Below are 113974 nucleotides of genomic sequence, written 5' to 3'. Positions count from 1 at the left end.
GCGGGGGCTGGTGGGCAGAGAGAGAGGAAGAAGAAGGGCTTCCCTGACCGGGAATCGAACCCGGGCCGCGGCGGTGAGAGCGCCGAATCCTAGCCACTAGACCACCAGGGAGCGTGGGCTCGGCGCCCAGCCGACGCCTCCTGGCCTCAGCTCGGCGCCTCCACGCTCAGCCCTGGGCGCGCCCGGGGCACCGCTCCCTGGCTCGTTGGGCCAGCCTCCGCCCTGCAAGCGCTCGCCGCTCCCGCTCTCTGGCCATCCCAGCGCCCTCGCGTGCTTTCTGCTTGCGGCACCCTCAAAACAAACACGCAAACGCGGCGCGCCTCCTTCCCACCCACGCACACAGCCTCAAGGCCAAAGTCCTGCCCGCCCCGCGCCCTGGGCCCCCTGCAAAAGGGCCGGCCGCTGCGTTGGCCGGGAATCGAACCCGGGTCAACTGCTTGGAAGGCAGCTATGCTCACCACTATACCACCAACGCTGCCCGGCCGGGCCAGCCACGGGCACGTCGGCCGGGGACTCCGACCGGCGCGTGGCGCCGCCTCCGCCGCCTCCACCGGCTTGCAAGCCTTCCTCGACGTCCCTCCCGCCCGTCGCTGCCGCAGCGCCGACCACGGCCGGCCCGCGCGGCCCGAGCCCAGCGCCTCTCGACCCGAGGGCCCGACCGCCTGCCGGGGGCGCCCTCGCTGCCTTGCTGCTTCCTCCCTGCTCCGAGCCCCGAGCGTTGGGGCCCGACGGCTCGTCGTGGCAGCCGGCCCCCGGGGCTCGCCTGGCCCACCAGGTCGCGCCCGCTCCTCGCTGCTCGCCTAAAGCCCCCGTCTGTGGTCCAGCCGTTGAGATCCCCACAGTCGATCGCCCCCCCCCTTCCTGGCACGGTGTCACAGCTTCTTGAAGCCTTTCAGCAATATTCCCTCCTCCCTCTACTACCCCCTACTACCCCCTCCTCCACGCCTCTATCCAAGGGAAGCGCAGGGTTCAGGCTAACTCAGATCTCTGGCTCAAATGTAGATAAAAGAGACAGCCACCTTTTGCTGGAGTTACGGATATGGGAGGTTGAAAGGAGGCTCTATGTGCAGGGAGAAAGTGGTGATGATTTACCGTTCTGGATTTTACGGTCATCCCAGTGTTGCTCCGAGGCTCAGGATGGCTGCACCGGGTGCATGGGCCTTTCAGTGGTAGAATGCGCGCCTGCCATGCAGAAATCCAATCCATGAGTACCCCACCCTACCCTCAAAATAGAACAAGGATTACATCATGGTCCTTGGTGATAAGGAATCTGGGGCCTGGCAGAAATGCAGGTGAAATACAGCCCTACCTCTGCATGGCAAATGCCTCAGAAGCCCAACTAAGAAGTGATATCGGTGAGTACAGCTTTTAAGTGAACGTTCCTGACAACCCTTTTTTTTTTTTTTTTTTGCGTGGGCAGGCACCAGGAATCAAACCCAGGTCTACTGACATGGGAGGCAAGAACTCTACCTGCTGAGCCACCACGGCCCACCTGCCTGACAAGCTTTTTTGAGGCAACAATTCTTCTGCCCTCTACGGTTCAGTTGCCTGTCATTGGTTCTGCAACTTTCTGAGTCCCAGTTTCGACAAATTCTGTTAAGTATCAGTACATACTGAGATATGTTTCCAAGCGTTCATTGACCCCCACTTACACCCAGGGAAGAGAAAGAAGCCGTTCTAGTTTCCTGTGCGGCCCCAGCAAAGACCAGGATGAAAGGGATTGGGTTGAACAATAGCAATTTATTAGCTCATGGTTTTGAAGCTGAGAAAACATCCAAATGAAGGCATCATCATGACAATGCTTCCTCCCTGAAAACTCTGGCATTATTGGGCTGGCCCCTGGCAATTCTTGGTCCTTAGCTTGTCACTTGGCAAGGCACATGGTGGCAACTCCCCGTCTGTCCCTTCTTTTCTGGGGGCCGTTGATGCTGAGCTCCTGGTTCCTCCCCCGTGTCTGAAATTTCGCTCTGTATATAAGGACTCAGTAATAGAATTAAGACCCATCCTGACTGAGTTGGGCGACACCTTAACTGAAGTGACCTCATCAATCGGTTCTACTTACAATGGGTTCACGCCCACGGGAATGGGTTGTTTAATAACATGTTTTTCTGGGGTACTGTCATGGTTAGGCTCATACGTCAACTTGGCCAAGTGGTGGTACCTGTTTGTCTGGTTGGGCAAGTGCTGGCCTGTCGCTATAAAAACATTTTATAGAATAAATCATGGTCATGTCAGCGGCATCCCCAGCTGATTCCATTTGTAATCAGCCAAGGGAAGTGTCTTCTGCAATGAGTTGTGTTTAATCTAATCGCTGAAGGCTTTTAAGGAGGATTCAGCAGAGAGAGGCTCTCTTTCTGTGAGGTCGGCGGGCCTCTCCTGTGGATTTCGTCCAGACCCTCCATCAGAATCATCAGCTCCCAAGCCTGCCCTGTGGATTTTGGAGTCCATGTTCCTACAGTTAAATGAGACACTTTTATAAATTTTATATTTACAAATATTTCCTGTTGACTCTGTTTCTCTAGAGAACCCTAACTAATATAGGTACCTATTGCTCCAAACCACCACAGCTTTGGTGTCTGTCTGGCTTAATTGGATACTGAGACTTGTAAAATAATGATACTGTTTTAGTTTGCAAATGCTACCAGAACGCAATACACCTGAAATGGAACAGCTTTTTAAAAAGAGAATTTATTAAGTTGCAGGTTTACGGTTCTAAGGCTGTGAAAATGTCCAAATTAAGGCAAGGCTATACAAATGTCCAATCTAAGGCATCCAAGGAAAGATACCTTGGCTCAAGAAGGCCAATGATGTTCGGGGTTTCTCTCTTAGTTGGAAAGGCACATGGCTAGTTTTCTCACAGGGCTTTTTCAACGACTTCCCCGGGTGTGTTTCTTTATGCATTTCCAAGGGTCACTAGCTGTGTGGGCTCTGTTGGCTCTGGTGGCTTTAAAGCTTTTTCCAAAGAGGTTGCTTCATAAAGGGCTCCAGTAAGCAACCCCACCTTGAATGGGTGGGAATATCTCCATGGAAACCATCTAATCAGAAGTTACCACCCACAATTGGGTGGGTCACATCTTCATGGAAACAATAAAAAAGATCCCACCCAGCAATATTGAATGAGGATTAAAGGACATGGCTTCTCTGGGGTACATAATAGCTTCAGATGGGCACAGATGCCAAGTCCCATTATGCCAAGTGTCTCAGAGACCCATATAAGCACACTTATTCCAGCAGCTCAGATACCGTCCTGACCATTAAAACACTGATTACTAATTTACATTCCATAGGTGCTGTGGTAGTTTGAAGCTGTTATGCACACCAGAAAGGATCATGTTCTTTTAACCCACTCCTGTGGGTGCAGACCTGTTTTAGATGGGACTTTTGATTAGGTTATTTCAGCCGAGACCTACCCCAGTGTGGGTCTTAGTTCTTTTACTAGAGTCCTTTTTAAGAGGATCAAAAAGAGAGAAAGTCCAGAGAAGTTTAGAGAAAAGCTCCAGAGAAGTAAAGAGGGGACCCCCAGCAAAGAGAAGCTGCTGATGGCAGAAGCTGAAAGCACTGAAACCTGGGAGAGAAGGACCAACATATGGCAGCCACGTGCCTTCCCATGCGACAAGTGTTCTAAATACTGGCAGCCAATCTTCTGAGTTCAGGTATCTTCCTGTGACAATGTGAGTTGGACATTTTCACAGCCTACGAACTGTAAACTGTATGTTAATAAATCCCCATTGTAAAAGCGAACTCGTTGCTGTTATATTGGATTTTGTCAGCTTTAGCAAACCGAAACACTTGCCTTTTCTTTTTTTCTTTTTTTGGTTATTTTAATTTCCCATTCTACAGTCTTGTCATTTTGGATTAATGCTTTAATTAGAGCCAGACAAGATGCTTCATTTCAGTTAGGGTCAAACTAAAATAATCCACAAACCAGACGTAGGTTTCAATCCATTTCAGTCCCTTGGGTCTGTGGAAAATAAAAGATATGAAAACAAAAATCACAAACATTGCATTTTGTTTTTTATTTTAGAAAATAACCTAGTGTCGATCACTTTATTTCTGTTGTAGCTGAAACACAAATCTTACATTTTTTTTTATCATAGAAATATCACGGTTAACCAAACCTTTTAAATGGCTTGTATAAAACTTACCTGTTAAGAAAACCTTGCTATGTGGGAGACCCCAGTTCGATTCCTGGCCCATGCACCACCCCCACCATGCCCCCCATCCTATGCACCCCAAAAGATAGAATACCTTCAATCAATCCTTTAACATCATCTGATATAATTGTTTCAAACAGCCCGCTCTGTCATACTGTCCCAGGCAGTGGCTTTGAGGAACGTGAACATACAATGAATTGTGTGGCTCCACACAGAGGCTACGAGGACTTGCTATAAGGATAGGGATGAGGAGGGCCAACCAGGTGTAGGAAAGGCCTACTGGCCCCTTAGTTTCAATTAAATATGGGCGTTCAAATCCGTTCTCCTAGTCCTTCTTCAGCAACAGTATCATGGCCCTCAGCCACTTCTGTCTTTAGTGGCTTGGCTTCTGTGCTGGTTTGAACCTGTTATGTACCCCAGAAAAGCCATGTTCTTCTAATTAATTCTTGTGGATGGAGACCTCTTGTGGGTGTGACCTTCTGATTAGATTGTTTCATGGAGATTTGGCCCACCCAATTCAAGGTGGATTTTAATCCTTTTCACTGGAGTCCTTTATGAAGATAAAAGAGAGAGGGGAGGGAGCAAGCTTAGAGAGAAATACCCCGGGAGAGAAAAGCAAGGACCCACAGATGCTGAAAGAGAAAGCCATTGAAACCAGAACCCAGGAAAAAAGGACCAGCAGACGTCACCATGTGCTTTCCCATGTGACAGAGGACCCCAGATGCCAGCAGCCTGTCCTCAGAGAAGATATCTTCCTCTTGAAGCTTAATTTGGAGATGTTCATTTCCTTAGAACTGTCAATTTTAAGTTAATAAAATCCCCATTGTAAAAGCCAATCCATCTCTGGAATATTGCATTCCGGCAGCTTTAGAAAACTGAAACAGTTTCTGAAGTGCTAACCCATATCTTGCCATTTTTTATATGGAATAATAATGTTTACTTATTTAATCTTTTTTGGTAAATCCCTGATTTGGTATAATTGGTGTATTCACATCAAAGTGTTCCCCAAGACTGTAAGCAAAAATGTCTGGGAAAATTAGTTTGAACCATGCTTAGTTATTATTTCATCCATTTCATGCTCCTTTTCCTTATGAACTATGTACTCATTTTTCCTGACACATTAAGCCAGGCCACTTTTAACTCTTCACGTGGCGTGTTGTTGTTGTGGCTTGGAGAAGGCAGGAGATGGAATAAAATATAATTTAAATTTAGGAAAAAAATCATGTAACATCTCTCAAATTCCCAGGAGTATAGAATTCTCCCAAAATGGAAGAATACTGATGCAATAACTTCAAATAAAAACTGATCTCTTTGTAATGATTGCATGATTAAGCCTTTGTCCTGAAAGTTTAACTGACATCATTCTTCAAACAACCGAGTTGGTACAGATGCAAAAGCCCCATCGGGCTCTCCCAAAGGACTCCCGTGAAAGGATCAATTCCCAACTTGAATGAGGTGGGTCATATCTCAACTGGAATAATCTAACCTAAAGGTCCTACCCATAATAGGTCTGCATGCGCAGGAGTGCATTAAAAGGGCATGGCCTTTTCTGGGATACATAACAGCTTCAGACTGGCACACCTGTCTTCTTCCATGCAATTCTACCCAGAAGCAAAGAACCTATCAATGCATTACAGCTCCTTCCAGAGATATTTTTTAAATTATACACCTAATAGCTATATGTTTACTCCTCTTTTATGCAAATGGTATCATATTATAAAGACTTTTCTACATCTTGCCTTCTTCATTTAAATTATCTTCTTCATTCTTTTTTATAGCTGCATAGCATTCCACAGATGTTCAAAATACTTTTCACTAATCTTCTGTTAATGGACATTTAGGTTGTTTCTAATTTTTTACTATTACAAATAATGTTGCTGTAAATAACCGTGTACATGCATCATTTTGAAAATGGGCAGGTATTATGGATTGAATTGTATCGCCCAAAAAGATATGTTCAAGTCCTAATCTCTAGTCCCATGAATTATCTTATTTAGAAATAGGATCTTCGAAGATGTTATTAGTTAAAATGAGGCCAAACTGGATTGGGGTGGGTCCTAATCCAATAGGTCTCATGTGCTTATAAGAAAAGGAGACTTAGACACAGCCAGTAGGACAGAGAGAGAGGGGAGAACACCATGTGACACAGAGAATGCCATACATTGCCAACAAATGGCTGCCAGAACTAAAAGGGAGAGGGGCATGGAACAGATTCTCCAGTTCAGATTTAAAAGGAAGCATGACCCTGCTGAATACTTAACTTCAGATCTGCCCTCCAGAGCTGTGAGACAATACACTGTTGTTTAGATTTTTTTGAATTTTTTTATTGTGAAAAATAATATATATACAAAAAAGCAATGTTTCCAAGTACATTTTAACAAGAGGTTATAGAACAGATTTTAAAATGTGGTATGGGTTACAGTGCCACGATTTTTCATTTTTTCTTCTACCTGCTCCAAGACACTGGAGACCAAAAGAAATATCAATATATTGATTCAGCAGTCATTTCATTTGTTAAATCCTATCTCCATTATACTCTTTCTTCTTTTTTTTCTTTTTTGTGAAAAATAATGTATATACAAAAGAGCAATAAATTTCAACGTACATTGCAACAATTAATTGTAGAACAGATTTCAGAGTTTGGTATGGGTTACAATTCCACAATTTTAGGTTTTTATTTCTAGCTGCTCTAAGGTATTGGAGACTAAAATATCAATATACTGATTCAGTATTCATACTTATTTGTTAAATCTGACCTTCTCTGTATAACTCCACCATCACCTTTGATCTTTCTCCCACTCTTTAGGAGACGGGTTGCCGGTAATATGGGTTCATTGTTGTTTTAAGCCACTCAGTTTGTGGTACTTTGTTATGGTAGCCCTAGGAAACCAAGACAGTAGGTTATCTGGAGAATAAATTCACAGGAGAGGGATTGCTGGGCCAAAAGATACATGCATTTGTAATTTTTAAGAAATTGTACATTATTTTATTTACTTTTCAATTTTTATGCACTGATATTAAACTCACAGGTGGATGAATTTTCATATGCATACATCTGTGTGATCACTACTCAAACCAAGATATGGGATATTTGCAGCACTCCAGGCAGTTCTCTTCTATTCTTTCCCAATTAATGCTCCTAGCAGAGCTAACCACTATTCTGACATTTCTCACCTTCCATTAGTTCTTGAAACTTCATATAAATGGAATCACACAGTAGGTTCTCTTTTGTATCTAACATATTTTACCAACAAAATATTTTTAAACACACATACATATTATCACAGATATCAATAGATATTTATTTTATTGCTGCTAGTATTTCATTGTATAAATATCTCCTAATGTATTTATCCAATTTTTGTAACAGACAATTGAAGCCCCTCCTCCCCCAAGTTTTTAGTTATTATGAATAAGCTGCTCAGAGGATTCTTGTACATGTCTTTTGGTGGACATTAAACTCATTTCTATTGGATAGATACCTAGAACTGGAATCTCATAGATAGGCATATGTTTAGTGTTAATAGGTATTTCCAGACAACTTACCTGATACTGATATTGTCACATCAGCTTTTTTTTTCCTTTCGAAGTAAATAAGATATTTATTTTTAATGATAGTTCTTGGAATTTTGCCCTTTTTTATCCGTCCCTTTTTACTCCACAGTTAAAAATTAAAATAACATCAGCTAGAATAATTTTTATTAAAGCCACTAATGGATATTTTAAAATATCATAGAATTGAGCAAGTGCTAGGGCATGAACAACAAAAATAACAGTGTGTAGGGTTCCGAAGCGTATTATGTTAAACAACTTGAACACGCTGTTGTGGGATCTGCGGGGTCAGGGAAAGCCACGACGAGCGTCTGAGGACACCTGCAGCCCCGCCGCACAGGCTCGAGTTTAAACAGCCACGTCCCTGTTGTGCTGGAAGTTTCCACACGCTCACCAAGTCTCTGTGCCAACGACGATTTCCCCGTGAGCGACTATGGCCTGCCCCGGGCTGGTGGGCCTGGCCCCAGGTGAAACACTGCCCTAAACGCTGGAGGAGCTATTGTGCTTTAAGGGCTGTTGTGAAGAAACACTTTCTGGCTGGGTTTCCGTAGTGTAGTGGTTATCACGTTCGCCTCACACGCGAAAGGTCCCCGGTTCGAAACCGGGCGGAAACAGCCCTTCCTTTTTCCACTCGGTTCCAGTCATGTAGAAGAATCAGCCGAAAAGGCTGAGGGCTGGGCCCCGAGTCGGTGGAGGGTCGGTAGGACCCGGGCGCAGACGCCAGAGGCCCAGCGGCCAGGGCTGCGGGCATGGGCGGCAGTGGGTGGCTCAGCCCCTAGCGAGCCCAGGGGGCGTTTCTGGTCAGCGGAATCCTTTGCACCTGTTCCGCCCCTTGGGGGTCCGTGCTCTGTCTTTTGTGACTGGCGGGAGGCGCGCTTTGCAGGTTAGGAGCCGGAACCGCCTTTCGGTTCCCACCCAGTTCCCCGAGGGCGGAGACCTGAAAGGCCAGACCCCGGCCGGCTCGGCCCGCGGCCTCTAGTCCAGAGGAGCAGGCACTGTGCTGCTGCGGAGTCACGGTCGCAGGTTGCTCTGTGCACGCTGGGCAGACGGGCTGTGAAGGGCCCTTCCTAGTCGCCCTTGCTCAGCCTGCCTGCTCCGCGCTCATTCCTCCAGTTAAGCTGCCGCCATCCATCCAGTTGTCAGTTTGAGAACTAATATTTTTCTCCCTCTCTCGAATTTCAGTCTCTCCCCACAGAGAATCCTACGGCCCTTGGTTTTAAATCAGGAGGTAACTATGTATAAATATAGTACTTTCTGTATTTTTCTTCTTCACAATCGAATTTTTCTCCCCCTTTCTTTTGTGAAAAATAACATGTATACAAAAAGCAATAAATTTCAAAGCACAGTCAATTAGTTGTAGAACAGATTTCAGAGTTTGACATGGGTTACAATTTCACAATTTTATTTTTACTTCTAGCTGCTCTAAGATAATGGAAACTAAAAGACATATCAATTTAATGATTCAGCAATTATATTCGTTTGTTAAACCCTACCTTCTCTGTTTAACTCCACCATCACCTTTGATCTTTCTCTCCCACTCTTTAGGGGTGCTTGGTCTATGACCATTCTAACTTTTTCATGCTGGAAGGGGCTGCCATTAATATGGGGTAGGGAGATGGAACTAACTATCTGATGTTCTGGAGAGACTGGGCCCTCTAGGTTTCAGGACTTATCTGGTCTAGGGACCCATCTGGAGGCTGTAGGTTTCTGGAAAGTTACCCTAGTGTGTGGAACCTTTGTAGAATCTTATATAATGTCCTAGGTGGTCTTTAGGATTGGCTGGAATAGTTTTGGTTAAGGGTTGGCAAGTTATGACAGGTAGCAAGCTTCTAACTGAAGCTTGTGTAAGAGCAACCTCCAGACTAGCCTCTTGACTCTATTTGACTTCTCTTAGCCACTGATATTTTATTAGTCACGCTTTTGATCAGGATGGAATTGTTGATCCCATGGTGCCAGGACCAGACTCATCCCTGGGAGTCATCTCCCACGCCACGAAGCAGGCTTTCAACCCTGGCTGTCATGTTCCACATAGGGGGCAGGGCACTAACAGAGTTGGGCTTAGAGACAGTGAGGCCACATCTGAGTAACAAAAGAAGTCCTCCGGAAATAACTCTTAGGCATACCTATAGGTAGGCTAAGCTTCTCCATTACCAACATAAGCTTCACAAGTGTAAGACTCAAGATCAAGGGATTGGCCTATTGATTTGGGTGTCCCCAATGTTTGACACAGTATCAGGGGATTTCCTGATGGTAAAGTTTAATAGTTCCATATTTTTATTATTTTTTTATTATTTTAAATTTTTTATTAATTAAAAAAAAATTACAAGAAACACAAACATTCCCAACACATACACTCAGCAATTCACAATATCATCACATAGTTGCATATTCATCATCATGATCATTTCTTAGAACATTAGCATGAATTCAGAAAAAGAAATAAAAAGACAACAGAAAAATATAACAAAGAAAAAAAATTTTACATGCCATACTGACCCTTTCATTGATCCTTTCATTGATCACTAGCATTTCAAACTAAATCTATTTTAACATTTGTTCCCCCTATTATTTATTTTTATTCCATACATTCCTCTCATCTGTTGACAACGTAGATAAAAGGAGCAGCAGACACAAGGTTTTCACAATCACACAGTCACATTGTGAAAGCTATATCATTATACAATCATCATCAAGAAACATGGCTACTGGAACACAGCTCTACATTTTCAGGCAGTTCCCTCCAGTCTCTCCATTACATCTTGCATAACAAGGTGATATCTACTTAATGCATAAGAATACTCTCCAGGATAACCTCTCAACTCTGTTTGGAATCTCTCAGCCATTGACACTTTGTCTCATTTCACTCTTCCCCCTTTTGGTCGAGAAGGTTTTCTCAATCCCTTGATGCTGGGTCTCAACTCATTCCAGAGTTTTTCTCAATCCCTTGATGCTGAATCTCAGCTCATTCTGGGATTTCTGTCCCACGCTGCCAGGAAGATCCACACCCCTGATAGTCATGTCCCATGTAGACAGGGGGAGGGTGGTGAGTCTGCTTGCTGTGTTGGCTGGAGAGAGAGGCCACATCTGAGCAACAAAAGAGGTTCTCTTGGGGGTGACTCTTAGGCTTAATTTTTAAGTACCCTTGACCTATCCCCTGTGGGGTTAAGTTTCATATGAACAAACCCCAAGACTGGGGGCTCAGCCTATAGCTTTGGTTGTCCACACTGTTTGTGAGAATATCAAGAATTCAACTTGGGGAAGTTGAGTTTTCCCCCGGTTCTCACCATTCCCTGAAGGGGACTTTGCAAATACTTTTCCACTCACTGATCAAATCACTCTGGGATTCATCATGGCATCACCTGGACAAACCAACAAAATCTCATGTCCTATACAAAGTTCCACGTACTTAAGTTGTTCAATCAACTATCTACATAAGTTATATTAGGAGATGCACTAATCAAAGTATAGATTTGTACCAAATAAACATTTTTTGCTTTAGTCTCACACATTAGTTGAAATTTTAAACTATTAAGTACCATCTATTTTCAGCACACTGCAGTAATGACATTCTTTTGTTCTTCCTCATGCAAAAACATTTTTTAAATTTGTACATTTAGTCACTATCATTATACACTCTAGGCATTCCTAGATTACACCATCTCAATCTTTATCGTCTATCTTACTTTGTGATTTCATTTATGCCCCAGCTCCTCCTTCTATCATTCTCATATGCAGCTTCATTCAGTGTTTTAACATAATCGTATTACAGTTAGGTAATATTGTGCTGTTCATTTCTGAGTTTTTATATTCAGTCTTGTTGCACAATCTGTATCCCTTCAGCTCCAATTACCCAATATCTCACCCTATTCCTATCTTTTGATGGTCTCTGTTACCAAGGAAATATTCCAAGTTTATTCACTAATGTCAGTTCATATCAGTGAGACCATACAGTATTTGTCCTTTTGTTTCTGGCTAATCACACTCAGCATAATGTCCTTAAGGTCCATTCATGTTGTTACATACTTCATAACTTTATTCTGTCTTACAGCTGCATAATATTCCATCTTATGTAAATGTCACAATTTGTTAAGCCAACTGTCTGTTGATGGACATTTTGGCTGTTTCCATCTCTTGGTAATTGTTAATAATGCTGCTATAAACATTGGTGTGTAAATGTCCATTTGTGTCCTTGGCCTCGTGTCCTTTGAGTAGAGACAGTATATAGATGGGTCCTGTTTTTCAATCCATTCTGCCAGACTATGTCTTTTGATTGGAGAGTTTAATCCATTAGCATTCAGTGTTATTACTGCATGGGTAGTACTTTCTTCTACTATTTTGCCTTCTGGATTTTATATGTCATATCTAATTTTCCTTCATTTTACCTGTACTCATAGTCTTCCTTTCTACACTCTTCTCCATACCTCTCTCTTCTGTCTTCATATCTGTCTCTAGTGTTCCCTTTAGTATTTCTTGCAGAGCTGGTCTCTTGGTCACAAATTCTCTCAGTGATTTTTTTGTCTGAAAATGTTTTAATTTCTCCCTCATTTTTGAAGGACAATTTTGCTGGATATAGAATTCTTGGTTGGCAGTTTTTCTCTTTTAATAATTTAAATATATTATCCCACTGTCTTCTCGCCTCCATGGGTTCTGCTGAGAGATCTGCGCATAGTCTTATTGGGCTTCCCTTGTATGTGATGGATTGCTTTTCTCTTGCTACTTTCAAGATCCTTTCTTTCTCTTTGACCTCTGACATTCTGATTATTAAATGTCTTGGAGTATGTCTATTTGGATCTATTCTCTTTGGGGTATGCTGCACTTCTTGGATCTGTAATTTTAAGTCTTTCATAACAGTTGGGAAATTTTCAGTGATAATTTCCTCCATTAGTTTTTCTCCTCCTTTTCCCTTCTCTTCTCCTTCTGGGACACCCACAACACGTATATTCATGTGCTTCATATTGTCTTTCAATTCCCTGAGTCCCTGCTCATATTTTTCCATTTTTTTCCCTATAGTTTCTGTTTCTTGTCGGATTTCAGATGTTCCGTCCTCCAGTTCAGAAATCCTATGTTGTGTCTCTCGAAATCTACCATTGTAGGTTTCCATTGTTTTTTTCATCACTTCTACTGTGTCTTTCATTCCCATAAGTTCTGTGATTTGTTTTTTCAGACTTTCAGTTTCTTCTTTTTGTTCTTTCCTTACCTTCTTTATATCCTCCCTCAATTCATTGATTTGGTTTTTGATGAGGTTTTCCATGTCTGTTTGTATATTCTGAATTAATTGTTTCAGCTCCTGTATGTCATTTGAATTGTTGGTTTGTTCCTTTGACTGGGCCATATCTTCAATTTTCTTAGTGTGATTTGTTATTTTTTGCTGGTGTCTAGGCATTTAATTACCTTAATTAGTTTATTCTGGAGATTGCTTTCTAGGGTTTTTTTGCTGGATGAATTTGTTGTCTATCTGTTCTTTGACATTGCGTTCAGCTTTATCTGGACCTTTAGCTTAAGTTTTGTTTAACAGAGGAGAATTTTTCAGTTCTTGTTTTCTTGTTTCTTGCCCTGCTTATTTTTATTATTTTTTATTCCCATCCCTTAAGGGACTTTGCCAGTACTTTTTTATTAACTGCTTAATATATTCTAGGATGTATATAGGCATTACATTAAGCTATATAGGATTAAAGGCCCTCATTCTTATTATGGGCTCCCTGTGTTTCAATTGTTCAAATGAGCTGTCCAGACAGGCTGAGTTAGATTATGTGCTACAGAAAATATAGGTTCCAGACAAAAAAAAATTTAGGTTCTTCCTTTGGTCTCAAAGAGTAGGTGTGGTTCTAAAATACAGACAATCTCTTCCTTACCCCTGTGTTGTGAATTACCCTGATCCCAACCTGATCGGCTTTGTTCGCATCTCTAAATTCCAGGTTAAATTTAATTTTTATTAAATATAAATATTTACTTTTAATTAAAAAATTATACTCACAAGCCAACAAAAAATGAGTAATTTGTACAGATACTTTAACTAATAAGGTATACAGATGGCAAGTAATCACATAAAAAGATATTGTTTCATTAAACATTAGGAGAATGCAAATTAAAACCACAGTGAGATACCACCACACACTTATAAGAATGGATAAAATAAGTAAAACTGGCCACAAGTTGGGGAGAATATGGAGGAACTGGCACCTTCTTACAGTGCTGATAGGAATGTAAAATGCAACATCGACTTTTGAAAAGTTTGGCATTTTCTTCAAAGTTAACTACTATATGATGCAGCCGTTCCACTCCTAGGCATTTACCCAAGGGTAAATAAAGCATAAGTCCAAAGACTTGTACATAAATGTTCATAGAAGTTTTATTTGTAAAAACCAGAAACTGGAAAAAACTCAAATGTTCATAAAAAAGTGAAAGACAAATTGTGGCATATCCATACAATGGAATATTACTTAAAGTAAAAAAAGGGATAAACTACTGATACATACAAAAACATGGATGAATTTCAAAACCATTATGCTGAATGAGAGAAGCCTGATTTTAAAAAAAAGTACATGCTGTGTGAGTCTATTTATTCAATTCTAGAAAATGAAAACTATAGTGACGGTAAGTAGAATAGTGGTTGCCTGGGGAAGGGTGGGGTCTGGGCAGGCCGTAGAAAGTGATTAGAAAGGGACACAGGAGGTTTGCGTGGCGATAGACATGTTCACTGTATTAATTATGGCAGGGCTGCGTTATGGCTTCTATTAGCCCTGTGCACTTTTAGCTCCCTAAGCCCCTTCCTCAATAAAGATTTTTTCTTTCAATATTAAAAATATTTAAATGTTAATATAAAATATTCTCAATTGCATTGGCATAAAGATGACTGTATTATATTGTTTTCTTTGACCTAAAAGTTTTTTTTCTTATTTCGAATTTAAAATAAACTAAAACATTTTCATGGGCCCCTGTAAGTATCACGGGCTCTAGGCACTTCCTGGATGGTGGTGACAGTTTCACAAGTGTATACATGGGCTCAAACTTAACAACTTGTACATTTGAAATATGTCCAGTTTATTGTATTACAATTATGCTGTAATATAGCAGGTAAACTTTTTTTAGTATTTCTCAGGAAAAAATAAGCATACCATGTGAAGCCTGTACTGGAGACTCATATATAATTTTAAGTTTCTTCTTATTAAAAATTTTGTACAAATTACGTTAACAATATGAAATAATTTTTTGGTGACCCTCAAATAGTGTTAATCTCAGTTCATTGCCATCTATCCACATGGGTGGGTGCAACACTTCTCTCTTATTTTATTTATTTTTGTATTACTGTATTATTTTTCTTTTATCCATTTTCCCTACTCCTATCCCCTCTGTAACATGTTTGATATGTATCTTGAATTTGTAAGTTGTAAGTACAACTTGTAAAGGATGTACTTGTTTTGTGTATAATTAATTTTGCACTTAATTTTTTCAGTTTATGACTTTATGGTCTACTTATCTTGCCGTGTGCACATTTAGTCCTTCATTTCTGATTATTGTTTATAATTCCATAGTGAGGACTTTGGTTTTCACTTTGAATAAGGTGGGAGCCTGGCAATCATATTTCCCTACAGTGCAGAACAGGACAGAGGTAGAGCAGGAATGATTTGAGCAAAAGTGCAAGTAGCTGACACACATGGTTTCTTTGGAACATCTTGATGAGAGAGAAAAACTAGTCAATGACAGTAGGGAAGGGATAACTAGAGCTCCCCTATTGGTCCTGCTCCCTTCATCCTCAGCCCAAAGTAAGTGATTCCTTTTGACCTGACCCTTGTCCCAGGGAAACCACTCTAGCACTCCTACCCATCCAACTAGATCCTTTCTTAACAGACACCAGTAACGAGGAGGAGGAAGAGGGTGGCCCAAATCCTCAGAGCTCTGTGCACCTTGAAAACAGTCCATTCCTATTTGTCATAATATTCCAGGGCTTTATGGAGAGTGCAAAGAAATAGTAGGGTGATGGGCCTGCACCACACAGACCAGTCAGGATCTTCCAAAATCTAATTCTTGGTGGGTGCAGGAAAGAAATGCAGGGTCAGGGGGACAGGCCTTGTTTATTCAAGGGAACAAAACCATAGCTTTCTGTAGAAGCCAAGAGTTTAAAGCAAGACCTACAGAATTTGTTGCAAGCTGCTGGCCTCGGGATGGCAGCGGTAAACTGTGGCGATTGTTATGTAGAGCAATCTGGGAGGAAGAGAATGTTTACCCCAAAACAGTTCTGTTAAGTATGAAGAACACTGTGAGATAAGAATCTTGCTCCCTCAGGAAATGCCTGCATATCTATTGACATCCTGTGGTATATAACAAGGATCTGGTTGAGAATAAAGTTGTCTGAAGTCTGTCTGAAGTAAACTCAAGCTTCAGACCCCCTGAGCCTGTCTGTGTCTTTCTTTCTTTCTTCCTTTCTTTTTTTCTCATCATTCCTTAATATCCTTCGAGCTCTGTTTCTACAGAAAGCAACACACTGTAAAACCAAATCCCATTATAAAACCATCTTCAAGAAACATGGCTACTGGAACACAGCTCTACAGTTTTAAGTACTTCCCACCAGCCACTCTAATACACAATAAACTAAAAAGGGGATATCTATATAATGCGTAAGAATAACATCCAGGATAACCTCTCGACTCTGTTTGAAATCTCTCAGCCACTGACTGTTTATTTTGTCTCATTTCTCTCTTCCCTCTTTTGGTCAAGAAGGTTTTCTCAATCCCTTGATGCCAAGTCCCAGCTCATCCCGGTATTTCTGTACCACATTATCAGGGAGGTTTATACTCCTGGGAGTCATGTCCCACGTAGAGGGGGGAGGGCAGCCCTTTGCCTATATTAACAAAAAGCTGGAAATATTTGAAATCCCAGTCATATTAAGACAGTTTCAAATCATACTTCATCTTTCATATTATCCTGCTCTTGCGCTGGCTCATGGTCTCCAAGATATATTAAATGAATAGATCTAGGTACAAAGCAATATGTATGGTATGAAGTACCTGGGTATAGAAAAAAAGGGGCATTTACACATTTAGTATAGCGCTGTGTTAGGTCTAGATTCTGAGATGCTGTGCCATATGCATATAAGCTGGAATTTTCCTGGAACTTTGGGTACTTGTGTAAAACCTAAGACTCAGAGTTGGATTTCTGCAGCTCTAAAAGTCAGCATTGTTAAATACAACTGTTAAAGAAACTAGGAGATCAGGCTCCAATTAGAGATAAGAAAAAAGTTGATCTGCTTGGGACTAAGGTAAGTCAGAACACGGAGTAAAGGATGATATTTTCTGTATGATATTATCTTGTCCACCTACTGTATGAGACCAAAAGAAGGGAGGTTATTTTCTGTAGCACACAACCTAACTCAACCTGCCTGTACAGCTCATTTAACAACCCAAATTGCTTAACACTTAAACAACTCAAATACACGGAGCCCAGAATGGAAACAAGGGCTTGTAATTCTGCATAGCTCAATGTAGTACCCAGAAACATCCCAGAGTATGTTGGACAGATAATTAAAAAGTATTTACAAAGTCCCTTGAGGGATTGTAGTAAAAAAATATAGAACTATTACACTTTCCCACCTGGGAAACCCCTGATACTCTCAAACATTGGAGATTCCCAAGACAATAGGTCAAATCCTTGATCTTGGGGCCTGATTTTATGAAACTCATTTCTCTGACAGAGAAGCTAAGCCCACCTACAATTATGCCTAGGAGTTACTTCCAGAAAACCTCTTTTGTTGCTCAGATGTGGCCCTGTCTCTCTAAGCCCAGCTCTACAAGGAAAATCATTGCCTCTCCCCTAAGTGGGACATTACATTCAGGGGTGAAAATCTCCCTGGCAACTTGGGACATGACTTCCAGGGATGGGCCTGGCCTTGGCATTGTGGGATCAACTACACCTTCCTGATCAAAAGGGGGGAAAGAAATGTAACAAAATAAAGTATCAGTTGGTTAAGAGAGTTCAAATAGAGTTGAAAAGCTATTCTGGAGGCTACTCTTAATGCAAGCTTCAGCAAGATGTTGCTAATTACCAGTTTGCCAAACACCAGCCAACATCATTCCTGTTAACTCTAAAAACACCTAGGACTCTATCGGAGAGTCTACAAAAGTTTCACACATTAAGTTTACTTTCCAAAAACCTACAACCTCCACATATTTCCTGTTCTAGTTTGCTAGCTGCTGGAATGCAATATACCAGAAACGGAACGGCTTTTAAAAGGGAGAATTTAATGAGTTGCTGGTTTACAGTTCTAAGGCCGAGAAAATGTCCCAATAAAACAAGTCTATAGAAATGTCCAATCACAGGCATGCAGGGAAAGATGCCTTGGTTCAAGAAGGCCGATGAAGTTCAGGGTTTCCCTCTCAAGTGAAAAGGCACATGGCGAACACAGTCAGGGCTTCTCTCTGGGCTGGAAGAGCACATGGCGAATACAGCGTCCTCTGCTAGCTTTCTCTCCTGGCTTCCAGTTTCATGAAGCTCCCTGAGAGGCGTTTTTCCTCTTCATCTCCAAAGGTCGCTGGCTGGTGGACTCTCTGCTTCGTAGTGTTGCTCTCTCTGAATCTCTCATTCTCCAAAATATTTCCTCTTTTATAGGACTCCAGTAAAGCAATCAAGATCCACCCAAATGGGCAGAGACATGTCGTCCCTTAATCCAGTTTAACCATTCTTGACCAAATCACATCATCCAGGGAGATGATCTGATTATAGTTTCAAACATACAGTATTGAATAGATTATTCTACCTTTATGAAATGATATTTTGATTAAAACATGGCTTTTCTTAGGGGGCATACTTCCTTTCAAACCAGCACATTTCCCAAGCCAGATAAGTCCTGAAACCCAGAATATCAACCAGTTCCATGCTCCTATTCCATACTGTTGACCTCCCTTCCCAACGTGAAAAAGTTAGAATGGGCATAGCTCAAATAACCCTAAAGACTGGGAGAAGGATCAAAGGAGAAGGAGGAGTTATAACAGAGAAGATAGGATTTAATAAATTAGTATGACCGCTAAATCATTATATTGATATTTCTTTTAGTCTCCAGTATTTTTGAGCAGCTAGAAGGAAAAACCTGAAATTCTGGAACTGTAATCCATACCAAACTTCTAAATCTGTTCTCTAACTACTTGTTAAAATGTATTTTGAAAAGACTGCTATGGGGACATTTACATTTATGCACATATAAATACAGACCTATAGATTATCTGTGAAGGGCATACAAGAAGTGGTTGCTTCTGGGTAAAGGGTGGGTATGGAAAGAAGACTTCCTTAAATACACTTTCTTAATGTTTGAATTTTAATTATGTTCATATTACTTATTTTTTAAGATTAAAAAAAACAAAAACACTGTCAAGACTAAATAGAAACGTGGGAAGTGTATGTGACCTAACTTTAATCAACATAAACGAGTGGGTAGATTTCAAGAATGGTAAACAGACATAAAGTACCATGAGAAAAAAGTCGAGATTGAGAGATTTTCCAAAAGAAAGAAAATATGTACACTTAAAATGACAGAAACGTGCGTTTTCCTAAAATTAATTTGTCATGTTGTGATTTCGCCTCAGTATTCCTGGGGGCTTCTAAGCCTCACCCAACCCCCTCCCTCCTTGAAGGCAGGGAGCTAACTGTTCGGGCAGCGTCGCAATCATATCGAGGTTCCCGAGGACTCCCAAGACCTGGGCTCCCAGCCCAGGCGCGCTGTGGAGCGGGCTCCGATGAGAACTTGGCGGAAGAGAGCCGTTCCCAGGACACTGGACACATCGGCCAACTTCGCTGGACTCCAAATCCGAAGCAAAAGGCCCCTGAGGTCTGGAGATAGAGCGGTCCACGGATTCCCATTAGTCCTCAGAAACCCTGGCGTCTGAACCCAATAGGGCCCACCGCGTCCCCTCCGTCCTCAGCCACGCTATGCCCCTTATTCTCGGCACGCCCCACCCCCTCCGCCCTCAGTCACAGTCTGCCCCAAACCCATAGTTGGTATGTGACCTAACTTTCATCAACATAAAGTTGATTAAACTTCATGTTTACGCCCCTCACCCGTGGCATGCCCCTCCCCGCCGTTACTCACTTTTCCGCCTTACTTTTCTACCGCTACTCTCGAGGGCGGCAGCGGTCTGCAGATCTCTCCCGAGTCAGGCCAGAGTCATTACCGGAAGGTGGAGAAGGGGTGATCTCAGTTCCTGACAGTGGAGGCACATGGGACCGTAACCGCAACATGCACATCAAAGAGCAGAGCCGAGCGCGGGGTGTGATGTGGGAAGAAGGTCAGATCCAAGCGCACGGTCCCAGCAGCTTCCGTGGCCGTCCTCGGCTCGGCCCCCGGAGCGCGAGAAGACGGGCCATTGCGTGCCTCCCTTCACTCACCAAGGGAGTGGCGGGCGTCATCTACCTGAACACCTCGTACTAGTGCGTGGAGAATTCCAGCCAAGTCCCTTTCACTGCAGCTCCTCCGGCTCCTCCCGCTCCTCCCTAATCCTTTCATCCCATAAATAAAGTTGCAGACAGGCTTGAGGTTCCATTCTGCTAAATGATGGAGCTAGATCTGAACCTAGGTGATTTATATTGATTATCCACAAATACATTTTTAAATTGGAGCATCACTTAAGACCAGTGCTACAAAGAAAGCACCCCGAGTCCTTGGAAGGGGCAGCTGTCAGGTCCAAGCCAACCAAGAGAACCTGAGCCCCAGGCCTACCATGGGAGGGGTGGACTGCCTGGGTTCTGACCACAAGGTGAGACACTGGGGGACACTACAGATTAGGGTTGGGGTGCCAGCCAATACTTCCTGCTACCATAAGCACAGCTGCTCACCCATAAGCCCCTTGCAGAATCTCCCAAAATACACCAACGAAACTCTTAAAATAGAGACCAGTACTAGAAGGAATCTGGGTCTCCTACTCCCAAGGGAATGGTTTACTATCCTCTTAGGAGTGAGAAATTCACCCAGCAACCTACCCAACCTAGCCACACTGGGAGTTGTTGGGGGGTTGAAAGAGGAATGGATTCTGAGTAGATTTAATTTCCATCTCCTTGCAAGGGAAGACATGAACAAATGTGCTTCATAGACGGAAATGAGACAAAGAAGCCCCATTGGGCAGGTACTTTGCAACCAGAAGCAAATGGATGGCGTTCTCTCTGAATCTCATTCTCCAAAATGTTTCTTCTTTTATAGGATTCCAGAAACTTATCAAGACCCGCCCAATTGGGTGGAGAAAGGTTGTCACCTAATCCATTTTAACAACCACTCTGGGTTAAATCACATCTCCAGAGAGATTACAGTTTCAAACATACAGTATTCAATAGGGATTATTCTGCCTTTATGAAATGGGATTTAGAATAAAACATGGCTTTTCTAGGGGACATACATCCTTTCAAACCAACACATAAGGTATGTTCAAAAGAAGTTAACTTTCTCTTTCTACATCTTAGTTTTCTCTTGTAAAGGTAAGCACTTTTTAATTAGTTCTTTTTCCATCACTTTATATAAGAAAACATACATCTCCTTTTTTACATAAATAATAAGCTATTTACATATTCTATACCTTGCTTCATTCATTGAACAGCAGGCTTGGTGATCACTCCATCGTAGTATACAAAGACATCCCTTGTTGATTTTATTTTTTTTCACGTTCCTCAATCATTGTACCCTTAGGCCACCTCCATTCATTGTGGATCGGTGTGCTGGTTTGAAAGGATGTATGTCCCCTAGAAAAGTCATGTTTTTTTTAATTAAAAAATTTTTTTAAATACCAAAAACACCAAACAAACGCAAACATTTGTAACTTTTGATCATTCTGTTCTATGTATGTAATCAGTAATTCACAATATCATCACATAGTTGCATATTCATCATCATAAGCATTTCTTGGAACTGTTCATCTATGCAAATAGATGAACATTTGCATCTATTCAGAAAAAGAAATAAAAAGAAAACAGAAAAAAATTCATATATACCATACCTCTTACCCCTCCCTTTCATTGATCACTAACATTTCAAACTAAATTTATTTTAACATTTTTCCCCCTATTATTTATTTTTATTCCATATGTTCTACTTGTTTGTTGACAAGGTAGATAAAAGGAGCATCTGACACAAGGCTTTCACAATCACACAGTCACATTGTGAAAGCTATATCATTATACCATCATCTTCAAGAAACATGGCTACTGGAACACAGCCGTACATTTTCAGGCAGTTCCCTCCAGCTTCTCCATTACATGAAAAGCCATGTTTTAATTAAAACCCCTTTTCGTAAAGGCAGAATAATCCCTATTCAATACTGTATGTTTGAATCTGTAATTAGATCATCTCCTCGGAGATGTAATCCAATCAAGAGTGGTTGTTAAACTGGATTAGGGGAGATGTGTTTCCACCCATTTGGGTGGGTCTTGATTGGTTTATTGGAGTCCTATGAAAGAGGAAACATTTTAGGAGCCGCTGCCAGAAACACCTGTGTGCAAATGTCCATTCATGTTCCCACAATCAGTTCCTCTACGTATATACTGAGCAACAGTTTCAGGATCATATGGCAAACCTCTCCCTAGCTTCCTGTGGAACCAACACACTGCCCTCTAATGGGCTGTACCTCTCATTTCCCTAGGGACAGTGAATAGGTACATCTCTTTCTCCACATTTTCTCTAGCACTTTTTCTCTGTTCGTTTTTAAACAGTTTTATTCACACATTATACAATCCAGTCTAACTGTACAGACATGTCTTTGCCACCATATACTGTATCTGAAGACATTTCCTTTTCTTCCACAAAGAATCCATAACCCTTTCCCAATGCCCCACCTGTTGACATTTAGTTTTGGCATAATGCCTTTGTTACATTCAGTGGAAGCATATTACAATGTTACTGTTGACTATAGACTCTAGCTTACATTGATTGCACTTTTTCCCATGCATCGTCTATTTTCAACACCCTGCAATACTGACGTTCATTCATTCTTCTTCATGCATTTTTTTTGTTATAAACCACCATACATTCTTAACATACAAACATTCTTGACATGGTTACAATCAGTCTGCAGTATCATCACATAGTTGTATCTTCATCACTGCGATCATTTTTTTGAACATTTGCATCTCTCCAACAAAGAAAAAAGGAAAAGCTCATACATGCCATACCCCTTACTCCTCCCTCTCTTTGACCACTAATATTTCAATCTACTTGATTTATTTTAACCTTTGTTCCCCCATTATTTGTTTATTTCTTACCCATATTTTTTATTCATTTGTCTGTACCCTAGATAAAAGGAGCATCAGACACAAGGTTTCCAAAATCACACAGGCACACTGTGAAAATTATATCATTATACAACCATCTTTAAGAAACATGGTTATTGGAACACAACTCGACAGTTTCAGGTACTTCCCTGTAGCCACTCGAATACACCATAAACTAAAAAGGGGATATCTATATAATGTGTAAGAATAACCTCCAGAATAACCTCTCGACTCTGTTAGATATCTCTCAGCCATTGACACTTTATTTTGTCTCATTTCTCTCTTCCCCCTTTTGGTCAAGAAGGTTTTCTTAATCCCTTGATGCCAAGTCCCAGCTCATTCTAGGATTTCTGTCCCACGTTGCCAGGGAGGTTTACACTCCTGGGAGTCATGTCCCACATAGAGGAGGGGAAGGCAGTAGGTTCACTTGCCATGTCGGCTGAGAGAGAGAGAGGCCACATCTGAGCAACAAGAGTCAGAGGTTTCTGACTCTTAGGCCTAATTTTAAGTAGGCTTAGTCTATCCTTTGCAGGATTAAGTTTCATATGAACAAACACCAAGATTGAGGGCTCAGCCTATTGCTTTAGTTGTCCCCACTGCTTGTGAGAAAATCAAGAATTCTCCACTTGGGGAAGTTGAATTTTCCCCCTTTCTCACCATTCCCCCAAGGGGACTTTGCAAATACTTTTTTATTCACTGTTCAAATCACTCTGGGATTTATTGGAGCATCATTCTGGACAAACCTACAAAATCTCATGGAACCTTGGGTAGGGCATGAGATTTTGTAGTTTGTCCAGACATTTATTTTTAACTTTCCTGAACCTTTGTTTTAGATGTGTTTGTTTTATTCAACGCTGTGTTGGGTTTTGCTTTGTTAGTCAATTTGAAAATCATTTTAATAAGTGAGGAAAGCCCATTTTTATTTGTTGATCTAATCAACATTCTAGGGCTCAGATTTGCTTTACTATTTTATACTTCTATATATTTGTTTTTCATCATGTGATCTATTTCATTTACTTCCTTATTTCCCCCCTACCCCTTTTTTAAAACTTATCTTCTGGTATTTAAGGATTATATTTTTGTTTTAATGGTAACCTTTATCCTAATACTTTCAAACAATACATAAGGATTCTTTTTGGCTATTGTCTATTATATTGCAGCAATATTAAAATTATCTAATAACCTCAAATTCTGCCTCCTGTCATTCTCCCCTAGCACCTACCTTGAGGCAAAATCCTTTTATTCCTAGTTAATATCTGTATATGACAATCTAAGAGTTGATTCTACTTCTCACATACTCTTCCTACTCTTTGAAATTTGTACTATATATACAGGGTTGCCAAGAAATCTGGAGACATATATGAATATATAATAATGGTTTATAATATATCTCAACACCTGATAAAATAACAGTATCTACTTTCAGACTTTGACACTGTATATTGTAACACACAGTCATTAATCCTATACTGTCTCCATTATAACCATCATTTATTCTTAGTCATGCAATTAAATGCAGATTTATCACCATCAGTCCCTCTTTTGATGTTTCTTTAGCATTTTGGTTGTCTAAAGCTCACTCTCTAGATTACTCAGGAAGGTTCATATCAAGAATATTCTTCTTTTATGGTATATGGGGGGTGATTAATACTTCTCCACTAGAGGGAGCATCAGGAAAGAAAATGGGGTTAGAAATTGTAATCTAGAGAGTTTTGAAAGTAAAGCTTTTGTATTTGCAGCCATCCATCTCTTGGGTGCTGATTGTATCTAATTAGGAAATCTATGAAAGGTAGGAGGTATGGAATAGCTCAAAGCTGGGCCAGTTGCTTGGATGGATAAAATCCTTTAAGCCCAGGAAAGGGAGCAAAAGTCAAGTCTCCAAAACAAGACCCAACATCTGCCCCAATGAGGTAGCATGCAGAGCATCTTGGAACTATTTGGAAGAAACCTTAGAGAGCTGATGGTAACACCAAACACAGTAATTCAGGAAGTCAAACTGTGTAACAGATGAAATGCCCAAAGTTTAATTAAGGAGTCACTAAAGAGTCTTCTGATCTTAAAAACTGCCATGGGAAGGAAAATACATCAAAACTTAAGTTGCTAACTTTTGACTATTACAAATTAGAAAGCACTAGATAAGGTAGTTTACCTAATAACGCAAATTTCTGAGGAAGAAGTTGCTGTGAATCCATTTAATATCTGGGAAGGACTGTTGGGATGAAAGCATACAACTTGGAGATCTAATCACTCCAGCAAGGCTTCAAGATATGTCAGAGAACTCTCATACAAGCTGGAGAGGATATAACCTCTATGGAAGGTAATATGGCAATATCTATCAAAATGCACATGCCCTTTGACTTCACAATTTAATTTCTATGAATTTATCATGCACATATACTCCTCATAAAATGACAGACATAAGTTATCCATTGCAGACTTACTGTAATAGCAAAAGTTTGGAAGCAACTTAATGTTCAACAATAGAGAACTGATTGAATTATAATAATATCAATGTAATATTACAAAACTATATTTAAGAACTCCACTAATATGTAATGATATCCAAAATATATATTTTAATTTAAAACAAGTTAGTAGTATGATATGCTATAATTTATATAAAAAGGTAATTGTGGAGTATAAAATATACATTCTATTTATTACTTATATTTCTCATATAACTATAAAACCTTTGGAAAACTACAGATAACTGATGGTGGGTTTCTTTTTTTTATTAAAAAAAAAAGAGAAGAGCCACAGATTCAGAGCAAAAGCAGGAAACCTTTATCTTTTATCCTCTCTTTCTACTTATACTGATGCACATTCTTTTTATTCTTTCTGATCTCTCCTATCAGTTAAACTTCCTTATTGCAAGAAAGGTGCAAGGTCCCCAGGTTATCTCAGGACAGATTCTCAACTAGGGAGAAAGTCATGTTGGCTAGATTGTAGAGAAATAAGAAAAAAGCATTCCAATGAGAAACAGAGATGAAGTAGAGGGCTAAAAATAAAAAGCAAAACCACACCTTTCTTTCTGATCTTGTTCTGTTTCCACACACTAGTACTCTGTGAGGCCCAGCCATACTTCCTGCCTTTGGAATCTGTTAAATACTCCTATAACTTTAGAATAAACTCCTTTTTTTTTTTTTTTTTTTAAGATAACCTTAATGGGTACGTTCTCCTACAGGGCAGTTTTAGGTCAATAATATTGGCTAAAAATATTGAGCACTCACCATCTATATATGTTTAATGCTCAAAACAAAGATTATCCCCACTTTACATATAAGGGCACCAAGGCCCAGAAAGATTAAGTGACTTGTCCAAGGTCACACATTCAGACAGAGACAGAACTGAAATCCAGGTAATCTGACCCCAGAGCTTGTACTTATAACACTAAGTCCAGTGGCTGTCCTCACTTAGGTCCAGTTTATACATTACCTTTAGCTACACAGTAAACTTGTTCTTCAATAGCAGATAATGTCGATCCAAATAAAAAATTTTCCTAATGGTCTAATTTCAGGCATTAGAGAACTGAAATGAATAATAAAAAGATCTTCAGGTATATTTTGGAGGTGGGGTCTTTATTAGCATTTTTTGGGGTATGCTGTACGGCGGCATCACATTTCACTCTTTCTCCATGTGAGTAGTCTGTTATTGCAGCACCATTTGTTGAATTTTGTTTGTTTGTTTTTGTTGGTTTCTTTGTTTTATTTGTTTGGGAAGTGCATGGACTGGGAATCGAACCCTGGTCTCCCACATGGCAGGCAAGAATTTTACCATTGAACTACCCTCACAGCCCCTATTAGCATTTTTATCCTAACTTTGAAAGTGTTAAATTTGGTCCTAATGAAAGACCATTAGCTCTATCTGAAGTTAATCAAGTCATCTGAAGAAAGGCTAAAATTCAATAGAATTTTATTAGAAGCTTAAAACTGCCTTGTTACTAGTTATGTTACAATTTCCTAGCAGTCATGATTTTTTTTAAGTAAAAAGGTAAATTCATAGCATGAAAAAATTTAACTGGAAGAATTCACAAAGCACCAAGCTAGGATTGCACCTTAGATTTTAGATTAAAGAGACATAAATAGCCTAAAATGGTCATCGTTCTCCCCAGAAAAATGGATAAGAGGATCCAGAAACAGATCCAAATATAAGGGAATATGATGGCATCAGTGGGGAAAATACGGCTTTTCAATAAATGACTCCAAGACAACTGGTAAGGCATCTGGAGCCTGCCTTCAGTCTATTCACCAAAATAAATTTCCAGCAAGGACAAAAATTAAATATACAAAGTGAAACCATGGATCAATTATGTAAGTACTAGAATTTTTAAAAAGTCATTCAAAGAATAAGATCCAGAAATACAGAAAGATTAATAAAGTTGACAACATAAATATTAAAAATAATTGCATAGCGAAAACAAACAACCCGTAAACAAAATTCAATGACAAATAAGATGGAGGGAAATGTTTGTACCATATGTGACAAAGGGTTAACTCCCTTAATATATAGAGTTTAAACAAAGTCAACGAAAATGACCAACCACACAATAGCAAGTGGTAAAATTCTTGAAAGACCATTTTTGGACGAGGAAGAAATTAAAAAGGCTTATAAACATATGCAAACATAACTCATAATTAAAGAAATAACATGCTTCACCTATAGCTTGAGAAGAAATGTAGTGTAATCAGATTACTTGGTTTTACGTCCTGACTCTACTTATCGTGTGTGCCCATATCTTTGGCTATGGTCCTTGTAAGAATCAAGTGAGATAATGTAATAAAAACAGTTAGAACTGAGCCTGTCATATAGTAACTATTCAGTTAACATTAGTTCTATCAGATTGATAAAAATGGGGAAAACATAGATAAGAAGCAGTACTGGTAACGGAGTGGAGAACTAGGCATTTTCATACACTATTGGCAGGAATGTAAACTGGCAATTTGACAATATCTACTAACATTTTAGTGCATAAACCCTTTGACACTGCAATTCACTTTCAGAAACTTATCCTACATGTGAGAATCAAAATGCTAAAAATGAACAGAGAGATACAAGTGCTGGAGGAAATGTGGAGAAGAAATGTACCTATTCACTATTGGTAGGGAAGGAAAGTGATAAAGCCACTCTGGAGGGCAATGTAGCGCTTCCACAGGAGGTTAGAGGTGGGGTTGCCATAGGATCCTGCAACCCCATAGCTAGGCATACACTTGGAGGAACTGAGAGTGGGCACGCACATGGACATTTGCATCAACACTAGTGTGCTGCACACTGGTGATTATGGCAGCAGTGTTTCCAATTTCCAATGGATGTAGATGTGCTAAGGGAACACTGACTGAGGAATGAAAAAGGAACTGCGGTGTATACATACAAGAGTACTGCGCGTCTGCAAGAAGGCATGAAGTTGTGAGGCATGCAACTAGGTGAATGAAACTTGAGGACAGTATGTTGAATGAAATGTCAGAAACAAAAAGATAAGTATTATCATTCCTCACTCATGTGGGCTAACTATAATATACAAAGTTGCAGAATTGAATCAAGAGCATGAGTTATCAGGTTGAGACCTATTGTTAAGGTTCCTAGATTGTAAATTCTTACAGCAGTCACATCTATTCCAAAGCCGTAACTATTATTTCTAAATTCTGAGATGCTGAGCTATTTGTGTATAACCTGGTCATTACCTGGAAGTTTGGGTATTTGTGTGACACCTGAGACTCAGAGTTAGAGCTCTGAAGTTATGAAAATCAGCATTATCTCATAAAACAATTGGTAAAAATGTTGAAAAAAGTGATCAAACTTCAATTAGAGATATGCATGAAGCTGGTCCAGATAGGACTATCTACCTGATCTGGGATAGGATAACCAGAATACAGGGTAAAGGATGATATGGTCTATATTTTAAAACTTCCAACTTCTGTGTGAGACCAAAGGAAGAGATGTTTATTTGGTGTAAAATTTATATTTCTGGTAGCACATTATGTAATTTAACTTGTAAGGTCACTTTATTCAAACACCATAATGACATGGAATCTTTAATAGGGAATGAGAACTTGTCAGCTAGTACAGGTTAGTGTGAAGCCCCTATACATCCCAGAGTAATGTGGGCAGAGAGTAAAAAAGTATTTGCAAAGTCCCCTTGGGGGACTAGGGAGAAAGGAGAAAATATAAAACTTCCCCATCTGGGAAAGACCTGATGCTCTTGCAAACAGTGGAGACAACCAATTCAATAAGCTAAGCCCTCGATCTTGGGGTTCGCCCCTATGAAACTTATTCCTGGAAAACTTAAGCCTACTTATAAATATGCCTAAGAGTCATCCCCAGAGAACCTCTTTTGTTGCTCAGATGTAGCCCCTCTCTCTCTCTAAGCCAACTCAGTAGGTGAACTCAGTGTCCCTCCCTCTATGTGGGACATGGCTCCCAAGTGTATAAATCTCCCTGGTAACATGGAACATGATTCCTGGGGATGAGCTGGAACCTGGCATCATGGGATTGAGAAAGCCTTCTTGACCAAAAGGGGGAAGAAAGAAATGAGACAAAATAAAGTTTCAGTGGTTGAGAGACTTCAGACAGAGCCAAGAGGCTATCCTGGAGGTTATTCTTATGCATTACATAGATATGCCTTTTTAGTTTATGGTGTATTGGAGTGGCTAGAAGAAAGTACCTGAGTCTGTTGAACTGTGTTCCAGCAATCTTGATTCTTGAAGATGACTGTATAACTATACAGTTTTTACAATGTGAACATATGATTGTGAAAACTTTGTGGCTGTTGCTGTCTTCCAGGGTATGGACAGGTGAGTTAAAAAATGACAAAAATCAGTAAATAATAGGAGGGGATGAGGGATAAAAAGAAAAAATTGGGGTAGATTGCAATACTAGTAGTGGTCAATGGGAGGGAGGGGTAAGGGATATGGAATGTATGAGGCTTTCCTTTTGTCTCTTCATTTCTTTTCTAGAGTGACACAAATGTCCTAAAAATGATTATGGTGATGAATACACAATTATGTAATGATATTGCACTGATATATGAATACTTTGGATGGACCATATGGTGAGTGAAGATATATCAATAAAAACATTTTTTTAAAAAAGATTTATCCTACAGATACACTCGTGTACATTCATAAAAGTACACATGTATGTTCATAAAGATATATGTCCTTGTGACATTCCATTACAACAATGTCTGTAATAGCAAAAGACTAGACATAACTTAAATGGTTATGCATATGGGACTGGATAAATAAATTATGGTGTATCCTAAAATGGAATACTATATTGTCATTAAAAATCCTAAAATATGCAAAAAAGCAAATCACAACACAATGTGAACAATTTCCCACCATTCATGTTAAAAATTCTACATACATCAAATATTTCTGGAAGAGACACAAGAAACCTATAACAAGCACTGCTGGAGAGGAGTAAGACTGAAATGTGAAGTCAAAGAGATTGATTTTTTATTGAATACTCTTTCTGTAAAAACTGAATTTTCCATGTACAAGTATATTACTTTTTCAATTAAACAAAAACTAGTTTTTTGAAATAAAAGAGTACAATAATCACATACCATACATCCTTTTCAGAAAGCATAGGGAAACATACCAGCTGAAGACACAGGTTCTAAGAGCAATAATGTTTGCTTAACTATTACTATAACTGTAAAAACCAAAATGGACACCCTAGAACAGATCCTGTATGTCCTACATAATCTTCATCCTTAAATAATTCCTGTCTCCTCCATCATTCTCTAGAATTACAGAGACCAAGTGCACAGGTCCTTTCTAGACCTCATGTTATCCCCCTAACTTCCCAAGCCTATAAAATTGTTTCTACTTTCATATCTAGAAATTTAGGTGTTTTCTTATACTTACTGTGTTGGCTGAGATGAGTATTCTCGGGGAAGGAAGAAGGGAGAAGAGATTGACAATTAGCTTTTATAATGTCTTCCAGTTTACAATGATTTATTTCTTAGTTTTTTTATCTTTCATCATAACACCTTACATATAAACAAACTCTACAAATCACAAAGCACAGTTCCACTTTGTCATTGATTTCCTAACAATCGATAGCTGGGTATTATACCATTTTAGATGAGCGACAGAAGGGGTGCCCAGTACCATAAATATTAGAGTTATATCCTTGTACCACCATTGAACTCTCCAAACCTGGTGCTTTCTACTCTATGGCCCTCTCATCTTCCCTGCTTAGTCTCCCTACACTAGCTTCTGATTCTACCACATCATAATAAACACTAAGCACCTGAGTTCTTAGTCCTGTGTTTCTAGAGGGTGGTAGAGGAGACAGGAGTCATTTAAGGACCAAGGACAAGATGTGTTTTCCCTTCTAGGGACAAATCTGAATTAGTCTCTTTCTAAACATTATTCCTTTGTTATTCTGCCTGAAAAAACAAAGAAGTCAGCCCTATAAACAGGGTCTCTTTCGATATTAAGTATCAGCTATGCTGACATTATTCTATGCAATTCATTCACTTTATTTCACTTACCCTGAGAAGGCAGGCTTTATTTTCTCTCTGATATAAATTAACAGAAAATTTAGTGATGGAAAGTCAGTTGCTTAATGTTATACAGCTGTTATGTTCCAGAATAAGGACTCAAACTTCAGGGTCTGGCTCTAAAGTTCCATGATACACTTCCCAATGACCACAGCTCTTGCATTTCCATGATTTGCTAAAATGTTTAAAAGCCCCAAAGACAATCTGAAAGTTCTTAAGCTAAGAAAACAAAGAGGGCTGCCAATCAGCTAATTTTCTCATTTTTACTTTCTTCTTCATCTCTCTAAAATGAAAATGAATTTAAGTTTCAGAGAGAAAGGTGGGGGCAGAGTCAGACGAGGAAGCGAACAGCAGGAGAAAGGAAAGGCAGCCCCCTGATTAAGAGTTAGCTCTGGAAAGTCTGCCTTCTGGTGTTGCCAGGCAACGAATGTCAACAGCAGAAGTGGCAGGATCATGGCCACTAACTACAGCGCCAACCAGGTAAGTTTTCTTTCTTCATCTCTTCAATATTTAATTTTGCCTTCCAGATTATATCTTGGAACTAACCCCTCCCATATGATTCTGATAACTGAACAGATAGCTGAGAATGCGGTAAGGAAGTATTTCACCTCTTCAGGGTAGACAGGACTCAGAGATAAGCGAAAGGCATCTCTGAGTTGAGTTTATAGAGTCTAGAACAGGAGTGAGCAAATTTTTTTTTGTAAAGGGCCAGAGACTAAATATTTTAGGCTTTGAGGGCCAAGTAGCAAAATCAAAGATATTATGCAGGTACTTACATAATGAAAGAAAACAAATTTCCGTAAAATTTTTGACAAGCTTCAAAATAATAATTGAATGCAATATTTTTGTAATACATATCTATTAATGAAAATAATGTAATACTTTTGGGGGGAGAAAACATTTCATTTAATTGGGTTCAAAGTTGGTATTCCCTTTAGTCAATTGCAAATGTTCATCTATAAAACTATTTTAATTTTAGCTTGCGGGCCATCCAAAAACAGTAGATGGGTTTGGCTCATACAACATAGTTTGTTGAACCCTAGTCTAGACTAACACTGTCCAATAAAAAGATAAAGCTAGCCACAAATACAATTTTTACTTTTCTACTAGCCACATGGAAGAAAAAAAATCAGTTTCTATATTGAATTTATCTCATTATATTTAAAATGTTATTTTAACATATATTTTAAAAGTTATAAATTAGACATTTAACATATTTTTGTACCAAGTCTTCAAAATCCAGTGTATATTTTACACTAATAAAGCACCTCAATTCAGACTAGTCACATTTCAAGGCTCGATAGTCACATCAGGCTACTGTACTAGACAGTACTAAATTATATGCATTCTATGGCTTATATAGTTTGATATAGTTTAAAGTGTAGCCTGTAAATTTTAAAGCCTAGCATGATTTTTGGGTCTTTGGTCTCCAAATCTAAAACTTGTGCTTAGTAATTATTTCCTGGGCTTAGGGCTTTTGAGCCTCATAAGGATTCCTTTCTTTCTCTCCACAGTATGAAAAAGCTTTCTCACCTAAGTATCTGCAGAACTGGTCTCCCGCCAAGCCAACAAAAGAGGTAGTACAAATTTAATGTACCCATAAGGCCTTTTTCTGGTTCTTTATATCATGTTCCTTATTATTCCCTGGCACCTAACTCCTTTTAATCTTCTCTAAATCCCCATATTATTTTCTCCGCCTTCCTTAATTCAAGCCCCTCAGACCTTTCTCCCATTTCTGTACTACATTTTCACAAGCACTTCTTTCTCCCACCTCTATCCCAGAGCATCTCTTCCCATGAAGGCTACACTCAGATTATTGCCAATGATCGTGGCCACCTGTTGCCTTCAGTGCCCCGATCAAAGGTGAGCTATCCATTGCCACTGCTATCATAAAAGGTAAAAGAATTGAGGCACAGAACTGGGGTAAAAGAGAGGGGAGATCGCAATTTCTCACAAAAGCTATCTGGAAATCCGAAGTTCAATCTAATTCACATTGTAATATAAGGATCCCAAAACTTCCAGCCAGTTTATCCAACAGGACAGAGTTGTGAATTGATGAATGACCTGTGTGAAAAAAATGCCCTCAGAGGATGATATTTATGCCATGGGTACTCCTTTGCCAAACTTACCTGAAGGATGTAGAATTTAAGCAGGCAGAGGGAAGGGTATAAAAAATTTCTGGGAACCTAAATGAGGCAGGGAAAGAGGGAAGAGTGGGGAGATTATGCTTTCAGTCTTGTTTCATTACATGCATTATGAAAGGTAAAGGATGGACATAAGATGAAGAAGGGTTCTGCTAACAGGTCAGTTACTGGGAGTAAGGAACCTTGCTGAGCTCTTTTTCCTTTTAGGCAAATCCTTGGGGCTCCTTCATGGGCACCTGGCAAATGCCTCTGAGGATACCCCCTGCTCGGGTGACCCTGACCTCCCGTACAACTGCTGGTGCTGCCTCACTCACCAAATGGATACAGAAAAGCCCTGATTTACTCAAAGCCTCGAATGGACTAAATCCTGAAATCTTAGGCAAGGTACCTATCTATTCTTTCCATCCAAACCCAAACCCTATGGTCTCAAAGTCTCAAATTCTTTTCAACCTCAAAACTGCCTATTGTTATAACACCAACACCTAAGAAGAGGGCCGTTCAACCAAATCCGTCTCACTTTCTAGTCCCTAATCACCCTCTGAAGCTTAAAGGGACAAGCTAAGCCCATCTTACACCCACAATTTAAAATGATTTAATCTCAAAAAGATGTTAGATGAACCAAATTTAACTTTTTTTATATGAATCTGACATTTGGCCATGGTATGGGGAGAAAGGAAGGCAGTATTCTGAAATGGGTTGGGAATGACCTGGACCTGACTAGAAACATAACTGCACTTTCCTCCATCCCTGACAGCCCCATGATCTAGTCAGTCAGAAGAAACCTGGGGAGAAATCTGCCACAAAGTCTGTACAACAAGCACCAAGTCCAACCTTAATTCCAAACTCCCCAGCCAAAACCCTCAGTTCTCCAGAGGAACTCCGAAGTGCGCACCCCTCTGCAGGTCATACTCCAGGTCCCCAAAGCCTAGTCAACTCTCCTAAGAGCCCACCTGGAAGCCCATGTGTGCCAGAAAACTCACCAGGTCCTGATCTAGCCAAGATCCAGAAATGCAAACCTGGAACTCCAGAAGGGACTAAAGGGCCACACTGAGAAAATATGTCTAGAGATTATAAGCAAGACCTCCATCAGGAATGTGGAACAGGGAAATTATAGGGTAGGGTAGGAATAAAGGCAAATTTGGAAAATAAACATCATTTCTTGAATCTTTTATTCATCTGTATTTTCTCTTTCTGCTATGGCCTCCTCTTTTTTTTAATCACATAGTTGTATATTCATCATCATCATGGTCATTTCTTGGAACACTTGCATCAATTCAGAAAAAGAAATTAAAACAGAAAAAAATTCATACATACCATGCCCCTTACGCCTCCCTTTCATTGATCACTAACATTTCAACCTACTAAATTTATTTTAACATTTGTTTTCCCTACTATTTATTTATTTTTAATACATACGTTTTACTTATCTGTCCATAAGGCAGAAAAAAGAAGCATCAGACACAGGGTCTTCACAACCACACAGTCACATTGTGAAAGCTGTATCATTATACAATCAACATCAAAAAACATGGCTACTGGGACACAGCTCTACATTTTCAGGCAGTTCCCTCCAGCCTCTCTGTTATGCCTTAACTTAAAAGGTGGTATCTATTTAATGCATAAGAATAACCTCCAGGATAACCTCTCGACTCTGTTGGGAATCTCTCAGCCATTGACACTTTACTTTGTCTCATTTCTCTCTTCCCCCCTTTGGTCGAGGTTTTCTCAATCCCTTGGTGCTGAGTCCCAGCTCATTCTAGGATTTCTGTCCCATGTTGCCAGGAAGGTCCACACCCCTGGGAGTCATGTCCATGTAGAGAGGGGGAGGGCAGTGAGTTTGCTTGTTGTGTTGGCTGAGAGAGAGAGGCCACATCTGAGCAACAAAAGAGGTTCTCTTGGGGGTGACTCTTAGGCCAATTTTAAGTAGGCTTAGCCTATCCTTTGCAGGGTTAAGTTTCATATGAACAAATCCCAAGACTGGAGGCTCAGCTTATTGCTTTGGTTATCCCCACTGCTTGTGAGAATATCAAGAATTCTCCACTTGGGGAAGTTGAATTTTCCCCCTTTCTCACCATTCCCCTAAGGGGACTTTGCAAATACTTTTTTATTCACTGTTCAAATCCTTCTAGGATTTATCAAGGTATCACTCTGGACAAACCTACAAAATCTCATGCCCTACTCAAGGTTCCATGTACTTATGGTGTTCAATTAAGCTGTCCACATAAGTTATATTAGGAAATGCACTAGGTAAAATACAAATTTTGTACCAAATAAACATTTTTTGCTTTAGTCTTACACATAAGTTAAAGTTTTAAAATATCAGTTACCATCTATTTTCAACACCCTGCATTACCGACATTCCTTTGTTCTTCCTTATGCAAAACATTTTTAAATTTGTACATTTAGTCACTGTTCTAGTTTGCTAGCTGCCAGAATGCAACACACCAGAGACGGATTGGAATTTATTTTCTTAGTTCTTCAGAGGAAAGGCAGCTAATTTTCCACTGAGGTTCTTTCTTACGTGGGAAGGCACAGGATGGTCTCCGCTGGCCTTCTCTCCACGCCTCTGGGTTCCAACAACTTTCCCCGGGGTGATTTCTTTCTGCATCTCCAAAGGCCTGGGCTGAGCTGAGAGTGCTGAGATGAGGTATGCTGAGCTGCTCAGGCTGTGCTACATTGCGCTCTCTCATTTAAGCACCAGCCAATTAACTCAAACGTCATTCACTGCAGCAGGCACACCTCCTAGCTGACTGCAGATGTAATCAGCAACAGATGAGGTTCACGTACCATTGGCTCATGTCCACAGCAACAGAACCAGGCACATTCACCTAGCCAAGCTGACAACTGAATCTAACTACCACAGTCACTATCATTATACACTCTAGGCATTCCTAGATTATACCATCTCAGTTCTTATCGTATATCTTTCCTTCTGATTTCATTTGTGTATGGCCTCCTCTTGAAACCCATACTATAAGGAGGAGGGATGGAGAAATAGAGAGGGAAGAGGGCATGGGACAGAACACATTTCCATAAGGTCTGTGTCCCTAATACTTCAGAAATGACTAAGAGGAAATTGGTATGAATCACAGCAGAAGGGTAGAACCTCAAAGAACCAGTGCCCCGATGCTCTCATTTTTCACCCCAGGTTTAGATTCCAACAATAAAGAAAAGATTCCCATTTTTTAGGACATCTATAACCTAACTCAGTGAAAATAAGTAACCTGGGGGAAGGAGAGCATGCACAACTACAATCTCAAAGTCAGCAATGTAATTGTTTAGTAGAGTATGTGTATGTGTGTTTGGAAAAAGCAGGGAAGAAAAGATGGGAAAAGCCCAAGTACAATGTCTGATCAATGACAGAACACAAAGGGAAGACAAATTAGAAAGAGTTATAAAAGCAACAGTCAAAAGTACCAATATAGTTTGAAAACTGAAGATATAGAAGTGATTGGAGGACAGGGAAGAAAAAGTGAGAGATAGTAAATATGAATTTAGGACAGTATGTCAAACATGTTGACCACTTTGCCATCCCACACTCTCAATCACCTTCAGGTGGCAAGAAGCCACCAAAAGAGTCAAGAAGATCCTTATTCATTTCTCGGTCCCCAATATCTATTTATCTTTGACTCCCTTCTTCATCTGTCTGGCACTGACTGTTAAACATAATTGCCTTGCCAAATCTTTCCCAATTCCAGTGCCAAAGTGTTCTTTCATGAAGTTTCATCCCTCAGTTCAAAGACAGGAAGTACAGAGAACAGCTGGTTTAACCTGGAGAAGGGCTATAAAGAATTCCATGACCAGTCTAGCAAAAAAGGAGACGCGTACATAACTTAAGACCAAAGACTAGTGGGGAGCTGGGATGAAGACTATTGAGACAACAGGTCCTCATTGTCTTAGCTCAAGTAAGATTGCCCTCTTCAACTGATACCAGCTACAGTCATTGTTACCCCTCTCCAAACCAAGGCTTTAACTGGATGGTCAACAACTCAGAGTGATGGACAAAACTGATCTGTTACCCTAATGCTTCCAAAGACTAGCCAAATAGCATTCCTGCCAAGGGAGCTAGGGACCCAAGAGCCTAGTGGATTATAAAAGTAGCCAGTTTTCTTATTCAGTTATAAAGTTCTGCCAAGTTTCCAACCATTCCTCCTTTCTCTCCAACTCTACATCCTAGCTAATCCTTTAGATTTTGCTTCCACTGGTCCCCTGCCTCCCTCATTGTATAATTTGATGGAGAGTACACCATGTGGCTGCTCTAAATCAGTCCTGAATGGTATTTTGGAGTCAGTAATAACCCAAAAGCTTTCCACATGCCTCACTTTCTTTCTCTGGCCTCATCCCTTTCTGAGGCTTCTGCATGATATTTAAATCTCTGGCTACTTAAATCTGATTCCTTGAGAATTTTTCCAGTGGTCAGTTGCAGGACAAGCTGTTTTCCTCCTGGGAAAGGTCAGAGTAGGGGGTGCAAATGCCTGAGAGCAGAGAGAGGGGGAGGATATTGGCTCCTCCCCAACCGCCATTCTCCCAGTTCCTCCAGATATCAAGGAGAGTCAAAGAAAAAATGAGTATTTCAATTCAGTCTCAGAAAAAGATGTCACATGAACTTGGATCAGAAAACATGACATTCATTAGGAGGCTTACTTTTCCAGAAATGCAAGGAAACAAAATAACCTTTAATACATTGAATGACAATTTTCTGGATCTTCCTCTTGTATCAAAGACTGTACATCTTCTCCCCAAAGCACCTGCTCTAAGAGCCAACTCATTCTCTTTATCTCCGTCTCTAGATGGAACAAGCTAATTTTCTCCCACCCCCACCCCTCTTCTTTCAGTCACACTGTGTGGGCGCTAAAGACCCTTGACTCTCACCAGCGAACAGAACCGTCCTTTAAGCCAGCCACCCACAGACAGTGGCACCCAAAGCCCTACCCCCAGTCTCCAGGGCAGAGGCCACAGAGCTGGCATTGTTTCCTCTGTCTCAGGAAGAAGCTAAAAGCTGACCCTCAGCACAAATCAAGGACCAATAAGAAGAGAGCATAAGGGCTCCTAATCCCAGAGTAGAGTCTAAGCTAGGGACAGGAAAGGGGAGATTTCTCTTTTTTTGGGGGGTATCCAGGCCAGGAATTGAACCCGGGTGGCAGGTGAGTATTCTACCACTGAATCACTCATGCACCCTCAAGAAAAGGGAGTTTTTGCAACTACCCGATCCTAGAAACAAGGGACTGGACTCTTGCACAATTAAGGTTCTACAAGTACTTTATTGCTACTGAGTTCCAAGGGAATCTGTAAACACAAAAGGATCTAAAGAAATCAGGAGATCTTTGCCCTGATGGAAGGTGAGTGGCAAACAAAAAGGTCAATATAATAATTTGTAGGAAAAGTGATTTTGAGACTCTTATCTCTTTACATGGCTGCCAGCACTGCAGAAGACAGCACAGTGAGAACCAAGACAACCACTCCAGACTGGTATAGCTGAGGAATCTTCATACCTTTTCCTAGGTCCCATGACTGTAGAAAAAGAAAAAGAAGAATTTCAGCAATCATGACCCTGTCACTCTCACAGCTCCTTTCTCAGAAAGGAACTCTACCTAGTTAAACAGGCTAACTCCTCTCAGCATAATTCTGGAGAAAAGTACTTTTACCCTTATGCCCCACCTTTGCCGGTTCAAAAACCCACAAGATGGTACCTACCACCCACTTTTCCCAACGACAGAAGAGACATCCTCAGTCTTATATACATAAGCTTCAAGACTGAATAGATAAAACATTTCCTCATGACAATATACCCAGACCATGTTTCCCAAAGTGTGCTCCTCTAAAAACTAGTTCCTCAGAATGCTGAAAGGGATTACAGGGGAAAAGTTCTGTGGTCAAATAAATTTGGTACACACTTTGTAAGACTTCTCAAACAATTTATTGTATTAATTCACCATGTGAATTTCCAAGAGGGGAATAAAATATGCATGACTTCCTAGCTTTAGTCAATCACAGAATTCTTTTCCATGAGAAAGCTAAAATTCTAAAGAATACTCTTTGGGATCTAGAGCACTACTTCTTAATTTTGCTTTGACTGTGACCCCAGTAGAATATATTTTAAATTGGAACACAGTGTGTGAGTGCATGTGTGTGTGTATAGTGACAATTCATGAACAATAAACATTTGCAAAATTATGTATACTGCATTCTATTTTTTCTGTTTAATTTATCTTATTTTATTTAATTTTTTTTGTGTGTGTGTGGTAGCAACACAATGAATTGATTTCCTATCCATTTGGTCAATCTCCATAATTAAAAAACTCTCTAGGTCAAAAGTAGGGTCTTTGGGTTCCACACTTTCCATACACATGGCCACCCCAACAAATATACACCCATACTGTGAAAGTAAAACTGGCTAAATTAAGAATCACTTCAGGAAAGTATTGGAGAGAGACCAGACAAAAGGTCAAGATGAGACGATCACCTCACCACAATTCCCAATGGCAGTCTACCTAGACCAAATTAGGAATGAAGCAGATTCTACAGATTATATTGGTTTGCTCATATAGGCAAATCACATAGGGTGGTGTAGTGGTCTGGGATACTCTTTAGAATGCCCCAGACCCTATCACTTCATACTCTCTTAAAACATCAATCCCACTCTCCACTCCCACATTAGATCTTCTGGCAAGGCAACTATCAAGATCTGAGGCCAAGAACTATGGACTGTCACAAGGAATAGACTAAAATCTGGACCCACAGTCAGAGCCAGTAATTGCCAAGAGTAAAAATAAAAGCAGATTTAAGAGTTAAAAAAAAACCTTTAGGCTCCTCTCTTCTCTTAACAAAGAGAGCACCACTATAAGCAGAAACAGGGCAAAAAAGGCAAGAAGGAATTTTGTAAAACCTTCTCCCCTCCCCTGCTCCACACCCATCCCCCTCAACTAGAGACAAAAGCATATCCTGTCTGAGCCAGGATGTGAACAGAGGAAGCTGATCATCAGCTGATTTTCATTAGAGAGCTTTGTTCTGTGGAATAAGAAGTCATTAATGGAAATGCCCTGCCTCTCCACCCCCTACCCCCTCAGGGAAGTGAAAAGACATTTTAAATCCAACTGAACACTGCCCCAGAGAACAGCTGATAGAAACACTTAATTTAATAAGTCATTTAGTCTCTTACTTTCCTAATTCCATCAAGCTATCTATTGGACCAGACTGAAATTCAGAAAGTGCTCATCTCTAAACCCTGATGTTATACAAGTTATACAAGGTCAAATTAAAGAAGAAGCATCTATTTGACAGATGGCTCAAGTCCAGGGACACTACATAACTAGAAAGAATGGAAATTATAATTGTCTTCTTAGGGTAGAAAGCAAGACTGGGAAAGGGAGACCACAAAACACGAAATCTTAAAATGCTGGAAGAGGGACTAATATTAAACCTGGAACAGGTTTAATTAAACTTTAATTCCTTCAGAGACACCAATTTTAGACTGACCCCAAAGCCTGTAGGTGGCAATACTGACAATTTTCAGGCCATCAAAATATTTCTAAATCCAATATTAAAACCTGGGATCCAAGGGGTCTCTTTAAGTAACATCCCCCTTATAACGGAAGAGTTCACACTGAGACCCTGGAAGCATTTGACAGGAACATACATTGCTCGGCTATACCACTAACCAGGCTGCCAAAAATTTAAACAGAGGCTTTGTTTACCTTTCCCATAATGGCCCTGGGCAAAGGTCTAGTGAGAATCCTCCCAGCCCCCCCAACTCTCCACTCAGAAAGTGTGCAAATCCCCAATTAACTTACCAAGTGTCGGATTCCATTCAAGGCGTGATATGTGAGAGGGAAAGCAAGCAAAAACTTAGCTGTGTAGATCAGGGCTGGTCCCAGACACAGGGACTTCACGAGTTCCAAATAAGACTCAAAATTCCCAGGGAGAATCAGGGCCGACAAGCCAAAAAGAGTGACCCCTGAGGAGAAAACCAAGATTATCACAGATGCTTACTAGTTACAAGTAATAGGACATATAAAATTGGATTCTACAACAGCTCTTGGCACTTTATACAATTCTAAACCATTCTGAAGTGGGGAAGTTTTAAACTGACAATGTTGATGTTTGTGGTGGGAAATACACTATTTGAGGTCTGACCCTCATCTCTTAAATTTGTAGTATGTTTTGGCACATTATTCCTCCTCTTACAACTTTCTCTATAAAAATCCTTACCTGCCACATCAGAGGATCACACTGTGGCTGCATCTACATCTGTGCCAGTTTGAAACTATTATGTACCCCAGAAAAGCCATGTTTTAATCCTGATCCAGTCTTGTGGGGGCAGCTGTTTCTTTTAATCTGGATTCTTTTTTTTTCCCCTTACTATGTTTTATTTCTCATTATACCATTCCTGATATTTTTGTTTTTTTTTTTAAAGTAAGTTGTTTTATTGAAGTATTACATGCATTAAAAAAATGTATAATCCTAAATGTCCAGTTATAGGAATTACTACAGAGCAAGCACACCTGTATAGCCACACTCAGGTCAGGAAATAGAACAATCCCCTGAAAAACTCCCACATGCCCTCTTTTTTTTTTTTTTTTTTTAACTTTTTTTATTAATAAAACCAATCAACATACAACACAAACATTTTTAAAGTATGAATATTTCATACTTTGTGTGCAATCAATGGCTCACAATATCATCACATAGTTGTATATTCATTACTATGATCATTTCTTAGAACATTTACATCACTAATCCGGATTCTTTTATACCTAATTCAATATTGTAGGGTGGAAACTTCTGATTAGATCATCTCTAGGAGATGTGGCGCAGCCAATTGTAGGTGTGATTTTTCATTAGATGGAGATATGACTCTGCCCATTCAAGGTGGGTCTTGATTAGTTTACTGGAGTCCTTTAAAAGGGGAAACATTTTGGAGAAAGCTCAGATGTAGACACTTGGAGAACAGTTGTTTCAGAGCTGACAGAGATATGGATGTTTGGAGATGCATGAAGTGCCAACAGAGAGAGCAGATGCCTAGACATGGGCAGAGCCCAGCAGATGTCACCATGAACCGTCCCATGAGATGGTAAGCAAACCAGAACCCAGAGTTGTATCCCAGCGGAACTGAGCCAATGCCCACAGATGTTTAGAGAGGAAACCACTGTCATTAGAAGCTAGAAGCAACAAACCAAGAACAAGGACCAGCAGACACCAGCCACATGCATTCCCAGATCAGCCTTCCTTGAGCCAAAGCATCTTTCTCAGGATGCCTTAGTTAGGACATATTTATGGCCTTAGAACTGTAAACTTGTAACTTATTGAATACCCTTTTTAAAAGCCGTTTCATTTCTGGTATATTGCTTTCCAGCAGCATTAGCAAACTAAAACAACATCATTATCTCAGTAAGAAAAAATAAAAGCATATGACTCCACTTTTTGACCATGGTAAAGGTAAAATCAGAGGCTTATAACACAGACTATAGGGGGTCTTGAGATACATAGAAGCAAGAGATGGGTGAACAGTTAGCTGATGAGGTTGAACTCAAATGTAAGGGAATAGATAGAAGTGAAGGTGCTTCTCTAGTGGGTCTATAAGTAATATTACCATAATAAAGGTGAACAAGATTGAAAGTGTTCTATAGACCTATGTGTCCCACTGATTAACACTAGAAACAAAAATTAGTTCTTGCAACAACTACTTCAAAGGTATAATTCGTGTACAAAGAGTGTTTAAGTACAGGGTACAGGGAAAACTGCTATTGCATGCTATGGGCTATGTTTAACAGGAAAACATCAGCACTACCACAGAAACAGCAGGGGTAAATAATGGAGGGAGGGACAAGTGTTAAGGGGAGGTTTCAATTTCCTATTTGGTGAGGATATGTTTATTGGTTATCTTTCTCTTGGGAACAATGAAATTATCTAAAATTGAGAGCGTTGATAGACTGTAGACTTTGGGCATTATACACGATGCCTAATGAATGCAGGTGGCTGAAGGATGCACTATCTGAGAAATAGGTTAGCAAACAATGGTGTATACATATGATCAAATATTGTGCGGCTACAAAGAGGAACAAAGTTTTGAGGCATGCAATGATATGAATGAAACTGTGGGACATTTAGTGAGGCAAAATAAGCCAGAAAAGAAAGAACAATTATTATATGGTCTCCTTTAAGAAAATGCTTATAAGAAAACAGAGGCCTAGATTGTAAGCTCTTATAGCAGATACATTTAATAAAATAATAAAATAATTATTATTTATGGATTTTGAGAGGTTGTTTCATATATGTATAACCTGGTATTTAGAGATAAGAATGAAGCCGATTAGGTCGAGGATTAAGGTAATTCAGAACACAGGAGTAAGGAAGACATTTTAGAAACAAACCTATTCTTTGAGACCTAAATTTTCTGTAGTACGCAATCTAACTCAACTCGTCTGGACAGCTCATTTGAACAACCGAAACACAAGGAGCCTAGAATAAGAATCTTTAATCCTATATAGCTTAATGTAGTGCCTGGATACATCCTAGAGTATATTAAGTAGATAATCAAAAAGTATTGACAAAATCCCTTGAGGGATGGGAGAAAAAATATGGAACTATTAAACTTAATCATCAGGGAATCCTCTGATACTGTGTCAAACATTAAGGACACCCAAAGCAACAGGCAAAGCGCTTGATCTTGAGGCTTACTCTTGTGAAGCTTATGTAGGTAGTAGAGAAGCTTCGCCTAACACCAAAGAGTTACTTCTGGAGGACTTCTTTTGTTATTCAGATGTGGCCTCACTCTAAGCTCAACTCTGTAAATGAGATTATTGCCCTCCCCAAAAGATTGGACATGACATCCCGGGGTGAAAGTCTCCCTGGCATCATGGGAGATGGCTCCCAAGGATGAGTCCAGCCCTGGCACTGTGATGAACAATTCCTTCCTGACCAAAAGGGGGAAAATAAGTACTAATAAAGTATTAGCGGCTGAGAGAGTTCAAATAGAGTCGAGAGGCCACTCTGGAGGTCACCCTTATGCAAGCTTCAGTTAGACATTGCTACCTATCATGACTTGCCAATCTCCAACCAAAACTGTTTCAACCAAATTCAAACAATACCTAGGGCAATATATAAATTCTACAAAGGTTCCATGCACTAGGGTAACCCAGATGGATTCCTGGACCAGATAAGTCCTGAAACCTAGAGGCTCAGCCTCTCCAGACGTCAGCTAGTTCTATCTCCCTACCCCATATTACGGACAGTTCCTTCCAACATGAAAAAGTTAGGATGACCAATGCACAAATACCCCTCAAGAGTGGGTTAGAAAGGTCAAAGGTGATGGTGGAGTTATACAGAGAAGGTAGGGTTTAACAAACAAATATGATTGCTGAATCATTAAATTGTATTTCTTTTAGTCTTCAGTTCCTTAGAGTAGCTAGAAGTAAAAACCTAAAATTGTGGTCTTATAACCCATACCAAACTCTGAAATCTGTTCTATAACTAATTGTGCTATGCTTTGAAATCTATTGCTTTTTTGTACATATGTTATTTTTCACACACACGATAAGAAAAAAAGTTGATTGTGGTGATAAAAAAAAAATGTATTCCTTCTAGCCTCCTAAATTATGGAGCTTCTAGAAAGAAAAATCTGAGAGGATGGTATAATAGCCAATAACAAACTCCGGGATCTGTCTTGTAACAACTTGCTGAAAACTGCTTTGAAAACTATTGTTTTTTATTTCTTTGCTTTGTGTATATGTTATTTATACAATTAAAAAAAGTTAAAAAAAAAAAAAAAGTAAAAGCAGCATATTCCATGCAGAGAAAAGACAAGAAATTTTGAATGTTTCAAATCACTACCACACAAAAATTAACTCAAAATGAGCCAAAGACCTAATGTAAGAGTAAAACTACAAAACTCTTAGAAAAAAAACGTAAGAGTAAATCTTTGTGACCTTGGATTAGGCAACGGTTTCTTGGCTATAATACCAAAACCACAAGTGACAAAAGAAAAAACAGAGTCCATCAAAATTAAACCTAGTATCCTACAAACAGTACCATTCAAAAAGTAAAATGACAACCCACAGAACGGTAAAAAATATCTGCAAATCATGTCTGATAAGGGACTTATATTCAGAATATATGAAGAACTCTAATGAATCAACAATAAGAAGACAAATAACCCAATTAAAAAATGGACAAAAGATCTAAAAAGACATTTTCCCTAAAGATATATAAATAGCTAATAAGCTCATGAAAAGATGCTCAACATTATTCAATAGCCATTAGGGAAATGCAAATCAAAACCAGTTTATACCTCCAGGATGGCAATAATAGAAAAAAAAAGACAATAAAAAGTGTTAGCAAGGATGCAGAGAAATTGAAACCCTCATACATTGCTAGTGGGACTATAAAATGGTGCATCCACAGTTATGGTATTCCTCAAAAGGATAAATGCAATTACCCTATGATACTGCAACTTCATTCAGTATGGAGAATTGAAAACATTAATCCATACAAAAATCTGTATTCTATTCATAATCAGTCAAAACTTAGAAACAACCCAAATATCCATTAACTGATGAATAAATAAAATGTGGTATATCCAGACAACAGAACATTATTTGGTAATAAAAAGAAATGAACATCTGATACTTGCTTACAACATGCATGAACTATGAAAACATTATGCTAAGTGAAAGAAGCCAGGTACAAAGAACCACCTACAGTATGTTTCAGTTTATATGAAATGTCCAGAATAGGCAAGTCAATAGAGAAAAAAAATAGATTAGAGGTTCCTAGGAAATGGGGAGTAATTACTAATGGACACAGTGTTAAAAATGTTCTAAAAGTGATTGCAGTGATGGTTGCACAACTCTGTGCATATAAAAAAAACACTGAATTATACCTTTAAAATGGGGGAAGTGTATAGTATGTGAATCATATCTTACCAAAGTGGTTAAAAAAAATCTCCATCACAACAGCTGTTACCTAGTTTCTACCCCTACATATTTCCATCAGTAACTGTAATTCATAAAGTACGGTGAAAGGGCACAATTGTTGAAAACATACAGAATTATTTTAACAAGCATTTATTCTCTGTTTCCACTCAAGTCAGAGAAGTAGCTAAAATCCTAAGAATTCAACACTGGAAGGAATTTATGTAAGTAAGGTTACTGAGATCGTGTTTTAGTTTGTTAAATGCTGCTAGAATACAAATATCAGAAATAGAATGGCTTTTAAAAAGGGAATTTATTAAGTTACAAGTTTACAGTTCTACAGCCATAAAAAACGTTCAAACTAAGGCATCCAGAGAAAGATACCTTGACTCAAGGAAGGTCGATGTCTGTCACATGGGAAGGCATGTGGCTGACATCTGCTGGTCCTTGTTCCTGGTTCTGTTGCTTCCAGCTTTTGATGCCAGTGGTTTCCTCTCTAAGCATCTGTAGACCTTTACTTAGGTCCTCTAGGTCACAACTCTGGGCTCTGGCTTACTTAGCATCTCACGGGAACACACATGGCAACACCTGCTGGGCTCTGCATCTCCATATGTACACGTCCAGGCTTCTACTGTTTATGCTGGCACTCCAAAAATCTCCAAATGTCTGCATATGGGCCAGCTCTGAAGCAACTCCAAAATGTTTACTGTTTTAAAGGACTAATCAAGTAAACTAATCAGTAAACTAATCAAGACCTACCTCATATGGGCAGAATAACATCTCCATCTGATCAAAAGGTCACACTCACAATTGGGCTTGTCACACTCCATGGAAACAATCTAATCAAGAGTTCCACCCTACATTATTGAATCAGGATTAGAGGTACATGTCTTTTCTGGGGTACATAATAGTTTCAAACTAGCACAGATGGTTATGCAAAGTCTTCCCAAGATTTTTAAAAATACGAAACATTTACAGTAGATGGAGATAGAAAATGGGATGCAGAGAGTATAACTTCTAGAGCTTCATTCTAATTCTAGTGCTGTGAAATGCAGTAAGCATGTACTCTTATTTCTTTCACGGACATTTAATGAAAGCATACTTTGTTTGCTAGGGCTGCCATAACAAAGTACCGCAACTGTGTAGTTTAAAACTACACATCTCTGCCTCAGTCACATGGTCATCTTCTTTCCCTCTCACCATCTGTATCCAATATCTTCTTATAAGGACACCAGTCATTTTGGATTAGAACACAAATCCAATCCAGTTTGGCATCATCTTAACTAATATCTTCCAAAGATCCTTTTTCCAAATAGGATCACATTCATAGGACCAGTGATCAAGACTTGAACATATCTTTATAGCGGACACAATTCAATACAAATTAGTCTACCACCTGGACCCAAAAAATTTCATGCCCTTCCAAGGTAAAATACATTCACTACATCCAAACCAACCCCAAATCTTAAGTCACCTGGTTCACCAACTCTGAACCAAAAATGTCATGCAAATCAGTATATTTTGCGCAAAATTCTTCCTCATCTATGGACCTGTGAAACCCAGAAAATAAGTTATCTGCTTCCAAAATACAACAATGAACCAGGCATTGGATAAATACTGCCATTCCAAAAAGGAGAAATTGCAAGGAAAAAGAGGTTACAGGTCTAAAGCAAATCTACAACCCAGCAGGGAAAATCCATTAGATTCCAAAACCTGATAATAATCTGTGGCTCAATGCTCTGTCCTCCAGGCCCACTGGGGTGGTGGCCCCTCTCTCCAAACACTGGGGCCAAGGCAACACTCTCTCCAAACATAGAGGAAGTCCTGCCATCTCCAAACACAACGAGTGGTCACCCAACTCTTTGGCCTGAGGAAGTGTCTTTCACCTACACATTTTCATCCATGGCTCAACCCTGGAGCCATTCTTTCTTCATTTCATCTCATTTCTGTCGCTTTAAGTTTAGACTGACAGTGTTTCTGCTGATATAAAATTCTCAAAAATCTTGTTCAGCTTCCCTGCAATGCTAGGGGTTCAAGGCCATCGGACAAGAAGTTCCTCCACATATTTTTCTTGGGCAACCCCATCTCTATTCCTGGTTTCTTCTGAAATGCTTGACTGGATCCATGAGCCATACACGTAATCTCTTTAGCAAATTGTTGTCCAGCCATACCCTTGGTTGGCCCTCTTTCCAGAGCACATTATATAGATAGGCTGATGATTTTCCAAATCATTCACTGCTGGCTCCTTTTTGCTTAACAGTTCATTTTTCAGTTTATCTCATTCCTCTCATATTTTACTGTAAGCAGTAAGGAAAAAGGATGCACCTTCACACTTTGCTTGGAAATCTCTTAAGCTAAATATCCAAGTTCATCATTTACAAGTTCTCCCTACATTAGAATGCAGTTCCCCCAAGTTATCCTCCACCTTATAACAAGGATTACTTTTCTTCCAGTTTCCAAAACACATTCATCATTTCTTTCTAAACCTTCGCTAGAAGCATATTTAATGCCCAAATTTCTACCAACAGTCTCTTTGAGGTAATTAATGCTTTTATTCTCAAGTGCCTCTAAATTCTTTCAACTTCTATTATCTAATTCCAAAGCCACTTCCACATTTTCAGGTATTTGTTACAGTAGCACCCCACTTTCAATTATCAAATTTGTATTATTCAGGGTTCTCCAGAAACAACAGGAGAAAGAAAGAGATTTACTTTAAGAACTGGCTTACCCAACTGTGGGGCTGGCAACTCCAAATTTTGAGGGGCAAGCTATGGGCTAAACTTGTGCTTTGTACAAAGAAAAATCAAGACACAGTCTCTGCCCTTAAGCTTATAGAGAACATGTTTAATTAAATCAATCTATATTATAGGGTAATTGGCATTATAACAAAGGTATATGTATGCAGCACAGGTTTCTTCTCAGAGGAGTACAGAATCTGAGTTTTGAAAAAAGAAGTGAAAATGAGGGAAATGGGGAGCGGTAAGATACAAGACTAGAAAGATAAACAAATAAAATCATTTATATGCTAAACTACTTCATCTCATGCCAATCCATATCAATTAGTAACAAGAGCCTACAGTGCTATAATGAGAAGATTCTCAAGCCATATCGAGGCTTGTACAGAAAGAATGGCCTGCCTGGGGCCCCAGAAAAAGGGGAAGGTTACTTGGGCCAAATATCAATTTCTCCAATGTGACTAGAGACTCATTAAAGAATTTTAAACTAGACAGTGATATGGTCACATATGGCCTTTAAAAACATCAACCTGGGTTAGAGCTCTGAAGCTATGAAAGTCAGCAATACCCCATACAGGAACTGTTCAAAATGATGAAAAAGTGATCAGACTTCAAGTAGAGATATGAATGGAGTTGATCTGGATAGGACTAAGGTCTATGCAGAATACTGTAAAGGATGATATCCTCCATATTTTAAACCTTCAATTTCTGATGAGACTAAAGGGAGAATTGTTTATTTGGTGCAAAAAAATTATATTTTGGATAGTGCATTTCCTATTTTAACTTGTACAGTCAGTTTAGATGAACACCATAAGTACATGGAATCTTGAATAGGGCATGAGATTTCATTTGTTTGTCCAGGTTAGTGTAATGCCCTGATACATCTCGAGTAATTTGGGCAGTAAAAAAAAAAGTATTTGCAAAGTCCCCTTAGGGGAATAGGGAGAAAGGAGGAAATATTCAACTTTCCTTTTGAGAATTTCTGATATTCTTGCAAGCAGTGGGGACAATCAAATCAATAGGCCCCAACCCTCAATTTTGAGGTTTTCCCCTATGAATCTTATTCCTGCAAAGGATAGGCTAAGCCTACTTAAAATTATGCCTGTGAGTCACCCCTAGAGAACCTCTTTTATTGCTCAGATATGGCTTCTCTCTCTAAGCCAGCTTGGCAGGTGAACTCACTGCCCTTCCTCCTATGGGACGTGATTCTCAGGGGTGTAAATCTCCCTGGCAGCATGGGACAGAAATCCCAGGATGAGCCAGGATCTGGTGTCAAGGGACTGAAAAAGCCTTCTTCATCAAAAGAGAGGAGAGAGAGAGAGAAGACAAAGTTTTAGTGGCTGAGAGATTTCAAACAGAGTTGAGAGGTTATCCTGGATGTTATTCTTATGCATTATATAACTATCCCTTTTTAGTTAATGGTATATTGGAATGCCTGGAGGGAAGTACCTGAAACTATTGAACTATGTATGTTCCAGTAGACTTGTCTTGAAAATGAATGTATAAAGATATAACTTTTACAGTGTGACTGTGTGATTGAGAAAACTTTGTGTCCAATGTTCCTTTTATCCAGGGTATGAACAGATGAGTGAAAAAAATATATATGGATAAAAATAAATAAATAATGGGGAGACACAGGGTAAAATAAATTGGGTAGATGGAAATACTAGTGGTCAGTGAGAAGGAGGGGTAAGGTATATGGCATGTATGAGTTTTCTCTTCACTCTTTTTACTTCTGTTTCTGGAGTGATGCAAATGTTCTAAAAAGTGATCATGGTGATGAATGCACAACTAGATGATGATATCGTGAGCTATTGATTCTATGACCGTATATGAACTGTATGTGTGAAGCTTTCTCAATAAAAATATTTAAAAAAACAAGCATCAACCTGGATGCAGCAGGTGGATAGACAGGAGAGGAGTTAGATGGAAGCAGGAAGTCTGATTAGAAAACCATGTTAGTAAAATGTCTCCAGTTGAGAAAGTGATAATAGTTTGCTTCAAGGGGAGAATGGAAATGAAGATACAATAAAAGAAGATATGAAATGACGTCCTAAAGTAACAAGACAAATGGATGAGCCTTGAGGATATAACGCTGAGTAAAATAAGCCAGACACAAAAGGATAGATACTGTATGATTTCGCTTTTATGACCTTGGCAAAGGTAAACTCAGGGCTAATAATACAGAATATAGGGGACCTAGAGATACATGGAAGCTAGAGATGGGTGAATGGTTAGCTAATGAGGTTGAACTTAAATGTAAGGGAACGGACAGAAGTGAAGACAGTTCATTAGTGGGGTCTATAAGTAATATTGCCATATTGAAGTTGAACATGAAAAGTGGAAATGAGACAGACTGAGAGGACTACACATTTCACTTGGATACCTTCCATGATCTACTTTACTCGTTTAAGTTACCTGCCAGGACTCTATAGGGTTTGAATTTTCAAGTCATCTGCTAGTATGTCTCCTACAAAAATCAAATCCTAGACTATCAGCTCTAAGAGCTACATTTTGCTTTAGTTTAGTCCTCTATATACACCCACTTCACAGGTACATCCCATACCCTGTCCTTTCCCCCAACCAAGTCCTACTAATTTTCACTTGAAGATCTCCTGAACACTTTTTATAGCATCTCTCTGGGCCAATTAGCAGACAACCTGTAGACAACCCCAGATACACTAACTGGCTCAATCTAAGGACAGGAAAGAAAAGAATGGAAAGAATTACATTTGTAATACTAAGGATACAAATCTTATAAAGGCTGGAATGCCTAGCAAATTTGCAGAACTATGAAAGATAATTCTGCCTCTACTACTACCTATAGTTAACTATGGACCACCCCCCTCAGCTTTTTAGTCTTTTCAATAATAGGGAAATCATATCTGCTGAAACAATGTTGTGAATGCAAAATGAAATAGCATATGTGAAAGTAAAAAGTATAGCCATTATATAAAATGTAAGGTATAATTATATTTTCTGTTCTATTTCCTATTCTAATTCTGCCAACCTTATCTCTGCATTTAATCTACCCTCCTTCTTCCAGAAGACTGGAGGCAATATTTAGATCATTCAAAAGCTTAAAAGGCTTTTCTTGATCAAGTAGCTCAAGGTCTAAGATGAAACTGTGATTAAATTCTGATCCATAGTCACCAGGCCTCAGTGTACTACCAATTACTTACTTTGTTACTCACAATCTGACCTTCTACAACAGAATAATCACTTTTCCCCTAATGTTGTTATACAGGTCCCCTATATTCTGTATTATAAGCCCCTGAGTTTACCTTTACCATAGTCATAAAAGAGAAATCATACAGTGTTGTATTATTGTGAACTTTGGAAGACCATTTCCCTATGTGAAAGAAAAGTACAGGATTATAATATCTGGCAGGGGTATATTTGTTGGTTTAGTAGCTATCAGTCACCAATAACTGATAAATCAAGTAGCAGTTGAACATTGTGTTGGTTTGTTAAAGCTGCCAGAATTCAACATCCTAGAAATGGAAGTTTTTAAAAAGGGAATTTATTAAATTACAAGTTACAAGTTTATAGTTAGGGTATAAAAATGTCCAAACTAAGGCATCCAGGTAAAGATCCCTTGACTCAAGAAAGGCCAGTAAGTCAGGAACACCTCTTTCAGTGGGAAGGTATGTGGCTGACGTCTGCCAGTCCTTTGGCTTCTAGTTTCAAACAGCTTCTCTGGGGGGGAGGGGGGTGTTCTTTCTGTATCTTCAAATGTCTGGGTCTCGTTTTGGCTCTGAAGCAACTGTAAGCTCTCTCAGCTCCTGGAGACTCCTGGGGCTTCTGCATCTCCAAACATCTGTGTCCGCATCTTCATCTGAGGTTTCTCCAAATGTTTCCCCTTTTAAAGGACTTCAGTAAATTAGTAAGACCTAACTTGAATGGGTGGGGTCACATCTACATCTATCTAATCAAAGGGTCAAACCCACAATTGAGTGGATTATTTCTCCATGGAAACAATATAATAAAGGGTCCCACCACACAATACTGAATCAGGATTAGAAGAACAAGGCTTTTCTGGGGTACATAATTTCATACCAGCACAGGTATGGCACTCAAATTAGAACTAAGAGGCCAGTGATTTCCCCAGAATTGGCAAAAAAAAAACTTTGGAGGGTGTTCTAGTTTGCTAGTTGCAATATACCAGAAACGGAATGGCTTTTAAAAAGGGGAATTTAGTAAGTTGCTAGTTTACAGATCTAAGGCTGAGAAAATGTCCCAGTTAAAGTAAGTCTATAGACATTTCCAATCTAAGGCATCCAGGGACAGATACCTGATACAGATATCAAGAAGGCCAATGAAGTTCAGGGTTTCTCTTTCATCTTGAGAAGACACATGGTGAACAGGGTCAGGGTTTCTCTCTCATCCAGAAAGGCATGTGGCAAACATGGCATCATCTGCTAGCTTTCTCTCCTGGCTTCCCTTCACAAAGCTCCCCAGGAGGCGTTTTCCTTCTTCATTTCCAAAGGTCTCTAGCTGGTGGACTCTCTGCTTCTCGTGGCTATGTCATTCTGCTCCCTCCAAATCTCTTTTTTTCTTCTAAATGTTTCTTCTTTTTATAGGATTCCAATAAACTAATCAAGACCCACCTGACTGGGTGGAGACATGTTGTTCTAGCTTGCTAACTGCCAGAATGCAATATACCAGAGACAGAATGGCTTTTAAAAAAGGGAATATGATAAGTTGTTAATTTACAGTTCTCAGGCCGAGAAAATGTCCCAATTAAAGCAAGTCTACAGAAATGTCCAATCTAAGGCATTCAGGGAAAGATACCTTGGTTCAAGAAGGCAGATGAAATTCAGGGTTTCTCTCTCAAGTGAGAAGGCACAATGGCGAACACAGTCAGGGTTTCTCTCTCAGCTGGAAGGACACATGGCAAACAGAGCATCATCTGCCAGCTTTCTTTCCTGGCTTCCTGTTTCATGAAGCTCCTGGGAGGTGTTTTCCTTCTTCATTTCCAAAGGTCACTGGCAGATGGGCTCTGCTTCTCAAGGCTATGTCGTTCTGCTCTGTTCTCTCTGAATCACTCCATTCTCCAAAATGTTTCCTCCTTTATAGGACTCCAGAAACTAAGCAATACCCACTCAAATGGGTGGAGACATGCCTTCAGCTAACCCAGTTTAACAACCACTCTTGATCAAACCACATCTCCAGGGAGATGATCTAATTACAGTTTCAAACATACAATGTTGTTCTAGTTTGCTAGCTGCGGGAATGCAACACACCAGAGACGGATTGGCTTTTAATAAAAGGGGATTTATTTTGTTGGTTCTTCAGAGGAAAGGCAGCTAACTTTCCACTGAGGTTCTTTCTTATGTGGGAAGGCACAGGATGGTCTCTGCTGGCCTTCTCTCCAGGCCTCTGGGTTCCAACAATTTTCCCCGGGGTGATTCCTTTCTGCATCTCCAAAGGCCTGGGCTGAGCTGCAAGTGCTGAAATGAGGAATGCCAAGCTGCTTAGGCGGTGCTACGTTGTGCTCTCTCATTTAAGCACCAGCCAATTAAGCCAAACATCATTCACTGCACAGGCCCACCTCCTAGCTGACTGCAATGTAAATCAGCAACAGATGAGGTTCATGCACCATTGACTCATGTCCGCAGCAACAGAACTAGGCATGTTCACCTGGCCAAGTTGACAACTGAATCTCACTACCACAAAAGATGAATAGGGATTAGAAGAAGTGGCTGTCTTTACAAAATGGGATTAGGATTAAAACATGGTTTTTCTAGGGTCCATACATCATTTCAAACCAGCACACATGTATCCACCTAATCCATTTTAACAACCACTCGATTACTCAAGATCACATCAAGGTCATATCAAGATCACATCAAGATGTGACTCCCTAAGTAACATCTCCATGGACATGATCTACTTACAGTTTCAAACATGCAGTACTGAATAGGGATTAGAAGAAATGGTTGCTGTATTAGACAGGGTTCTCTACAGAAACAGAATCAACAGGAAACACTCGCAAATACAAAATTTATAAAAGTGTCTAACATAACCGTGGGAATGCAGAGTCCAAAATCCACAGGCTGTGAAGCTAACAATTCCGATGGAGGGTCTGGACGAACTCCACAGGAGAGGCTCGACGGCCTAAGCAGGAAAAGAGTCTGTCTCTTCTGAATCCTCCTTAAAAGGCTTCCAGTGATTAGATTAAGCATCACTTATTGCAGAAGACATGCCAGAAGACACTCATTCCAGATTACAAATGGAATCAGCTGATATGATTATGATTTAATTCTATGAAATGTCCTCATCACAACAGACAGGCGAGCACTTGCCCAACCAGACACATAGGTACCACCACTTGGCCAAGTTGACACATGAACCTGACCATGACAGTTGCCTTTACAAAATGGGATTAGGATTAAAACATGGCTTTTCTAGGGTACGCACATCCTTTCAAACCAGCACGGGGGAAAGAAAAAAGAACACCCAGAGACCCTGATTCAGTAGGTTTGGAATCACTGTTCTAAGGCTAGAACTGTGGTTTCCAAACCAGGCACTGAAGTACCCTAGGTACTACAGCAAACTCATGGGGTGCTACAAATTATTTTCAATATTTAAAGGAAACACAGTGATTCTCAACATCTGCTGAACACCATGTGAACTAGCAGTTCAAGACAGTTTATAATTTCAACATCAGATCTTACTGAGAATCCTTTCAATGATCATATCTTTGTAAAGCTGGATTTTCAACAAAAATCAAATGCATGTGGAAATCGCTGAGGAACAGGAAATGAGGATGGTAGTAGTGTCCAATCTGATTTCCAAAGTTTGAGAAATAGGGGTGTGTCCAAAAAGCATGTGCATCCTGCTATTAAGCAGCTGTGGCTAAGAATGAAATAACTATATATTTTTTCTTTCAACAATTCATGTGGATTTTTTTCAAACGGCTACTCAATTATTAGGACAAAAGTACTTAAGTTGTTTGGACCTAACTATTTAATAAATAAAACTGTTACGTATTTCTTTTGGTTTAGAGCAACATGAAAAAATTACTAAAGACAATGAGATGCCATGAATCAAGACAGTTTGAGAAACTGTGGGTGGAAAACATGATCTAAGAAGTTTCAAGGATATTTGTCAGTCTTAATAGATAGGAAGTCAGATGATCACAGGAACCTCTCCACTATCCTTTGAATTTCAGTGCAAATATAAATCTCTGAAACTTCAACAGCCATACACATGCCTTAATTATCATGGTAAACTCAGCCCTGATTTATGCCCCATGTGGGATGCCAGACTAATAGCTCAGTTCCGGGAAAGGCCACTCATAAAAACATTTGCCTCATGAGGACCAGACTCTTCCTCAGATGGCTGCCTCATCCAAGGATAACACCACTGTTTTAATTTGTTAAATGCTGCTGGAATATACCAGAAATGGGTTGGATTTTATAAAAGGAATTTATTAAGTTACGAGTTTACAGTTCTAAGGCATTAAAAATATCCAAATTCAGGCATCCAGAGAAAGATAACTTGACTCAAGAAAGGGCCAATGATGTGGAGTTTCTCTGTCAGCTGGGAAGGCAAATGGTGATGTCTGCTAGCTTCCTCTTCCAGCTTCCTGTTTCAAAAGGTGTCCCCAGGGACAATTTTCCTTATGCATCTCCAAAGGTCTCTTGCCTGTGTCAGCTCTGAAGCTTTTTCCAAAATGGTTCCCTCTTATAGGACTCCAATAAGCAACCCCACCTTGAATGGGTAGAGACCCATCTCCATGGAAACCACCTAATCAACAGATCACACCCACAACTGGGTGGCTCATCTCCATGGAAACAACTCAATAAAAAAGACCCTACCCAACAATATTGAATCAGAATTAAAGTATATGGATTTTCTAGGGTACAAAAAAGTTTCAAACCAGCACAACCACCTACTCTCATATAACCTACCATAGAGTTATAATTAATGGGGGTGGTGCAAGGGTAGTTCAGTGGTAGAATTCTCACCTGCCAAGCAGGAGAGCTGGGTTCAATTCCTGTCCCATGTATTTCGCCCCCAAAAAAACAAGCAAACAAAAATTCAACAAATGGTGCTGTAATAATAGGATACTCACATTGAAAAAGAATGAAATGTGACCCCGCCATACAGCATACAAAAAAAAAAGCTAATGGAATTCTGGGATATGATTCCAACAATCACATTAGTCTCCTCAGCCTTTGCTTCTCCTATGAATGTCAAAGAATTCTATTAACTAGTTTAATTAATTCAAAAGGACAAGACTGTCTCTAAAACCATTCCACTATGTTAGCTACATGTCAATTACTTTCAAGATTAGTATTTTTAAAAAGATGAAGACACCATCAAGTCTAACAGACCAATTAAGAATCAGAAGTTTTTAAGTGTCTAAGAAAGAAATTATGATATTAATAGAAAGAATTTGAGTTTGGTGTTCAAATTCCAGCCTAGTCACTTAAATGCAAATAAACTTGGATAAACTTTTTACTGTTTTTTGAGCCTGTTTCTTCATCTGTTAAACAAGGGTATCACCATTTTGCAGGTTGTTATGGGAATTAAATAATTATGTAAATATTCAGGAAATGATAGCTAGCAGCAGTACTGTTAGTTCTATTTGAAATAAATGGTATTTTTCTCAGAAGTTGTGTCCTTTAAAAAAAAACATGAGAGTCTGAATACACACAAAATAGTGGCTATCTCTGAACAACAGGATTAAAGCGGATTTTTTTAAGTCACACATTTCTCTACTGGTTTTAATTATTTGCAATATGCTTTTGTCATCAGAAAAAAAATTAAAACAATGTCTCAGGGAGGTCAAGGAGATCTGGAGATCATTACAGAAATTCCAACCAGATACAATTAGAAGGGAGATCATGTTCACTGACAGCCACCATATTCTTTCAAAAAAGTCTCCCCTCTTCAAGGAATGCTAATCAGTTAATTTAATCAAGAGTTTTCTGTGGGAGCAAAAGCAGACGTCACCATGACAGAGGAACTCACATGAAAGCTACCTGCCTTTCCAAAGAACTGTAAATATGTAACTAAATAAATCCCCTCTATGAAAGCAAAAAAAAAAAAAAATACTTTTGCCAAAGCTCTTTATTACAAGTGAAAATTACATAAATAAATATGAGATGTCCTAAATCCCCCTGTGAAAGTCAGTATATTGTGAAGCACGCCTCCACGCCTAGAATCTGAGTATCTGAAGAAAGAATCCTCTAAATGCTAAACAATTTAAACTGGGAAAACAAAGCCACTGAAGCTGTCCCATCTAATCACTAAGGAAAATTAAATGGTTCTTTCATTAGGCTGCCAAGACCAGCTCCTGCTGGCTCTACTGCACTTAAGTACTATATATGGAACAATAAAGAGTGTCAGTAAGTCTTATGCCACTTCAGAAGCTGCCACAAACTCTTTCAGACACTTTTTCCCAGCAAGCCTCTGCATATGTCATTGTAAATGAAAATGAAAACATCTCTAAGAGGTTTGGCCAAGCTGCTCAAATGATGATTAAAACTCAGGTAGACAGGAGCTGACTGAGCTTTTATCTAAAGCGTTGTCAACATTAATTCCAGAACGCTGTATTCTGCCCATCTGCTTCCCTGGAGCCCCTCTCTTGAGGTGGAGAGTATTCATGCACTGAGGTAAAGTCAAGCATTTCTGAGAAGCAATTTCTCTTCTGGTGACAATCAGTTTTTCAAGGTCATCCCATCTTGGTAAAGCAAGGATTAAGATGCAGCAGTCATCAAGAGAAAAAGGCTGAGAATTAGATTTTAGCTACCAGTGATTAGACATTTTCTGAAAAATACAAAGATTAAATATTCTTATTATTAATTTAACTAATAATCACTACCAGACCTACATTAGGAACTTTATAAGTGGTATTCCGTTTAATTCTCACAATCCTATTCATAATTTTTTAATTATAAAATTTAATAATACTTTTATAGGAAGTATTATTATAAAAGCAGAAAAGTGAATGTCTACCATACTGAAGGATAATCTACCCAGAGATCTCACACGTATCAAGAACTTTTGATGCATTTCCCACAGTCCAAGGCCTACATGGTCTTCAGCCTTGTCAAAATTACAAGAGACTAAAATACATATACATATAAAGTATCTAAAATAGACTGCAATGACCAAAATCCAAGGCACAGAAAGTTGAATTTAAAATGAGATCAGAGGGCAGGCAATGGTAGCACAGTGGCAGAGTTCCTGCCTGCCTTGCTGGTGACCAGGGTTCAATTCCTGGTGCCTGCCCATGCGAAAAAAAAGAGAGCGAATAGAAAAAGATGGAGCTAATAGTTTTGAGAGAAATGTTATTTAGGCCAAGATGAGCCCTAATGAATTAAAATCACCACGTCTCACAAGAATTTATTTCTCTATTGACTAGATAATTTGTGTCCTCCAGATTCAGTGGCTCTGTCCTCTGGATTCCAGTGGATAAACACACTCAACATCTAATTCTTTGTTTTACTTTTTCCCTTTTCATGATCCTTACTACCCATTTCTTCCTATTACCATCACCCAACTTTACCTTTGCCTTTTTCCAATGGTCTAGCCAAACCCAAATGCCTATAGGAGCCACCCAAATGTGTGACTCAAGTAGAACATAAGGCGACAGAGCAGTGGGGATCATAAAGACCTGAAGAGGTGCACGTTCCACTCAAAGACATTCAAACTCAATTTTTTAAAAACACAGTACAACCAAACAAAATAAGTCTGTGGACTAAATATAGCCCTCAGGCTGCCAGTCTACCCCGAAACAGAACACTACCAACTAGATTTTGCCTTACTAAATTTCAATCATATTCTGGTCCTGTGTCTCTAATACATTTAGGACACCTTGGTTGTTTTTGTACTGCATTCCTCAGTGACAACATTTATAAACTTTTGTGTTATTCCAACAGATAGCAAATAAGATCTACTCTTAAGAAGATTTTATTAGTTTAAGATTTCTAAATTTTAATTGTTATCATTAAATTTTAATTTGGTTCCTTTTGTGGACCAAAAAAACACTAAGGGTCAGGGAGGTCAAATTACCTGCCCAGTTAGTTAGTGACATGGTTGGATATGAACTCCCATCTGTCTCAATCCAAAGTTCATGCTCTTTTCACTTTCGCTACACTGCATTCGTCTGGAATGATCAGGATTCCTAAACATACCACATAATATCAGAGAATGAGTAAGTAATTTCTCATTGCATGAAAAGCCCTGAAGAAAAATGGCCTTTTCAGAGGACCATTAGTTACTTTACAAATATCTAAGGCCTTTGGTTTTCCCAGGAAGGAAGCCGACAGCCTGAATGGCAAGTTTGGTGATGAATTCAGACAACCCTTCACTGAAGTTCTGATTCTCCAATACGACCCATTTTTAAAAACTACCCAAATATTCAGAACATTCTTATATTCATTTAAATTAGTTGCACAATTTATTTATAGTGGCATTTAGTTTCAAAATATCTATTGTTTGACATCCTAATTTTCTATTCCAATCTTGTTTTAATTGTTGTATGTGGCATCTTATTTACTCTTTCACTATCTCATACATTATTGCAGGTTTAGCCATCTACCATTTTCAAGGAATTTACCAAATTTCATCTAGATTCTTATACTGTCTGTCAACATGAAAAATCATGAGTATTTTAACCTCTATAGGGTCTCAGCAATGGAAAAGTGTGATGACTCTCCTCTTTCAAACTTTTAATAAATCATTTGTAAAGTTTTTTCCAATAAATTCTGTTTTTTTAGTTTTTAATGCAAATTTTACTGAGATATATTCAAACACCATAAAATCCATCCAAAGTAAACAATCAACAGCTCACCATATCATCACATAGTTGTGCAATTCTCACCAGAATCAATTTTAGAATGTTTTCATTGTTCCAAAAAGAAAAATAAAGCATAAGATAGAAAAAAAGAAAATAAAAAACTCCCCACACACCTAAAATAAATTGTGCTTTTTTTTTTTGTATGCTTATGGTGGGGGTCACATTTCATTCTTTTTCCATGTCACTATCCCATAAACTGTGATTTAAAGTCAAACTAGTCTCAATGTTTTTTAGATCAACATGCTTTCAGAATTTATATTAGCTACATCCCAATAAATAAACTTCTCTTGTACTTTCAATGATTTTTAGGATTAAATCTGCTCATCAAAATCAAACTGACAGAAGTGTCAATCTACAAATTATAAGACTTTAAGCAAGCAGAAATAAACGCAACAATGAATTAGAGCGGCTTAATCTTAGAATTTACCCTATTAATTAATCAGTTCAGTGCAAGTAGGTTAAAAAGCCAGGAACTACACAAGAATTCTAAGGTAATACCAGTTACCCTTACACCTGTATTCCATCATCCTTTTAACAATCAAAGGAATGATGGCATCAGACAGGAGTTCCTATCCTTATTTATCACAAAACTGTGTATGCCTGATTACAAACAGCAGAGACTTCACTTTAATGTTTGCCAATAACTCAGCAGCGGTGCTCCCTATATACAGGATTCCCGCAGCCATGAATCCTAATGACTACATCAGTAAAAACATTGCTGAAAGAAGCCTAGGAGGGATCCTGAACAATATTATGAAAAAAAGAAAGAAGTGCACTTTCCCAATATGACCAGCATTTTAAAGGCAAAAGTCAAGAGAAATTCTCTTTCCTATCCTGACAGCTCTGACACTAAAAGAGATTTCTGAAGCAACAGCACACTACATGCTAGGACCTGAAGGCTGCCATCTGTTTTACTCCATGCAAATGGGTCAGCTCCAGGCAAACTGGTGACGATACCTACCATGATGAGTTAAGATTTGAGCTATACTCCCAGGGTAAGGTATCATAAGAGAGCAGACAAGAGAGCCTCAGAGTTTTACATAAGGAAAAGCAATGGGGCTTCTGTCTCTCAGGAATATGACCTTATATAGATTCTAGGTGAGATATATTCTCTCATTCCATAGGATAAGGTTAAAGGCATATCAGGGAACTGTCTACAGGATGAAAGAATATGTACACATAGGAGGGCTATATATGCTGCTCAAAGTCATAAGCTCATTTTCATTTGCCAGCAAAGAGCCTAGGACTATCAGCTTGGAACAAAGACTTGTTGAATATGAGCTAGCAGCCCACTTGAGCATTTCTTTTAGAAAGCATTCCACTACTCTTAGTTTGTATCTATTCCTCTTGTAAATTTATGAATTTACAAGAAATGATCATTATGATCATTATGATGAATATGCAACTATGTGATGATATTGTGAATTACTGATTTTATATATATATATTATACATAGAACAGAATGATCAAAAGTTAAGAATGTTTGCATTTGCTTGTCATATTTTTTAAAAAATTAAAAAATTAAATGCTTAATTCACTCTGAAGTACCTCATATTACATAAATGAATAAATTGACATTCTGGTATGTAAACCAATATTTTGTAACATTAATTAGTGAATTAGTTTTTTTTAAGCCTGACCAATTCTAGGTGGCAAAGACTGGGTGCTAAAACTGAATTTCTGGAAGAATCGGTTGATGACTGACCTAGACTGTGTTTGATAAAGAATCAGGCAGCCAGTCTCTCTCATAACATTTCTATCTCTATTGCTTTTTAATTTCAATAAGTATAATATAGGAATATATACACTTATAGGAACATATATTCCTACAGTATAATGTAGGAAGTGCCAGGGATAATTTAAAAACCTGTTAAGAAAAGTACCTAAGCATAGTGAGAACTCATAATCAGTTGTTAAAGGAATGAAATAATAAGCTTAAATAGACTCATTCTCTAAATCAAGTTGCTGAGTTGCAGAGTGTCAAGAGCCAAAGAAACAGCAAATATCCTCAAAAAAAAGTATATGTATGTATATTAAAACATAAATACATACCTGTACTCAAGCCAATACCAGAGCCACGGTGAGAAGCAGACATTATCATGGTAAGAGGCCACCTATAAAGAAACACACAATTTAAAAAGGAAAAGATGACACCATAGTGGGGAGCCCATTTTGACAAAACAGAATATACTTCTGACACAATCACTATTTTAAAAAAACAAACAGCTTTCACACTCTTATGTTTCCACTTTCTAGTTTGGAAATTTTTAAAACGATATATATAAGAACTGTTACTCCCTTTTGCCAGACTGCTTCACTGACAGAACTGAGAAGAGGAACCACTTGTAATTCAAAAGACTCCTTGTTAAAACTGATTAATTCAGATTTAACAAAATAAATATAAAAGGTGGGAGAAGACCATATAACCAAGGACAAATATAGAACAATGGCACAAATTGGTGAAAAGAATAAGGAGACTAAAACCCAGAATGAGCTAGGCTTTCAAATATGTCAAGTCCACCAAAAAGGGGCTTTAAAAAGTGTATTTAGAGAAAGAAAGCCTCCTAAGTGGGATGGACACTTTTATGCTAATAAAATTTTTATGCTAATAAATAAAATTTAAAATTTTATGCTAATAAATAACAGAGAGTATAAAGTGGATTGTTCAACTATTACATTTGTCAAAGAAAATGATTATCAGATTGAAAGAGTCAAAACAAATACTGATTTGAGTCAAAGGGCCAAGCTCTTGATCTTGAGGCTTGCTCATGTGAAGCTTAAGTGTGTAGCAGAGAAGCTTAGCCTACCTATAGGCATGCCTAATAGTTATTTCCAGAGGACCTCTTTTGTGCTCAGATGTAGCTTCTCTCTAAGTCCAGCTCTACAAGTGAAATCATTGCCCTCCCCACTACATAGGACATGACATAAGGTGTGAAAGTCTTTCTGGTGTCATGCGAGATGACTCCCAGGGATGAGCCTGGCCCTGGCAAAGTGGGATCAACAATGCCATCCTGACCAAAAAGGGAGGTTTCCAGAAACCTACAACTTCCAGTCAGTGCCTGGATTGGATAAGTCCTGAAATGCAGAGGGTCCAGCGTCTCCAGAGTATCAACTAGTTCCATCCCCCATCCCATATTATTGACAGCCCCTTCCAACATAAAAAAGTTAGAATGGGCATAGTCCAAATACCCATAAAGAGTAGGAAAGAAGAGAGGGAGCCAAGATGGCAGCTTAGTGAGGTGTGGGATTTAGTTCGTTCTCCAGAGCAGCTAGTAAATAGATAAGAACAGTACAGAACAACTGATGGGGCCAATCAGTGACCAGACACACAGTGTCCACCAGTTTGAACATGCTGGACTATGCATAGATTTCTCAGCAGAAATCATGGAGATGAGAAGATAGTGGGATGATATATTTAGGTTACTAAAAGAGAAAAACTGCCAGCCAAGAATTCTATACCCAGCAAAAGTCTCCTTCAAAAAGGAGGGGGAAATTAAAACATTTTCAGGCAAAATAATCACTGAGAGAATTTGTGACCAAGAGACCAACTCTGCAAGAAATACTAAAGGGAGCACTAGAGACAGACAGGAAAAGATAGGAGAGAAAGGTGTGGAGAAGAGTGTAGAAGTGAAGACTATCAGTGAAGGTGAAAAGAAGAAAAATTAGATATGACATAAAAAATCCAAAAGGCAAAATGGTAGAAGAAAGTACTACCTGTACAGTAATAACACTAAATGTTAATGGATTAAATGCCCCGATCAAAAGACACAGACTGGCAGAACGGATTAAAAAACAGGACAAGTTCATATGCTGTCTATAGGAGACACACTTTAGACCCAAGAATAAACAACATAGGTTGAAAGTGAAAGGTTGGAAAAAGATATTTCATGCAAACAACAATCAGAAATGAGCAGGCGTAGCTATACTATTATCCAACAAATTAGACTTCAAATGTAAAACAATTAAAAGAGACAAAGGACACTATGTATTCATAAAAGGAACAATTCAACAAGAAGACATAAAAATCATAAATATTTATGCACCAAGCCAAAGTGCTCCAAAATACATGAGGCAAACCCTGAAAAGAGAAATAGACACATCTACTATAATAGTTGGAGACTTCAATTTCTTGCTCTCATCAATGGACAGAACATCTAGACAGAGGATCAATAAAGAAACAGAGAATTTGAATACTAAAATAAATGAGCTAGACTTTAAATAGACAGTATAGAACATTACACCCCACAACAGCAGGATACACCTTTTTCTCAAGGATCAACCATATGCTGGGTCACAAAGCAAGTCTCAATAAATTTTTAAAAGACTGAAATCACACAAAACGCTTTCTCAGATCATAAAGGATGAAGTTGGAAATCAATAATGGGCAGAGGGCAAGAAAATTCACAAATATATGGAGGCTCAACAACATACTCTTAAACAACCAGTGGGTCAAGAAAGAAATTACAAGAGAAATCAGTAAATATCTGGAGGCAAATGAAAATGAAAATACAACATAGAATTTATGGGATGCAGCAAAGGCAGTGCTAAGAGGGAAATTTATTGCCTTAAATGCCTATATCAAAAAAGAAGAAATAGCAAAAATCGAGGAATTAACTGTTCACTTGGAAGAACTAGAGAACGAACAGCTAACTAACACCAAAGCAAGCAAAAGGAAAGAAATAACGAAGATTAGAGCAGAAATAAATGAAACTGAGAACATGAAAACAATTGAGAAAATCAACAAAACCAGAAGTTGGTTCTATGAGAAAACCAATAAGATAGATGGACCCTTAGCAAGGTTGACAAAAAGAAGAAGCGAGAGGATGCAAATAAATAAAATCAGAAATGGAAGAGGAGACATAACCACCAACCCCGCAGAAATAAAGGAGGCAATGAGAGGATACTATGAACAATTCTGTGCTAATAAATTAGACACTGTAGATGAAATGGACAACAACAACCAACACTGACTGAAGAAGAAACAGACAATCTCAACAAACCAATCACAAGTAAAAAAATTGAATTAGTCATTAAGAATTTCCTTTAAAAAAAGTCCAGGACCACCTGACTTCACATGTGAATTCCACCAAACATTCAAGAAAGAATTAGTACCAATCCTGCTCAAACTCTCAAAAAAACTGAAGAGTTGGGAAAGGCTACCTAACTCATTCTCTGAAGCCAACATCACCCTCATATCAAAGTCAGACAAAGACACTACAAGAAAAGAAAATTACAGACCAATCTCTCTAATGAATATAGATGCAAAAATCCTCAACAAAATTCTTGCAAATCAAATCCAGCACCACATTAAAAGAATTCTACACCATGACCAAGTAGGAAAGCAGGATTCATCCCAGGTATGCAAGGGCGGCTCAACATAAGACAATCAATTAATATAATATACCATATCAACAAATCAAAGTAGAAAAACCGCATGATCAACTCCATTGATGCAGAAAAGGCATTTGACAAAATTCAACATCCTTTCTTACTGAAAACACTTCAAAGGATAGGAATAGAAAAGAACTTCCTCAAGTGATAAAGGGAATATATGAAAACCCACAGCTAACATCATCTTCAATGGGGAAAAACTGAAAACTCTCCACCTAAGATCAGGAAGAAGATAAAGACGTCCACTATCACCACTGTTATTCAACTTTGTGTTGGAAGTTCTAGCCAGAGCAATTAGACAAGAAAAAGAAATACAAGCCATTAAACTGGAAAGGAAGAAGTAAAACTCTGTTGGCGATGATATGACACTGTATGTTAAAAACCCTGAAAAATCCACAGCAAAACTACTAGAGCTAATAAATGAGTACAGCAAAGTGGCACGTTATAAGAGCGACACTCAAAAATCTGTAGTGTTTCTATATAGTAGTAATGAATATTTTGATGGGGAAATCAAGAAAAAAATTCCATTTACAATAGGAAACAAAATAATAAAATATTTAGGAGTAAATTTAACTAAGGATATAAAAGACCTATACAAAGAAAACTGCAGGATCTTGCAAAAAGAAATCACAGACGACCTAAATAAATGGAAGGGCATACCATGTTCATGGACTGGAAGACTAAATATAGTTAAGATGTCAATTCTACCTAAATTGATTTATAGATTCAATGCAATACTAATTAAAATTCCAAAAACTTACTTTTCAGAAAAAGAAAAACCAATAACCAAATTTATCTGGAAGGGCAGGGTACCCGAATAGCTAAAAATATCCTGAGAAAGAAAAATGAAGTCAGAGGACTCGCACTACCTGACTTTAAGGCATATTATGAAGCTAAAGTAATCAAAACAGCATGGTACTGGCATAAAGATAGATACACTGTCCAATGAAATCGAACAGAGTGTTCAGATATAGAACCTTTCATCTATGGACAATTGATCTTTGATAAGGCAGTCAAGCCAGCTCACCTGGGACAGAACAGTCTCTTCAATAAATGGTACCTAGAGAACTGGATATTCACATGCAAAAGAATGATAGAGGATCCATATCTCATACCCTATACAAAAATTAACTCAAAATGGATCAAAGACCTAAATATTAGATATAAGACTATAAAACTTTTAGAAGAAAATGTAGGAAAATTGTTGCAGTTGTTTACTGTGGCAAGGCTCAAAGTACCAAGAAATGAAATGAAAAGAAAGACTGGGATCAGGGGTCCTGCAGACATCCATTAACAGGCAAGTTTATTGTCAGATAGCAACAGGGTATATATGGCTACAGACATGTGACTAGGAACAATTATGCAATGTAGAAAGCAGGCTTCCTGGTGGCACAGTTTGTTTGCTATTTTGAAATAGATAGAAAGAACACCCAGCTATGTTCCGGGTCATTCTCTTCCTCTCAAGCTATCAAAGTAAGCAGTTCTAATCTAGGGCTGCAACCACAGCACTCCTCCTCCTAGAAGCCGCCACAGCATTTCTAGGTCATGGTTAACATTAACTCCTGCAGTAAACATCTTATAAATCTTACAATAGGAGGCAGTTTCCTAGATCTTACACCCAAAGCACAAGTACTGAAGAAAGAAATAGATAAATGGGACCTCCTGAAAATTAAACACTTTGTGCATCAAAGAGCTTTGTCACGAAAGTAAAAAGAAAGTAAAAGCGTACACAATGGGAGACAATATTTGGAAATGATATATCAGATAAGGGTCTAATATCCAGAATATATAAAGAGATTGCTCAACTCAACAACAAAAAGACAAATAACCCAAATACAAAATGGGCAAAAGACAACAGACACTTCTCAGAAGAGGAAATACAAATGGCAAAAAGGCACATGAAAAGATGCGCAACTTCCCTGGCTATTAGGGAAATGCAAAGCAAAACCACAATGAGATATCTCACACCCACAAGTATGGCCATTATCAATAAAACAGAAAATGACAAGTGCTGGAGAGGATGTGGAGAAAAGAGGCACACTTATCCACTGTTGAAGGAAATGTCTAATGGTACAACTGCTGTGGAAGGCAGTTTGGAGGTTCCTCTCAGGAAGCTAAGTATAGAATTACTATATGATTCAGCAATACCATTGCTAACTAGGTATCTACTCAGAGGACATGAGGGCAAGAACACAAACAGACATTTGCACACCAATGTTTATAGCACCATTATTTACAACTGCCAAGAGATGGAAACAGCCCAAATGTCCATCAACAGATGAGTGGCTAAGCAAGCTGTGGTATATACATACGATGGAATATTATGCAGCTGTAAGACAGAATAAAGTTATAAAGTATGTAACAACATGGATGGACCTTGAGGACATTATGCTGTGTGAGATTAGCCAGAAACAAAAGGACAAATACTGTATGGTCTCACTGATATGAACTAACATTAATGAATGAACTTGGAGAATTTCAGTGAAGAACAGAGACCATCAAGAGATAGAAATATGGTAGATACTGGGTAACAAGAGGTGAAGGGACACAGATTGTGCAACAGGATTGCTTGTAAAAATTCAGAAATGGATAGCACAATACTACCTAACTGTAATACAATAATGTTAGTACACTGAATGAAGCTGAATGTGAGAATGATGGAGGGAGAGGGGCTGGGGCCACGAATGAAATCAGGAGGAAAGATAGACAATAAAGACTGAGATGGTATAATCTAGGAATACCTAGAGTGTACAATGATAGTGACTAAATGTACAAATTAAAAAATGTTTTTACATGAGGAAGAACGAAGGAATGTCAATATTGCAGGCTGCTGAAAATAGATGGTAATTCATATTTTAAAACTTTAACTTACGTGTGAGACTAAAGCAAAAAATGCTTATATGGAACAAAATTTGTATTCTGACTAGTGCATCTTCTAATATAATTGAACACTGTAAGGACATGGAACCTTGAGTAGGGCATGAGATTTTGTAGGTTTGTGCAGAATGATGCCCTGATAAATTCCAGAGTGATTTGAACAGTTAATAAAAAAGTATCTGCAATGTCCCCTTGGGAGAATGGTGAGAAAGAGGCCTTCCCCATTTGGAGAAGGCCTGATATTCTCGCAAACAGTGAGAACAACAAAATCAATAGGCCAGACCCTCAATCTTGGGGTTTGTTCAAATGAAACTCATCCCTGCAAAGGATAGATTAAGCCTGCTTAAAATCAGGCCTAAGATTCATTCCCAGAGAATCTCTTTTTTGCTCAAATATGGCCTATCTCTCAGCCAACACGGCAAGCAAACTCACTGCCCTCTCCCTCTCTATGTGGGACATGATTCCCAGGGGTGTAAACCTCCCTGGCAACACGGGACAGAAATCCTAGAATGAGTTAGGACTCAGCATCAAGGGATTAAGAAAACCTTCTCAACAAAAGCGGGAAAAGAGAAATGAGACAAATAAAGTGTCAGTGGCTGAGAGATTTCAAATACAGTCGAGAGGTTATCCTTATGCATTATATAGATAAACCCTTTTTAGTTTAAGGTGTATTTGAGTGGCTAAAGGGAAGTGCCTGAAGCTGGAAAGCTGTGTTCCAGTAGCCATGTTTCTTGAAGATGACTGTATAATGACATAGCTTTCACAAAGTGACTGTGGGATTGTGAAAACCTTGTTCTGATGCTCCTTTTATCTATGGTATGGACAGATGAGTAAAAGATGTGTATTGAAAATAAATAAATAATAGGGGTGACAAATGTTAACATAAATTGGGTAGAGGGAAATACTAATGGTCAATGAGAGGGAGAAGTAAGGGGTATCATACGTATGAGTTTTTTCTTTTTTCTTTTTATTTCTTTTTCTGAAGTGATGTAAATATTCTGAGAAATGATCATAGTGACAAATATACAACTATGTGATGATATCGTTAGCCACTGACTGCACACAAAGTATGGAAGTTCATACATTAAGAATATTCGTTTACTGATTATATATGTAGAATGGAATGATCAAAATGGGAATGTTTACGTTTATTTGGTGTCTTCCTGTATTAAAAAAAAATTTGTGTTGTATGTGGATTGATTTTATTAATTAAAAAAAGATACAGTACAAATATTAAAAAAAAAAAGGAGTGGGAGAAAGAGCAAAGGTGATGCTAGAATTATACACAGAAGGTAGGGTTTAATAAATCAGTATGATTGCCACATCATTATATTGACACTTCTTTTAGTCTCCAGTATTTTAGAGCAGCTAGAAGTACAAACCCAAAACTGTGGAACTGTAACCCATATATCAAACTCTGAAATCTGTTTTACAACCAAATTGTTGCAATGGGCTTTGAAATTTATTGTTTTGTATTTATGTTATTTTCCACACACAACAAAAAGTCAATTGTGATGATAAATGCACTACTATATGATGGAAAACAAAAAAAGAAAAATAAAGCTCCCTTTCAATGTAAAAAAAGGAAAAAAAAAGATTGTAAAGAGTCAGGGGGAAGGAACTGTGTAGAAGTGGACAGAAATTCTGCTTAAGGGGAGCAACTGCTGATTATTCTAGCCATTGTTGACCATTTAGGGAAGCAGGACCAAATAGAATTTTTCAAAAATTAAAAAGATAACTATCTTACAAATCTATAGTGAATGCATATCAAAGATTAATTTAGTTCATTAATAAGAAATCAGCAGAATGATAAAACTGCTTCAAAGGAGAAAATAAGAGGCTGATATATACTCAATAGAACAAAGAATACTGAAATAAGATTGTTAGTTACAAAATTGGTTAATACTCCACATGGCAATATCATCTTCGGAATTATGTGTTCTACTGAACAAAAATAATTTTCAACCAATCAATCTTCTACAAGTTAACATCTAACTTTTCAAATTCTGGCCCTAATCTATAGTAAACAGTAAGTCAAATAATATTGCATCCCTAGAGTCTGGTATTCTAGATTGTCTATGGCCTAAACCTTAGGCAGACTAATAAGACAATGTTCTGGTACAAGTAAATGAGCACGCAGTAACATTTTTGTCTCACTTCCAAGGTTTAGATAATTTTTTCTTAATCAAGTATGCCAGAACTTCCATTTTGAAAAGGAAACTGAAAATCAGGATTTATGTCTAAAATGTTTTCCATTAATAAATATAGGCTAAATAAAACAAATAAACAAACAATTATATAGCTCAGCTACAGACTTTAATTACACTTATAATAAGTAAATACGGAATACTGATTTAAGCAAAATTATGATACAACTATATTAGGAAGATAAGGGAAGTATGTATGTGTGCTCTGTTGGAAGAAAGAGCTAAATTCATATCTTCCATTGTAGAAAATAAACAGTCAATATAAAAATGTTGAAGAATCATGAAATAGCAGTATAAGCATGTTATTTAGAAATATGGAAGGAAATATAATAAGGAACAGCTGAAATAGTTGAAAGTAATTACCGCCAGAAAATTACCTCCACCCAGGGTAGAGAACGTTATTTTATAGGATAAACATTTTTTTTAAAACCTAGGTACATAATTACTATGACAACTATATTACTATATATATATATATATATATACACACGAAAGGAAAAAGACCAGGAAAATTGTAAGAACTGAGGATAATTAGCTAAGAAAATAAAAAGACTGCAGAGAGAGAAGCATAAAAGAATGTCCTCTGATATTTAAAGGGCTGTCATTAAAAAAGTGAGCTTAACATTTGTTTTATATGGTTCAAAGCCCTAGAGGGCACTGCTTAAGACCAATGAGGCTGACAAATTAAATTTTTAAGAACTTCTTCAACTAAGATTTTTTAAAAATTTCCTAACATCCTTTTGAATGACTCTTGTTACACAGCATTTTATTCTTCCCCTGATAAACTTTTGCTCTGATACTAAATTTACTAAGACTTAAAACAGTATTATCATAAATTACTCTCTTAACAGTTTACTGTTCATGTCTCTAAAAGTTAGTAGTAGAGAATATGATTACAAATATCTCTGACATCTTTCCCTGATACGTCACTCTGGAAACTGTCCTATGTTCCAGCTGTCTCTTTTTTCCACAGTATGTCTACAGTTTCATTACTGGAAAAGCAAAAATGTAGTGTAAGACTCACCCTACCTGCCTACTACCATTCTTCATGCCATCTATGAAAAAAAGCTAGAGCTTTAAATATAGATTCAGAATTAATATGGGAAGTTCTTCATCATTAAAATCCTCCCCACCCAAAAACAGAATCCTCCCCCAAATGTTTTATCTTTTTTTTAAAAAAAAAGTTTCTTCATAAAGTATAAGAATTAAGACAGTTATTAGCCTCCTGATTTAGTAGAATGCCCAATTTCTGCAATCAGAATTATCTCTGGAATGTGGCTTGGAAAAAATCTGAAGGGTTGTAGCATTTGTGGAGGTGGTTAAAAAACGGCCAATCTCCCAGGCAGGAACCCAAGTAAGGAGGGTAGCAGAGCTCAAGATGCTTTGCTGGGTCAGCCAGAAAGACACAGATCTACAGGGACTTTCTTAGAACCACCAGCAATAATAGCTATTTTGCTATTTCTGATGATAAAAAGATATGGACGTGGCTGAAAGAGTTCAAAAAGAGTCAAGAGGCTACTGTGGAGGTGAATCTAACCAAGCTTCAGTTAGATACTGTTACCTATCATAACTTACCAAACCCTAAACAAATCCATTCCTGTCAATCCTACCTAGGACATTATATAAGATTCTACAAAGGTTCCACACACTAGTGTAACTTTTCAGAAGCCTACAACCTCCAGATGGGTCCCCGGACCAGATAAGTCCTGAAATGTAGAGGGACCAGCCTCTCTAGAACATCAACTAGTTCCATACCCCTATTCCATATTACAGACAGCCCCTTCCAACATGAAGAAATTAAAATGGGCATAGACCAAACACCCATAAAGAGTGGGAGAGACATCAAAGGTGATGGTAGGATTATACAGAGAAGGTTGGGTTTAACAAATGAGCATGAGTGCTGAATCATTACATTTTAAATATTTGTCTCCAGTACCTTAGAGAAGCTAGAAATAAAAACGTCAAACTGTGGAATTATAACCCATACTCTGAAATATGTTTTACAACTAATTGTTGCAATATACTTTGAAATTTATTGCTTTTTTGTATATGTATTAATTTTTCACAAAAAAGAAAAAAAAAGAGAAGTATAAGAGAAGATAGGATTTAACAAATGCATATGACTGCTGAATCATTATACAGATTTCTTTTGGTCTCTAGTGTCTTAGAGCAGCAAGAAGAAAAAAGCGAAAAATAGTGGAACCGTAACCTATATCAAACTTTAAAATCTGTTCTATAACTACTTGTTAAAACATACTTGGAAATTTATTGCTTTTTTGTATATATGTTATTTTTCACAGTTAAAAAAAAATAGGAATGAGGGCTAGACAGGGTAAATACAAGAAGCCCAGAATATCTTGAGTGAGAAATTAATGAAGTACTAAAAAAAAAAAAAAAAAAAAAATGTTGATATGTCAAAGGACACAGGAGCCAGCTATCTTGAAGAAATCCCACTGACCAAGGCTGGGACAATCTGAACAACAAAATAAATAATAAGAGTAAGAGTATAACCCTATGAGCAAAATAAGAATCCTTGAATCCACATTAATTGATAAATAAATGAATAAATAATGAAAAGAAAGCTTTACCCTATATAAAATATAAATCTAAAAGGTATGACAGAATCAGAAAATCAGAATTTGACAAACATTATGGTAATAATGGACAGAGATGAATATCATCAACAGATGCTGGTAGACGAAAAGTTTAATGAGAAATGTAATATTTATAGCCTCAAAGTACCCCCCCAAAACACATACTAATTAGCAACTGTAACAGCTTTTGAACTAGCTTCACAGTACAAAAACCTGATAGATACATCTTAACCAAGTGATAAAGTTAATATCACCAACAATAAGATAAATCATCATGCGCCTCTTCAAATGATGCACTGAAAAGAACTAGTGCTTTAAGGGTTCTATCACTCAAAATGCATACATCACAAGAAAAAACTGGACAAACCCAAACTGAGAAACATTCTAAAAATCCCAAGCAAAAGACTGAAACGTAGTTCCACACCTGAAGGAGATTAAAGAGACATGATAACTAAATGCAGTACAACACCTTAGGTTGGGTTCTGGACCTATAATGAACATCATTGGGACAAATGGCAAAATATGAATGGAATCTGAGGCTTAGAGGATAATACTGGATCAATGTTAATTTTTTAATTATGATAATTATACTGTGGAGTGTGTCTTTATATTTAGGAAACATACATGCAAGTATTAAGGAATCATGATTCATAGAATAATGGCCCCCCCCAAAAGATGCCCATGTTCTAAACACCACATGTCAAGGGGAATTAAAGTTGCAGATGAAATTAAGGTTGCTAATCAGCTGACCATGAGAAAGGGAGTCTATCCTGAATTATCAAGGTGGACACAATGTAATCATAAGGGTTCTTAAAAGTGGAAAATGGAGGCAAAAGAAGACATTTAGAGGGAGATATGACAATGGAAAAAGGACAAATGATGTGATTTAAAAAGGCCTCCATCTGCCACTATTGGCTATCAAGATGGAGGAAGGGGGGCATGAGCCAAGGAATGTGGACAGCTTCTAGACAAAATTTAGAAAAGTCAAGATAACATGACAGAAAAAACCTACGTAGCCTTGAACAAATTGTTAATAGAAATATGGAACCCTCACACGTGGCTGATAGCCACGTAAAATGGTGCAGCCATCTTAGAAAACAGTATGGCAGTTCCTCAAAAGGCTAAAACATAAGAGTAACCATACAACCCAGCAATTCTACTTCTAGTATATACCCAAGAGAATTGAAAACACATAACCACTCAAAACTTGTACATGAAGATTCATAGCAGCATTATTCGTAATACCAAAAAGAAAATGGAAATGACCCAAATGTCTATCAATGGATGAATGGATTCAGAAAATGTGGTATATCCATACAATAGAATATTATTTAACCATAAAAAAAGAATAAAGTACTGATACAAGCTACAACATGAATGAACCTTAAAAACAATATGCTAAGTGAAAGAAGCCAGTCACAAAGGACGACATGTTATATGACTCCATTTTTATGAAATATCCAGAATAGAAAAATCTATAGAAGCAAAAAGTAGATAAGGATGGGGGAAATGAGCAGGGTGAGGAGATGGCTAATTGGCACACGTTTTTTTTTTTGGGTGTGGACAAATGTTCTAAAATTGATTCTGGTGACAGTTGTACAACTCTGTGACTACGCTAAAAGTTACTGATTTGTATGTACACTTTAAATGGGTAAAGTTTAACAAATGAGTATGAGTACTGAATCATTATACTGATATTTCTTCTAACTGCCTGTACCTTAGAGCAGCTAGAAATAAAAACATAAAATTGTGGAATAGTAACCCATACTGAATTCTGAAATCTGTTCTACAACTAAATGTTGCAATGTACTTTGAAATCTATTGCTTTTATGTATATATATATATGTTATTTAAAGAGGAGGAGGGCAGTGCAATGGTGGCTCAGTGGCAGAATTCTCACCTGCCATGCCAGAGATTGAGGTTTGATTCCCAGAGCCTGCTCAAACCAAAAAAAATAATAATAAAATAAAAAATAAAGAGAAGGAGGAGTATAACAGAGAAGACAGAGAATTTAACAAATGGTGTGTCTGTTGAATCATTACACTGATATTTCTGTCGGACTCAAGTGTCTTGAAGCAGCTAGAAGAAAAAAAAAAAAGTGACCCATACCAAACTTCAAAATCTGTTCCATAACTGCTTGTTAAAATGTACTTGGAAATTTATTGCTTTTTTTTTGTATATGTTATATTTCACAATAAAAAAAGTTAAAAATTAAAAAAAAAAGCATATGGCCCCACATTGCCTATTGCCTCTGACCTCCTTCACCTCTTTGTGAGACTTTCCAAATGTCCTCTGACATGGTCTCAATAAATTTTCTGCCTGCTCAAAAACAAAATAAAATAAAGTTGCTAATAAAAAAAAAAGAAATAAGGACAATTCTGCTAGTGAGAACTCAGAAGGAAGTAAGAGGCACGGTAAAGAAAACATATCAAGTTAGAAATATCTAAATCATTGGAAACAGGCTATGGGTAGAAATGTGGATGTTAAAGGTGCTGTTGTGAGGGCTTAGAAGGAAATGAGGAACATGTTACTACAAGGAAAGGGGATCCTTGTTATATAGTGGCAGAAAGCCATAAGAACTTGCAAATGATGATAGGACATTTAGTTAAGATTTCCAAGCAAATGTTGAAGATTCTTCTTCCTGTTTGTTAACAGTAAAATGTGAGAGGATAGACACCAGTTGAGGGAAGAACTGTTAAACAAAAAGGAACCAAGTCTTCATGATTTGGAAAATTCTCAGCTGTTCTAGATTTAAAAAGACATTAAAATTAAGAGATTCATTGCAAAGAGAAAGATGTTGAGGGTGTGACTGTACAATCTTTTGCTAAGACCTCAGAAAGATCAAAAGGTCAGAGTATTCAGTCACACAAAAGGATCTTTGAAGCTGTTAAGCATGTGACTTACAGACTCCTCAGTCATCTCAGCAGAAGCCAAACATAGAGATGGAATTATCTAGGAAAGATGTGCGGAAGAGCCTCTTTTCTAAAGGACAAGACATACACAGGAGATCCAAAAGGTTCTTGGGAATGTTATATTAGCAAAAACATTGCCAGCGTGGAATAAAGAGGACAAAATATACAAAGGCTGTTGTGGTGGTTTGGGGCTTAAGTACCCCAGAAAAACATGTTCTTAAACTTAATCCATTCTGTGGGTGTGAACCCATTATAAGTGGGGCCTTTTGATGAGGTATGGCCCAACTCAATCAGGATGGGCCTTAATCCTGTTACCGAAGCCCTTTATAAACAGAATGAAATTCAGACAGAAAGGGAAGTAAGAAACTGAAGGTCGACAAAACCCAGGAGAGATGGGAAAGGCTGCCAAGTGCACTGCCCTGTGACAGAGGAGCCAAGGGCTAAGGATCACCAGCAGCTAGCCCTAGAATGCCAATGTTCAGGAAGAAAGCATCACCTTGATGATGGCTTAAATAGGACTTTCCCTAGCCTCAAAACCATGAGCTAATAAATTCCCATTGTTTTAAGCTAACCCATTGCATGGTCTTTGCTTTAGCAACAAGGAAATTAAAACAGCTATAAAATACCCAAATTTCTATAGGCCAGAAAACTACTCAGATGTAAAAACACATACTAGTTTTCATGAAATAGGAAGGATAATCCTGAAAACAAAGCTGCAAGAGTCCCAGAGGATTAATCTCAGGACCTGGCTGGATTTCAAAATTGCTTGGGACCAGTGACTTCTTTCTTCCTCCATTTTATCACTTTTTGAATAGGTACTTCTATAACTACTACCCTATGCCTGTCCCACCATTTATATTTTGTTTCCTAAACTTCACAGGGTCACAGATGAAGAAAAATTGTGCCCCAGGAGGGATTATATCCAGAGCCTCATCCATATCTGATTTTGATGATGAGATTTGGGACTTTTAAGGTGATAAGATTTAGATGAGCTTTTAGACTGTAAGTTGATACTGTGATGGGTTGAGACTTTTGGGGACACTGGGATAGGACGAATGTATTTCGCACATGGGTGGACATGAATCTTTAGGGGTAAGAGGGTGAAATGTGGTAGGCAGAATAGTGGCTCCCCCAAAGACAGCTACAGTTTAATTTTCAAAACCTGTGAACCTGTTACATCACAAAAGGGACTTTGCAGACGACATTAAATTAAAGGACCGTTACATATAGAGAGAGATTTAGAGATATAGAGATTTTCCTGGATCAATAAACTGTGTCCTTAAAAGTGGAAGAGGGAGGCAGAGAAAGAGGTCAGAATGAAGCAGTGTGAGAAGGACTCTACTGTTGTTGGCTTTCGCGATGATTATACGGGACTGCAAGGAATGTGGGTGGCCTCTAAAAGTTGGAAAAGGCAAGGAACATTCTCCCCTGATACCTCCAGAAAGGAACAGCAATACCGTGATTTTAGACCAGTGAGAATGGTATTGGACTTCTAACCCACAGAACTATAAAATAATACATCTGAGTGGTGTGCTGGTTTGAAAGGAAGTATGCCCCCTTGAAAATCCATGTTTTAATCAAAATCCCATTTCATAAAGGTAGAATAATCCCTATTCAATACTGTATGTTTGAAACTATAATCAGATGATCTCCCTGGACGATGTGATTTAGTCAAGAGTGGTTGTTAAACTGGATTAGGTGACGACATGTCTTCACCCATTCGGGTGGGTCTTTATTAGTTTATTGGAGTCCTATAAAAGAGGGAACATTTTGGAGAATGTGAGATTCAGAGAGAGCAGAGAATGCTGCAGCATCACGAAGCAGAGAGTTCATCAGTCAGCGCTTGGAGATGAAGAAGGAAAATGCCTCCCGGGGAGCTTCATGAAACAGGAAGCCAGGAGAAGAAGCTAGCAGATGACGCCGTGTTTGCCACGTGCCCTTCCAGATGAGAGAAGAACCCTGACCGTGTTCACCTTGTGCCTTTCCAGATGAGAGAGAAACTCTGTGTTCGCTGTGTGCCTTTCCACTTGAGAGAGAAACCCTGAACTTCATCGGCCTTCTTGAACCAAGGTATCTTTCCCTGGATGCCTTAGATTGGACATTTCTATAGACCTGTTTTAATTGGGACATTTTCTTGGCCTTAGAACTGTAAATTCACCTTTTTAAAAGCCATTCCATTTCTGGTATATTGCATTTCAGCAGCTAGCAAACTAGAACAAGTGGTTTTAAGCCATTAAGTTTGTGATAACTTACTACGGCAGCAATAGAAAACTAATAAAGGAGTTATGGGACATGGTCTCTGTAATGTATTCTTCAATAGTTCAGAAATGTTAGCAACTGGGGATTTTGCATAAAGGTGTATGGGAACAATGTGTACTATTGCTGCAAATTTTATGTAAATATGAAGTTATTTCAAACCAATTTTTTTAATTAATGGGAAATATATTTTGATTTACCAGAACTTGACAAATGGTAATTCTTCAGAATTGATTACCTTTCTAAGACTAGAAGACAGAATTTAGCTATCTCTTTATAAAAAAAAAACCTGAGGCTATTTAACTCATGTTATGGCTCTCTTCCCTAAAGGGTTCCCTCACCTATAAATTGTAATCCAGTTGAGTAAAAGGGAGGGAAATATTAAGGAGGCTACGGGCCAACATTCAGAACTTTCACTCACAACCTCTAGATTCCCTGTTACCAGAGCCCTTACCTGTAGATAGTGAGGTGAGGTGACAAAGGACGTTTTGAACCTAGGTTCTTAGTCCAGAACCGCTCCATCTCTTCCTTGGCTGTGGTTCCCATAGGAATAGCACTAAAATAAAACCAGAAGACTTTAAAAGGATTATATATAAGCTTAGTTTAAATTTTTCCATAATAAAAACTTTCTGTTTTTTTTTTAAATGGTAAGCTGGCTGGACCAATCCACTGTATTAGGAAAACATGGTCATCTACTCCCCTTATCTTTCTACCTAGTTCAATTCAGTTATCAGTAACCTTGATCACCCAATGTGGTCATATCACAGCATAATTCTTCCTAGTCCCATTCAACACACAGATCCAGCAATGGAAACCCAGCTTCTTTCTTGTTGGGCAGGAGGGCAAGCATAACATTTAAAAGCCACTCATATAAATGGATTATTATTTTCCTTATCTATGAGTGCTGTCTCATACATTACCACCTGCCCTCATCTAGCTCTTCAAGGTCTCTTTTCTCGTTCCTCTGTTCGTCCACCTGTAAACCTATGAATATTAACACAGCTACAAGAAAATTCCTGATAAATTATGATGTTTACAATTCAGCTATACACAGTTTTCACATTCCTTTCAGTCAACGAATATAAAAAATAGGATATCAACCACCCAATCTATTTTCTATGACTCACGTATCTGTATCTCACTTTTTAAAAAAATTCTAATCCAAGAGAGATCCCTCACATAAAAACAGTGCTCAGAGTAAGAATTAATTATTAACTAAACCAAGTAATATTGGCAAATGTATATATCAAAGTATAGATGGGGGCAGTGCAACAGCGGCTCAGTGGTAGAATTCTCGCCTGCCATGGGAGAGATGTGGGTTTGATTCCCAGAGCCTGCCCATGTGAAAAAAAAAGATTCTAAGTTCCTTGAAACCAGGGACATGTTATGTTGGGTGTATGGGTGGTTCAGTGGTAGAATGCTTGCCTTTCATGCGGGAGACCCAGGTTCAATTCCTGGATCATGAACCCTAAAAAAATAAAAGGATAGTTGGACCTGGAGAAGAATTAGGAAAACAGATTAATTCAAAAAATAAAATATGGCTTTTGAAACAGGTTTGTTTTATCAACCTCTTTCCCTGACGCATGAAATAAGAAATTACAGTGGAAAGTGCCATTATAAATTATGGCCAAAACCACATGAAAAGATGTTCATCAGTAGCTACTAGGGAACTGTAAATCAAAACCACATCCCACTCCACACCCACTGAAATGGCTACTATTAAAACATGGAAAATTACAAATTTTGAAAAGGATGTTGAGAAATAGGGACACTCATTCATTGCTGGTGGAAATGTAAAATGGTGCAGTCATTTGAGAATTTCTAAGAAAATTAGGTATAGAATTACCATATGACCTGGCAGTCCCACTTCTAGGTGTACAACCAAAAGAAATGAAAGTAGGGACTCAAGATATTTGCACACAGATATTCATGGTAGCCTTATTCACAAATGTGAAATTCCATTAATCAATGAATGGATAAATAAAATGTGATATATACATACAATAGAATATATTCAACTGTAAAAAGGAATGAAATTCTGATACATGTGAAAACACAAATAAATCTTGAAGACATCACATTGAGAGATATAAGCCAGAAACAAAAGGATAAATATTGTATAATTCCACTAATATGAAATAATTAGAAAAAGTAAATTCATAGCCAGAAACCAGAATACAGGTTACCAGGGGCTGGGGTAGGGTAGGGAATGGGGAGTTATTGCTTAGATTGTACAGTTTCTATTTGAGTTGATAAAAAAGTGTTGGTAATGGATGGTGGTGATGGTAGTACAATACTGTGAATGTAATTAACAGCACTGAATTATATAATTGACTGTGGTTAAAAAGAAATTTCAGGTTGACATCTCACTAGAATAAAATTTTAAAAAAACAAAACAAAAACCCATAGGACTGTATAACACACACAGTGAACCCTAATGAAAACCATGTACTACAGTTAATAGCATAATTATAAAAATATTCTTTCATGAATTTTAACAAATGTACCATTCCAACGCAAGGTGTTAGTAACAGGGTAGCATATGGAAACTCTGATTTCATGCATGATTTTTCTTCTGTAAACCTACAATTTCTTACTTAAAAAAAAAAAAGGACCTGATACTATTATTATAAAAGGGAGAGGTAGTATTTAAAAAACAAAATAAGCATAAAAATTTCAAATCTCTGACAGATGAAACTGTAAAACACTTTAAATGGAGAGTCTATAAATGAAACAATGGTTGTACAAGTATCAGATAAGATGTGTGCACAAAAACACAAATGGCAGAAGGGAAAAACCTTTAGCTTAGTAGAATTTACTTTAGGCAAAGAGGCTTTCCCTTGGATAATATAATTAACCAAAAATATATGGTAAGTCAGAGTTAACCTTGCCACAGGAGAATGCGTCCTTGTCAAATTACTGAGTTGACAAGATCATGACTTCTTTGAAGAAAAAGGAAAAAAAAATCTCTTAAAAAACCCATGGTAACTAGGAATTAGCCAGATCACAGTCAACACCTAGTTTGAATGTGGGATCAAGGGAAATCATTATTCACAAAATATCTGTAACTATACATTCCACCTATTTCTCAATTTAACATACTTTAACTCTGGAGTGATTTAAGGTGAAATTTGAATTATCCACTGTCATAACATACAGACTAATTTTACCCTTGCTTTTGGTTCCTTCATTCTCAACCATTATTTATTGCCCACTATCTTTCTAAATGTTCCCACAATCATATGCCTATTTTTATTTTTACCTATGTAGAGTGCCCAGTACAAATTGTAAGCACACTGATGACTGACCACATAAAGTACATAGCTAATCAACATTTTCAATAAGCATAGAAGAATTTTATTCAGTTCAAAGGCAGTAAATATAAAATTCCCTGAGGCACTATGATAATTACAATTTCAGTGCTGTTATTAATACAGTAATTGCAGGCTCTCAATAAAAAAACTAAAAATGGATTCAACTCGGTACCTTTAAACAGTTTCCTGGTTTTCCTTGTCACTGGACTAGGTTAAAACCAATTGTTAAGATGTTCAACAACTGAATTTATTATACACCTATATCAGACATAACGTTGTCCTCTCAAGAAATTTATATCTTTTTTTAAAAATGGGGAAATGTGGATACACAGTCTCAAAATATCTCCCTATAGATTACCTATTAATTATAAAAGGAAAAACAGTAAGTTTACAGTGGAGAAAAGCCTAGCAGACATCTCCTTATTGAAATGATCAAAGTTAGTATTACTGATAAAGGGACAAATGGCATCATATGCTCCCCGACAGGACGTACTGAGGATTTAACATCACTTATGTATTACTTCTGCCAAAAAATGCATAGCACTGATGTGAAATAATTAGAACAAGCAATTTCAAAGAGTAAGAAACTAGACTATGGTTAGCAGGGTCTGGGGTAGGGGTAGAGAATGGGGGTTAGTGCTTAATTGGGACAAAATTTCTGCTTGGAGTAATGGAAGATTTTTGGTAATGGATGGTGGTGATGGTAGCAACATTGTGAATATAGTTAACAGCATTGAAATATATATTTGAATAAGGTTAAGAGGAGAAGTTTTAGGTCGTCCGTTATTAGACAACCGTAAGACCACACAACACAAACAGTGAACCCTATTGTAAACTATGGACGATAGCTACTACTACAATTACAACAATATGTTTTTATCAGTTATAACAAAGGTACCACCCTCATACAAGGTGTTGAGATGGGGGGGTAGATGGGAACTCTGTATTTTCTGCATGATTTTTCTGTAAGTGTACAACTTCTCCAATAATAAAACCTTATTTTTTAAAAAAAAAAAGGAATGGCATTCTAGAAGTGGGGGTGGGGTGGGAACATAACCTATATCTAATGAGTAAGAAACAATCGAACAAAACCAAATTGAGACAGACTTTATGAAACAACTGGCCTATATTCTTCAAAAAAGTCAATGTCATGAAAGACTAATAAACCATTCCAGATTAAGGGATACTACAGACATGTGGCAACTAAATACGTGTGATCCTGGACAGGGGAAAGGAGACCACATTTCTATAAAGTATATTATTTGGAAAAAAAGTGAAAATCTAAATATGATAATGGATAGTAACAGTACATCAATGTTAAATATCCTGAATTTGGTAATTGTACAGTGTTACATACATAAATACATTTCTCCTTGTTCTTAGGAGAAATATTTAGAGGTAAAGGGTCATGACATCTGTAACATACTCTCAAAGTATTGAGCAAAAATAATAACAATAAATAATTCTGTATTAAACTGAACCATACTAAACTGTCAATATGTGACCAGTTTTGACCTACAAAAATAACAATTTCAAATAGTTCAGCCTAAAACATATAGTGATAGGGGTGGTGCAAAGGGGGCTCAGTGGCAGAATTCTCACTGCCACGCCAGAAACCCAGGTTCAATTCCTGGAGTCTGCCCAAGCCAAAAAAAAGGTAAAATATATAGTGATAGGTATTGATGAATTTAGACCAGAGTTATACAGAACCTCTTTGTACTATTCTTCCAACTTTTCTGAAAATATAATCTATTTCCAAAATAAAAAGTTAAAAAAATAAAAGAACTACTGACATAGAGGCAACTGTTGAAGTCAACAAACTAGGAATGAACATAAAAGGAAGAAACATATCTTAAGACTAAGTCCTGAGAGCTGCTCCAAATTAAAAGATTTTTTTAAAAATCCTTAAAAGAAGACAAAATACAAAGGAAAGGAAAGAATAGTATATCAAGGAAAGAATCAAGAACTGGAGCAAATCAATGATGTTAAATATAGCAAAATAGCTGAAAGTGAGAAAAATGAAGAAAGATCTCTTTTTACTAATAGTGAAGAAAAATCATGACCACAATCACCGAGTTTTCAGCCAACTGTCTACAACTGCCCATTTTCATATATCTCCCAAATCTAAGCTAACAACTCACTGATTTTCTCTGAGGGGAAAAAAAAAAGTTAAGAATAATCTCTGTGGACTCAGAAACTTACTTTCTGATATAGAACTGAGGACCAAGATGAGCACGGAGGCAATGACGGCCAACATGTCTGAAAGATAAAAAAATCAAGTATCAATACACATTTAGAGACCAAATTCAGTATATCAACTTTTCTATTTTTGTATAATATTAGACTTGTGGGTACAGGGATAGATTTAAAAAGAAGAAAACAATGGCAGTATCAATGCCCTTGAGATTACTTTGTAACTGGAAAGCTACAACACTAAATAATTTGAGAATAATCATAAACATTATTTACATATGCAAAATAAAAATTTTATTGAACACAAATAATATAAGGTAAAATAATAGTCAGAAATGGTAGTATTCATCAGAGATATGTAGAAAAAGATTTTTTTAAGCCCAGTCTTAAAGAAGGTAATGGTTAAGGTATGTATAAAAAAAAAAAAAAAAAAGGAAAAAACCATTGACAAGAGCAAGCATATAACTTAACTACAGAAAAGACCTGGTGCAGATGGATAAATTAAAAGGTTGAAGAACTGTGGGTGTGGAAGGAGGGTCCTGATTAAGAAGCTAAGTTATTTCAGGACAACCATCAAGTTCCAGGCAACCTGGATGAACTTCGAGAGTCAAAAAATCTCTCATATAAGCACTCATATGAGAAGGAAACAAATATTTTCTACTAAAATTTTACTATTTCGAAATGTATACATCAGTTCAGGAACTGCTTTTCAAGCCAAAAATTGAGAGATGCTCAGGGATTCTATCTAAGGAGAATAAAACTGTATTATCAAAAAATACATGACCATTATACCTCTTTACTCCCAATATATCAAATCTTTCCAAAAGCATTTAAGGTTATCAGAGTGAGGCTCTGGGACTAAAAATAAAAATTATTTTGATTCTACAAAAGTTTAGTGTACATATACTATGTGCAAGGCTCTATGAGGATGTAAGATCTCCTTATGATCCAATGATCTTCTAAAACAGCTTATGATGTCCCTTACATCACTGACATTAGATGCCCAAACAGTTTAAGAACTTTATGCTTAACAGTAGTATATTAGAAGGGCCTGATTTTTTAAGGAGAAAAATCCAGTCAACGCTAATTTCTTCAGCAATACAGACATTGTGTGGCCAGGGCTTCTAAAAAGAAGTGGGAACAAATCTTTTTAAATCAATTGAAGTAATTGTGGCTCTGAAGTTGCAGGGCACACATTCCTCACACGAGGCAGGGCCCAATAACTCAGCTATCCAGCAAGTGTTTGCAGATGTGGGTTGGAATCTAATGGCTCGTTCTGTCTAGTACTATTGTTTCCCAGACAAATACCAATGTAAACTTTGTTCAAGGCCTTTTAAAAAACTAGCTGCAAAAACTCCATAACCTTATTCAAGACAAAAGCAGATCTCTATCTTTGCCTTTCATGTTAAGCAAGGGACATTAATGTCTCAGTTTTTTTGTTTTATTTTTATCGAACAAATAAGAAACTGTAATTTCCAATTACTGTTGTCCCTTTCCAAATGCCTCAATAAATTATATGTGCTCAAAATATTTTTGAAGCTCCTCTCTGGAATGGGCAAGCAACAGTAACATACAAGAACAGTGCACAAAGTAAAAAAAAAAAAAAAAAACCGAATGGAGTTGTTTTAGTTTCCCAGCTGCTAAAAAAATACCATACAATGGGTTGACTTAATAAGAATGTACTGGCTCACAGATTCACAGGTTTTCTAGAAGACTTGCTTCCTCCCAGGGAATTTCTGGTTGTCTGGTAATCTTTGGGGTTCCTTGGCTTTTCCATCACATGGCAATGCCCATAGTGGCATCTTCTCCTTTCTCTTCCAGGTTTCATTGATTTCCAGTTTCTGGGTGCTTACCACAGCTTCTCCTTCAGTGTCCAATTTTATTTTATTATAAGGACTTCAGCCATACTGGATTAAAATATACCCTCATTCAGTATGGACACACTAAAACTAGTAACATCTTCACAGGTACTATTTACAAATGGATTCATACTCACAGAACTAGGGGTTGAGACATGAACATGCCTCTTGTGAGAGACATGATTCAATCCCCAATAGTCTGCCCTCTGGACTCTAAAAGACATGTTCATCCCACATGAAAATAACATTCATTCCTTCACGTCATCCCCAAAGCCTTAAGTCATTTCAGTAACAATGAGCACAAACGCTCATCAAAAGCAGTTATGGATTGATTTTAGTTTCCTAGGCTGTTCAGCAAATATCATGAAATGGGTTGACTTAAACAATGGGAATTTATTTGTTCACAGTTTTGAAGCTGGAAAAATTGTTCAAATTAAGGCATCGTCGTGGCAATGTTTGTTGCATGAAGACCAGCTACCAGCAATCCTTGGCTTCTCTGTCACCTGGGGGAATGTGCTGGCCTCTTCCTTCTCTTTTGGGTTGATTTCAGCTTATTGCTTCTGTGGCTTTTTCTCTGTGTCTAAATTTCATTCTCTTAATAAAGGACTGCAGTAATAGGATTAAGACCCATCTTGATTGAGGTGGAACACACTTTAATTAAGGTAACCTCATCAAAAGGTTCTACTTTCAATGAGTTTATACCCATAGGAATGGATTAGATTTAAGGACATGGTTTTCTGGGGTATGCACAGCTTCAAACCACTACCCGCTTGGTCTGTCCTGGTCAAAATTCCTCTGTCTGATGGAGCTGTGAAACCTAAAACCCAAGTTATCTGCTTCCAGTAGACAATGATAGTATAGGCATAGGACTAACATCCCCATCACAGAAGGAAGAAATCAGAAGAAAAACAGACGGTAGTGAGTCACAACTAAGTCCAAAACCCAGCAGGGAAATTCCACTAGATCTCAAGATCAGAGAGCTATCTGTGGCTTGACCATTTGTCCTGTGGGATCTGATGGTACAGCAACCCCACCACTTCCAAGGACCTGTGCAGAAGCCATGCTCTCCCCAACACAGGGGTGTGGGCCCCACCTCTCTGAGCAGTGGAACGGTAACTAGGCTGTGAACACCAAGGCACAGGCCCTACTATCTCCACACACCAGGGTGAGAACTTTCCTTGAGCAACTGGCAACAAGGCTCACTCCCTCCAAGTACCTGGGCAGACAGCCTGCCCTCTCCAGGCACAAGAGTGGATCTGCCCTTTCCATACATGTGGTGGGCCCATTCTTTTGGCCTGAAATCTTTTCAGTCCAGAACTTTGTCTGCCCTTAAAGTCATTCTTCCTTCAATTTGTTCCTTTCAATCCAGGCTGGCAGTGGTTCTTCTCAAACAAATTTTGCATAAATCTTGTTGGCTTTGTGTGCAGTTCCAGGAAGTTTAAGCCATCAGACAACAGAACATTACAAAGGTCCTTCCTGCATTTCCAATCTTGACTTCCACTGAAATGACTGACTGTATCCGTGTTTAGCCAATCTTTTAGCAAAATGTTCTTCAGTTAAACCCTGTTCTTTGGGGATTCACTTCCTGGGAGTTCAGAATGGACTTGACAGAGCCACTTCTGGCCCTAGCCTCAGAACAAACATCTGGTAAGGCTGAGACTTTCCAAAATCATTAACTGCTGGTTCAATTGTGCTTAGAAGTTTAATATTTAGCTTATCTCTTTTCTCTTGCATTTTACTATAAGCTGCAAGAAGCCAAGCTGTATCTTCCACACTTAGCTTGGACAACTCCTCAGCTAAATATCCAAGTTCATCAATTCCAAGTTCTGCCTTCTATCCAACATTAGAACACAAGTTTGCAAGTTCTCTGACATTTTATAACAAGGTTCACCTTTCTTCCCATTTCCAACAATATATTCCCATTTCCAACAATAAAGCCTCACTGAAGGTAACTGCTTTGGCTTGGTAAGCTGCCGGAATATAATAACCAGAAATGGGTTGGCTTTTACAATGGGGATTTATTGACTTACAATTTACAGGTTGTCAGCTGTCAACAAGACAATATCTGGACTCTGAAGACACGCTGCCAGCATCTGGGACACTTCTGTCAGATAGCAAGGCACACTGAAACATCCTTCACTCTTGGGTTTCGTTGCTTTCAGCTTCCAGCTTGATTGGCTTCCTGTTTTCTGTGGTCCTCTCTTAGCTTCTCCAGGGCTTTTCTCTGTGAACATCTCTGAATTTCATCTCTCAGCTTCTGTATGTCTTTTATACTCCTATAACGGACTCCAGCAAAAGGATCAAGACCCACCCTAAATGATGACATAGGGCATATCTCAGACTGAAATAACCTAACCAAAAGGTCCCACCTTGGGCAGACAACAGTGGCTCAATAGCAGAGTTCTCACTTGCCATGCTGGAGACCTGGGTTGGTTTTCCGGTGCCTGTCCATGTCAAAAAAACAAAAAAAAAAGGTCCCACCTTACCTGCAGACTTAATTGGTGTGTACCCACAGAAAAGGATTAAAAGAACACAGCCTTTTCCAGGGTACATAACAACTTCAAACTACCATAGTCCCCTTAACATCCATATTTCTAACAACAGTCTCTTCAAAGCACTCTGGGCTTTTTCTATTACGTACCCCACAATTCTTCCAGCCTCTGCCCATTACCCAATTCCAAAGCTGTTTCCACATTTTTAGGTATTTGTTATAGTTGTACCCAACTCTGGTACCAAAAACTGTTTTAGTTTCTTACCTGCTAACACAGATACCATACAATGGGTTGGCTTAAATAAAAGCATTTATTGGCTCACGGTTTCAGAGGCTAGAAGGCTCGCTTCCTCCTGGGGTTATCTTCAGGCTGGCTGGCAATCTTCGGGGTTCCTCAGCTTTTCTGTCACATAGTAATACCCACGGTGGTGTTTTCTCCTCTCTCTTCCAGTTCCCACTGATTTTCAACTTCTGGCTGCTCCCCATGGCTTCTCCATGTTCAATTTCCTTTGCTTATAAGGTCTTCAGCCATATGGATTGAGAACCACCCTTGTTCAGTTTGGGCACACAGTAACTAATAATATTTTCAAAGGTCCTATTTACAAATGGGTTTATACCCACAGGACCAGGGGTTGGGACCTGAACATGCCTTTTTTGGGGAAATATCTGAATCCCCAACAGGAGTCCTAGATCTGCCCTTAATAAATTGTGTAATTTGGGGCAAATCTCTCAACTTTTTATAAAATGGGATTGATAATACCTAATTCACTGGCTGCAGGGAGGAATACATGAGAAAATATATAGTAAAGTACTCTCTAAACTGCACAATGTGACATATATGTAAGATATTAGTATTATTGGTCTCACTAAGGTCTTTAGAATTTGTATTACATTCTTTTTAAAACTCTCATTGGTGATAAAAATATTTATCTACTGAGAACGGATTTGATTTCTGGAAAAAAACAAAAGCTATTCAAAGCCAAGTCTATGAAATCAAATGGAGTAATACCATTAAATGGAGTAATACCATTTTTGATCCAAAAACAAGATGTGACTATAACATAATGAGTTTCTCTAATGACCTCTAAACTTGACCTGATGTTACCCCAAAATAAGTTTAATAACTTTATGGGGTAACACAACAACACTAAAATAGATATATAACCTTGAAGAACATGATGAAAAGCAATCACTTCCATATAAAAGTTTTGGTTAATGTTTTACATCCAACCAACTGCCAAACTACAACCTAAATCAATCTTCCTTTCTTTTTTTTTCTCACTTCCCATATATATGCAATGTGTCACCTAATCCTATCAATTATTACAGAGGAAACTTCTCTCCACTCAAGTCCATTATTATAATCCATATATCACCTTCATTTCTCACTAAGAGGACTATAACTGGAGCTCCTAAACTGAGCTCCATATCACCAACCACTACCTTATCACCAGAGCTAGCTTACCAAAAATTAAAGCTGCTCTTAATCATGACTCCGCTTTAAAATCATTAACAGTTCCCCATTGTTTATAGATAAATTCCAAATTGTGGGCAAACAAGTCCCTTCTCACAACTCTCCACAAATTCCCCACACCCTCCTCCTGTCAAACCTGTCACACTGAACACTGCCCAAATAGAGCACGCCTACTTATGACTGACTACATGCTCTTGCTTTTGCTGTTCTCCAACTGGAACCCAACAACTCTGCATGGCAACGTCACCATTTTCTTAGCTTCCCTTGCTTTACTTGTCATGCTCCCACACCACTTGTTATCTCTTATCAACATTCATTATGGTGCTTAATAATTAATCTATTTATTTACCTCCCCTATTCAACTTAAGGATAGGACTGAGATATTTTATATCCATAGCACCTTTAATAATGTCTGGCACATAAAAAAGGCTCAAAAAATGGTCTGTAAATGGGTAGTGCTTGTTTTAAAAAGTAGTCGCATGAATTTAGAGTGAAAGTTTATTTTTTAAAGGTGTCTCACATAATTTAATATGACATTTAATATAATATGACATTTGCCTGTCTAGATGCTTAGTGACTGTTTGTAGTTAAGCAGCACGAACATTACTATATAATTATTATATAGAAGTCTAGTTGTTCTGAGCTTAATTCTCTACCTCCTTCTTGGCTTTGGCAAATCATTCCTTGAATGAGTGCCACTGGAGTTTATATTACTTGGGGCTGTTAAGAACCATAGTTGGTTGGTCCATGAACTGCTTAGGAAGCATATATAATATAGGACACTATTAAAAAGCCATGATATATGGCTCTCACAATTAGCATTTCTTAATTAGTCAAGCATTAAAAATATTAACTACATTTTATATTTGAACGTGGTTAAAAGAGGAAATTTTAGGTTGAACCTGTGGTATGAGAATAAAACTTGCAGCAGCAAAACACATACAGTGAACTCTAAGTTAACCATGGCCTATAGTTATTAGTGCAATTATAAAAATGCGCTTTCATCAACTAACAAATGTATCACAGCAATGCAAGTTGTTAATAACTGGATGGTACAAGGTGTTAATAATAGGGTGGTATTGGGAACTTTATTTTATACATGATTTTTCTGCAAACCTATAACTTCTCAAATAAATAAAAAATGCCAGAAAATATATATATAACAGGGTGGTATATGGGAATACTGTATTTTGTGTATGACTTCTGTAAATCCGTCTTTAATTAAAAAAAAAATTAACCGCTATTTTTCTTAAGTGGGTTCAATCATTACTATTTTCAGTTTTCAAAGAGGAAAACACAGTCATGGAATTGATGACCTTGACTTACTCGAAATAAATGGAATTAGTGACACTACTTCCCTATTTATCCTCTTAAAAAAGCCCTTGTAAGAACACGAGGTGCTCTTCCCTAAGGGCTGCAGATTCCATTACCACTAATGAAAAATATTTTTTGGCACTGAATCTTAGTGGGGGCTGTGAGACCCAAATAAAAATAATACTGCCTGGACATACTTAATGAATATGATGACCCTTGCCTTCTAAACAATAAACCTGAAAACCCTAAAATGAACTGTTTGGAACCAACAATGTTAATTCCATCAACGAATCCTGACATCTACCAAAATATGATATAGCAAGGAATTAAAAAAAAATCCAATTATGCTGAAACCACCTGGAATAAAAAGCTCTGACAAGACTGTCCCTGGCATACCTTAGAAAGCAAGACATGGAGATAAAAGGAAAAGAGAAAATGAAGGGTTAACATATAATCCATTCCTGATCTCAACTCCAAGAGGAATCATTTTGTCACAAAGAAATAAAGTCCCCCTATTTTTAATCTGCGTGATTGAAGTGGAAAAAGAAATGAGAAGGTATTTGGGGAAATCAGAAATTGAGATCTTAACAGCATTAAAGCTAACTTTCCATAACAAATAGTTTCTAAAATTAGAGCTGGCACAGAATATGGTTAAAGAGGGAAATTTTAGGTTGTATATATGTTACTAAAATAAAAATTAAAAAAAAAATTAGGGCGGCACAAAACTATGCTGGGATTTTTAACAGGCGAGTCTGAAGTTTGTATGGCTAAGAAAATCTGAGTAGAAAATGAAACCTGGACGGTGGACATTTCAGAATGTAAGAAATCCTTGTTTATTTATCCCGACAATGATCAGACCCTGTAGAAAAAAACTGGGGCACCTCTTCCTCCAACCCCCTCCCTCCGCCACCCCCACAGCACCCCACCCCAACCTCCGCAGTAAAAAGAAACTAAAACTGAATTCTCAAGGTTACTCTGACACAACGGAGCAATCGCCCTGAGCGCTACCGCTGATCTCCAGCCCCCAGGTGTCCAGGCCTCCTGCACTCTGCCCCAGACCTTTAGGAACCCGGACAAGGTCCACGTACTGCCAGTAGCGGTTACTGCTTGCAAGAATTAGAAACAAAAGCAAAGTACGCTAAGATCTCCCTCCTCGAGGCCCATTCCTAAATAGGATCTCGGAACTGTGGAATCCATGGTCCGCTGACCTCACATGAAATAAAGCTATTTACTCTCTTGGAAGCCGATTCTGGGTGAGACCGGAAAGGCAGCTTGGGAAAGAAACAGAAGAGGTGGGGAAAATAGGAGGGGCGAAAGCCACGCCGCCCCTCCATGCAGAGGAAGAAAGAGAACAGCCAGTGACCCCGAAACCAAATGGAGCGATGCGGGACGGCTGGGGAGCTGAGGAGTCCCTACAATGCCAGGGCGCGCGGGCCTCCACACCCACGGGTATTTTCTCTGGCCAAGCACAGGATACACCGCTGCCAGAAAGACGTGAGGGGCCATTTGAGGTCTCCCGAGGGCCGCAGGCACCGACTCCCAGCCCCACACCAAAGTCACCTCAACAGGAGAGCAGCCATCTTGAGCTCCAGATTGGACGGAAGTGACGCCAAGCGGCCCGGCGACCCGAAGGCGGAGGAGGAGAAAGGGGCGGGGCTCCTGTCACGTGACAACGGCAGCCTCTCTAAAGGCTTTCGGACGCGCTCGCCGTCTGGAGTCTTTCCAGCTCAATCCCGCGGGAATGGCTTGCCGGTTTTCTTCGTTGTTTTGTTTTGTTTTTCGCCTCCTTCGGCTGACTTTTACCGGAGGTTATAAGGCTTTTGACCTAAGTGCCGCTGGCTCAAAATCTGCAATCTACGTTTTACTGGCGTAGGTTTTCAATTTGTATCCCACTACCTAATACTCGATTTGCCCACATTCTGCACTGAAGATTTCTCAGTCTGGTTTTTCGCCCCTAAGTCGGCCAGAAAACGTCCTGGTATGCCAGCTGAAACACCCAAGGGCAAAGATCCTTTGGGCCCCCACCGGTTCTTCTCGCTCACCCGCACAGAAATACGCAAGCTGAGACTCGAATTGGATGTTGTAAAGAGATGCCAGGAGGGAGAGAACCTCACAGGCCATCTGTGAGGACAGAGTCTCTTCCAACCACTTCGAATAGCTTCATGCTACTAAAGGCCCACTAGCCAAAGATAAAGCTCCCTTGTTCCATGTTTCAATGCTGTGTGGGCGACACCCACAGACAGAAGAACCCGGGGTGGGGGTGGGGTCATTTTATATACATCTATGTATTTATACATATAGATACACATTCATATACATAAATAACACAATTTTGAGAAACCCAAGCACAGAAATTAATTGCAGGACACTTAACTGCTTAAGGAATAAAAAGCACGTGAGCAGTGAACAAAACAGCAAAACTCTTGAGCCTTTCTTTGGGTGGGGGAGGGATGTGGAGGACTGAAGGGAATAGCCAGAGCAACTCCTATTCTACATAACACATACTCATATAGAGTAATGTTTCACACTCCTGCACTCTTCCTTTCAGGATTTAAATAGCACAAATGCATTTATTACTGCATCAGATAATACTATTTTGCATTTCTATAATGCTTGACAAAGAAAGTGCTTTTCATAAACATGAGGATTAGTACAGACTTTCGAGGCTCTCCAGCCCAATCTTCTAGCCAATGCAAGGACCAGGATCCTCTGCAACGTCTTTGACATTTTCTTCAAGCCTTTGTTCCAAAACATTCAATGATACCTCATCACCCCAAACAACAAACCTCATTTAGTGAACAACTTAATCATTAGAAAGTTGTTATATTAAATTACAGTTTTCTGTTATTGAACTTCCAGGCATTGATCCTAGTTTGGCCCTCTGGAGCTTCACATTAACAAATCCCATAAATGCCTCTTTCACTTAGCTCTTTAAATAACTTCATTTAACAAATGCATTTTGACTTTGTGTCAGAGTCTTAGACAGGTGCTGTAGGGTAAACAAAGATACAGAGGTGTATATTGTCCTCAAATAACTTCTAGCCTCATCAGGATCGATATAAAAAGAAATAAAATACTACAAAGATAGTAGCACTCCCATGAAAAGGATATGGGTAAAAGGGATTGTGGATATAGAGAAAGTGATTACTTACACCTAGGTGTGAGGGGCGGCTTGCTAAGACTTCAAGTATTGTGCACAACATACTGGAAAGATTTGTTGATGGTGAAGATTTTGTTTGTGGGGTTTACGATCAAGTGCTGTGTTTAGAGTTCCACAACCCCAATCCCATACTAATCACAGAATCTATCAGTGAATTCACCAGAACTGTGGTCTGGCATGCCAAGAGACTGTGCCTTCAGCATTAGGAGCCTGCAGTGGTTTAGCATAGGAATGAGTGGCCTCCCCCCTCAAATAACCCTCAGCCCATAACTGATGGGAATTAATCAAATTCGAACCAAACATAAAATCAAGCCATTAATACAAGGACTCACCTTAAAAGTAAGCAGCATTCTAGGGAAAAAATAAGGCCTGCCATGAGAGGAAGGAGGAAGAAAGTACAAGGAGAAACAAGTTCAGGTAGGTGGATAAGAGGGTCTGGAGAAGCAAAACCATTTCAGATGGTCCCAAGGAGGAAGAGAGGAAGCAACAGTCAGGAGAGTTCTAACCTGAAAGACTTTTTTGGTCAAATTTGTCTTAAAACTTGACTCTAGCCATGCAGATACCCCTACTCCTGCTCCTACTTCAAAACCTTCAGGAGATTCTGATGGTGTAAATTAAATCCACTCTCCTTAGCCTGTCATTTAAGGCCCATCACAGGCTGGCTGCAATCTTCCTAGCCGGACCTGTTTCTTACTATCTCCCTTCAAGTTCCCTGAAATCAAGTTAAGGCAGATGGTCCAAGATCTACCCTAAATATGCCCAGTACTCCACAAATCTAACACACACACACCACCTCTTCACCTCTTTGTTTTTGCTGCTCTCTGCCTGGATATCCTCCCCTTAAAGTGGCTTTTTAAAAATGGCATACATACTTCAAGGTTGGTACATATCTAATATCGCCTTCTATAAATGAGTACTCCTTCCTCTCAGTTTCAGTTACTAAAAAAAAATTTATTTTTGTTTTTAATCTCTTTTACATAATTTACTCAATCTTCCTGATTTTGCAGCTGTGTGCCCTCCTTTGTGCTGCCAGCACTTTGTTCATTATTCTGCTATAGAAAGCATTGTGGCTTGTTAAACTTGGTTGTTGTTGGGTTTCTCCTCTGATCTTCCCTTCTCCACCTCCCCAAACTAGATTATGAACTCCTTGTGATACCTCTATCACACCCACCCCCTTACCTTACTTATAGCTGACACTCATTAAATTTTTGTTGGCTTGCTTTAAATTGAAATAGTCTTAAACCGCAACATGAGCCACTGAAGAACTTCGTGACAAAGAGAGAAAGGTCAGGGGCTTCTTCCCAGGAAATTTCCCAGTGGAGAAAAGTTTCTACCTGGGAAGAAACACTCAGGATGCAGAGAGATGAAAAAAATGACTCCTAACAGACCTGGTCGTCTCAAGAAGCCTGTAATTCAACCCATGGTAGTCAGGATAGCAAGGAATATCCCATTTTCAAAGTTCTCTGGGGAAGCATGCCTCTAGTCCCTAGAGCTCTAGGGAAGCCTCTCTCTCACTCAGTCAAGCAGGGTAGGGAGGAATCACTTTTCATGATCTTAGGTTCTCCTGTCCTTGTATCCCTCAGAGAAGTGTGCCTGTGTCCCTTTTTCTGTCCCTTTCCCTTACCCTCACCCCCACCCCAACATTCCAGCCTAGGGCAGGGGAAGGCCAGTGGACACAAAGCCCTCTGTGTATGAAGTGGTATGTGCCCCCCCAGCACCCCTCCACCCAGAGGACACAATACCCCTTCTGCTCCCTGCAATCTGCTCCCCTCCCTGCCACCTCTCAATTGCACATGCCAGGCTGCAATTGGTTACTGGCTCTGAACAGCCCCCTCCTGCTGGGGCCCTGGGGGATTTTAAGCAGGTTCCAGGAGCCCCCGCTCAGTTCCTTGTCCCCCACTCTCCTAACCCCGCAGACGCTCCGGGCCCAAGCCCCTGCCCCAGCTATGGCTCCTGGGGCTCCCTCGTCCAGCCCCAGCCCTATCCTGGCTGTGCTGCTCTTCTCCTCTTTGGGTAAGTGGAGCTACCCTAGTCTGGGAGCCCTGGGACTCAGGTTGTCTCTTAGCAACCTTCCCACTTCAAGGTCCTATCCAATTTTGCCTTTGCTGCATGCCCTCTCCCTCCTCACTACAGTCAAAGAAAGAGCCAGCAGAGCAAGCAGGGGATGTTATATTCAGACAGAGAAGAAAGTATAGTTTGGAGGGAAGCTGTGAAGGGAGAGTTTCCCTGAGGTGGGTGTGTCTGGACCCAAGTAGAAAACCAGTAACATGTCCACAGAGCCGTGCTGAGAGCCTTGTAGTAAACAGGTTTAGAGCATGGAAGGACAGAGACCAGACACCTGGGTCCTGGTTCGCATTCATCCCCTAGCATTGAAGGAGGTTCCTAACCTTAGTTTCCCTAGAAAATAAAAGGCAGGGAATGTAATCTAAGAGAGGGAACCCAAGGCTTCTAGTTCCAGCTTTTCAGATCCTATGTCTCTCAATGCCTCGGTTTCTCTCTGTGGCTCCATTGACTATTATGTGGATGCATGGAGAAGAAGGGAGATTCTATGAGCTTCTAGGATCTTGCCTTTTAAAGCTGTCTTCTTTCATAAATTGACCAGCCTCTTCCTTGTCCCCTGGCAGATGTTGAGTGAGCAAGAAAAGGTCAAAGCAGGGTTATTTGGATGGATCCTTCCCTTCTCTGAACTGCCCTGAAGCCTAGCACACTGGGTGAGCAGTAGGCAAGCTGGGAGGACAAGGGAGGGGGCTGGTTAGACTACCCAAGGTTCTTTGCTGTCAGCTCCTTGAGTCCGAAATCTGGAACGCAGATTCTCCTAGGCTGTATTAGACTAACCTGAGGCATAGGTTAAGTATAGGAAGTTGGAGAAGAAGGAAGTTGGACAACACTCGAAAATGGTAAGGATAGAAGTGAGGGAAATAGAGGGAATCTCAGAATACAGCAGGGGGAGAGTGCTGTCCTGGCATCTGTCCCACTTGTAGAACCACTGAGCAGAACTGAGAAGGGTAGTGGTTCATATTATGATAGGAGGAATAGAAGTTAGATGTAATTAATAAGTTCCCTTTGTACACCTGGGATTCCCAGGAAGCTCTAAGTCTGAGATCCCAGGGGGTGAGTGAGTGGGAGATTCAGGACAATGAGTGGAGGTGACATGAGCCCCCAACACTAGTCAGACAATGGGGCTCTATTTGACTGGTTGCCTCTTTCACCTTCTGTAGAACAAAAGGGTCTACAGTCACCCCCACTGAGGGGCCAGCCCACAGACATAATCTCCCCGGAATGGCCTTCCTTGTGTGGGTGGGTCTCGGGAGTGGCATTAGGCCAGAATGGCCCAGAAGAGTGTGAGAAGGGTAGAACCACAGAGCACTCATAGTCAGAGTCATCTGAGCTCTGGGCCTGGGGCCTTCTCTCTACCACAACTTCCCTGAGCAGCAGGTATGGGGCTTCCCTCTCTGAGAATTCAGCAGTGAAGGAGAGTTGGATCAGGGAAGAAGACATTCTTCAGCTATTCTATTATTTTTCTGCATGAAATTTGAGTTTGCCATGTGAAATACTAGGTCATTGTCAAAAATAAGATTAATCTATATGGATCAATGTGGAAAGCTCCTCCAGATGCATAGGGAGAAAAAAAAGAGTATAATGTAACATTGTGAAGAAGAAGGAAAAAGCTCCACAGAAAAAAACTATTTCTTATACGTACTTATATATCTTGAGATGTTGAATTTAATGCAGAAGAAAAAGACACACACCAAACTGATAACAGTGGTTTTATCTGAGAGGAGACTAAAAGAAAGGTTTGGGGTGTCAAGGGAGACTTTAGTTTTATCTCTACCTAGATTGAATCAAAAGAAAAATGCAATATGTTCTACCTGAACAATTTATAATGAATTGATGTTTAAAAATTTAAAGCCTAGGGCACTGCAACAGTGGCGCAGTGGCAGAATTCTCACTTGCCTTGCCAGAAACCTGGGTTTGATTCCCAGAGCCTGCCCACGTCAAAAAAAAAAAAAACAGAATTTAAAGCCTATGTCTAAGGGAAAGTGAGACTCAGAGACAGAATCCAACCTCTGGAAGTCTACAGGAAAATTCTGTTACTGCTGATTTCATTTCCTTTACAGAACATGCTGGAGACCTTGAACTGCTATAGGATTTATGCTCTTCTATTTAGTTAGTCCAGGAATTTGGGCCTCAGAATTGGTCACGTCTGTCGCAATCTTTGCAGTTGCCTCTGTCCTGTGACTCCGCCCGTGACTCCCTGTTGAGCTGTCTTCCTCTGCACCCCGCGCTGGGTCCACCGTGTATCTGATCCCACTCTGTGCTTGCAGTGCTGTCTCCTGCCCAGGCCATTGTGGTTTACACGGACAGGGAGGTCCACGGTGCTGTGGGCTCCCAGGTGACCCTACACTGCTCCTTCTGGTCCAGCGAGTGGGTCTCAGATGATATCTCCTTCACCTGGCGCTACCAACCAGAAGGGGGCCGCGATGCCATCTCGGTGAGCACCTGGGGGAGTCCTGGACTGGGTAACTGGAAGGGAGGCAGAAAGGGGTGCTTCAAAGGACAGCTGAAAAGAGAACCTGGACTGAGAAATCCTTTGAGTCACAACCTCATAACTCTGGCGAGGTAAGTGGCCACCTCTTTCGTCCTGGCCAGGGTCTGTCTACACTATCTCCCCTCCCCCAGCACCACCCTCTCCGGCCCAGGGTCTCACTCCTTGAGGCTGGAACTAAGCTTTGACAGCCCAGTTCTCACTAGGATTCGTACTTCTCATTCTCCATAGATCTTCCACTTTGCCAAGGGGCAACCCTACATCGACGAGGTGGGGACCTTCAAAGAGCGCATCCAGTGGGTAGGGGACCCTCGCTGGAAGGATGGCTCCATTGTCATACACAACCTGGACTATAGTGACAATGGCACTTTCACCTGTGATGTCAAAAACCCACCAGACATAGTGGGCAAGACCTCTCAGGTCACGCTCTACGTCTTTGAAAAAGGTGTGAGAGGGACAGGGGATGGGGAGGCAGTACAAGGTAACCCAAGGCTTTGAAAGGTCAGAGCTAAGAGGCTGAGGGAAAAATGAAAAATTTAAAAAAAAAGCCTGGTCTAGAGACCTTCAAGCTCTGGGAGGGCAGGCCGAAGGCTCGGCTCTGAGTCCTATATCTTCAACCGCAGGGAATAGGTGTGGGGCTTGGCAAAGAGCTCATGCCCTCATTTCTTTTCTCTTCTCTTCCCAGTGCCAACTAGATACGGAGTGGTGCTGGGAGCCGTGATTGGAGGTGTCCTGGGGTTGGTACTGCTGCTGCTGCTGCTTTTCTACCTGATACGGTACTGCTGGTTGCGTAGACAGGCGGCCCTACAAAGAAGGCTCAGGTAAGGGGCGGAGCCTGGCTCCCCCCTCCCGCAACCCCACCCTCACCAATCTGGGCGGAGACTACTCGGGGGGCGGGGCCCAGGGGTCGTGGCTGGGCCAAATGCACAGCCCCCTTTTATTCCTGCAGTGCCATGGAGAAGGGGAAATTGCACAAGCCCGGAAAGGACTCAGCTAAGCGTGGCCGGCAGGTTAGCGCAACCTGGTGCCTGGATAAACTTGGGGAGGAGAAGCCAGGCAGCAGTCGGGCCTCAGCGAGGGGTGGAGTGGAGAAGGGCAAACCCACCGGACCGGTGACTGATGTGTGCACATCCTCTCCCTGCCTCCCCCTTCTCCCCCCACCCCCCAACAGACGCCAGTCCTGTATGCCATGCTGGACCACACCAGAATCACCAAAGCGGCCAGTGAGAAGAAGGCCAAAGGGCTGGGGGAGTCTCGCAAGGATAAGAAATAGCGGTTAGCGGGCCGGGCGGGGGGTCGGGGGACAGGGGCGGAGCCGTCCAAAGGCGCTCGGGTGGTGGTCATCGAGATGGAGCTACGAAAGGATGAGCAGAGCTCGGAGCTCCGGCCCGCTGTCAAGTCCCCCAGCAGAACCAGCCTCAAGAACACCCTCAAGAACATGATGGGCCTGGACTCGAACAAGTGACCATCCGCCCCCCACAGGCCCTGCCCGAGCACGGGGACCTAGGCGCTTCTTATCCCCAGTCTAGGTGCTTTCCTCCCCTGCCCCTCAGCCCTGCCCTCCCCGCACATCCCCTTGAGATGTAAGTTTCATTCCAAGTTTCATTCCCTACGCTCTCATATTCTGCCCCCCTTCACCCCCTGGCCCTTTGGGAGCCCAGGGACAGATCCTAGCCCTGACTTCAACCCCAAGGACTGTGTGTTTGGTGCCTATCTCTTGGGCACCGAGAAGAAAGGGACCTTGATCCCGCCTCCCCCCCCCAAGCCACCTGGCCTTCTCTTCCCCTGCACCACCCAACCCGTCCCTCTGGCTCTTTCCTGTCCGGCTCCTCCCTGCCCTCTATCAGGTGGCTCAGTCCCATACTCGGTCCCCAGAGCTAACACCCAGATCAGACTCCCCTTCAGGGTTTATTTAGGTTGTTGATAATTTTTATTTTTTAATCCATGCCTTTTTTTTTTTTTTTACTTATGTCCATGCTCTGCCTCCTCTCCCCCATGACTGAGGACCAATGACGTCATGTGGCTTTTGCAATTTCCCACCCCCCATTAAGTCCTTAATGGAGAGCCAGCCCTGGAAAAAGGGCCCCTGATCTTCAGTGTCAGCTACAGGATTGGTGCCCCCTGACCGCTCTGGAGCACAGTTCTGGGACTCAAGATCTTGGGGAAGAAGAGAGGGACAATAGAACTTCACAGGTCAGGGGGTAGAAGACAAATGAACTAAGCCTTAACAAATGGCTTTTAAACAACCGAACAGAAAGCAGGAAAAAAATGGGAAATTGGGAGGAAAGGGAAGAAGAGGCTGCACTCTCAGCCACAGGGGACTCTTAGGATTTTTTTCTACATTCTATATATTTCTTCTCAAACCCCAAATTTCCTTAAATGTTTAATAAACACTGACATTTCCAGAAGTTGCTGTGTCCATCTCTCATTCCCTCATCCTTCAGGGAATAATCTCTGTCCCTCATCCCATTGCCAACCTTCCACCTTCTCCCAGGTCTTTCATCCCCCACCCCTCCTCATTAGCTGGTTTCAACTTTCAAGAGTTCAGTTTTATGGTATGGGCAGATATATAGTTTATGGGCATATACAGTGGTAAGACCTCCAAAATAGGATTGTAAGATGCATTCATTCAGTCAATAAATAGCCAATGATCTTATACTAAATTTTAAGGCATGCGACAGGCTCTGTGTTTACACCAGTTAAAACACAAGAATCCCCCTTCACCAGAATCTGAATTCAGGACAAGTTCCTTGATTTTGGTAACTTTGTTCCATATTTGTAAATAATTGAGATAATGATACCTGCCCTGCTTAATTCCCAGGGTTTTTATGAGAATCAAATGAGATTCTGTATAAACTGATATGCAATTAAGAGATAGTAAAGGTCAGCACCCTTAAAGATGTTGCTAGTTCTCACTTAGAGGAGTCTACAGACTAGCACAGATCCCATTCACCTCTATTTAAAAAACCAACAACTGGGTGCACGGGTAGTTTAGTGGTTAGAATGCCTGCCTTTCATGTGGGAGACACAGGTTCGATTCCTGGACCATGCACCACCACCACCCCCCAAAAAAAACAACTTTGTTTAGTGGTATGGAATAATGAAAAACTTGGCTGGTCTTTGTCTTCAGTTCATGGGGACACAAACTCTGACTCTTTGGAATTTCATTAGTGTCTTTCGTCCTTGATGGGCCCAAGACCTGATTGCTCTTATATTAACAAGATGACGGGGAGTGGCCAGCCAGACCTGCAGAATTAGGGGAAAGGGCTGGCCCCACCAGGAAGACCAGCTATGTGATTAAGGATTTGGAGCTTCAACCCACGTCATCCCAGCCCACCTCTCAGACCTCTGAGAGAGGAAGGGTGCTACAGATTGAGTTCAGCCCTGTGGACACTGATGCTATCAATCATGCCTACATAATTAGATGACATATAAATTTATCCACAATTGATAAGACCCATCTTTGGGCCAGGAGGATGATGTGTTCTGACTCCATGTGGAGAGAAACAGAAACTTGTGCTTAAGACATTCCCAGGCCTTGCCCTATGTGTATCTTCTTTTGGTTTCCCCCTAAATGTATCCTTTTACTATAATGAAACTATAACTGTAAGTTCTGTGGATCGTTCTAGTGAACTGTCGAACCTGAGGGAGTGCTGGGAACCCCCACATTTGCAGCCAGTTGGTCAGGAGTGCAGGTGGCCTGTGCCCCTAAACTTGCACCTGGTACCTGAAGGATAGTCTTACAGAGGAGTGCCCTTATCCTGTGGAGTCTGGCCTAACTCCAGGTAGTTAGGGTCAGAATTGACTGAATTGAGTTATTGCAGTCTTTGCAGCTGGTTGATTGAACTTTGATAACCAAAATAGGTGGTATGCCATTTTAGGTATACTATCAACAGTGATGTATGTACACCATTAATATCCTGTAATTCCTAAATGATTATGGAAAAAATATGCATGTATGTATATATCATTTCCCCTGGAAGTCACTAATGACAGAAAAACAAGACTCTCACAAATAATTTTTTGTTAAGAGGCTGCAGATTTATTTTTAACACGAACTTTGCCAAAACCCAGAATGCCTCCATTTATTTCAAAGAGTGTTTTCCACTTCTTTTAAAAGAAAAAATGGACTTCCAGGGAAGGTGGTGGAATAAAAAGTTCTGATTCAGTCCTCCCACCAAAAGAGCTATTAAACAGGCAGAAACTGCCCGAAACAACTGTTCTGGGGCTCTGGAGGCCAGATAAACACTTTTCAGTATCCAGGGAAGAGAGGGAGAAAGAGGGAATAAATCATGGTAAAGAACAGTGTGTTGTTCTCTCCATGCAGGTAGCTGCCAGCGCCCAGCTCCCACTGTTGCAGCAGGCTGCCTTGGGGTCCAGACCCTGGCTAGCTCACTCATGGCAGAAAGGGACGTAAAAATCCTCTTCTCCAAGAACAGGATTGATCATGATGATCACTGATCACAGTTTTAATTAGAGAATTCATGTCTCTGGCTCTGAACTATTGTTTCAACCTGCCCTGGACAAAGGTGGCAGTAGCCATTGTTTTAACCCTATCCCAGGCAGGGCTGAGGCAGTAGAGAGTTAAAGCCGCAGTGCTTCCTCAGGGCTCTGGGGGATGACATGTAAAGGGCTGCATTTGCAGGGCAAGCCAGGAAAGCAGAGCCTTGGGAAGCCATAAAAGAGATTTTTGGTATCCTTCTTGATCTTCTCTGTGGGGCACTTTGGAGCCAACCTATGCCCCCTTCATGGGATCCTGATCCTATTTTGGCTGGGAAATACTGACTTGGGAAAGTCCTGTTTGAGTGACCCTCCTCCCAGAATCTGCCCTCCAGGCAAAAGCAGCTAGAGACAATGAAAGGACAGTTAAAAAAAAAAATTATACAGGCAAAACCAAAATAAACAGAACAAGATTCCTGGAAAAGGAACAAAGAAAAGGAAGTTTTCTCCTGGAGGTGAAACGATTGCATGGAACGTTCAATCTTAAAAATTGTACCACATAAAGACAAAAAATTAAAAGTTAAAAAAAAAATTGTACTACATAGCCAAGGCAAGCGTCAAATGAAGAGCTGAAAAAAAAGCTCAACTTCCCTGGCTATTAGGGAAATGCAAATCAAAACCACAATGAGATATCATCTCACACCCACCAGAATGGCCATTATCAATAAAACAGTAAATGACAAGTGCTGGAGAGGATATGGAGAAAAGAGGCACACTTATTCACTATTGGTGGGAATGTCAAATGGCACAACTGCTGTGGAAGGCAGTCTGGCGGTTCCTCAGGAAGCTAAGTATAGAATTGCCATGTGATCCAGCAGTACCATTGCTGGGTATCTACTCAGAGGACATAAGGGCAAAAACACAAATGGACATTTGCACACCAATGTTTATAGCAGCATTATTTACAATTGCAAAGAGATGGAAACAGCCAAAATGCCCATCAACAGATGAGTGGCTAAGCAAGCTGTGGTATATACATACGATGGAATATTATGCAACTATAAGACAGAATAAAGTTATGAAGTATGTAACAACATGTATAGACCTTGAGGACATTATGCTGAGTGAGATTAGCCAGAAACAAAAGGACAAATACTGTATGGTCTCACTGCTAGGAACTAACGTTAATGAATGAATTTGGATAATTTCAGTTAAGAACAGAGGTCATCAGGAGATAGAAATAGGGTAGATATTGGGTAATTAGAACTGAAGGAATACAGATTGTGCAATGGGACTGATTGTAAAAATTCAGAAATGGATAGCACAATACTACCTAACTGTAATACAATAATGTTAGTACAGTAAATGAAGCTGAATGTGAGAATGATAGAGGGAGGAGGGCTGGGGGCACAAATGACATCAGAAGGAAAGATAGACAATAAAGACTGAAATGATATAACCTAGGAATGCCTAGAGTATATAATGATAGTGATTAAATGTGCAAATTTAAAAATGGTTTGCATGAGAAAGAACAAAGGAGTGTCAATAATGCAGGGTGTTGAAAATAGATGATAATTGATATTTTAAAACTTTAACTTATGTGTGAGACTAAAGCAAAAAATGTTTATTTGGTACAAAATTTATATTTTTACTAGTGCATTTCCTATTATAACTTATATGGACAGCTTAATTGAACACCATAAGTACATGGAACCTTGAGTAGGGCATGAGATTTTGTAGGTTTGTCCAGAGTGATGCCTCGATAAATCCCAGAAGGATTTGAACAGTGAATTAAAAGGTATTTGCAAAGTCCCTTGGGAGAATGGTGAGGAAGGGGGAAAATTCAACTTCCCCAAGTAGAGAATCCTTGATATTCTCACGAGCAATGGGGACAACCAAAGCTATAGGCTGAGCCCCCAGTCTTGGATTTTGTTCATATGAAACTTAACCCCACAAAGGATAGGCTAAGCCTACTTAAAATTAGTCCTAAGAGTCACCTCCAAGAAAACCTCTTTTGTTGCTCAGATGTGGCCTCTCCCTCTCAGCCAACATGACAAGCAAACTCACTACCCTCCCCCTCTTTACATGGGGCATGACTCCCAGAGGTGTGGACTTTTCTGGCAATGTGGGACAGAAATCCTAGAATGAGCTGGGTCTCAGCACCAAGGGATTGAGAAAACCTTTTCGACCAAAAGGGAGAAGAGAGAAATGAGACAAAATAAAGTGTCAAAATAATTTAGGAAGACTGAATAGAAGGACTGAATGCTACTACTATCTTTTTTTTTTCTTTTTGGCCAGCTCATCCCTGCACAATTATTAGAGTAAATTAAAAAAGACTTTCTTGCTATCCATTGTTATAAATTGCAGGCTTAACATAAAAGTGGTCCTTTATATGATTGAACCAATTATAGCTTATGGACTAAAGCCAAATAAGTTGAAGACAACCTTCCAAATAGATCAATGGAATAGAATTTCATTGGAAATGTAAAACACTTTCCCAACATTGTTTATGGTTTTCTTCTATTTTTGAGAAGAGTGTCATATGCTGAGTCACTTTTGAACTTTTTAAATTATTTCCCACTGTCCAAAATAGTTAGACAGCTACTGGTCATATTGTATGTGAACACTACATGATATTTAACTTTACCTTTGATGAAAGTTCATCTCCCATTTGGTTTTGGAATATGGGAGCTGTTTTTTCTACATATTTTATGTAAAGAAGACATATAAGGAAAACTCTTGTCAAATTTCACTCAAAAGTAATTTCATGAGAAGCAGATGACTTAAAGCATTATCCCAACTCAATTCTCCTTTGCAGCAAGGTGTACAATAGCAAGGAAGGAGGTATGTGCAATGGGGACATAAGGTATATATCTTTGCCTATATACTTTTAACATTTTAAATTGAAGATTCTGGAAAGCTAGATTTATTGGAGAAAAACATCCTTAAATGTTGGCCTTTTGTCAACACAATGATAAGTGCATAGTTGTAAATCTACTTGACACTATAATAAACTGAACTGAATTTTTCAATTTAAAAAAATGTGTCAATGGCTGAGAGATTCCAAACAGAGTCGAGAGGTGTTCTAATTTGCTAGCTGCTGGAATGCAATACGCCAGAAATGGAATGGCTTTTAAAAAGGGGAATTTAATGAGTTGCTAGTTTACAGTTCTAAGGCCGAGAAAATGTCCCAATTAAAACAAGTCTATAGAAATGTCCAATCAAAGGCATCCAGGGAAAGATACCTTGGTTCAAGAAGGCCGATGAAGTTCAGGGTTCCTTTCTCAGCTGGAAGGGCACATGGTGAACACAATCAGGTCTTCTCCCTCATCTGGAAGGGCACATGGCGGACATGGCATCATCTGCTAGGTTCTTCTCCTGGCTTCCGGTTTCGTGAAGCTCCCCAGGAGGCGTTTTCCTTCTTCATCTCCAAAGGTTGCTGGCTGGTGGACTCTCTGCTTTGTAGCATTGCTCTCTCTGAATCTCTTTCTCCAAAATGTTTCCTCTTTATAGGACTTCAGAAACTAATCAAGACCCACACAAATGGGTGGAGACATGTCGTCCCTTAATCCAGTTTAACAACCATTCTTGACTAAATCACATCAACCAGGGAGATGATCCAATCACAGTTTCAAACATATAGTATTGAATAGAGATTATTCTACCTTTATGAAATGGGATTTATATTAAAACATGGCTTTTCTTAGGGGACATACTTCCTTTCAAACCAGAACAAGAGGTTATCCTGAAGGTTATTCTTATGCATTAAACATATATCACCTTTTTAGTAAAGGTGTAACAGAGAGGCTGGAGGGAACTGCCTGAAAATGCAAAGCTGTTTTCCAGTAGCCAGGTTTCTTGAAGATGATTGTATGATACAGCTTTCACAATGTGACTGCGAAAACCTTGTGTCTGTTGCTTCTTTTATCTACCTTATGGACAGATGAGTAAAACATATGGATTAAAAACAAATAAATAATAGAGGGAACAAATGTCAAAATAAATTTAGTAGATTGAAATGCTAGTGATCAATGAAAGGGAGGGGTAAGGGGTATGGCATGTATGAATTTTTTTCTGTTTTCTTTTTATTTCTTTTTCTGAACTGATGCAAATGGTCTAAGAAATGATCATGATGATTAATATACAACTATGTGACAAAAAAAGAATGTTCATATTGTATGTTGATTGGTTTTATTAATAAAAATTAGAAAAAAGAAAATAAAAAACAAAAATTAAACCCAATTTTTAAATATTCACAAAAATTCTAAATATTAGCCTTTTATTAACAGTGAGTTAATAAAATAATAAATTATGGCCATGAAAAAATGTATTGTGGGAATGCAAGAATAAGTCAGTATTAGTAAATCTACTAATAAAATTCATTATATTAACCTAGAGGAAAGAAAAACATAATTATAACAAAAGTGTCAAAAAAAAGAAAAAATCTACCTAGACTTGATGTGAGGAAGACTATTTAAAAAAAATTAAAGAACAGATACGATATCAAATATAAAATACTACAGCCATTGTCATTAAAATAGAAAACAAGCCAGTACTTCCATTACCACTAAAAATATTTGCTATTGTTTTGATGAATTTAGCTTGTGTAATAAGAATAAAAAACAAGCTGTATATTAGAATAGAAGAGAAAATTTCCTTTATTTGCTGATGGTATAACTGTATCTTTATCAAATTCATACAATTCAACTAGAAAACTATTGAACTCATAAGTCAAATTGGTAATGTGATTATAAGATAAATGTTTTGAAATGTATGACTAGAAATCTAGCTAGAAATGGAAAGGGGGATGGTGCACAGAAGTCATTCACCACAGTAAAAAGAACAAAACCAAAAATTATCAAGAAAGGTACAGAATTTGTATGAAGAAAACTAACTCTATTAAAAGACTTCAAATTTGAAAAAATACAAAGACGTATGTACTATTCTATTAAGGAAGACAATAATATAAAAACGTCTGCCTTCAACCACATGAGTAGCATATTTAAAACATCCCACTGGAATCTGAATGGACTCTTTTTAGAACTGGACCTAACTACTTTAAAGTACATAGGCTGAATAAATATGCAAGAAATAACCAGGAACAATCTGAATAAGAAAAATAATAAGAAGAAGCTCACTCTACTACATATTAAAACTTAATATAGGGGCTGAAAGTGTAGTTCAGTAGTAGAATTCTCGCCTGTCATGTGGGAGACCAGGGTTTGATTCCTGGACCGTGTACTTCCCAAAAAACAAGGAAACAACCAAAAACTAGCAAACAAACAAAAATATTCAATAAACGATGCTGCAATATAACAGGATACTCACATGGAAAAATAATAAAATGTGACCCCATCATACAGCATACAAAGAAAAAAACTTAAACTAGTGTAATCAAGTAGGTCAGGTCTAACCAAATAGATTAGTAGAATAAAATACAGAGCACAGAAACGTAGTGATGGATGTGGGAACATATTACATTATAAAAATAGAATTCCAGTGCAATAGTAAGAAAACGAATGTATTATTTAATAAAATGTATTGGCACAATTGGCTTATGCATCTAGAAAAAAACAGAGTAAGATCTTTATCTCACACTATATACAAAACTAAAGTCTAAATGTAAAAAATAAAAGATTACAAATAGAAGGAAATAAGAATTTGTAATCCTCAAATGGGGAAGGGCTTAATTTAAGCAAAACAGGAAATTCAGAAATTATAAAGGACTTACATAAAACCTTTGACCTCTAATAGCAATATCCACTATAAACAAAATCAGAAAAACAGTTGGTAATCATGGTGAAAAATACAACACGTAGGAAATATCTTCCTAAATTTAAGATATTCTAATATTGCTTTATTCCTCCTTCCACCTACTGCCCTATTTCTTTTTCTCTATACAAAACTTGAACAAATCTAGGGTATTATCTCCAGTAACTCTCATTCTCTCTTCAGTCCACTCCAATCATGCTCCTTCCCCCTTAACTACCCAGAAACTGTTTTTGTCAAAGAGCATTAAGGTCAACCTCTTCGCCAAACCCAGTGACCACTTTGAATCTTTCTCATCCTCTCAACTACCTCCAACATCATTGGCGGTCTCCTACTTTTGGCAACACTTTATCTACTGACTTCCTTGAAACACATTCTTCTGTTTCCCTCCCCACACTATTTGAGAAACACAGGAATTAGCTTTAAAGCAGAAACAGCAACAACTTGGAAGACATCTTTTGCTTATCCCCGACAGTGTATGTTTATTTATTCAAATTAATGCTGCATTTGATTGACACAGGCTAACAATCAACGCTGAGCTGAAAATTGATTAGATGGGCCTGCATTCTCACTTTTCTAATTTCCTTATCTACCTGAGCACTCTTGACATGTGAATTTGCAACTCTGACTCTAGGAAATTATACAAATATTCACGTGTGGGACTGGCTTAGGGAGACACGAAGTTAAGGTCAAAAAGAGCAGGCGGCAAGCGCAGAACTTTTCACAGTACTTCAACTAGGTCAACAGTCATTGTATCCATCTTTGGATAAATTAATTACTCCTCAAACTCAATCACAGTCTCACTGAGCATTTTGTTATCTAAAGGCTAAATTCTAAAACTAACTTCCAGCAACTTGCATAATAAAAATGGGAGGAGGAGAGATGAATGAATGGTTAGCATTGGCAAATAAATGCTTATCTGTAACAAGCAAATAGAATACTCAAAATTACTGCAACCCTGCCTTCTATAATTGATCAAGAAGCTATCATTGATATCTATGGTCTTTTCCCACTATCCACTCCGAATTTCCCCAGCTGTCAGTCAGACTCTCAGATAGCCAGTGTTCTTTACTGGTAAATTGACCTAAAGTCTTCATTCTTGAAGTGCCTGAGTCTTCAATTATACTGCTTATTTGGGGTTGTTAAAACTTTCCAGTAACTTTTACTTTAGGATTACTAAGTGGTATCCCCAGAGAATCCCCTGAGTCCCAGAAATAATTCTCATTGTGTACAGCACCAATTTTCCTTTAGTAATCAGAATCAATTACTCCAGCTAGTAAAGTCATCCTTTTTTTTTTTTAACTTCTTGCTTCAGAGGCATATGGACTCCAAAATGGCCAGATAGGAGTCTTGTCTTCCAATTTAATGCAAGCATTGTTGTTGTGTTCCCTTTGTGAAATAAGCCTCCCAGACCGTCAGGATGCAAAATTGTGGGATGATAAACAAAAATTCTTTGAGTGCATTATTAGATGTAGTAGTGAAAGGAACACTCCCACTTCTACCCTCTCACTCCCAGACCCATGTATTCTGGCCACAAAGGAGACAGCACTGTACAATGGTCTCTGATTCAAAGCATATGTACTGCATCCTGTCAAACAGAATGCCATTCTTTCATGATATTGTCTCCCAACTGGTGTTGTGAGTCATCAGTAAGCTATCCCATCTTTCAGTTAGGCATCTGCTTCCAGATGATGTAATATGTGGTGTGACCACTTAATTCCATTGCTGCACTTCCTTTGCTGTGATCAGAATGCGGTTATGGGGAATTTTGTGACTATGAATAAGGCATTCTATAAGTCCAGAAATTGTGGCACTGGCAGAAGCCTAATGGGCAGAAGTCCCACTGGAATAGACACATTATATAGAATGTGTCTATTCCAGTGAGGATCAATCTCTGTCCTCTCTATATGGAAGGGGTCTAATATAATCAACCTGCCATCAAGTGACTGGCTGTTCCCCTGGGAATGGTGCATATCAGGGACTCAGCCTCTGCTGTTGACAGCCGTGGCACTCAGCAGTAGCATTAACCAGACTAGCCCTGATAAGGGGAAGTCTACATCTGTGTTGTTGACCTCAGGCATAGCTTCCAAACCTTGCCAAAATAGCCACTTTATTCAAGGGCGTAATAAGCAGCCATTGGGGTGGGCAGAGGAAGAGGCCTTTTGTTTGTGTGTCCTCCAAAAGATATGTTCAAGTCCTAACTCCTAGTCCTGTGAACGTGATTCTATGTGGAAATAGGATCTGTGGAGATATTATTAGTTAAAATGAGAGCAATGGTCAACCTTGTAAGTGAAATTATTGCCCTCCCCCTTATGAGGGACATGACATCCAGGGGTTAAAGTCTCCCTGGTGGCATGAGAGATACCTCCCAGGGATAAATCCAGCCCTGGCACCGAGGATTCAGCAATTCCATTCTGACCAAAGCGGGGGAAAGAAGTGTAACTAATAAAGTGTCAGTGGCTGAGAGAGTTCAAATAGAGTCGAGAGGCTACTCTGGGGGTTGCTCTTATACAAGCTTCAGTTAGAACTTGCTACCTATCATAACCTGCCAACCCCCAACCAGGACCATTCCAGCCAATCCAAAAGATACCTAGGGCAATATATAAGAATTCTACAAAGGTCCCATGCACTAGGGTAACTTTCCAGAAACCTACAACTTCCAGATGGGTTTCTGGACCAAATAAGTCCTGAAATGCAGAGGGGCCAGCCTCTCCAGAACATCAACTAGTTCCATCCCCCTAGCCCATATTATCAGCAGCCACTTCCAACATGAAAAAGTTAGAATGGCCATAGCCCAAATACCCCTAAAGAGTGGGACAGAAAGATCAAAGGTGATGATGGTGTTATAAGAGAAGGTAGGGTTTAACAAACGAATGTGATTGCTGAATCATTAAATTGATTTTCTTTTAGTCCCCAGTATTTTAGAGCAGCTAGAAGTAAAAGCCTAAAATTGTGGGATTGTAACCCATACCAAACTCTGAAATCTGTTTTGCAACTACTTGTACTGTGCTTTGAAATTTATTTCTTTTTTGTGTGTTATTTTTCACAAAAAAGAAAAAAAGTCTGTGATGATAAAATATTTATTCCTTCTAGCCACCTACATTCTGGAGCAGTTAGAAGGAAAAATCTGAGAGAATAGTATGGTAGCCCATGACAAACTCTAGGATCTGTCCTGTAACTACTTGTTGATGAGTTCTTTGAAAACTATTGCTTTTCTCTTTCTTTGCCTTGTATGTTATATTATACAATAAAAAAGTTTTAAAAAAATGATACCAGTGGTGCATCTTAATGCAATATGACTGATATCCTTAGAAGGAGTAGAAATTTGGACACAATTAGTAAGAGATAAAGAGAAAGGTGGCCATGTGATGGAGGGAGAGATTGAGTTAGGCCACAAATCAAGAATATCATGGATTACTGGTCACCACCAGAAGTCTAGAGACTTCAAATGAAGCATAACCCTGCCATACCTCGATTCAGACTTCTAGCCTCCAGAACTGTGAGACAATACATTTCTGATGGTTTAAGTCACATAGTTTGAACTACTTTGTTACAGCAGCCCTAGGAATCTAAGACAATGGGCATTCACCCAGAACACAAATATTTTCACAATCTATGTCCATTCTGAGTTCTATCCACATATCTCTTCCCAGACTTCCTCATGAACAATCTTTCAATGCTGTTCTATCCAAGTCCCTCACCATACAACTGCCCATGACCATTAGCAACAGTCCTTCAATCAAGGTAGACCTGTAGGTCTGGCCATCTCTCGCTCTAGACATAGTGGACAACTAAGTGTACTGTAAGGTTCTGCCTACCGTGAGAGTTTTCCTTCAGGGTCACCCCTGAGTGGGGCTATAGCATTGTAGCTATTCATTTTATGGTGGTACCAGCACATATACAGTGAAGACCCATCTGCAAACCAAACATGAATTTTTTTCTTCCCCAGCCTGGTGATGGTTAGGTTCAGGTGTCAACTTGGCCAGGTGATGGTGTCCTGTTGTTCTGTTGCTGTGGATTTAAATCATCAGCCTGTGAAATTCATCAATGGCTGATTATATCTGCAGTAGGCTATGGGGAGTGCCTTCCACAATGAGTGAGGCTTAAAAGGAGAGGTCA

At 39.2% G+C, this 113974-nt stretch overlaps 3 protein-coding genes and 3 non-coding genes across 7 annotated transcripts; 3 read left to right on the top strand and 3 right to left on the bottom strand.

Annotated features, from left to right (window-relative positions):
* Positions 1 to 39: 39 nt before the first annotated feature.
* Positions 40 to 111, bottom strand: TRNAE-CUC (transfer RNA glutamic acid (anticodon CUC)). Its single transcript has one exon. It is a non-coding gene; the product is annotated as a tRNA-Glu (tRNA).
* Positions 112 to 403: 292 nt separating this feature from the next.
* TRNAG-UCC (transfer RNA glycine (anticodon UCC)) lies at positions 404 to 475 on the bottom strand. Its single transcript has one exon. It is a non-coding gene; the product is annotated as a tRNA-Gly (tRNA).
* Positions 476 to 8247: 7772 nt separating this feature from the next.
* TRNAV-CAC (transfer RNA valine (anticodon CAC)) lies at positions 8248 to 8320 on the top strand. Its single transcript has one exon. It is a non-coding gene; the product is annotated as a tRNA-Val (tRNA).
* A 23510-nt stretch (positions 8321 to 31830) lies between these two features.
* Positions 31831 to 34746, top strand: CFAP126 (cilia and flagella associated protein 126). Its single transcript, XM_077156688.1, has 5 exons — positions 31831 to 31932; positions 32967 to 33029; positions 33235 to 33315; positions 33804 to 33980; positions 34351 to 34746. Exons 1-5 carry the CDS (start codon positions 31906 to 31908, stop codon positions 34645 to 34647), a joined length of 645 nt encoding a protein of 214 aa, XP_077012803.1. The 5' UTR covers positions 31831 to 31905; the 3' UTR covers positions 34648 to 34746.
* Positions 34747 to 38837: 4091 nt separating this feature from the next.
* Positions 38838 to 93628, bottom strand: SDHC (succinate dehydrogenase complex subunit C). 2 transcript variants are annotated; one of them, XM_077156690.1, is made up of 6 exons: positions 93501 to 93628; positions 84812 to 84868; positions 79750 to 79870; positions 63111 to 63172; positions 41387 to 41550; positions 38838 to 39107 (listed from the first exon to the last, which is right to left on the bottom strand). In XM_077156690.1, the coding sequence occupies exons 2-6, from the start codon at positions 84864 to 84866 to the stop codon at positions 39003 to 39005; spliced, it is 507 nt and encodes a 168-aa protein (XP_077012805.1). In that variant the 5' UTR covers positions 84867 to 84868; positions 93501 to 93628; the 3' UTR covers positions 38838 to 39002. The 2 variants fall into 2 exon arrangements, with proteins under 2 accessions (XP_077012805.1, XP_077012804.1); XM_077156689.1 differs by having other exon boundaries at positions 79750 to 79851; positions 93501 to 93627.
* A 3263-nt stretch (positions 93629 to 96891) lies between these two features.
* On the top strand, positions 96892 to 102054 carry MPZ (myelin protein zero). Its single transcript, XM_077156687.1, is given in 6 exon segments — positions 96892 to 97113; positions 99426 to 99592; positions 99878 to 100091; positions 100332 to 100467; positions 100596 to 100656; positions 100818 to 102054. Coding segments are annotated over 6 exon segments (1092 nt in total). The 5' UTR covers positions 96892 to 96893; the 3' UTR covers positions 101112 to 102054.
* Positions 102055 to 113974: the final 11920 nt, after the last annotated feature.

This window comes from Tamandua tetradactyla, chromosome 4, assembly GCF_023851605.1.
Source record: "Tamandua tetradactyla isolate mTamTet1 chromosome 4, mTamTet1.pri, whole genome shotgun sequence".
NCBI classification, from domain to species: Eukaryota; Metazoa; Chordata; class Mammalia; order Pilosa; family Myrmecophagidae; genus Tamandua; species Tamandua tetradactyla.
This window is presented reverse-complemented; position numbering and strand designations above follow the sequence as displayed.

Excerpts from the sequence above, each read along its gene's own strand:
- CFAP126 (XM_077156688.1), top strand. The coding sequence starts at position 31,906 with ATGGCCACTAACTACAGCGCCAACCAG. Across the intron at positions 31,933-32,966 it reads CTAACTACAGCGCCAACCAG|TATGAAAAAGCTTTCTCACC; the intron begins GTAAGTTTTCTT and ends TTCTCTCCACAG. Across the intron at positions 33,030-33,234 it reads CCGCCAAGCCAACAAAAGAG|AGCATCTCTTCCCATGAAGG; the intron begins GTAGTACAAATT and ends CCTCTATCCCAG.
- SDHC (XM_077156689.1), bottom strand. The coding sequence starts at position 93,520 with ATGGCTGCTCTCCTGTTGAG. Across the intron at positions 79,852-84,811 it reads CCTCAGTTCTATATCAGAAA|TGCTATTCCTATGGGAACCA; the intron begins GTAAGTTTCTGA and ends GTTTTATTTTAG. Across the intron at positions 41,551-63,110 it reads TGGTATTGGCTTGAGTACAG|GGGTCACTCTTTTTGGCTTG; the intron begins GTATGTATTTAT and ends TTTTCTCCTCAG.